Source organism: Lontra canadensis, unplaced genomic scaffold (assembly GCF_010015895.1).
Source record: "Lontra canadensis isolate GAN:19392208 unplaced genomic scaffold, GSC_riverotter_1.0 scaffold93, whole genome shotgun sequence".
Lineage (NCBI taxonomy): Eukaryota > Metazoa > Chordata > Mammalia > Carnivora > Mustelidae > Lontra > Lontra canadensis.
Genome location: NW_022631087.1, coordinates 5,335,503 through 5,467,687, shown reverse-complemented (window position 1 = coordinate 5,467,687; position 132,185 = coordinate 5,335,503). Strand labels below are relative to the sequence as shown.

Genomic DNA, 132,185 nt, shown 5'->3' with positions numbered 1-132,185 from the left:
TCAATTAAATAAATAAGTAAATAAATAAATAAATAACATCTTTTTAAAAATTAAAAAAATAAACAAAAAAGAAAGGGGTTCTGCAGATGTGGTTAATTGAAGGCTCTTGAAATGGAGAGATTATCCGGGATTATCCTCACGGGCCTCACGGAATCACAGAAATCCATCCTTCTAAGAGGGAGGCTGCAGGGTGACAGATACAGAATGGGACATGACAAGAGAAACAGGACAGGACTCCGAGGCTGGAAGATGCTAGTGTTGAACATGGAGTCGGGGGGCCAGGAGCCAAGGAGAGCCGACAACCTCTAGAAGCGGGAAAAGGTAAGGAAATGGGTTCTGCCTTGGAACTCCAGAGGAAGCACAGCCCCGCTGACCTATTTCAGGCCTTCCAGCCTCCAGATCGCCAGAGATGAAACGTGTATCATTGGAAGCCACTGTGTTTGTGAGAATTTTTACAGCAGCACCAGGAAAGGAGAATGGCCCCCCCTCAAGGGCATGGATGGATAGAGCAACACTGGGGGTCCCCCGTCCACGGCTCCCTTCTGTCTTCTCCCAGCCTGACGCACGGAATTCCGCCATTAGAGCTTCATTTCCTCGGAGAACCCACCCGCTCTTCTCCAGGCCTTCCTCTCAGGGGCGTGGCTAGAATGGGCCCATTTCTTATGCATGCTAGAGATACAAAGCTGGAGAGGCTGGAAGCCACCCCCGCCCCCCGCCCCGACAGAGCCTGTGAGCTCAGGATCCTAGTGGGAGAAGTTTGGGACCCAGGGAAAATGATCTGGAACGGGGGCAGGGTCACGGAAGACAAATGTAGGTAGAAACTGGAAAGACGTCCGGAACTCTGCCGTCAGCCCCAAGTATTCTTCCAAGTGTGGTCTCATTTCATCCTCACCACACCCAGGAGATGGGAGTTCCTCTGTGGTGGGCAGAATCACGGCCCCCCTCCTATCTGCCACCACCACCCCTGCCCAGAGATGCCCGTACCCTAATACCTGGAACCTGGGACTAAGTTATGTGACTGGTTTGATAGGCTCATTGCCCTTTGCATGTGTCATGAAAGTGACACACTTCAAAGCTGGTGAGATCCTTCTAGATTCTCTGGATGGGCCCCATCTATTCATAGGAGTCCCGCAGGTTGAGAGCTTTCCCTGCCTAGGGGTAGAAGAGGCAGGGCAGCGATGTCGGATGACGGGCCTGGATGGTTAGAAGGACTCTGATAGCAGTGTTCGATCAGGGTCAGGTCAGGGCGGACTCACAGGCTGGGAGGTGTGGGAGGAAAGCTGTTCGGGGCAGTAGGGGAGAGGCAGGACCGAGGCCTGCAGGTGGGACAAACCGGGCAGCAGAGAGAGGGAGGGGCAGAGGCAGAGCAGAGCTGGGGGCGGTGGAGACAGAGCAACCCCCCTCCTCGCCCGTCTGGGGTCTGCGGCTGTTGCAAGGAGCTCCTGTAAGTAGGCAAGGCTGCAGGGTGTGGAGCGGGAAGTGACAGGTCTCACTCGGCATCATCGCTGTGGACCCTGAGGGGCGGACTGCCCTGGAGAAGGCGAGGGGCGGAAGGCTGCCCTTCACCATAATCCAGGGCTCGGACAGGACAGGCTGAGAAACAGCCCAGGACCTCTGTATGCTAAGGGTAGAGCCATCGAGAATGCCAGGAGTGGGATGTAAGTATGGAGAGGAGTCTCAGGAACTTGGAATTGCCAGTTTACCGCAATGGGGGACTCTCAGCAGTACAGTCTGGGACTGTGATGCCTGGGACGGTGCTTTGCAAAAAACGTGCAAAGACTAGAGAGAAACTGGAGGCTTCTGCTCTTTTCTGGAAGCTTCACTTCTTCCGGACTGCTGTGCAAGCTGCCCTTTCACCGACCGCTCTGCTCTGCTCAGAGAGACGATGAAGACGTAGCCGGTGACTCAGCAAAATCCGCCTGCCCTTTGTCTCCGCGAGTCCCCCTCCCAACTGTGACTCAGCAGAAACGCAGCTGCTCCAGGGGAATGTGGAAATCTCAACTCAGCACTCCGGAGGAACCGCCCGCCCTCTGTCTGGAAAACAGAAGTGGTTTTGGAAGGAGGGCGGAAGGCGGAGGGCGGGCCCGGCCCTCTCCCCAGGCTCTAATGGTGAAAAACAGAGGGGAGGCCCCAGCTGAGACTGGGAGACTCGGGGGTCTGGCCTGGGCTGGATGGTGTTCAGGGAGAAGCAGGAGACCCACCTGGATATCCTCAGGCAGAGGAAATCCCAGGTTAACAAGGTGACACAGGGTGTCCAGACCGCTCCCTATTCCACAAAGACCCAAGAGGAGATGCCCTTGACCCCGCAGAGGGATGAGGCTGTGCGGAGCCCAGTGGGGAGGTCCAGGTTTTCTCTGCAAGGCAGACAAGCCCAAACTATCAAAACATCCTCAGACGGGATTGCAAAACACAGCTGCCTTCTGGGTTACCAGTGCCCCTATATGCAAGGCTGAAACCCCACGACACACTGGGAGAAAATGCCACACGTGTCACAGACAAGAGACCAAACGTTCTAAATTAAAGAAGAAAGACAGGACAGGCCCCAAATGGAGTCAGTTGCGCTAAGCCCCGTGTCAGCAAACCAAGGCTAACGTCTGACCTAGTTTCAGTTTCTGTCTCTTCCAGGAATGTTACCTTTACCTAATAGGTCTGGAGTCCCCTGGGCGGACCAGTGAGATGACCAGCCGGGTAGACCCTTGCCACCCTGACGCTAAAGGAAGGTGACCTTGCCTGAAACAATCCAGGCCTCGTTTCACTGCCCTTCCCTCGTTCTGCCTATAAAAACCCTCAGAGCACGTTTATGTTTGCTAGCTGGGATGCTGCCTGACCCCCAAGTCACTGAATAAAGCCAATTTGATCTTGAAATGTACTCAGGTGAATTTTGTTTTTTAACAGCTGTAAAAGATATCCCCAAAGCAGTAGGACAAATAGTCACCAGGAAATGCTAACATTTCATTCACAGTGCTTATCATCAGCCTCCTGAGAGGCCTGGGGAGCCAATGGCGGGTTCCAACCTGCCCACAGAACACCTTTCTGCTCGTTATCTCCTTCACTCCTCCGGCCCTGGATTTTGCAAATAAGGCAACGGTGACCACATCACCTATCTCTGGTCAACACCCTTCAGTAGCTCCCACCGCCCTTGGGATAACATACAAGTTCCTTCGCCTGGCACACCTGGCCCTCCGCCCTCGGCCCTGACCACCTGTCCAGCAGGAGTGCCTCACCCCAGCTCTTCCCTCACACCTTGCATGCCACTCTCAGAAATACCCCCTCCTGACCAACCAGGCACACATCTCTCTGGCCCTTGGCTCAGGGTGGTCCCTCCCTCCTCGAACACACAACCCCCTCCCGCGCTCCTTTGCCAAGCCATTCACTTTTCCAGACCCATCCCGGGAACAAATTACAGAGCTCAGTGAAAGAGGGAAGCCTATACAAATAAGAATATATCATAAAGGAAAATCTCAGGGACCTTAGATTTGGCAGATTTCTCAAATACGACACCAAAAAGCACAAAATGTAAAAGAAAAAATATTAATCAGCGGGACCTTATCAAAATGGACTTTTGCTCTTTCCAACGACACCGTTATAAAACAGAAGAGGCGAGCTAGAGATTAGGAGAAATTATTTGCAAACATATATCTAACAAAGGACGTGTCTCATGTCTCGTGTCTCTAGAATACATAAAGAATGTATGATTCAATATTAAGAAGGCAAATAAGGGGTGCCTGGGTGGCTCCATGGGTTAAGCCTCTGCTTTCGGCTCAGGGTCCTGGAATCGAGTTCCGCATAAAAAAAAAAAAAGGCAAATGATTTTTTTTTTATTTTTAAAAAGATTTTATTTATTTATTTGACAGAGAGAGATCACAAGTAGGCAGAGAGGCAGGCAGAGAGAGAGAGGGAAGCAGGCTCCCCGCTGAGCAGAGAGCCCAATGTGGGACTCGATTCCAGGACCCCGGGATCATAACCTGAGCCGAAGGCAGAGGCTTTAACCCACTGAGCCACCCAGGCACCCCAATAAGTTAATTTTTAAAATGGGCTAAAAAGTTTGAAGGGACAATTCATCAAAGGAAATATATGAGTGCTAAGTGCATGGCAAGGTGTTCAAGTTTATCTAACATAGGAGAAATTTCCATTATGATGAGATAGCATTACACACCTATTTGAATGACTAAAAATAAAAAGCAGGACTACCCCCACCTTGTTGTGAGTATAAAGCAACCAGAACTTTTACTTTCGGCTGGAGGGTAGGGAGGGTACCTTAAAATGATACCATAGGGGTCAGAATATACCACTTTGCATAAGGGTTATTTTGAGCTAAAGAGAAACAGCAAATGACAAAAAAGCACTATCTGCCTTCTGCCTTATTTGCCTAAAAGCAGGCTTAGACTCATAATTAGCTGCGAAGAATCCAGACTCTTAACAGCTTAGAGATGGCACCCAGAGGAATCAAAACAATAAGGCTTTGTGTATTAACCCTTCTCTTCCCTAAATTTCCCCCAAGTGTTCACCCATACCTGCTGCTTGCTGCGACCAGAAACCTCAACCTGTTTTCCTTTGTCTGCTCACTTCTCTGCAAATGTACTGGAAGGTTGACCTTGAACCACATGGGCTGGAACTGTGCAGGTCCACACATACGGGGATTTTTTTCCATGATAAACACGGTACAGTACTGTAGATGTATTTTCTCTTCTTTATGGTTTTCTTTTTCTTTTTTTAAAAGATTTTATTTATTTATTTATTTGACAGAGACAGAGAGGGACAGAGAGAGAGGGAACACAAGCAGGGGGAGTGTGAGAGGGAGAAGCAGGCTTCCCACCGAACAGGGAGCCCAGTGTGGGATTTGATACCAGATCCCTGTGATCATGACCAAACCGAAGGCAGACACTCAACCAACTGAGCCACCCAGGCGTCCTGAGAGTTGGCAATTTCTTAAGAAACCAAAGGGAAACCTGCTGTACAACCCAGCCATTCCACCCCTAGGTATTTATCCACAAGAAATAAAAGCGTGTTTCCGCACAAAGACTTGGTAGACCCATGTTCACGGTGGCTTTATTGCTAGTAGTCCCAAACTGCAAACAACCCATATGTCCATCAGCAGGTGAATGGAGAAACAGTCGTGATATAAACATACACTGGATTCCCAGCAATGAAGGGAAAGAACCATTGTTCCACGCAACACGACCCTTCGGGAAGCTGGAAATAATAATCCTGAGTGACAGAAGCCAGATCAAAAGAAAAAAATTCTTACTAATTACATTTTTAATCAATTTTTTTTTGAGAAATCAACTAACATAAATCAACTAACATCAACTAACAACTCAGCTTTGTGTATATTCATAGTAGGTGAAGGCTGTTAATTATGTTAATTATATGTTAATTAATTAATTAATTATGTTAACAGCCTTCACCTACTATGAATATACACAAAGCTGAGTCAAATCCATTGCTTGCTTGCTTGCTTTTTAAGAAAGGAGCAAGGAGCTGGAAGCAGGACTTGATCCCAGGACCCTGACTGAGATCATGATCTGAGTTCAAGGCAGACACTTAACGACTGAGCCACTCAAGTGTCCCTGTCTAAAATTATATATAAAATGAATATAGGGGGCGCCTGGGGGGCTCAGTGGGTTAAGCCTCTGCCTTCGTGATCTCAGGGTCCTGGGATCCAGCCCCACATCGGGCTCTCTGCTCAGCGGAGAGACTGCTTCCCCCTCTCTCTACCTGCCTTGCTGCCTACTTGCGATCTCTCTGTCAAATAAATAAATAAAATCTTAAAAAAAAAAAGAATATAGGATTTTACAAAATTTGGGAAAATGCAAGCTAATCTGATCAGATTGATGGTTACCTCCTTGGAGGGGAGATTACAAAGGACCCTGAGGTGGGGCTTAGTGCTCAGTGTGGAATCTGCTTGAGATTCTCTGTGTCCTTCTGCCCCTCCCCCTGCTCATGCACACACATACACACACACACACTCTCTCTCTCTCTCTCTATAAATAAAGTCTTCAAAAACAAAACAAAACAACAAAAAACCTCAATAATTAAAGAAAAAAGTTGTAAAACAGACTGAGCCCTGGCTTTCCTGAAGTTTCTCCCCCTCACCTTACAAGGCCCCACACTCGGACTGTGAGCTTCATGAAGGCAGCAAGGACCACATGGGATCCGCTCTCTAGGCCCAGAGCCCAGCACGCAGGGGGCCACGGTTGAACTCCCTACCTGCTGTCACACAGCTCACCTGGACCTGAGACCAGGTGTATCCCTCTCTTGTCAGGGAGAAAAACATTTCCTTTCCTCCCTTCCAGGTTCTTAGACTGGTTTAACAATTAAATGGAGGTAAAAAACAGATTAACAGGAGAAAATTTATTTTTTTAAAGATTTTATTGATTTATTTGACAGATAAAGACACAGCCAGAGAGGGAACACAAACAGGGGGAGTGGGAGACGGAGATGCAGGCTTCCTGCTGAGCAGGGAGCCCAATTTGGGGCTCCATCCCAGCCCCCTGGGATCATGACCTGAGCCCAAGGCAGACGCTTAACGACTGAGCCACCCAGGCGCCCCACAAATTTAATTTTGTACACATGAAAGCCTATAAAAATATGGGACGCAAAGAAATGACGAAATCAGGCAGCTTTTACATCTTTCAGACAAAGAAACAATAGTTTTGTGAACAATTGACAAGCCAAGGAAGTCCGGGTTTGGAGTAGTGACTTGGGGGAAGTAACAAGCTTTATTTATGCAGTTTTCTCCGCCTCCAGTGCCCTATCTCTGGCGATAAGGCTGCCTTCTACCCTCCTGGTACAGGGAGGGCACCTTTCACATGGGAGATTTATTTCCTGCTTTCAGGGGGACAAAGGAGATTCAGAGTGTCCTTGGCACTGGCTGCTTCTTAAGTAACTTCAAAATAATCATTATGCTGAGGGGATGCATTTTGGGGTGACATATTTTGCTCCCGTTCACCTTCAAGCACACTCAAGTTCTAGAGCAAGCCGCTGTCTGGCGGCCCTGGCCCTGGGGCAGTGAAGAGTATAGAAAGAGCGACATCTTTCTTAGGCCCTGTCCAGCTTCTATTTGCCCAGATCCAGTGACTGAAGACGGGTGGCCAGACCAGGCAGCCGCCTGGACTCTGGAAAGTTCAGACTGCGAGGACAGCCTGGCCAGTATGGAGCCTGACTCTGGCTCCGAGGCCTGGTTTGACCTCGTTCAATGCGATCAAGGCATTCTAGGCGGTGGAGACAGGTTAAAGCAATGAACTCGAAAAACAAATTGCTTCAAGCCCAGGATCTGGACTTAGCACACATGTGGGCATGTCAACCCTCTAAGCTTTATTTCCGCATATGACAAATTGATAAGTAGTAACAGCATTAGCTCCAGGGGATGTGGTCAGGATTAAATTAGTTTAACCTATGTAAGAGCCTCAGAATGGGGCCTGGTGGAGAGGAAGCCCTCACTAAGCATTCCTCATTCTGTTTGATCCGGCAGTGGCATTGAGTTCCCCTTTCAGGATCCCCCCCACCCAGAGCCTTTTACCTACTTAGAAACTTCTGGATGGTTCTGAGTAGGGTGGGGTCACTAAAATCTCACAAACCTTATTCTCATTTGGGAGTTCAGAACCTCAGGGTCCTTGAGGGGCCTGGGTGGATCCGTCGGTTAAGCACCTGACTCTTGGGGTGCCTGGGTGGCTCATTGGGTTAAAGCCTCTGCCTTCAGTTCGGGTCATGATCTCAGCGTTGTGGGATCGAGCCCCGTGTCGGGCTCTCTGCTCAGCGGAGATCCTGGTCCTCCTCTCTCTCTGCCTGCCTCTCTGCCTACTTGTGATCTCTGTCAAATAAATAAATAAATCCTAAAAAAAAAAAAAAAAAAAAAAGCACCTGATTTCCCCCTCAGGTCACGATCTCCAGGTCGTGAGATCAAGCCCTGTGTGGGGCTCTGTGCTCAGCTCCAATCTCAGCTCAGCTTGAGATTCTGTCTCCCTCTCCCTCCACCCCTACCTGCTGCTCGCTCTCTCAAAAACAAACAAACAAAACCCCACCAGAACCTCAGGGTCCTCATCTTAATTTTTTTTTCCTCAATAAGTAAACCTCGAAATAATTTCAAATGTCCGGAAAAGTTGCAAGGCGTAGTACACAGATTCGTTACCTGTTCACATTTTGTTACATTGGCTTTATCAGTCGTTCTCTCTCTCTTGATTCTAGATGCACGCACAGCTCTCTTTTACATACATATCTAAATATATTTTTGGTTTATTAGAGAGTAAGTTGCAGACATCATACCCCTTTGCCCCCCAATTCTTCAGCACGAATTATGCCTGCGAACAGCCTCTTGTAACCACAGTACAATTAGTACGATTGTAAGCATCGGGGACTCTAACTTCAGCACAAATACATTACGGAAAGCTTCAGCTCAAACATCATCAGCTGCCCCCTAACTGTTCTTCCCACAGCCTGAGTTCTAGTCCAGACCCTTCATTGCTTGAGCCGTCCTGCTGCTCTCCTGTCCACAGCCCCCGTGCTTCTGGAGAGAGCAAGATGGAGTCACTCATGTCCAGCAGGTCCTGCGTCTGGCAATGACGCAACCGCTAAGGGTACGGCAGCTTCAAGATGTCCAGAGACCAGATCAGCTGACACCCCAGAACTGATAACAGGCAGAAAAGCAGCGGGTCTGCAGTGGCCCAGGACTGGTGAAATCCCTCTAAAGAGGGAGGAGTGTGGCAGCACCCAGTTCAGACCCCTCACACATGACCCCTTGCTGTCTGACCACTTTAAAAAAGGCAGCTGCCCCCCCAAAGGCTCTGCTGGATTGAGCTCTGAGCACAGCTGACATCCTCTGCTGCTTGAGGGGCATACCCAGCAGGTGTCCAGGACTGACCCAGACGCTACCCAGGCCTTATCTCTCCTGCGTGCCCACAGAGTGACTTCACGTTTGCTGCATCTACTTCCCAGCCTCTCTGTTATCTTGCATAGCGTGTGACTTGTCTTGTGTTCTGCTTTGTGTGCCCAGGGAGAAGCCAAGTCAATCACGTCCCCCAGTGCCACTGAGTTTGGAATCCCGAACCTGCTTTCTAATGGTGTTACTCTCGCTTGATGACCGAGTAAAGCTGACATGGTGGGAGGACACAGCTGGAGTCTTTCCTAGCATGCGGGTGACCATGGGCTTGTGGCTGGGAGGATAGGAAGGGGCTGTTTTGTCCTGGAGCCCCTGATTCAGTAGATCCGCGACTCTAGGTGGGATCACACGGGCACCCCACGGGGCTGTCGGAGGAGCGGAGCAGGTCCGGTCGCTAAAGTGAGGCTGGGGAGGCCGGCGAGGACCCACGGAGCACGGAGGACGGGGGGCGGGGGGCAGGACGCGGGCTCTGCGGGCACTCGCACAGCTGCGGCCCCGGGAGCCGCCGCCTCCTCCGCCGCCGCCCAGACCGCCGCCCACCCCACCCCCCGCCGCCTGGGGGAGGTAGGCTGAACATCCGCGCCGTGACTCGGCGAAAGAGGACCTCGGACCGTGACTCAGCGAAAACAGACCTCGGGACCGTGACTTAGCAAAAACAGGCCTGGATCGTGACTCCGCGCACAGCCTGCCAGCGTGACTCAGCAGGGAAGGGCGGCCGGGTTGCCGGGGACAGGGTTACTCAGCGGGAGGTCGTCCCCTCCCCGCCCTGCCCTGCCCCCTGTCCCGTACACTCCCGCCCCCCCCCACTCCGGCTGAGGTCCAGCAGCCACCAGTGCCAGTGGGGGCCAGGCTTCAGGGAGCCGGGGAGTGGCAGGCACCCCGGCTACCTGAGCAGGTGACCTAGAGCCGGTGACTCGGCCACTCCCGGCGTGGTGGGCAGCATGGGGATGGCTGCAGCTGCCTGGGAGGGTCCCCGGGACCATGGAGTGATCCCACTGTTTCCTTCGCCCGGCTCAGCCAACTGCTGGGCTGTCTCAGTGTCCCCATCTTTAGACTGAGGGGCAGAGAGAGGCTCCCTTCCCTTGATGGCATTCCGTGGGTGTATGTTTTTATTTTATTATTTTTTTAATAATCTCAGTAAGAACTGAATTTTTAAAAAAGATTTTATTTATTTATTTGACAGAGATCACAAGTAGCAGAGAGGCGGGGGTGGAGGGGAGCAGGAGCAAGCTCCTGCAGAGCAGAGAGCCCTGTTGGGGGTGGGGGTGGGGCTTGATCCCAGAACCCTGAGACCATGACCTGAGCGGAAGGCAGAGGCTCAACCCACTGAGCCTCCTGGGCGCCCCTGTGCTTTTATTTTAAATAATCCCTTTTTCTGCCCTAGTTAGAATATGCTTCTAGGCACCATACGCCACTGAAGTCTATGATCCCCAACATGCAGACAACCATTGTTGATGTTCTAGTGTATTTCTGAGGATTAAAAAAATAATCAGCTCTATCACGTCCGCGGAGGAGTATATATATGCAGTATGGTTCTGTGTAAGGAACAATGATACCGGGAATGTAGCTTATAAAGTAGCTGTCCCTCTTTTTCTATACAAGTTCTATGTGATTGTGATCATAATGTCTACTGTATACCTTTGTCTTCCTTTGGCTTAATTAACATAACTTTTTCCCCAAATTATAACAAGGCCCTCCTAAGCATTATCTCAATGGTCTCACAAAAATCCATTCAGGAGACATATTCATTCATTCAACACGGTATCCTGAGTGCCCGTAGCCTACTGTTAAAACCTTCGGGTTGCTTCCTATTTATTTTTTTCCTATTGAAGGAGAAAGATAAGGAGTATTTGAAACAATCTCAGTGGCTTTCCCATACTATGGGAAGGGTGTTTTTCACATCAGAGGATTGTCTTTTTTTTATTTTTGAACATATGTTGCTGGCTTCCCCCTGCTCCCCAAAATCTGGATGGAAAGGTAAAAACAGAGGAGAAAAAAGGTGGGTGGTAAGGGATTTCTGAGACCTCAGCCTTCAACAGGTGCTGGAAAGCAGGGAAGTTAGTTCTCCCTGAGGCTTACCTAAGGCTCACCATACTTCAGAGGCCCACAAACATGTTTAATGTTAATCTCTTTTAAAATCAGAAGGAACAGGAGCGCTGGTGTGTTTCAGTTGGTGGAGCATCTGACTCTTGATTTTGGCCCAGGTCATGATCTCAGGGTCCTGGGATGGAGCCCCGTGTTGGGTTCCTTGGTCATCTGGGAGTCTGCTTCTCCCTCTCCCTCTGCACTTGGGTGTGCTTTCTCTCTTTCTCTCAAATAAATAAAATCTTTAAAAAATAATAATAAGGGGCTCCTGGGTGTCTCAGTGGGTTAAGCCTCTGCCTTTGGCTCAGGTCATGATCTCAGGGTCCTGGGATTGAGCCTCTCATCGTATCGGGCTCTCTGCTCAGCAGGGAGCCTGCCCCCCCCCCCCCGCCTACTTGTGATCTCTCTCTGTCCAATAAATAAAATCTTTAAACAAAAATAAAAAAAATAAAAAATCATAAAATAAAATCAGAAGAAAACAAAGCATATAATAATCATAAATATAACATAATGAATCCAGTCTGCAGTGTAATCATCTTTATATTACCGTAGTCCTACAATGCAACTTTTATTTTTAATTTAATTTTTATTTATTTAATTATTATTACTTTTTTTAATGGGGGAGAGGGTCCTCAAAGACAAAGGTGCCTTGAGCCCAGGAAAGTCAGAATGCATCCTTGCTGGCAAGCTGGGGTCTAGGATGAGAAAGTGAGCAGTAAGAAATTGCCAGAGGTGAGAAATGGCCCGTGGGCATGCCAGCAGGGGTGGCTGCCTGGGCCTGGCGCCTGGCTGTGGTTCTACCCTGCAAACCCTCAGTCAGATCTGCCATTCACAAGGACTCCCATGCGGCTCTGTGTGGGAATGAAGGAAGAGGCCCTTGGAGAAGAGATGGAGGAGGAGGGGTCTGAAGCAGGCAAGGGGAAAAAGTGGGAGCTCATAGGGCAGTGAGCTCTCCCAACCAGGGGTGCCCTGGCAGGTGGTGGGGCTGGGAGCTTTGCATTGGAAAAATTAAAGGATTTAAGTTTCCTTTTCCTTTTTCCTAATTAATGGGAACACCAAGAACTTGGGCTACCAGGGAAGCACACATCGGGGTTACGAATCACTGTAAGGCACAGTGTAAGGAGCATCTTCAGGTGAAGTGTTTCTTGCATTTTTGATTATGGGTTTAGATGGAAATCCAAGAGCAGAATTCCTGTGCCAAGCATAGAACTATTTTTTTAATTTAATTTTATTTTTTCAGTGTTCCAAGATTCATTGCTTATGCACCACACTCAGTGCCCTCCATAATACCCACCACCAGGCTCACCCATCCCCCCAACTCCCCTCCCCTCCAAAACCCTCAGTTTGTTTCTCAGAGTCCACAGTCTCTCATGGCTCATCTCCCCCTCCAATTTCCCCCAACTCACTTCTCTTCTCCTTCACCCAGTGTCCTCTGTGTTATTCCTTATCAAGCACAGAACTATTTTTAAGCCTTTTGGAGTCTTGGGGTGCTTGGTTGGCTCAGTCACTGGAGCACTGACTCTTGATCTCGGGGCTGTGAGTTTGAGCCCCACGTTAGGGGGAGAGATGACTTAAAATTAAAAGAAAAAAGACTTTAAAAAAGATGTATTTATTTGAGGGGGCGCCAGAGGGCATGGGGGGAGGGGGGAGAGAGAGAGAGAGAGAGAGAGAGAGAAGGAGAGAAGCGGACTGAGCATGAAGCCTGACGTGGGGTGGATCCCAGGACCCTGAGATCATGACCTGAGGCCAAAATCAAGAGTTGGACACTCAGCCGATGGACCCACCAGGGCACTGCCCCCTGCCAAAGAAGGTTTTTAGGGTCTTTTACTTAATTATAGGTAAAAGTAAAAGATTACTTTTTATAACTGTATTTCTTACCTTTCTATAGTAAATATGACTTTTGTCACATTCCTGGCCGGAGGTTGCTTCAGTCTGAGTGACAGCCAGGAGGAAGACCTCCCCCACCACCACCCAACCCCAGCACTCTGCAGGATGGGCTGCTGTTTGGCTGCAAGTGAAGGCACTGAGGGGTCTGGGACCCACCCCCTAAGGAATACCACACACCAGGGCTTTAGGAAGAGGGTTGTTACCTTGCACCCCGGGCTGGGAGGAGCCCTATCACAGGTCACTTGGCATGACTTTGCCCCCGAGCAGCTGACTGGGCAGTTGGGTGTATGTGGTGTGTGTGCTTGGGGTGAGGAGGGGTGGAGGAGGTGGGGAGAGGTGGCAGGAGTGGGTGAGAAGGTTGTTGGTGGTGGTGCCGAAGGCGAAGGAAGCACGTTCTCTCTCTCTCTCTCCTGGCACATGCCCCCAGCAGCCCCCTCCTGCCCGGAGGTCAGGCTCAGTGCTCTGCAGGGAAGAGAAACATGATTTCCTCAAAAGCCCTCTTTATGTCCCTGTGGAGTTTGGGGTGGAGCTCCAGGGAAACTTAGGGTCTGTTTTAGGCAGAATTGTGCCCCACCCCCAAATTCACTTGGGGAAGCCCTAACCCCCCCGCACCTTTCAGCGTGACTGTGTTTGGAGATGAGCCTTCACAGAGGAGATGAAGTTAAAACCATGCTCTTCGGATGGGCCCTGATCCAGGGGAACGGGTGTCCTTCTAGAAGAAAGACCCCCGGGCTCGTGCACAGAGGGAGGACCTGTGAGGACACACCAAGAAAGCTGTTGGCAAGCCACAGAGAGGCCTCGGAAGAAACCACCCCTGCTGGCGTCTGGACCTTCGGTCTCAGAACTGTGGAAAGACAAGCTCGTGATTGTTTGGGCCACCCAGTCTGTGGTGCTGGGTCACGGCCCGTGCCTGGCACACTGACACCAGGCCCGAGACTCGAGACCGGAAGGGGCCCCGAAAGAGCAGGCCTGTTCAACTTCTCCTTCCTCTCCTCTCCTCCCTCCCCTTTTATTTTTGAAAAAAATACCAGTCCTACGAAGAAAGCAGACACAGACAGCACCCTGCACACCAGCACACCCTTCCCTTGGATTACACCTTGTCGGGAATTGGCTGCTTTTGGGTCTCTCTCTTTCTGTTTTATTATTATTTTTCCAGAATCATCTGAGAGTACGCTGCAGATATCCTGCCACTTCACCTAAAGGAGTCAGGACACGTCTGTGTTGTCTTCATCACATTAGAGACATGATGCTGATGCTTTAACGTCCTTTACGGTCAGCCCATACTCGCACTTTCCCAGGGAGCCCCAAAAATAGTCTTTTGGAGGACCCCCAGAATCCAGCCAAAGTTCATGTCCTCCTTTTTGCTGTCATGTCTTCTTAGGTCTCTCGTGGCATTGACTCTGGAAGAATTGTTTGGAAGGACAGGTCAGTTGCCTTTGAAAAGGCCCATGTTTTGGATTTGTCTTTTCTCCCTCATGGTTAGATTCTGGTGGAACATTCCTGGCCAGAGGTCTATAGGGTCATGATACATCTCCTCATCAGGGAGAACCAAGGAAACTGAAACCCAGCTAGTTGGTGGCAGAGTTTAGATGCATTTCACTACCAGATTTTTTTAAAAAGATGTATTTATTTGATAGAGATCACAAGTAGGCAGAGAGGCAGGCAGAGAGAGAGGGGGAAGCAGACTCCCTGCTGAGCAGAGAGCACAATTCGGGGCTCGATCCCAGAACCCTGGGATCATGACCTGCGTCGAAGGCAGAGGCTTTAACCCACTGAGCCACCCAGGTTCCCCTGTACCAGATTTTTAAAAAAAGATTTTATGTATTTATCTGAGAGAGAGAGAGAAAGCAAATGGGGTGGGGAGGAGCAGAGGGAGAGGGAGAAGCAGACTCCCTGCTGAGCAGGGAGCCCTATGACAAGTGAGGGTCTCAATCCCAGGACCCGGAGATTATGACCCCAGCCGGAGGCAGAGGCTTAACAGACTGAGCCACCCAGGCGCCCTTCAGTACCAGATTTTTTATTTGCCTTTATCAGGTCTGTGACTGATTGTATAGCACAGGAAATGAGCCTTTGTGCCAAGTGGGGGGTGTTCATTAAACAAAGGAAAACAGGATCTATTGATATAAGCAATGCTGTTCTTCCTTGTAAAGCCTGGTTAAACACACGTAGGACACAGCTTTGCTTCTCATTTGTAATAAGCCATGTGACCTGAATAAGGGTCTCGGGCCTCTGGGCCTCGGTTTTCTTATCTGTGAGATGGGAATAATAATGGTATCTCCCTCCCAAGCTTGTGTGACATGAAATTATCCATGTCAAATACTTCGTGTGGTGCCTGGCCTGTAATTAATTGCTCAATAAAAAGGAATTATTCTCATGGATGTGTTTTTTATAATTATAATTATTGACAAATAAAAGTGCTCCAGCCTTGTCACTTCCATGCTTCCCCACTCCCTGAAGTGAGTGAGCAGGAATGGGGTGGAGGCGATAAGAGTGGGCAGCCTGTTGCTTGACCTTGAGCAAGGCCCCCTAGGAATAAGGATGTGGCCTGAATGCTGAGTGTCCCAGGACTCCCTGCAGGGCCCAGGACTCTGGGCTGCACAACTCCAGGGGTGCTGTCCACACTGTGGCCCCTGTGAGTGGTGTCTGAGGGGCGGCCTCTTTCCCCAGAGCCCCTGGGGGAGGTCATTCTCCATGTACCCCCAGTAAAAGATGGGGTACACCTCCAGCCTCCCCTGGGGGAGGAAGACTCATCAAATTTCCGACGTGAGCATCTTGTGGCCAGTGTGAGACCCCGCACGGCTCTTGTTCTCTGGCTTTGAATGCGCCGTGTTCGGGTGACTTCTGCCTGCCTAGATCCCCAGGTGCCTCTCCCCGCCAGCCCACCACGGACATGCGTGTGCACAGAAAACCACCCTTTGGGGTGCCTGGGTGGCTCAGTGGGTTAAGCCTCTGCCTTCGGCTCGGGTCATGATCTCAGGGTCCTGGGATCGAGCCCTGCATCGGGCTCTCTGCTCAGCGGGGAGCCTGCTTCCCCTCTCTGTCCGCCTGCCTCTCTGCCTACTTGTGATCTCTCTCTCTGTCAAATAAATGAATAAAATCTTAAAAGAAAAAAAAAAAAGAAAACCACCCTTTCCTAGGGATGTCATGTCTAGCACAGTGACTATAGTCAGCAACACTGTCTTTCATGCTTGAAAGTGGCTAAGAGAGCAGATCTTTAAAATTCTCATCACAGGGACGCCTGGGAGGCTCATCAGTGAAGCAAGCGTCTGTCTCACTTCAGGTCATATTCCCAGGGTCCTGGAATCGAGTCCCGCATTGGGCTCCCTGCTCGGTGGGAAGCCTGCTTTTCCCTCTGCCTGCCGCTCTCCCTGCCTGTGCTCGCCTGTGCACTCTCTCTCTCTCTCTCTGACAAAAAAATAAATAAAATGTTTAAAAAAAAATCTAAACACAGAAAGAAATGATACACCCTAAGAGGTGACAAATGTTAACTACATTTGTGGTGGCCATTTTGCAAGGTACACATCTGTGAAATCATAGTGTTGTGCACCTTGAACTAGCATAAAGTCATAGGTCAATTACATCTCAATAAAACTGGGAGAGGAGAGAAAAAGAAAGGTTCTGTTGTCTTGCTTAGGACCTCAGCATCATCCAGCCCATCCGCCTGCGGCCCCTCAACCACCCTGCTCCCTTCCCAGCTTCCCCCCTCTGAGGGCTGCCTCAGCTCCCCCTCCTCTCTCTGCACCCACAGGGTGGACAAGGAGAGACGGGGTCAGGATTAGATCAGGGGAGACAGGATCGTATCGAGGAATGAAGACTGTGGCTCACTGTGTCCCCCCACCAGAGAGGAGCGTGTCTGTGGCGGACCAGGGTCCCCTCCCCCGCCCCCCGACAGCCTGCCCAGCCTGGCTGTCTTCTCAGGTTTCCCAGTGAGCCCCATGGGACAGTCCACCTTGTGGCCCAGGGCAGAGCTCCTCAAAACGGTCTCTGGAGAACTGGAGTGGGTGCTGCGTGCCTCCCCCCGAGAGTCTAGATCTTTTTGGTCCCAAATGAGTCACTTACTGGGAAAGTCCCTCACCCACTGGGCCGCCTCCAAGTCCCCTGTGACACATTGGGGACCTCTGGGGGCCTGACCACAGCGTGAGTGAATGAAGGCAGTTGGGGCGCACAAGCCAAGCCAGGGGCAGCTGGAACTCAGCTCAAGCCAACTCTTGCCGTGTGAGACATCCTCTTTTACTCCTCTTTTAAGACACCCAGTGTAGGGTACTTTGTTTCTTCGTTTGTTTTAAGAAGGATCCACACCCAGCTTGGAGCACAAGGTGGGGCTTGAACTCACGACCCTGAGATCAACACGGAGCTGAGATCAAGAGTCAGTGGCCTAACCCACTGAGCCACCCAGGTGCCCCAAATAATTATCTGATGCTCTAAGACACCCAGTGTAGGGTACTTTGTTTTTTGGTTGTTTTAAGAAGGCTTTTATTCCTTTTTTAAAAGGAGAAATGAGAAATTTCACATTGTTTTTCAAATACTGGCAATAAAAGCAAAAAAAAAAAAAAAAATCACTACGGATCTTAACATGGCCCGTAGGCGGTCAGTTTGAGAGGTCTGGGACTTGGGTTCCCTCCCGCTCTCTGGCTGCTTCTCTGATCGTCTGATGGGTCTGTGATTCCTGGGAAGTCCAAGGGGGGCACTGACCCGGGAAGGGATTTCAGAGATGGTCATTCCTGCCTCTTGTTTCTTTGGCACGTCCCCCAAGCTGCCCTGTGTTACCCAGCCTTCCCAGGGGGCCACAGACTTCATCCTGCCGACGACTGTGTGTGCCGAGTCCTCGGGGGACCAGTGTCATCTGTGCTGTTGTCATCATTCTGCCCAAGGGGGGGTTCTTCAGGGACGGGTCATCATGGTCCAGTCCCTCCGGAGTTTAGTGGCTGGTCTGGGTTTCATGAAGACCAGAGCGCTGTTTTGACTAAAGAAGAAAAGGAAAGAAAAACCTGCTCTTTCTCTGTGTGTCTGGGAAAGCAAGGGCTGTGGCTTCCTCCTGGCTGGATTGTCAGAGCCTAGCACAGAGCAGGGCAGGGTCACAGCGATGGCAGCCCCCGCGGGGACGGAGGCAGGCCGGACGCTGGGAATCCTGAGCCTGGCCTTCTGAGCTCTGGGGAACAAGACTGAAGGAAGGGAAATCAGGATCAAAGAGGGCGAAGTATGTTTGTTTGCCTTAACTACCCGTTCGATTTTTTTTTAAAGTGACCTTTATAAAGGTTACTTAAAAAGTAATCAAAGCCACACAGCTTGTAGGTTGTGAAGCCCAGAAGTGGTGCTTTTTTTTTTTTTTTAATTCATTGTGGTAAAATACACATAACGTAAAGTTAACCATTTTCATCATTTTAAAGCATGTTCAAGTGGCGTTAAGGATGTTCGCACTATTGTGTGACCTGCACCACCATCAGGCTCCTGTACTTTTCCCATCATCCCAAATGGAGACCCAGCACAAACGGAACCAAGTTAGAGTTAATGGCTTAAGTCGTGGGTTGGCGTTGGTGAAAAGGGTTCCCATGAGAGGTGGTGAGTGTCCCGTCATTGGAAGCATGCAAGCCAAGACTGACTAGACTAGCAGGATGGTGCCACCAGTCTAGAATCGTGCACTCGTCCTTACCAGGTTTCTCCTGGAGGGTGAGACAAAAAGGCTTACTTGTTGCTGGGGTGAGAAGTTTTGCCATTTGGGTGTGTGTGTGTGTGTGTGTGTGTGTGTGTGTGTGTCCCAGGGGACGTGATTTGACCTGCAGCTTACCTGTGTTAAAAACACGCTGCCCAATAATGAGGCTCCATTACATCTCACACATCTCCCAGTCTCGTCAGGCCAGTCTGGGTCCAGCCCCCAGACGTGGCAAGTTCATTCACGCTCCTGCCCATGCCTTGCCTTCCAGAAATGTCGAACAGCCCCCTCCACTTCTGCAATAGGTAGGAGGGTGTGTAGTGTACGGTAATCTGGGGGGTAATGTAGTCGTCGCCTCCCGCCTTCCCTTTGATGACAGACACCCAAGTTGTTCAGGATTCAGATAAAAACGTGCTCAGGGAAGGCAGGCCCAGGGCCAGGGCGTGAGTCAGGACTGGTCTAAGGTGTGGACGCTGAGCTATTTTGCAGTTATGTCATTCCTCTTTGCCAGTACAGTCACAGAGGTGAATTCCGAGATGGAGGAAGGACCTGGTCAGGAGGTTTGAAGTGACTTGTCCTGAGCTGAATCCTGAAGGGTAAGTTAGTTACCTGGAGTAGGTAGGGCAGTTCTAGAGGGAACAGCATGTGCAAGGGGCCTGTGGTCAGGGTGTGAAACATCTGTGGTGGGAAAGCCAGCCCGTGTGTGTGTAGAGTGCAGAGATCTGGAATGTGGCAGGGCATAGACACTGCCCCACTCCCACCCCAGGGCCTGAGAGGCCAGGCCAGGAGGTGGGTCTCAAGTGAAGGGTTTTAGGTGTGTGTGTTGGGGTTTGGTGTGTGGGGGTGTTGTGAAACCCAGTCAGATTAGTCTTTGGACATTTATTCTGGCTGCATGTGAGGAAGGCACTGCAGGGAGGGTGGGGTTGGTGCTCCAGTCCCCTCTCTTCACGTCAAGTCCAAGTCCAAAGCCCTCTGAAGCTCTCTCAGATCCTGGATGCTAATGTTTTTGCCACTTCCACTGACCCCATGGCTCCTGCTTCTTCCTCAGCGACTCTGCTGGTCCCCTGCTGACTCAGATGTGAAACTTCACCCCTTCTCCATTTACAAAATCCTACTCTTGCCAAATACGTGTGAGCGGAGGGTTTACTAAAGACCCTGCGGTCACAGAGACACGTCCGTGTGGCAACAGCAATAAGTCTGTTCTTCCACACCTTTTCCTAGTCTCCCCGGGTCTTCCCTGCACCCTCCCCTGGCTGTCCAGGGGCTCCCCTGCCCTCTTGCAGGAGGCCTCAGGAAACCGGGGATTTCCTGTCACACACAGAGTGGTTCCAGTCTCCCCAGCCCCCCCACCGCCAAGCTTACACATCTGAAGTCATCGTTCACAAACCTGAAGGTGACGTGGGTTCGTTTTCTCCAACCGCAGCCTTCAACCAGGCCCAGCCTCCCATCCGCAGCCTTTGTGACGCCTCAGGGAGTTTTGTGGAACTTTCTGGTCTCTGTCACAAGTGACAAAGTCTCATCCCAAGCTTGTCCTCCTGTGGTTTGACATCACCTGCCTACCTGCCCCTCCGTATTTCGGGCCTTGCTGGAGGGACGGGGGCGAGGGGGTAGAGTGCCTGCTCCTTTGCCCCCCTTGGCTCTGTCCTTCGGGTCCCTTTCTTGTCTGGTGGGCTGTGGCAGGGAGGAGGGAGCCGGAGGGGCCTCCCGTCAGCAGGCATCCAGCGGTTTTTGCTGGGTGACACTGCTCTCTCCTGTCCTAGATGTGGCAGGTGTCTACGCAGGCTCTGGATGCACAAGGGTTGGGGGTGGGGGGGTTTGAAGAAGGGATGGCTTGATCTACATCCATGCTGGCTGACGGAAGCCGGGAAGGCACCTGGACCAGGGGTGAATGGAGGGCAGGGCAAGGATGAAGGAGGGACGGAGCCGGGGCTCCGGCCAGCTCAGCCTAGGGGGTCGACTACCCTCTCCTGGCCCACGAGCTCTGAGCTCTGCTGCAGCATCGAGAGAAAGCCCAACGCTGTCTGCTCTTGACCCTCAGCTGGTCAGCCATGGCCACAGCCACGGGTGGAACAGCTGGTGACAATAACTGGGGAGGAGAGAAGGAGGAGGCTTCTTGCTGGAAGTTGGGAGGCTAAAAGCCAAGATTCCCAAGTGCCAGGGAGGGCAAGGCCACGGGGAGAGAACCAGTAGCTTCTCAGAGAGTCAAGGCGCCCACCCTAGGGCCACATTTGCAGCGTGCAGGGACCAGCGCTGAGGCCAGGCTGGTCCGGACAGGTGGTGATGACGCGTGTGGCCAAGGCAGGTGGCAGTGTGGCGCCCCGGCCAGGGTGAGCCCCGCTGTTCTCCGCTCCTGTCAGTGCAGGTCGGGGTTCTGCCACACACACAGTGGATGGACAAACAGGCAGGTGGTAAGTTCCCAGACACAAGGCTGCCTGGAGGGCTGCTGCTGGGAGAAACTGCCCGGTGAGCCACATGGGACACACAGTCCGAGGACAGTGCATACAGGAAAAAAGAAAATTAATTCCTCCATGCACTGGAAAATGTTTTACAGACAACAAACCAAAAACAGACCAGAAAACCTAAATCCAGGGTCCTTGGTGGAGAGCTTTACACCCTGCCCGGCCGGTTGGTCTCTGGGGTGTAACATTCTGGGGGAGCTTGGAGAAGAGGGAGGGTGCCCGGAAGGGTTTCTGGACAGTGACTTCCAGGGCCCTTATCCTCCTTACACTGTTTCCTGCTAGGGCGGTCCAGGGGAAGGTCTGCAGTTGTAGTCCCCCCTCCGGGGGCAGGCCCCTTCCCTGCAGGGGATCAGGAAGCTTCCCCAGACTCAGTGTCATGGTCCCACCCACCAGCCTAGGACCCCGCCTGCATTTGCCCAGTGCACAGGTGTGCACACACAGGCACTCACACACACTGTAACTTTGCTGGCTCCCAAGCAGCCCCAGCCTTACCTCTCCTCCCACAAGGACCCTTTCTCCCCAGAAAAGAGCACTCAACAAGGCCTGTCTGCTTCCTAGCTGTGTGACCTTGGACTAGTCCCCTGGCCCTCCTGAGCCTCACTTTTCTCCTCTTTAAAATGAAGAGTCCTTCTCTATCCATCTCAGGAGCGGCAAGGGCAGGGTCCCACCACCTCAAGGGCATCCCAAGGGCAAGGAGCATCGACAGCTCTCCAGCCCTCCTCCTCAGTGGATCAGCTGCTTCCCCTTTCTGGGGGCTAGCTTGGGGTGGGGCCACGGGCTGGGTGCAAGGGTGTTCCCAGCTTGGGTTTCACTTCCCTCCTGCCTCGAAGAGAGCAGGGCCAAGCTCCCCAGCCGGACCCAGGAACCCCAGGTCAGGCTGGAATAAGGAAGCCTCCAGCCACCTTGCATTGGGTGGGAAAGTGGCCCAGTGTTGAGGGAGGCCCCTCCCTGTTTCCCTGTCTGCGATATTGCAGTGGTCCCCTTGCCTGTGACATTTATCATTGGGGATTCCCGGCCTGGGTAGGTGTGGACTTCTCCCCTGTGTCAGCCAAGTCTAGGGGTGCAGCCTCAGCATGGAGCCAGACTGGACAGTAGGGGAGAGAGGGGTGGGGAGTGGCTTAGGGAAGGGGCAGGGCGAGGCCACATCCCTGAGTCAGAGGAGAGGGGAGAGGATGCTTCGCCAAGTGTGGCCCTGCCTCAGGGTAGGCAGAAGCAAACCCCACAAACTCACGGGCTTGGGTCTGCTCTAAGACACACCAGGTGGTGTGGGGACCAGGACAGCCCATAGCCCAGGCTCTATCCAGGCCCCTGTGACCTTTCCTTTACTCTCCCAACCCTGTTTGCCCTTGGCCCCAGTGGCTGCTCCTTTCCGGGCCCTCAAGGCCGGTTTGGCCCAAGGATGGATCTTCAAACCACCCTCACACCTCTCCTAGGGGCGGGCGGGCAGGGGGCAGGGGAGTGGAGGTGGGTGTTCTACGGGGTCACCGTTCTGCAGAGCCCGTGTCCCTACACCCAAACAGGTAGGCCTGCGTGTATCTGACAGTGCTGGGCTGAGTGTGCCCCTCCCCTGATTTAATCTGAAGTCCTAGCCCCCCGGGACCTCAGAATGGGACTGTATTTGGAGCAGGGCCTTGAGGGAGGGGATTACAGTTAACTGAGGTCATTAGCCTGGGCCCTGATCCGACCTGGCTGGGCCTTAGGACAGTGCACCACACAACACCCGGGGATGGTGTGACATCTCAGGGAGAAGACGGCCCCCTGGGTGGACACCCGCACCTTCCTGTGGTTGAAGCCCCTTGGTCTGTGGTCCTTGGTGGTGGTGGCCCCACTCAGCACACCGACGACAACACAGGGCTTCTGGGTGCTTTCTGATGCAGGAGGCAAGCAGCTGCTATGTGTGGGTGTAAACTTCAGAGCCGCACAAACGTTCGGATGGTTTGTGGGGACAGCGGGGACGTGGAAGTCACTCAAGAGGCAAATTCAGACCAACCTTCTTAGAAGCAAACCTCCTCATGCTCCTTCTGCTCCTGACCCAACAGTGGCTTAAAAGCCAGTAGCTGGCAGCAGGGCCTGGCAAGGCAGGCAGCCGCCTAGGGGTGCAGGGTGGGCTGCCACAGACCGCGGGGTGAGAGGGGTCTGAGCAGGGGCTCTGGGGGTCCATGCACGGTGAGGAGCACATCTGAGGGGCAGGGCCGTGGGGGCAGCAGGGGTGGGGCTGGGTTCTGCTCTGCCGAAGGGAGCAACAGATGGGGAACAGCAGGAGGAATCTCACGTGGCTGGATTGTAATCGGAGAGGCTGGTGTGAACGCGTGTTTTGCTGCTTGCACAGGCAGAACCAGGTACAGGCGATCTTATTTGCACGGCCTGTCCACTGGGAAGCGCAGGGTCAGAGTGCCCTGTGCTTTGTAGGATGCGCTGGAAGCTTCTGATTTGCTGCCTCGGCCCCGCACTCCCAGCCCTGCACCAGTTGGGGCGGGAGGCAGATGGAAAGCGAGTCTGTGTGATTTGGATGTGGAGACAAGGAACCTTGGTGGTGGGGCCCCTGCCCTCCTGGTATCCACCTCGCCCCTCCTGGGGTTAGCACCCAGAGGGAGGGGGCCGTCCCAGCGGTGGTGGACCCCAGCCCTACTTGCCACTGCAGGCCCAGTGCATGCAGCGCTGCTGCCATCTTGTGGTCACTCTGGGACATTGCCTTGAGTCCCTGCCACTACTGAGGTGGGGGGGGGGCATGAGGGGAGGGCTCTGCAAACCATCCTTGGTCAGCTGAGCCCGTACGACCTCTTGGGGCAGCAGCCCAGGCCTGGCAGAGTGGCACAAAGGCACTGTCTTAGGAACTGGGCTTGTCCTGGAGGCAGCAAGCACCCTGGAGGGCTGGGGTCCCTGAAACTACTCAGGAGTCTGAGGGGTGGTGCCCCTGGCGGGCTGCCTGGAGCAGAGGCTGCTCTGCATGGAAGGGGTACCATCCATGGCAATAGTAGGGAGTACCTTCCTGACAGGTGCTGTGCAACTTGCCATCTCCGTTAGTCCTTACCACAACTGCAAGAGGGAGCAACCGCTATAGGCTAGTTTACAAGTGAAAAAACGGAGGAACAGAGACGTTAGCAATTTGCCTAAGGTCACAGAGCTCTGAAGTGGCCAGGCCTGGATGTGCTGTTAGGACAGTTGGAGAGATTGTATGCTGACCCTGGGGCAAGGGGTAGGTTAGGAGGTCAGTGTCTAAGCTCAGGGTGGGGATCTGGAGGCTCAGGGAAGCTGGGAGGGAGGGCGGGGGGGTGGAGGTTCAGCATGGCGGCTCTGGCGTGTGCTTCCCTCAGCCCCCAGGGGCTGCCTCCTAGGAGCCCCTTCCCCTGCTTGCGGGCTGGGCTCCATTCAACTTCTCTGTGTCCCTGGCCTGATGCCACCTTCCAAGGCAGCTGGGCCCAGCGGGAGCTGCTGGTGCCTCATTAATCCTGGCCCACCGCCCCCAACGCCCCCACCAGCAGCTGGCTCTCTTTCATGTGGGGAAGCATGACTTCCTGCTGCTGCCTGGAGCCTGGGCTTCGGGCCTCAGACACACACACACACACACAGTGGCAGTAGCTGTCTCTTGGGAGGAGGGGCCCTTAGAAGGGGGAGGAAGGGTCCCCAGTGCTGTCCCCCAACCCCCAAGCAGGGGAAGCCCGGAGACCTTCCTGCCGGCCCTGCCACCCACCCCAGCTAACCTCTTTAGTCTCGTGGTCTCGGGCCAGTCAGAGGCCCTACTCGACCTCCCAGCCCCGTCACTGTCCCCCATCAGCCTCCTTCCTTCATCCTGAGCTTTTCATATTTGTCTTTGTTGCCCCTTCCCTGCCGAGTAAGTCACCAGACTGGCACAGGGCCACATTCGCCTCGTACCCTCAGTGCTTAGAATGCGCAGCTGGGGCTCAGGGGACTCCACACACAGGGAAGCATCAACGACTTGGCTGTCTAGCCACCAACAGGGCCACGAGCCCCTGGAGCCAGCCACAGAAGGTTCCCTGGGCTTCGGGGGCTCGGCACTTCATAAAATCACAACTCCCCACAGGGGACCCCTGAAACAGTGCTGTCACTCTCCTGGGGGACAGATGAGCGAGGCAGGAAGATGTCGAGTGGGGAAGGAGAGGCGGTGGGGTAGAGGACCAGGTCCCACTCTCCCATTACTTTGTGGGTGACTAGGCAAAGCCTTGCTTCCCTGAGCCTGTTTCCCCACCTGTAAGCAGCGATCAAAACCGTCGGCCACACACAGGGCTGACGTGCCCGTGGAAAGGCCCAGGCCCCACCGAATGAGGTGGAGAGGGCTGCGGGACCTGCAGGGGAGAGGGAGGGAGCCCATCTCTTCCCTGTCCTGTGAGATGACCCCCAGGCTCCCAGGTCAGGCCCGGGGACAGACATTTTCGAGCGGGGGATACACCTGCCCGAACTCACCAGGATCGTGTGCCCACCCCGCCCCCTGCCTCCCCAGCCACGAGCAGGCAGGCATCTGTGTCAGCGTGTGTGGCCATCAGCCGTCCAGCCAAGCCAGCGGTGGGGATAGGAGCCATCTATCGTTGCCGCAGTACTCTTGTCTGACCCTCGGATGCCGCCGACCTCAGGCACGCAGGGACCAGAGAAACGTTCATAAGACACCGGAGACGAAGCTCACCCAGACCTCAGGCCCTGCGCCGGACCCCGGAGCGCTGCTGCGCTGCTGCTGGGACCAGCAAGGGCGAAGCGAGGTGCTGGCACGAGCCGGACCCGAGGTGGCAGCAGGGCTAGCAACATAAAGCTGCCCGGGGCCATTCAGAGGAGGCCAAAGTCACCAGCAGCCAGTCCCCTCTGTGTGCTGAGGCAGCTAGGATGGACGGGGTGCTCATGCCTGCGGGGTGGGGGGCGGCGCAGGGAGCCGAAGTGGCGGCGCCACAGTGTGGTGCATGAACTCGGGCTCCCTCCCGGCTTTCAGAGCAGCAGGGGCAGGGCTGGCAGGGCTCCGCCCCTTGGCATGGGGGTTACCTGCCCAAGGACTAGCCTATGTCCAGGTGCCACTAAACACCTTGTTGAAACCAGAGCCTTCCCGTTGCCTGGGCTCACGCACAGCTCAGATACGCAGGAGGCAGGAGGCAAGCTCAAGTCTGGACCAGCTGAGCCCGAGCAGCCTCCAGCTCCCGGACGCCATCAGACCAGGCTGACGGCTCTATGCCCAGGACGGTGGCACGGCCCCTCCCTCCTTGCCCCCAAAAGAGGTGGTTTAGGTTGAAGAGCTCAGACGGAAGGTGTGGCTGCCACCTGCCTCCAGGCTCGGCTCCTCTGTAAGCTCTGAAGCCTGGCCCAGACAAGGAGACCCCCGTCCCCCCTGCCCTGCTGGGGAATGGACAGGCCTAGAGGTGTCCCCGGAGTTCCCTGCCCCATGTCCACCTGGAGGGCTGGCAGGGCCCCTCTCCTGCGTGCTCAGCTCCAGGCCACCCCTCATGTCATAGGTGCTGTCTGCTTGTCACTGATGGGAGCCGTGGCTGCTCAGAGACGGACCCGGGCCACACTCCAGGTGCCCCTGGACCCAGGCATCCTGACTTCTGTTCTTTTCTGCAGGCTGACCTTCCAGGATGGCCACTCGCTCCCACCGCACAGCAGCCCCCGTCCCTTCCGCCACTGAGGTCTGGGCCATGACGTTCTAGCGTGCCTTAAAAGCAGGGACTCTCGGGGAGCCTGGTGTGTAGATTCCAGACTGGAAAAGGAGATTGTCCAAGAACGGACACCCTATGCCCAGACTGTGGCTCAGCTCCCCAGGCTGTGTGCTAAGTCACCCCAACTGGGCCTCGGTGCTGCCATCTGAAAAATGGGGACAATGCACTGACACACAAGGAAATGCCCAGCATGTGAGCAACGACTGCATCTGTGCCAAGTTCTCTGGGCGAAGGCAGCTCACGTGACCCTCTGAATCAGATCAGGCTTCTGTAAGAGGAGATGCTAACTTCCGCCAGCGTCTTGGGACAATGCCGTATGCCTGGCACCGGGGCCTCGGACAGGATGCCCACACTGTCTACACCTACTCCCGTGCGCTTCCCGCTGCTGGGCAGGAGCTAGCCTGAGCGGGGATGGCAGGGTGGAGGTGCCCTTCGGGTGGAGGGATGCCAGAGAGCAGTGCTGCACCTGCCCGTCCCTGCTGAGGGTGGAACTGGGTGCCCAGTGGTAGCACTGGGTCCTGCTGCTCCTCCCATACCAGCTGCAGGTGTCTGTCTTCTGGATGACCCCCAGCCCAGCCAAAGCACTCCCCGTAAGCCACTTCCCTGCTGGAGACCAAACAGCACTGTTAGCAGGGTGCTTTCCTACCTTTAATTGGGGATACAAAAGGCACCTCTCCCAGTACAAGAAGATAGATCCACAGGTGGGCGGGCCCCGGGCCCGGTGGAGCCCCGCCTGGGAGGAACAGCAGAAGGACGGAGGAAAAGGCAGTAGAGTCGTGGGGGTCACAGGTGCTCCAGGCGGCCCTGGAAGCCTCCCCTTTGCGGCCTGGGGAGGTCTCACCCCTACCATGCGCAGCTTCGTACCTGGCTGGCGCGGCTCGGCACCCCCTCAGCAGCTGGCCAGAGCCTTTGGGCTCCAGAAGGCAGGTGCCAGGGAATGGCCCAGGGGCTGTGACAGAAGCTTCTGCTGTCTCCAGCCCCAGCCAAGGCCTCAAATGGCAGTGTGGGCGCCTCTGGGGATGGGTTCAGGGAGGGCATCACCCAGGGAAAGGAGTCACAGCAGGGCAACCGAACTGCCGGGCTGTCACAGGGCCCCCTGATTCTCAGCCAAGTAGTGGTTGGTCTGGGAAGGGAAGGAGGCAGGAAACGGCCGAGATCCCATCGTGGAACGGACCTGTTACCCCGATTCACCCAGCTGCCTCTCCATAGCCCAGGTAGCGAGGCCCAGCCACAGCTGGGTCAGCCCGGCCTCGAGGAGAGCAGAGGGGTAACAAGCCAGCCTCAGAGCAGCCTTAACACCGAAGAAAGGAAAGAAGCCCCAGCCTAGGGGTATGGGGGCAGCAGGGGCTCGAGCTGCGGGCACCAGGCCCCATGCTCATAAGGCAAACAGCGTGTCCTCATCTTTCTTCTCCTGGGTCTTCTTTCGGGGGGCAGTGCCACGAGGGAGTCCCGGGGGCCCCTCGGCCGAGGGGCTGGAGAGGTTGGGCAACCGATCAGCTGCTTTGGCCCGTTCTTCCAGGAACTTGTCAAATTCTAGAGGAACAAGAGAGGGGCTGGGGGTGGGTACTGCAGGGTGGGGGGGGTTGGGGGACGGGAGAAGGGGCAGGGCGGAGGACGGGGCCTACTACCTTCGCTGGTGACGCCCTTGGGCTCCTCTGCATCATTCCCCTGAGAAAGCAGAAGGAGGCAGAGGTTAGCCACAGTGGTCCTGGTGGGGCTGGGCAGGCACAGGCTGCTGAACCCGAGTCGGGCCAGACTCAGGCTCCAGTTGGGCCCAGGACCGGAACCTCAGTCCCACCCCGTCCTAAGCTGCAGTGGAATGTTGCATGGAGTGCTGAGCCCAGGGTGCGGGGCCCCCGAGGTCCTAGATAAGCACCGGGTCCTTTCCTTCCAGTGTGTAGAGAGTGGACAGACTTGCCCTTGTGGTGGGAAGGGACCCCGAGACGGAGACCACGCAGGCTAAAGCTGGGGGTAGGGTTGCCTTGTGCCACCAACTGACAGGGACCCTTGCCTGACCTCAGGCAGAAACACGGTCTTAGCCGCTGGCAGAAGGCAGCCTCTGGGCCTGGGAGTGCTCAGGCCCTCAGTCTCTGGTGCCCAAAGGTGGGGTGGCAGAGGTGGGTGAAGGAGCCCTGGACAGGAGAGCCAAGGCTGGCTGCCCCTTCCGATCTCTGGGGGCTGTAGGGCTCTGCAGACAGCCTGGGCCCCTGCTACTTCCTGGGCTCAGCACCCCTCATGGCTGCTCCTCAGCCCCCGCGTCTGGAAGATGGAGCAGCCGGTGGTTTCTCTCGGACAGGTGCTGGGGGCTCTCTGGGCTGGGGCAGGTGCAGGGCTCAGTGTGGTCACAGTCACCCATGGCCCGTCCCGCTGGCTTAGGCTCCCAGGGACCCACTGTGGCGACAAGCTCATGAGAGGGTCAGCTCTAGTAGTTGTGAGGTGCCGGGCCCAGGCCCTCCTCTGAAGGGAGAGCCCACGAGAGGGTGGTGGGAGGCGTCCCACACTGGTGCTCCCTCCTCACCAGTTGTTCACCCTGCACCCATGACAGTCACCTCCTCACAAGAAAAAAAGGGAGCCCACTGTCAGGTGCACGAGGAAGGCGCCTGACCTTTGTTTCTGGGCTGGGCGGGCCCCAGCTTACCACGTCAGTGGACAGCCACTGCTCAATGTCCTCCATGAGGCAGGCCTGGGTGACGGGGATCTGGAAGGAAGGGGACAGGGTAAGGCAGTGAGGAGCAGAGCCCTGGGTGCCACGATGGAAGGCCCTGGCAGCTTGAGCCCCCCTCACTGACTGGCCTAGAGCTGTCATCCCCACCCTCAGGCCTCCTCACGAGATGGGCCACACACGGCCCACACCCTTCTGGGAAGGCCGAGAGCCTCGTCTCCCCTCTGATGTGGCTCCTGCCCAGCTGCCCGGGACCCATAGTTCTGCCTGCAGTGCCGGGCTGCGGGCAAGAGGGACACAGGGACACTAGGCTAGTTGGGGAGCGGGGGCTTTGAACAGCCGGCGCCTGGCGTGAGCAGGGAACAGATTACCCTGCGGCCACATGCCAAGGGTGCCGCGGAGGTGCTGGGCTGGAGGGCGGGCTGCCGTCAGAGCAGGGCCTTAGCTGTTTAGGAGCATCCGACAGTATTTGAAGCCCGGCGAGGGGCCGGCCGTCAGGGCTGGGGTAGGGAATGTTTGCGGGCCAGGGGCAGCCAGCCTCCGGCTCCCAGGCCCTCTCTGCAGGCTCAGAGCTCATGCTGGCCGGGGCTTGGAAGTGCCAGAGCACAGCGGGGTGCTGAGACGGCCAGGCCGGTGTACTCAGGGGCTCACAGGCTACCCACAGGGCCGGTTGCTCTGAGCCGCAAACACATGGGTTCTGCCACAAAGGCTCCTGACCAGGGGCTGGGGCTTCCCTCTACGGTGTGATGACCCGGTGGGGGGGGGTCTGGGGACAGAGTCCGAGACCGCAGTCTGGCTCGCTCTTACTATGGGGTGGCTTGGCTGGGTTACTTCCCTGACTTGGCCTCCCCCCTCAGTAGAGAAGGTGACGGGGTACCTACCGTCCAGACTGCTGTGGGGATGAAACGAGGGGATGGAGAGGAGGACTCTGGCACAGACAAGGTGCTCGAGAAGCGCTAGTTACTATTTAGCTACTTCAGCGAAGACAGGGAGTGACAGTCTTTCTCCAGCCAAGCCAGTTCTGTCCCCAAGCTCTGTCCCCAGCACCCGAGGACCCCAGGGGCAGCAGGAGAGCCCAGCGCGGAGCAGGAGCCCACTTCCCAGTGGCGGCAGTGGCACGTGCTCTGGGCTGCCCACACCAGCTCCCTCGCCCACTCAGCCCTCTGAGGGCACATGGCCCACAACCAGCAAGCCCCAGTCACCTCCCAGGTGCCAGACGGGCCACCTGGGCCTGGCTTCCGAGTCAGGAGCCGGAAGTGAGCAGGGGCCGTAGAAGCAGGAGCAGAGGGGGCGGGACCGTGCTGATGCTGGGTGGGGGGCACCCAGAGCTCCCCTTGTTCTTCTCTGGGTCTAACGGCGCCACCCCCTCTGACAGCACCACTAGGTGAGACCCCTGCCAGTGGCAGCCTCCGTGCTCTGTGTCGCCGGCCTGGCCTCTCCTCACCATGCCTTGTCTCACCATCCAATCACTGAGGCTCTTGTCACCGCTGCCTCCCATCTGGGTGAGAAAAGGTCAGGCTGAGGGTGGAGGGAAGGGCCGGGCCAGGACCCCTGGTGTGCCAGCAGCCCTCTCCAGCGTGGAGGCTCTCTCAGGTTGGTGGGCCAGTGACTGTGCGTGTGTGTACGGGTGTGCACACGCACACGTGTATGCACACGTGTGCAGGTACCAGTGCCGTGGCACCCGGTGGGAGGGGGGACAGGAAGCAGCAGAGGGTGTCTCACCATGGGGTGAACCACAGCGGCCCTGGGACCCCAGCGTCTTGAATATGCTGGACAAAGCTTCTCCTTCCTTTCCAGAATGATCCTGGGGGTGGGCCCGAGCAAGCCCAGAATGGCGGAGTGGGCACTGTCAGCCAGTCTGCTGGCTGGGCGGAGATGCTGATGGGTGCCCCAGATCAGAACGCTGGCTTACCGAGTGCCCTTGTGTTTACTGATGGGCCAACAGGACTCCTGAGGATCCCAGAGGGGACTGGCAGCAGAGAGAGGCTGGCGTCCGGCCTCTCCGAGCTGGGACAGACCGGCCCAGCTCCGCCGGTGGTGGGACTGGTGAAGCGGAACGGCAAACCCTGGCTGCTCCCCCCGCCCCCACCACGAGCTGGCACTGGGCTCCCTTCTGTGCTCTGCTGCTTGGAGTAACGGCCAGACAGCTCAGTGGGAGGAGGCCCACCCCTACCCAGTCAGACGTAGCCGGCTCGGGAGCAGGCGTCTAGGGACACTTTCAGCAACATCGCACCCTGATCTGATAGAAGCTGCTCAAATCTCTCGAGCTTATAAGAGAGGAATAAGCAATCATTTAGCAGCTTCTGCTCTCCTGCAAGTAGAGGTGGGTGTAGGTTTCCTCCTTGTGGCTAGCCGCGGGCAGCACAGGAGCCTGGAGATCCCGGCTCCAGTCCTCATCATGCCCCGACACGTGTGACCCTGGGCGAGTGACACCTGTCTCTGGGCAGCAGCTCCTTCCGCTGCAAAAGGAAGGAGCTGGCTATGGAGCTAGCCTCTGTGCGTGAGAGGCCTGGTGGCCCGAGAGGGAAGAGCTTCCTGCAGGCCTCCCGAGTGTTTGGATGCATCTGGATGCCGGGAGCCAGATTTGCTGGAGCGTTCACCTCTGTTCCTTGGGACTCTGCAGGCCATCTGGGGCCCTGACTACCAGCACCAGCTATGGAGCCAGAAAGACCAACGGCTGTGAGATCTCGCCATGCTAAGCCTTGGTTTTCTCACTGTAGGTGGAGGTAACCACCCAGCAGCGCGGGCAAGACCAAACACCTATGTGCCAGGCGCCACGCTAGAAATGTTACACCTGCTGCCTCCCTTGGCTGTCTCTGGATATCCGTTTCCTCATCTGTCAAAGGGGATAACAATATGCCCTAAGGGTCTGTGTGAGGACTCAGAAAGGGGGACCCAGAGGCTCTGGCACAGGGCACAGATCCCACAGACGACTGCTCACAAAGTAAAATCACGGGAGGCTCTGAGACATGGGTGTGAACACGCTCTGCTTGGCGCCCGACCGCACAATGGGCACGGGAGGCATGCGACACTCTAGCTGCTCCCGCCTCCACAGCATGCCACGTCTCGCTCTGCTCTGACCTGGGAAGGACTCCTGGGATGCTGGGGACGCCTCCGGGGAGTCTCTGAGACACCCCATCCACTGGCATACAGGGCAGCTTCGGCCTCCTAGCTGCTCTCCCAGCTTCCATGCTGGGTCCTTCTAAAACAGACAGATACACCTTCCCCTCTGCTCAAGACTGACCATGGCCTCCACCTCACACAGTGCTCCTGGCTGCCTGAGGCCCTCCAGTTCCCGCTGCCCCTCCAGCTCGGTCTGCCGGCTCCCGGTCCCACCCTGGACTCAGAGGCCTGTGCCATCCTGGGCCCTCTCCTCTGCCAACCCTTCGCTGCCCCTGCCCCTCTGAAACCTGGGCCCTGCCATTTCTAGCTGCCTCCCAAGGAGCTACTCTGTCCTCTAATTGGAAGAGGAACTCTCGTCGCCCCAAAGGCATCCAGAGACAAATTCAAAGGGATGAGAACTGGCCTTTGAGTTCCTGCCTAGCGGGCAGGGTCACCCAGAGCGCCCTCTGTCCCTGGCACGTGGCTATTGCTCTGTGCACGGCCAAGCCCTGCACTTGAACGAAAATGGCGCCCTTGGGTGCCCCCCCGCCCCCTGTAGTTTTAGGTTCTGTTCTCTCTAGAAAGGCGGCAAGGCAGGATGCTGACAGAGCTACGACACCATCAAGCACCTTATACGCTCCCGGTCACACATCTCCCGCCGTGCAGGTTAGCTGCGTGCCTTGGGACGCACAGCCGGGAAGCTGTGGCGCTGGAACGGGAACCCAGGCTGGGGGAGTCCAGCTCCCCGGCTCAGACTCAGGTCTGTCCGAGTCCTTGCTCTAAGCCTTCCCTGCTGGGTGAACTTGGGCAGATGACTTGACCTCTCGGGAGCGCTGCCTCAGCTGAGACGGGAATTACCACCTGAATGGCAAACAGCCCAGCACATGGTGGGGACTGGTGGGCAAGCATTCCCTGGTCTTCCTTCCGGACAAGGTGGCAACAGGACACTCTGCTTACCGCTCCAGTGTTCTGCTGCCGGGCATCCAGGGCTCCGGCCAGGCCATCTGTTGCTTGGGGGGCTTCGTATTTCACCCTGAAACACAGAGGTCACCATCGCCATGAATGCTGCCCTTGCTGCACCAGGCATGATGGGATGCAGGGGTGGGTGGGGATGAGCTGGACTCACATCCTGGTGGACCTGGGTCATGGCCGAGTAGAGAGCGGCTCAGATCCCAGGGAGGGCTCGGACTCTGCAGGCCTGCCTAGGGACGGTAGACCTGGGCTCAGATAGAAACCGCGCCTGGCCCATGCCCATGGGGAATTCCTACCTCCAGACCCTTCCTGGAGCAGCTTCCACCTTGCAGTGTAATAAATTGTGGTTCTGTATAAGGCCGCCTTGGATGGGGAGTTCCCTTCTGCTGCTCAAACAGCCGTGCAGACGGCTGGGTGGGGCGACAGCCCTCATGCTTCCTGGCCTGGCCCTGCCTGGGGGACGCCAGCCAGCCGGGTGGGCACAGAAGGCACCCGAAGCTGTCTGCTGTGTCTGTCTCAGGCAGAGCCAGAGGGGGACTTAGCCCCGACTCTGGGGAAGAGCAGTTCTCCCTCTGAAGCATCCGCCAAAGGATGGGAGGCCTCGGCACCGGCCTGGTCTGGTTTGGAAGGAAGAAGTGCCCAGCACAATCATTGTCACAGGGGGAAAGCCCTGCATTTAGGGGTGGGCCAGGTTGAGGCTTCAGGAATCGGGACCCCATCGAATGAAAACCCTTGCAATGCCAAATGGCCTTCCTGGGACCGGGGGGTGACAGGCACGCCACAGAGTCTCTTGAATAAGACCCCCCAGTTCCCAGGCAGCCATCTGACGGCACTGCCATCCACTCCCTCCTGCAGGATCTGGAGTTAGCCAGGAGAGTGCCATCGTTAGCGGGTGCGTCCCCCAGTGACGTGGCTCCCGTCCACCGGGGGGGCTGGGCGTGATCTGCAGGGCTGAGCGGGAGCCGACCAGAAAGTCGGGGTGGAGGGTGGTGCGCTCAGGCCCTTCTTGGGCTAAACCTGGACAGTGAGAGCTGGTGAGGAGGAAGTGATGGCTGAGACGGGGTTGTGTGTCCAAGTAGCCCTGTCTCTTTCCCTCTAAGACACAGCTGGTGCCACATTGTGGAAAAAGCCAGAATGAGGCAGGTCCAGCCCTAGGAACATACAGAAACCAATCCTTTTCTTCACTAAAAGAACTAGATGTTCTTTCCTAATTATGTCCCCTACCTCTGTGTTTCTGTGTCTCTCCAACCTACCTGGCCCTGTGGATGAAGCCTGGCTATCCCTGGGGCCAGGCACAGGTTAGAAGGAAGGAGGAGCTGGGGACGCCTGTGTGGCTCAGCCGGTTAAGCGTCTGCCTTCGGCTCAGGTCTTGATCTCAGGGTCCTGGGATCAAGCCATGCATTGGGCCCCCTGCTCAGCCAGGAGCCTGCTTCTCACTCTGCCCCTCCCCCTGCTTGTGTTCTCTCTGTCAAGTAAATAAATAGAATCTTAAAAAAAAAAAAAAGGCAAGAGGAGCCAGGTAGGCAGAGGTGTGGGCCAGACACTAGGTGGGCAGAAAAAGCCTCTGAGGATTCAAGAGCCCCGGATGACAGGGTGAGAAGTGGAATCCAGAGGCCAGTCGGGGCTAGAAGATCCAGCGGGGGCCAAAGGGAGGGCCTCCCAAGCAAAACGAAAGAAAGAGGAACCCGATGCTAGTGCACTCTCCTCCCCGTGCGCTGCCTTCTGCTGTGATGGTAACCAGTCTCCAAACCATGACCGAGAAGGTATTGGATATGCCCTCCCCCCAGCATCTCATGCTCTCCCCACCTCAGAGCCTTTGCACACACTGTTCCTATAGCCTGAAACGGCCTTCCAGCCTCTCATCCCCGAGGTCCAGCCCTGAGCACCCTCTGTAGAGCCACCAGCCACCACGCGTGCGTCCATAGCCCCTGGCACACCCCGACAGGATAGTGGTTAGCACGGCACGGCAGTGCTCTGTGCACCTTACTCCCCGTGAGACGGCGGGCTCTGGGCAGCAGGCGCCGGCTGGGTGTGCTTTCCTCTGCCCCCCATGGCTCTGCTCCCCAAAGGAGCGATGGTGCAACAGCGAGCTTCAGCCAGGCCAAGTGCCAGGGGCTCTCCGGCACAGCCCGTGAGCTGCCTGTTGGGGCCTGGTGGGCGGGGCCACCCTCCTGGGTGCAAGTCCCACTGGACTCATTAGCTTCCACATGCACAGCGGCCTCACGGTGCCCCAAGCTCCATGGCAACCGTGAGCTGCTGGTCCCTCAGCACCGGAGCCTGGGTGTGCAGACCGTCTAGACTAAAGATGCGGCTCAGAGCTCAGGCCGCCTCCCGTCAGTGGGCCGGGCTGAGCCACCCCATAGAGCCAGGCTGGCTGCAGCCTATCAGATCGGACCTGGACGGGGTGTGGGTCGGGCATCCCTGGCCTTGGGAGGCTCACTGATAGTTCCCAAAGACAGGGCACAGTGGGGAGGCCAGAGGCCATTCAAATGACTGGGATGACCACTGGGGAGCCAGGGGCAACTGCTGAGGGGATCCCTTAATCCAGAGCTTTTCTTGGTTGTAAATCCTGGCTGTAAATCCACAGCTCAGTCCTGGGTCCTGAGCCAAGGACTGAGAATACCAAGCAAATGGCTTCCCCCAACAAGACTGTATGGGGCCAGGCTGGTGCAGTGGAGGCAAGGGGCTGGCCTTGGCTGCTGAAAGCACCTCCCTGCAAACACTGTCACCAGGAAAGGACAGAACTCAGCTCTGGTGCAGAGGGGTCCGACGTAAGTGGAGCAACAGGGACTCTGGGGCAAAGTCAAGGGTAGCTAGGGATCATGAGAAAGGAGGAGACAAGGCCCTGAGGTTTTATTGGGATCCTCCCTGCTTGCTCTGGAGGGCTTGGGGTGTGGCCTACAGTGTAGTGGGGAGGGGGGTTGGGCCGGAGACGGTTTGGGAACCAGAGACCCTGGGTTCACAGCAGATTGTCACCTATCAACAGGCTGACTTGGGGCAAATGACCCAGCCCCTTTGGCTTTCTCCTCTGATCAGATTAGGTAAGATTCTGGCATACAGCTCTTCATCAAACCACAGGGGGCCCTTCCCCCACCCAGGCCTGCCTGTGGGGCATGAAGTCGGGCACTAGGCTGTCTGGGCCCACGAGGGACTGATCTAGGGGAGAGGAACTCTGCCATCCTGAGGGGGTATAGGCAGGGGGCTGTGTGCCCTTCCACGTGGCATGCCAAACAACGGGGTTCAGGGGCCCAGAGAGGGGGCAGCCCAAACCGCAGGGGACAGGGTAGGGCTGGGCCACTCACTCCTTCCGTTGGTCAGCCAGAGAGCTGCCCCGGGTCAGCGCAAACATGTCAAACTCGCCTTCCAGTTGGCCAGAGGCTTCCAGAGACTGCAGGCCGGCCCTCACGCTGCTGGAGCCCAGGTCTGCAGGGACAGAAAGGCATATGAAGGGCCCGCCATCTGTTCCCGCGCACTGAGCAGTGGCTGAGCTGCCAGGCCCAGGGAGGACTATGGAGAAGCAGTGGGGGTCGGGAGGTGGGAGGGCAGTGGGGACAGTGCGGGTGGAGGCGGAGGCAGGCCAGCTGTTGGCTGAAGGACTGTGGGCACGTGACTTCCTCTCCCGCAGGTGGAGACACAGGCCCCCGTCCAGGGTGGCTGTGCGGAGAGCAGGCAAAGGCTGCCCGGAGCGTCTGGCGTAGGACGTGGTTGAGCAGGGGGTGAGCGATCAGATGTGGGGCTGAGTTCTCTCACACAGCCTGGCGGCCATGGTTCAGAGGGGGGCTCTTGATCCCCTCCTCGGGCCTGGCACAAGCAGGCAGCCAGCAGCAGGGAGACTTATCGCAGCTGCTGTTTCGGGGGCGGGCACCCTGGGCCTGGCACTGGTCTGGGCCCCTTCATGCATGTGCTTATGACCCAGTCCTCATGGCGACCTGCGAGGAGGGGCCCACTCCTGCCCGTTACACAGGAGCGAAGGGGGGAATGGGATGTTCAGGCAACTAGCCTAAGCTCGCCCGGATGGCTCCGGTCACGGAGAATTCAGGTGGTGTTGAGGGGCGACCATGGAGCACTGGACTTCTGAAGTCCGTGGGTGCTTAGGAACTGGGGGCTGTGAGAGCCCCACGTGGTCGTTCCTGGGTACCCAACCTCGCAGTGGGGTTCAGCCCAGCGAGGTGAGGTCTGGGCTGACGTTCTGCTGCTGGCACTCCAGCTCCAACAGTCTAACAGGAAGGCACCCCCAAGCTACAGGGGTGCCCCCAGCACCATAATGTGCCCTCAGCCAGCACCCCCACATGGCACTTACTCATTCCCGCCAGCTGGGATGAGAGGCTGCCGGTGGCCGCCTGGTCAGGGCCCATGTCGGTCAGGTCAGCCGCCGCCTCGGCCTCTCGCGGGGCCTGGGGAGAAGGGAAAGGCCACCGTTGCTCAAGGATGTGCCATGAGGGCCCCAGCAGCTACGACTGGGACTCAGGGAGTCAGCCGCACTCTGCCTCAAGCCAGGCTGCAGCCCCTGGGAGGTTGGGAAGACCCTGGGCATCAGCAGAGCCTTAGCTACCTTAAAGGAACAGTGACACAAAAAGGGAGAAGGGGACTTCTCTCGGGGCCTGGCTAAGAAGGCACAGCCCATGCAGGATGTCTGGGGACGGAGGTGAGCACAGCCCTCCTCCTCCTTCCCATGAACACGGGTGTGATCCGGTCCCAGAAAAGCGCCTTTACCTTGCCGGTCTGGCCTGTTCGGAACCGTTCAAACCTGCAAAGACAGAAACAAGTCGGGTCAGGGAGACGGGCCCCTCGGCACAGCCCAGGCAGAGCTCTTCATGCTGCCGGCCTCCAAAGCCATAGCAGTGAGCCACAATTAGGGCGACAGATCTAATTTATGCCTGCTGTCCCTGGGGAACTGTTAACAGTGCCCCTTGTTCACCTGCCCGGCTGTCCCAATTTGAATGATCAATTATCTGGCCACTTGTCATGACCAGCAGTAAAAGAACGGATAGGAATAGGCTAGAACAGAGCGGAAAACGGGGATGCACAGCACGAGGCAAAGCTAAGTGCTGTTTTATCAGTTGTGTTGGGTGATTTGCTTACACACTTGTGTGCACCTGTCAGTGGCTCTCCGAAGTGCTGTCAGAAGGCACACACCTTGTATGTGGCTTCCTGGAGCCACTGGGACCGGCCTTCGACTAGCCCCTGGGCTGCTGAGGAGCTGGAGAAGGCTGTGGTCGGCTAAGGCCTGGCCATGTCACTTACTGAGTCACTTCTGGACCTCAGCCTCCTTGTCTATTACCAGGGGGTGACAGTGGAAACTGCCTCCAGATGGGAGGACCCGCAAAGACCCTGACTGCAAGTAGGACAGTGAACTAGGAGGCAGCAGGCATGTGTCAGGCCTGTGGCTGTCAAGGGGTCCTAGTCATCCCCAGATTGGGCCCTACATCCCAAAATGGCAGAAAGTGACTTTTTCATTCCACTGGGCCAGGGAGCAGGAAGGGCCAGGCAGATGTGGCCCAGAGCAGCCAGCCCCCCTTCCCCTACTCTCAACAGACTCAGAATCACTCAGGTCTGCTGCTGCAGAAAGACGGGAAAAAAACAAAACTTGGAGAAGGCCGGATCACTGTCTTGGCCCAGACAGACACCCCTGTTTGCTAAGTGCTTACAGGTATCACCTCACGGACTCTCAGTCATCCAACGGGGCAGATACAGACAGCCTGGCACCCCTTCTCCCTTCTTTGGTAAGAGCACCTGAGTGCCCTCTGGGGAGCTGTTCTTCTCCCATTTCCTGGGGTCCAGGTGCAACTGCCCGCGAGGGGCCCTCTTTCCTTCGCCAACTGGCAGGTACAACAAAGTGAAGCAAATCCGTTTCTCCTGGAGAGCTGACTCTTGAACAGAATGACAGAAAGTGGGCAAGCGTCTGGGGCCCATTTCCTGATGGCCACACCCTGGGGACATGGTCCAGGAGTTTCTGCCCCGAGACCTCCAAGCCACCCTGGGATCTCTCTTTCCTGCTCTGAGGGCAGGACTCGCTGTCTGACTCTTCTCCGGATTCTGCAAGCTCCCCTGTCCATAAAGGGTATTGTCCTCCTAAACTCTCTTCCCATGTAAGTACGTTTGTGTAGTGTGCGAAGAGTCCAAGAGCCACGGTTAAGTCACTGGCCCATGGCCCCAGAGCCAGGCAGCGGCTGAGCGAGCTGGGACAGAGCAGCCCACGTGCAGGGACGTGGTGGCAGGGCGCACTGCGGTGAGGACAGGACAGGTGGCCGGCAGGCTGCGTGACTCTCAGGCCCACCAGGGAAGAGGGGAGGAGGTCAGACCATGTGGACGGGAAGCCAGGGGAGGGAGTGGGCTGGGGCAGCTGGCCAGAGGCAGGGGGAGGTGGTGGGCTACCTTTCGTGGCGCAGGAACACGTTGTTGAGGTTGTCGTTGACGATGAGCAGCTCCTCAGTGAGCTGCTCGTTAGCGATTCGGGGGATGAGCTCCAGGACCCGCTGCTGCATGGCTCGGCATGTCCGGCTGAGCTCCTGCGGAGGGAGGAGGAAAGATGGCCACGGCCCCCGGGCCCAGAGGGAGGCAGTCACTGGGGGCCAGGCTCCAGCCTCTGTGCCATCTCAGATGACGGAGGGGCTTCCAAACCGGACTCCAAGCTCCGCAGGATGGACAGCCGTCGGGGTTCCACAGACACCCTCTGGATCCTACCTTCAAGGTCCTACGCCAACACTGAGCGCATAGGAGACAAGCCACTCGTGAGACCATGCAGCTGGTTTAGCTTGGCTGCGCACAGGCCTTCCCAAGCTGCCTTTGCTCAGGTGAAAGCCAACAGCGCCAGTGGTCTGCGGAACATGCCGCAACGTCTCTGGGTGACTGGGATCTTTTCGTAACCAAAACATAAAAAACTGAACCAGGCCTCTCCAGCTGTTAACTGCAAACCCTGATTTGGTATTTTCCCTCAATTTTAAAAAAGATTTTATTTATTGGAGGGGCGCCTGGGTGGCTCAGTGGGTTAAAGCCTCTGCCTTCAGCTCAGGTCATGATCCCAGGGTCCTGGGATCGAGCCCCGCATCGGGCTCTCTGCTCAGCGGGGAGCCTGCTTCCCCCTCTCTCTCTGCCTGCTTCTCTGCCTACTTGTGATCTCTGTCTGTCAAATAAATAAATAAAAAATCTTAAAAAAAAAAAAGATTTTATTTATTGGAAACAGAGCTAGAGAGAGTGAGAACATGCAAGTACGAGTATGCCGGAGCCAGAGCACGAGCTACGGGGAGGGGCCGAGGGGAAGAGGGAGAAGCAGGTTCCCCGAGAAGCTTGGAGCCCCAAATGGGGCTCGATCGCAGGATCCCGAGATCATAACCGAAGGCGGACGCTTAACTGACTGAGCCACCCAGGTGCCCCTTCCCTAATTTCTTTTCAAATACTTTTTACTTTGGAATAGTTTTATATTTGCAGGAAAGTTGCCAAGACGGTAGAGTTCTGGTAAACCCTTCACTCAGCTTCTCCTCCGTGTGGCATCTGTCAAGACGAAGACGTTAACACAGACCCAACTCTATGAACTAAACTCCAGACTTTTTTCAGGCTCGCTGTTCTCCCGCTAATGTTCTTCTGCTCCAGGATCCCACACTGCACTTAGTTGCCATGTCACTGACTGGCTTTTAGTCAGTAAATTATATATTTAAACTCCTTTGGGAAAGAGAAAAATACTAAAAGCCACAGCGGTGTAAGTTTTTCATTTGTAAGATGGACTCTTTCTTCAGGTACCAGTCACTAGGCGGGCAGGTGTCTGTCATGGTCTCCAGGGGCAAACAGTCGTGACTCTTCTCCTGCGGGCACCGTGAACACCAGCCACTGACTCTGGTTCTCTTCTGGACCCTGCTATCCACCCACTCCTAGAATTTCCTCATCTGCCTTTATCATGGGACAGGGCGGGCCCGAGTGACTTTCAACACCCTGTGGGCCTCCCTTCTCTTCCTCCTGCCACCAAGCACGCTTGTGGCTTTGTTCCCACTTCCTTACTCCGCCCAGAACACCCCCCACCCCCGAAGAGCAGACGAGCAGCAGCTGGAGCCAGGCTTCTAGATTCAAATTCCAGCTCTGCTGCTTATCAGCCATGTGACTCTGGGCACATTACATGCCCTGTCTTCGCCTCAGTCTGCTGATCTAGAAAATGGGGATAACGACAGTACCTTGTGGGGTGTGGGGATGTACGGCAAGTGTCCACATCAGAGCCTCGCGCACCGAACGGCTCACTACTTGTGTGCTGTCACCATGAAAACCAAATCACTCCCACCTGGTGACTCCAGGGCCTTGGGGTCCCGAACCTTTCTTGGTACCTCTAGGAACTGACCTCCACAGGTAGGGTAGAGCCTTTGGTGGTCCCCAGTCGGGGATGGGGCTGTGGGAATATCGTGGGACACATGGAGTGAAAACCCACAGCTCCCAGCAGCCCCGGGGCCTGAGACCAGCTGCCTTCTCCTCCCAAAGCCGGCGCTGCTCCCATGCCGGCTTGCTAAGCTCTCTACTCTGAAAGGGGGAAATGAGAGCAATCTTACAGATGAGGAAACTGAGGCAAGAGGAGCTATTCTGTTCAAACCAGAAAATGCTAGAGCCCTGAGTTCCAGTGTGAGGGAGTCCAAAGTCCCTGGTTTCAACCTCTCGCACTGTGACCACGGAGTTCCCATAAGCTGTGAAAACTGCAGTGGAGCTGGGGGAGAAATGCTTGCGGGCGGATTTCCTGGTTTCCCCCAGGAAAACCTGGGGGGGGGGCCGGCTGCCTGCTCACCTGCAGCAGCTCCAGGTCTGCCGGCTCTGCCTGGGTGGGCACCAGCTCCGTCAGCATCTCCGACATCACCCTCACGTTCCCGCTCACCATCTCGAGCTCGCTGCGCAGCTTGGCGATCTGAAACACACCGGTGGCCCTGGTGAGCTGAGCCAGGGGTCCAGCGCCACCATCGTCAGCAAGAAGAACCCGGCACCGTGAGCCGGGACACCCAGAGGAGCCGACCGGCCAGCACCCTCTAGGCTCCTGAGCCACAGCCCTGCGCTAAGAGGCCAGTGGTGGGCTGCCCTCCCCCAACCCCTCAGCCCCAAAGAGGTGCTACCAACCGTTACCATCTCCAAACTGGGGAGCCGGGTTCAGGGAAGGCCCAAAGCAGCAGAGTGAGAGTAAATGCACCACAGAGTAGGGAGGGCGCCAGCATCTCCTGGGTCCCAGGTGGCAGCTAACAAGGCCCTGGAGGGCAGCTCCCCACCACGGGAGAAGGGGGGAAGTCAGCAGGCCCTCTTCCCTCCCTGGAGTGACAGGATCTCACTGTCTCCTAGGACAGCAGGAGTTTACTCCCCCATCCTGTCCTGTGAGGACAGGATTCTGTCTTGCTCCTGGCCGGCTTCTCCTGGGCTCTTCCAAGCACGAGTCCAGTGTCGCCACCTTCCCCCCACCCCACCTTGAAGATGACAGGGAGATTTAGCACTGGTTCAAAAGACGGTAGCTGGTGTTCAGTGATCAAAGGGTTCCAAGGTCTTAGCTTGGGGAATTAGTGTAGAGGAAGCAGCAGAGTCCCCACGCAGGGGAGGGGGTGAAGGGTCTTATGGTGTGGGGCTCTGTGGGGTGCTTGGTCCCCTCAGGAGCACTGTGGACTCTGATGTCCAGGAAGCCAACAGTATGGTGGTTCTCAAATTAATCTGGATGGAGAGCCCTTGGCTATGGAGTACTGCATGGGTCTAGGACTAGGTGGCCTACGTTCCGAGAAATGCAAGTGACCTCGCTGATTTCAGGAGTGTCACCATGTAAATTCCCCATGCCTATGAGAGTAGCTGCCACTTACTGACCACCTACTAAGTGCCAAGCATTTCACTTTTATTGCTCATTAAACTACCAGTCTTACTAGGCATATATCGTTATCACAGCCTCTACAGGAGAAGAAACCGGGATACAGACACAGGTGGTACACATCCCCTGCAGCTCATGGACACCTTCCAAACCCTGCAAAATGTCTGCTGTCTTCGGCCTGTCTAAGGAACGCTCCTGGTATAAATGAGTGGAAAAGCTACTGACCACAGGCCCCATGCATCCGGGTCAGATGGGACCTAATTACCGTGGAGTCTGGGAGTGACGTCACTGCATGCCTGAAAGCTTTAACACGCCCCAGGAGACAAGAGGGGAGCTGGAAATTAACTCCTACTGACTTTGGTTTTGCAAGAGTCTTCTGGCACTGGACGTAATCAGTCTTAATCCATGCAGATGCTAGACTTCAGGCAAACTGGTTAAAATCACAACCTGGTTACATAAAATCTGGATCACAGGGTGAGATTACAGTTTGCATATGCCTTTAATTATCTGTCCAGTCAGGAAAATTTTTCTACTAATACCTGTAAGTCTGGGAGGTGATTTTATAACTTGCTATAAGGTATCAAATACAGAAGCCTCTCTTCAGATAGGCTGGGGTGGGAAGGGCTGCTGGCAGGTTTGTTCACAAATCCAAATGGGACTGTACAGGAGATTAGCAGGTGCGCTTTGGAAGGTCAAGTTTCACTTTGTTTCCATCACACACCAGTGTGTGTCTCTCTCACCAGTCCCTGTAGCAGCTAGGCTTTTAGACTCAGCTGCAAGGATAGCTCTGAAGTTCTTACACGCCTCAAAAGTGGGCACCCCACCCACGCAAGGCCTTGACCCGCATCCGACAGCCTGGGGGCTAAAATGAGAGCACACTGGGGTGCCTGGCGGGCTTAGTTGGAAGAGTGTGCAACTCTTGATCTCGGGGTTGTGAGTTCAAGCCCCACGCTGGGTGTAGAGATCACTTAAACAAACAAATAAAAAAAGCCCACAGCCAGCGGACACTGGCCATGGCGTTAGACACCCCTTGTTGGGTGTGTCACAGCAGGTGGCCTTGCCCCCCCGTTCCTGGCAGAAGAAACTGAGAGACAGAAGCTAAGTCAGTGGCCGTGAGTCTCTGGTGGGTGAGCCTGCAAAGCTACTCAGAAAGCCCTGGGAAAACCTGCTCCGGACCCCGGCCCCTGGAATCTCATACTATACCTCAAACCTTCTTCTTGGGCTTGGTGGGAAGCATTGTGGTGGAAAGGGTTTAAAAAATTGTTTTATGTGCACATGGTTTAAAACGGTTTTTAGCCAGAGCCTCTGTTCAGATGGAATCCTATTTGAGCCCATAAAGGAACCCCACAAGGAAAATGGAGATGCTGTGGTCGAAGAGGCTGCCTGCTGGGGACTCCCCACCCCCACCCTCTCCGGGGTGCTGCCTGAAGGGCTCCGCGGACCACAGTTTGGAGAACCGCTGGCCAAGGTGCAGGACGGAGCCTGCGGGAGTCAGGCACACCCGAGCTTGCGTCCCACCACCATCTCCGATGAGCCGTGTGTGGCTCTGGGCAAGTGAGCTTATCTAAGCCTCCTCTGTGAAACAGGAAGAATAATATCTACCCCATGGGACTGCCGTGTGAACAGTAATTTTCAGACTGAGATGGGCCCTCCCTGACCCACATGGCTCTGACTCAGGCTTGTTTACCTGCTCAGGGGTTGGAGTGATGGGGGTGTCGCTGGGGAATGCGGCCGGGATGGGCAGAGGGGTGGTGTGCTGGGTGGGGTCCCCTCCGTGGCTGGCGTCTGTGGCCACAGAGTTCTGCCCTGATGGCGCCTCTGAGCTGAACACGGTCTAGAAGGTAGAAAAGGGGATCAGTGAGGCCAGTAAGGGAGGAGGGAGCTCCCTGGACTCCCCTTCCCACCGCTCCCACCAGCTGTGTCTCCTCACCCTCTGAGGCGTGTGGATGGGTGACAGCATGTCCAAGTCAGTCATCGGGAACTCCAGACCCTTCCTTCGCAGGTCCTCGTAGACGGCCACCACACCTGTCAAGTCGGGCGAGCTGCGGAACGCGTCAGCCCAGGACTGAGAGGGGACAAGGGGACACGGCCAGTAACCTCTGCTCACCATCTCCCCTGAGGGCCTGCCCACCCGCCTGCAGAGCAGAAATTCCCTCGCTGACTTGCTCGTCCTTGGACTTCAGTGCCCGGACAGCCCCCACCAAGCCAGGCCTCCCCACACTCAGAACCTCCAGTCAGCGGATGACCAAGACACCCCGCAGGACAAGCACACAGAAGCAAGGGGACACAGAGCAGCAATGGCGGGGGCACCTTTCTCCCCAGGCAGTGCCCGGAGCTCGGCCCAGTGTGCCTGGCCGCACTCACCTGGATCAGGTTGAGAACCTTGTCATGCACGATGGTGGGCGGGTTGTTCTTGGGCAGGATGGTCCTCACCAGCACGCCCTCCACAAAGTCCTGGCTGGCCACCAGCAGATGGAAGCGATGCCCACAGTTCTTGACACAGGTTTCTAAGACCTGGAGGCCGGGAGGTGCCTGTGAGCACTCATCCGAGCACCAGGGGGTTGTCCAGGACCCCCACCCTTGTACTCTGCTTCCATCCCAGAGGACAGACTGAGTCCGGGCGGGGCTCCCTCAAGGGAGACCCTGGAACATGGAGAAGAGGGGACAGTGCCCCAATTCGGGGGCTGGGGTGCTGGCTAGTGGCCCCTTGTGGAGTGGCCTCAGTGCCTAGCCTGTCCTGATGTTATTTCCAAGAGGACCATGGTCCAGAGGGAAGGTAGCTCTCCAAGTGGAAACCAAAGTGAACTTCTGTAATCCTAGGGTGACCCTGTAGCTCCAGAAAAAAAGGAGCCGGGCTTCCCTCCCTGTTCCTGCTCACTGGCAGGAGGTGCCTTGTTCTTCCAGGGAGCTGGATTCCCGGATGTTGTAAGCCCTTCTCTCGTCTCCATCCCAGTCCAACCCCTCCGACAGCCAGGATGCCCACTCCCACCCGGTTTGTCCTCAGCCACTGGCATTTGCTTTATGTTCATTTTTCAAGATCCCAAGTGCCAGTCAGCAGCACCCGGTGACCTGCCAGACTTTCTGCCCACCAACGTCTGGCTTCACTAAACTTCTGTGTCACCTGGCAGGTCTGGTGCAAGCTCTCCATGTCTGGTTCTGGAGGGACGTGGGCCTCAGTGCGTCTGCTCCCCATGCCCACAGGCTGGAGGGAACTTTTCCAAACTGCCCCCTCGCCACTCCACGTCTGCTGGCACTATAGACAGTACAGTGCTCTCTCTGCCCACAGACCTTTCCTTCCCAGCCCTTGGGAGAGGAGCCGAAGGGTGGCTGGAGTCCTCCTGGGCCTGGGGGACGTGTGGTTCTACCACAGACGGACAGACGGACGGACGGGGCACTCACCGTGAGAGCCAGCATCACCTCGTGGAAGTTCTTATTCCCTACGATTCTCTTCTTCACTGCTCGGAAGGCATCTTTGGGACTGGGCAGAGGGACAAAAGGAAGGATGTATCAAACTCACGGGGCTGCCCACCTAAGATCAGAAGACACTGGGACACGGGGATGGTTTTTATTTATCTGTCTTCCCTGGGTCCTGCTTCCTGTTGAACACATGGGTTCTAATCACAACAGAAACTGCCCGTCCCACCAAAGTCCTCCGTAGATCATAAATAACTTGGCAGAGATTCTGTGCGTCAACCTGGACCCACAGCACCAGAATCCCCTGGCGGGGAGGTATGGGGATATGTAAAAAATGCAAAACCCTGGGCTCCCACCCCAGACCCCTGCCTGGACCAAGCTCTCAGGGAGGCCTCCAGAGGCCCCCGTACATACTGAGGTCTAAGAACCAGTCAGCTGCCGGCAGAGTCCCAGTACCCCATCCTGGCCACTTCCTCTCTCCACCCACCCTTCTCCTCGACTAAGCAGCCACAGGTGCCGGCACCGTGCTGGGCCACGCGCCCCAGGGAGACCCATGCCAACGTGGGAGAGAAGAAGAGCCTGCAGTCCGAGTGGGTGGGTCCTGGGGAAGGGGGCTCAGAGGAGTCCTCTCTGAGGAGGAGGCATCACAGCTGGGTGTGAAGCAGGAGATGGAGCCAGCTACAGGAGGCGGGGCAGGGAAGTGGTTCAAGCAGAGGGAGGGAGGGACAGAATGGAGGCCCTGTGGGGAGGGAGAGGGAGAGGCTTGGAGGGTGGATACACCTAAGTGCAGGGGGAGCCCGGAAAGCCTTGGCAGCTGCCTGCTCCCCTTTCCCCATCTGTTGCCCATACCGCCTCACCCCTGCAACCCGCCCTTGGGCCCTATACAGGTGAAATCCACATTGCCCTGACTGCTCTGGCCTAAAAGCCTTGTGGCCCCCAACTTCCATGTCCACCTGGTGAAGGCACAGCTAAAATCTGCCTTGACCATGACTCTTTCCTAGTCCCCCATCTCCGTGTGCACTGCCACACGGCACCCATCCAGGGCTGCCAGGCTAAAAAGGCCGCCTCCGGTGGGGGCGGGGTGGGAATTGGGTCCCCCTTTGACACTCTGCCTCCCCAGAGCCCAGCTCGCTACAGGACATGAGCAACATTTCCTAGGCCGCTGAGTAGCCCTTGGGGGCCTGTCCTACTGTCTGCCAGGCATCTGCCTGTTCAGTGGTGAGTCCGTCAAGGGCAGGTCAGGGAAGGCAGGAACCCTGACATGAGTCCCCCAGCATGAGTGAAGGCGGCAGGCAAGGTGGGGAGGTGCCACGGAGGCCTATCGAGGCTGTGACCAAGGGGACATGCACCATGGTCCCTGACACAGTGGGCTCCTGTACAGAAGTGTGTAAGGGCAGTTTTCGACCCGATGCCCTGGGGCCCCTCCTCACCCTCAGGACTTCTCACCTGTGGCCACTTCAGCTCTCTAAAGGGACTTGTCACCGCTCCTCACAGAGTGGCCCAGAGAAAAGGCATGGCTTCCGAAATCAGAGGTCCCGGCTTAGGTGCCATTGCTGTGGGCCCCTTGTGTTTAGTAACTGGCTAGAATCACAGAGCAGACGACAAGGAGGCCACAGCCCAATGGGGGGAGGGTAGACCAGAGACTCAAGTTTAGATGACAAGCTTGGAGAGGCCGAGGGTCACATCTACTTTGCTCACTGCTGGGTCCCTAGTGCCTCACGCAGTGCCTGGAACACAGGAACTGCTCAAGTCAACAGCAGGCACTTGAACCCAGACATGCACAAGCCCCAGTTCCTCCAACATTTACAAGGGAACAGGGACTTGCTTCCCTGAGGATGCCCATGAAGCCCTGAGGCCTTCTCTGTGGATCTGTGGGCATTTCTGCCCTCCTACTTTCATCGTGGTGGTCCTGCCACCATCGGCTGCCCACCACTCTCCAGCTTACTTGCAGGAGGCCAGGAGTGGTCCGAGTGTTCCCCACCAGCGACTTGGCAAGCCCACCGAGCTCCACGGTGGATGCTGGAAGCTGCCTGCCTCCAGCCGACCCCTCTCTCCACAGAGCACTGCCGGGCTGAGAGGGACCTCGCAGGCCGAATGGACAATCCCATGAGAAACGCAGATGGAAGTGAGAGGTCTACTCTGGGCGTTGATTCTGATTTTCCTGAACAAAGGCCTTGTCAGGCAGTCCTTCCCAATCACTGTGGTCTTCACACCACATCCTGCCCTTCCTGAGTTTTCCTGAGAAGGACAGTGACCCTGCTTTCCTTCTCTGCTCCCCGTAGGACCTGGGGCTTATTGCTGGAAGAATCTGAAAGAGCTTTACCTCTGACAGTAAAGACCTAGGGAGGTATAGCGATTTGCCCAAGGTCACATAGCTGGTCAGTGACAGCTAGTCAGAGACCAAGTGCCCAGGGCCACGATGCCTCCTCCATGGCACGTGCCCTGGGGTGACCTGCGTACTGGAAATATTCAGCAAAGGCTAACGCCGAGGGGCTCTCAATTCTGCTTTACTGTCACTGCCTTCTCAGTGCGCCCTGACCCAAATCTTAAGGAAATGAAAGTCTGTTCTTGCTCACAGAGAAAGCTGGGAGTTCCCCTGCCCTTTCCAGGCCACAGAATGCAGAAAGGTACTTGGGGCCATGTCCCAGTGCCCAGGCTGCCAGCTGGCCTTGTCCCAGGAGGATGTGGCTCAGGTGACATTCTAAGAGGTCCAGTTGGTCAGCTGCCACTGAGACACACGCGTGGGCTGGAAGCCCCCAGGGGCATCTCTCTCTCATCTAACTCATGACAGGGCTGGGGGCGGATCTTGATTTCCAAATGCCTAGGACGCCACACTGCTGCCTAGGGTGGGACTCAGACAACATCTGTTGCCCTCCTGGAAGCAAGGGCCACCAGTGGGGTCTACTTGTGTGCCACAGCAGGGGTGGATGGGACTGCTCCGAGGCGGAGGGCAGGCTGGGTTGCTGCCGGCCGAGCCCGGGCCCCACCCCGGCCTCCCATGCGCGGGCCTCACCCTTCCTCCGTCTCGTTGATGATGTCGCAGATCTCCATGTTGAGGGCCCAGTCCTCGCTCTGCAGGGAGCCATCTGTCGCCTTCTCTGTGGAGGAGAAACTACAAGTCACGGTGTGGGGGCACCCAGACAGACAAACTCAGCTGTGTGCGGGGCCAGGGCGGGAAGAGCCAGGGAGGAGGAGGATGACGGATGGTTTCTGGGCACCCAAGAAGGGCCACGAGGGTGCAAACGGCTACCTACCTTGTCCCATTTTGTCATTTACTGTGTTTTCCAGCTGTACTTTATCTCTATATGTTATTTTTACTTTTTAAATTATGTGAAAATGCACCAGGTATTTGCCATCTTAACCAACTTTTAGTGTATGGTTCAGTGGCATTGAATACACTCAGTGTTGGGCCGTCATCCCCACCGCCGATTTCATCCTCTAAACCTACAGCTCTAATGCCCCATTGTCCCCTCCCGCAGCCCTGGTACCACTGTACCACCGTCTTTTTTTTTTTTTTTTTTTTAAGATTTTATTTATTTATTAGAGAGAGCGAGCGAGCACGAGCACCAGGGAGGGGAAGAGGAAGAGGGAGAAGCAGACTCCCCGCTGAGCAGAGAGCCCGATGCGGGGCTCGATCCCAGCACCCTGGGATCACAACCTGAGCCGAAGGCAGATGCTTAATGACTAAGCCACCCAGGCATCCCTTCACTACAACCACCCCACTAGGGAGGTACAGCGATTTGCCCAAGGTCACACACTGCAATTCTGACTCCCCAGATACCTCATTACATGGATTCATATAGTACCTGTCACTTAATTCTCACGGGGCCAGGAGAGCCACTGACCAATGAGGCGGCCTCAGCTCGGTTCAGTTCACCCATCCAATAAGTGGGGCCAGGAATCCAGCAGGCCCAGCCTTTAGGGTGCTGGTTTCTGAGATGACACTGTAGAGATGGTGTTTGGTTCCATTTTTGTAAATCAAACGTTCCTTCAATTGATTCTCTATCAACTTTTGGCAACCACTCACACAGTTCAAAATGTAAAAGGTTCCAAAGTGGCACATATTGGAGACTAAATCCATCTGCCTCCCCTACCCCAGACCCACATCCTAGGGGCCCCACAGGACCAGTTTTCTCTTGAGCCTCCCGAGACATTACCTACGAAGCGAAGGGCCAAGTGTAGCTGAAAGCTCGACTCCCTTACCAGTGGCCAGCCTGGCCTTCCCCTCTGCGCTGGCTTCTGTCTGAAGACCGGATGGACACCCGCCGCCCCACAGAGCTGCCCCCAGGGAGTGCAATAATGCCAGCAAGATATCTGCGTAGCTCTTGCCACGAAACAGGTGTGCAGTAAGTGCGGCGGCTCTCTTCCTTTACATTCAGGAGAAGGTCGTGTCCCATAAAATTGGCCATTTTAAAGTGTACAATCCAGCGGCACTTAGTGCTCTCACACTGCTGTGCAGTTGTGACCTCTGCCTAGTTCAGACTGGGTGGAAGCTAGGGTAAGATGTCTGGGCCACAAAGGACTCTACTCCAAATCTGCTAGAACTTGTACAGGAATTCAGTAAAGTGTCAGGATATAATATCAATGCACAGAAATCAGTTGCATTTCTATACAACAACAGCAAGACAGAAGAAAGAAATTAAAGAGTCAATCCCATTTACAATTGCACCAAAACGATAAGATACCTAGGAATAAACCTAACCAAAGAGGCAAAGAATCTGTACTCAGAAAATGACAAAGTACTCATGAAAGAAATTGAGGAAGACACAAAGAAATGGAAAAATATTCCATGCTCATGGGTTGGAAGAACAAATATTGTGAAAATGTCTATGCTACCTAAAGCAATATACACATATAATGCAATCCCTATCAAAATCTTATCCATTTTTTTCAAAGAAATGGAACAAATAATCCTAAAATTTATATGGAACCAGAAAAGACCTTAAATAGCCAAAGGAATATTGAAAAAGAAAGCCAAAGTTGGTAGCATCACAATTCCAGACTTCAAGCTCTATTACAAAGCTGTCATCATCAAGACAGTGTGGTACTGGCACAAAAACAGACACATAGATCAATGGAACAGAATAGAGAGCCCAGAAATAGACCCTCAACTCTATGTCAACTAATCTTCGACAAAGCAGGAAAGAATGTCCAATGGAAAAATGACAGTCTCTTCAACAAATGGTATTGGGAAAATTGGACAAGCCACATGCAGAAGAATGAAACTGGACCATTTCCTTACACCACACACGAAAATAGACTCAAAATGGATGAAGGACCTCAATGTGAGAAAGGAATACATCAAAATCTGAGGAGAACATAGGCAGCAACCTCTTCGACGTTAGCCGCAGCAACTTCTTCCTAGAAACATTGCCAAAGACAAGGGAAGCAAGGGCAAAAATGAACTACTGGGGCTTCATCAAGATCAAAAGCTTTTGCACAGCAAAGGAAACAGTTAACAAAACCAAAAGACAACTGACAGAATGGGAGAAGACATTTGCAAACAACATCAGATAAAGGGCTAGTATCTAAAATCTATATAAAGAACTTACCAGGGGCACCTGGGTGGCTCAGTGGGTTAAAGCCTCTGCTTTCAGCTCAGGTTATGATCCCAGGGTCCTGGGATTGAGCCCTACATCGGGCTCTCTGCTCCGCGGAGAGCCTGCTTCCTCCTCTCTCTCCCTGCCTGCCTCTCTTGCCTACTTGTGACCTCTGTCTGTCAAATAAATAAATAAAATCTTAAAAAAAAAAAAAAAAGAACTTACCAAACTCAACACCCAAAGAACAAACAATCCAATCAAGAAATGGGCAGAGGACATGAATAGACATTCCTGCAAAGAAGACATCTAGATGGCCAACAGACACATGAAAAAATGCTCCACATCACTCGGCATCAGGGAAATACAAATCAAAACCACAATGAGATACCACCTTACACAGAAAATGACAGATGCTGGTGAGGATGTGGAGAAAGGGGAACCCTCCTACACTGTTGGTGGGAATGCAAGCTGGTACAGCCACTCTGGAAAACAGCATGTAGTTTCCTCAAAAAGTTGAAAATAGAGCTACCCTAAGACCCAGCAAACACTACTGGGTATTTACCCTAAAGATACAAATGTAGTGATTGGAAGGGGCATGTGCACCCAAATGTTTATAGCAGCAATGTCCACGATAGCCAAACTATGGAAAGAACCTAGATGTCCATCAACAGATGAATGGATAAAGAAGAAGTGAGATATATATACAATGGAATACTATGCAGCCATCAAAAGAAATGAAATCTTGCCATTTGCGACAACATGGATGGGACTAGAGAGTATTATGCTTAGCAAAATAAGTCAATCAGAGAAAGACAATTATCATATGATCTCCCTGATATGAGGAAGTTGAGAGGCAACGTTGGGGTTTTGGGGGGTTGGAAAGGAATAAAGGAAACAAGATGCAATCGGGAGGAAGACAAACCATAAGAGACTCTTAATCTCACAAAACAAACTGAGGGTTGTGGGAGGGGGTGGTGGGGGAATGGCAGGCAGGGGGAGGGTGAGGGTGGTTGGGTTATGGATACTGGGGAAGGTATGTGCTATGGTGAGTGCTGTGAAGTGTGTACACCTGGCAATTCACAGACCTGTACCCCGGGGCTAATAATACATTATATGTTAATAAAAAAATACTGTATTGCATATTTGAAAGTTTCTAAGAGAATAAATCTTAAAAGTTTTCATCATAGCAAAAACATTTTCATAATTATATATGACAATGGATGTTAAGTAGACCTACTGCGGTGATCATTTCACAATAGATACAAATATTTAACTGCTATGTGGTACACCTAAAACGAATATGTTATGTGTAGTTATAAACCTTCATTTTTCTTTTTTTCTTTCTCGGTTCAACATTTCCTTTCTGCCCCCTAATGGGTCTTTTTGTCTTTTCTATGATGAAATCAGCCCATTTTGGAAGCTTCTAAATTATGGTGGTAATCAGAAAACTCTCTAAGCTTTTCTTTATACCTCAGGAGCTTTTTCTGCTTCTGAGATAAGTGACAAAGGAGTTACACAAGAGCATTTAAAATTCTTTTATGGCAGGGCCAGGGGGGTCGTGGGAGGTGGGGAGGGAAAAAATGAAACAAGGTGGGATCGGGAGGGAGACAAACAATAAGAGACTCTTAATCTCATGAAACAAACTGAGGGTTGCTGGGGGCTGGGTTGGTAGGGAGAGGGTGGCTGGGTCATGGACATTGGGGAGGGTATGTGCTATGGTGAGTGCTGTGAAATGTGTAAGCCTGACGATTCACAGACCTGTATCCCTGGGGCAAATAATACATTGTATGTTAATAAAAAAATTTTTTTTAAATTCTTTTATATTAAAAAAAAAAAGATGTCTGGGCCAGTCAGCTCCAACATTCTTGAGCTCTCAAGACCAGGGTTACTCCCCTCTGAGCTCTTCTAGAATCCATCCTACTATTATCTAGTAGCAAATAATACATTGTATGTTAATAAAAAAATTTTTTAATTCTTTTATATTAAAAAAAATAAAGATGTCTGGGCCAGTCAGCTCCAACATTCTTGTGCTCTCAAGACCAGGGTTACTCCCCTCTGAGCTCTTCTAGAATCCATCCTCATCTAGAATCAATCCATCTTCTAGAATCCATCAACAAACATCCATGTTTGTTTTTAAATAGGTTTCACACCCAGTGTGGAGCCCAACACGGGGCCTAAACTCATGACCCTGAGATCAGACCTGAGCTGAGATCAGGAGTTGGGAGGCTTGACTGAGCCCCCCAGGAGCCCCATTAAGTAAGCTCCACCACAGCACAGACAGTCTGGTCCCCTGCTTTTTGGGACCAATATTCTACCACACAAATCACCCCTGGCTGGCACACACTGTACCCTAGTTAGGACTCTGGGACAAGACAGGGCTGGTCAATGTGTGTGTATGTGTGCGTGTGTGTGTGTGTGTGTGTGTAAAGATTTTTTATTTGACACAAAGAGAGAGAGTGAGTGCGTACAAGCAGGGGGAGCAGAGGCAGAGGCAGAGGGAGAAGCCAGCTCCCCGTGGGGCAGGGAGCCCAATGTGGGACTTGATCCCAGGATCCCGGGTGAATGTTTTAAGGTTCAGGGAGAAAGACCCTGGGTGTCCTGATGTTGGGCGCTCTCCAAGTCCCCCTCCGTCACAGCCCTCTCTGCTGGCTCCCACACCTGGCCCTGCAGGCAGTGCCCCGCAGGCACGGTGCCGTCACCCATCTACCAACAGCACCCGAGGGAGCAGGCACGTGCGGCTTGCTGTCCCGCGTGACTGTACAGCTGTCCTGCACGGGAGGCCCTCTGGCTCTGTTCACACCGAGAACTGAGGTTCTGGGGGGGGGCGAAGGGACCCTTCACTTGCTGTACAGCTCCTCCTGCATCAGGCCTGCTCTAGGCACCGGGGATGGAGGCAACGGTGGACCAGACACATGCGGTCCCCTCCCTATGGTGCCCTGAGGGGCTGAGGCGTCCTCTGAGCCCAGGCCCTGTGACCAGACAGGCAGGCCCATCCTGCAGGACCACGCCGGGGCTGGGCTGGCAGCCAGCTCCCTAAAGCTGTGGCTTCTGTGATGTCAGTTTTGAAACTGGCCTGACCTCGGTTCCACCTTAGGTCCTGCGGACAGATGGATGCTAGGGGGAGCTCAGGGCACAAGCCAGGCTGCTGGGGCATCCAGGGAGGGACCCAGTGGCAAGGTGGGGCACTCTTCTCCCTAGACTATGGCTGGGGGAGGGGATGAAGAAGGATTCCTTTAAAAGGGCTGAAAGGTGGGCGCCTTAATGCCACAATGATATCCTGAGTGTGGCTTCTTTGTGTCTCACTCCCCACCCTTGGGGACTCACACACTTACTGAGCCATGTGGGAAGCTCTCTGGGCAGAGGGAGCCAAGCTCCATTCTGGAGAGTCTGGGGGAGAGCGGCTTGTCAAGTATGTGGAACGTGCTGCTCCTTTAGAAACCATAGCTCTGCGACCCCCAGTCATGTGGGCCAGAGGACGGTCATCCCTGGCCTCCGGCCACAATGCTCTGCCCACTCCGGCTCCTGACTCTATCCTACCTGATCCCTTCTCGCCTTGCCATCTGTCTCTGCCTGGCCAGCCACCGGTCTCCTCCTTGGCCTCTTCCCCAGAGGCCACTGCCTCCGCCCCTCCTGCCTTGCTCCTTCCCCTCCATGCCCCCTGCTACCCAGGGCTGACCTTTCTGAAACCTGGAAGTGACCCTGTTCCTCCCATGCCCCCAGTCCTCCGAAGGCTCCCGAACCCCAGGCCCGGCCCACGTGCCCTTCCTCGGCAACCGTGCTTTAACTGCCCAGCTGGCTGCTGACATACGAACATAAGTGAATCTTCCCGATGGCACGCGGTGTGCATCACGGTCCTCATCTAGCTGACAAGGGAAAGGAGATGCAGTGAGGTCCCACACTGGTCCTCGGGGGAAGGGAGCTCTGCCATCCCAGGGACGTCCTCCTGCCCCCTCCTCCCGGATCCCTGGCTCTACCAGCAGGCCTCTTTCCTCAACTAGACCCTCCTGGCGACCTCTGAAAATGAGGGGCACCTCTCTTCTCCTGGGGTGGGGGGGGGAGGATCAGCATGGTTTTAGAAGGGATTCGGGTCATTCTGGAACCGTAGGTATGCTGGTGAGGGGCAGCTGGGGTATGTATGAGGCAGAGGAAGGCCGAGGCAGGGAGTCGGGCAGGGGTGGGCAGACCCAGAGCACCAGGTCTGAGCCTGGCCCGACGGGGCTGACAGTTCTCCTGGCCCCACTGCCAGCAGAGGGCAGAGCCATGCCCAGAACAGTCTGCTAGGGGGTGGGGCGGTGGTGGGGGTGGCTGTGTGTCAGCCTAAACAGGGAAAGGAAGAGGAGGACGTGGCAGAGGGGACACAAGACCCACCCGGCCATCTCAGCAGAAGAACAGTGTGTCCAGAGCAGCCAACTCCCTGCAGGTGTGGGGAGCGTTTTCGGACTTCCTTAATGAACATTTCCACGGGGTCGGCATACTCCATCAAAAGCAGAAATTTAAACCCACAGGAATCTGGGGATATCTGTTTTGTTTTTGTTTTCAACCACAAAAGTAACCCAGCTCGCTATTTTGGAAAGAAGGAAGAAAAATACTGGCAGTGGTGACCAGTTCCAGGAGAATGATACCCGGCTTCCCGCCCTCTGGGCGGTGGGTGGTGACTGTCCACGTCCCGGGCAGCTGTGGGGCTCCTGTCCCCAGCTCCTGAGGACGCCAGGCCCTGCAAACCCCTGCCGGGGTTCAGGCTGCGGGGCTGCCGTCTGGGGCCTGCAGCCCTGTGGCCATGGATCACGGGGCCCCGTCTGCCTGTCCTCTCCGTGTCAGGCCGGGTGCAGACACCACCTTGCCAGGAAGACTCCGGAGAGGTGGCCTGGTGCGGCGGCAAGCTCTTGGCAGAAGCTCTGGAGTGGGAGGAGTCTAGCCATTGGTCCTAACTTGGGGCCCGCAGGCCTGCGTAGTCTGTTTTCTCCCCTCGGAGACCCACGGCCGGCCTTATAGGAGCTGCGACTTTCCAGCCACACAATGCATGCATGACGTCAGGCCAAGAGCAATCCCAAGTACTGCTAAGCACCGTGGCTATGACCTGGGCTGAGAGCAGGCAAGAGTGGCCCCAGAGACATGCCACCTCTGGGCCCCTGGTCCCAGCCCGCTCACTCCCGGGAGGGCTCCGAACAGCTGAAGACAGTGGCCTCCGTGGCTTCTTCAACTGCTTTGGAGAAATCCGCGTTTGCGGCGGCGTTGTGCCATGCGCTCAAAGCCCACTGACTGTTTGCTCCCACGTCAGCCTTGAGGGGAGCGGCCTAGAGCCTTCTCCCCACCACCCTGCATGTTCCAACAGTCACCGTCACCAAGTCTGGGAATTCCAGCTGCTCAAAGCATCTCTGAGTCGTCCTCAGTTCTGTCATCATTGTGAAAGCTTTCAGTCAGGACCTGTCACCTCCCCCAGGCCTGGACGTCACCGCCACACTCTTTTCTTCAAATATAAACCCAGCTAGTACTTTCTCGCATCTAAAAACTGTCCAGGATTCCCTCATGCCCTCAACTGCCTGGGGGTCAAAAACCTGAACTCTTTAGGGCAGACAGGGACATGTGGGACTGACCTCTGCCACAGCTGGCTGTCTTCTCCTCCCTTTGGGGCCTTGTTCTTGCGTGCCTCTGGGCTTGTGCCCTGCATGCCTTTCTTCCATTTGGTCAGGCACCTGTGTCACGGGTGACGATGACAACCATCACCACCAGTAACTGGACACTCAGTATCCATACATGGACACCATGTATGGAACTCAGCACTTGGCACAAACCCCTCACCATGCCCTTAAGAGGATGAGTAAACTAAGCACAGAGAGGTCAATGACTTGCCCATGGTCACACAGCTTATACACTGCAGAGCAGAGATTCAGACTCAGCGAGGTCTGGTTACCAAATCCATACTCTTAACCACTACCTTCTGTGCCTCTAGAACATACTCAGTGCTTGCTGTCATCCAGGCACCCGGCAGATTCTGGTGAGCAAAACCAAGCAGCTCCTGCCCTCAGCACATTCACGGTCCAGTGGGAGGTCACAATCGCCATCGTAAAGGTGCAAGGGATGTGACGGAAAAGACAGGGCGCTGAGCTAAGACAGGGTGTGAGATCTCATATGCCGACAGAAAGAAGGAAATGAGCCGGCTAACCCCGGCTCATCTTTTAAGACCCAAACCCCAGTGCCAGCCCCTCAGTGTATCTGCCAACGGTGTGGACTGTGTCACTGTGACAGTAATCCCATAGGGTGACAGTAACAGCAGGAGTAATAGCGACAAAATGACTGGCATTCACTGAATGTTAGCTTGTGCAAGCTGCTCAGGAGGCCTCCTCTCGGGTCACCTCCCCACAGTCCCTACCACGGAGGACTGGCAGCTGAGGTCCCTTGCCCAGAAGGGGAGGAGCGTGCGGCTCTGAACCCCTGCGCCTCTCTGCTCGGGCCCTTCAAGGGCTTACCTCTGCTGGGCCAGAGACTAGCGGCTCCTTCGGCCTTTGTGGAAGGCCAACGGCCCTCAGACTGCCTTGCTGCTCGGTTCGGCTCTGAGTCCGGGCCCCCCCACTCCCTGCCCCACCTGCCCAGATATCACATACTGTATTTCTGCGACTGTAAGCTCCCTTCCCCCTTTCCACTTTGAACCCCTCTCATATCGGGGTGGCTCTTACAAACGATGGCCTGACAGCTCAGTTGGGGCAGTTTTTTTCTTTTCATTCTCCGTGGTGTCTTAGGTTCAATGAAATGTGGCCTGTAAGCAGTGGGGGATGGCCTTAAAGGCCAACGACAACCACAGACCTGTCCTCACCCTAGGCTACGACCCAGCCTGGGGCAGGCTCCAGACCTGGTGGGGAGAGACGCAGTCGGAGTCAGCTGCCTGTGAAAAAATAATGACGTGGCAGGTCAGCTCGAGTGTCTAACCATCTTTCCATTGGAAACACCACCCGCTCAAGCCACTCGAAGGAACGAGTGATCCCTCTGCGGACTTCCTTCCAGGCTTTACTGTTAAAAAACACACACATATATATATACTTTTATATACTGGTACTGTGACTACGGCTTGTTTGTTTCTATATTTTATTTTTTATTTTCTTTTTTTTAAAGATTTTGTTTATTTATTTGACAGAGAGAGAGATCACAAGCAGGCAGAACAGCAGGCAGGGGGTGGAGGGCGGGGAAGCAGGCTCCCCACGGAGCAGGGAGCCTGATGCAGGGCTCCATTCCAGGACCCTGAGATCATGACCCCAGCAGAGGCTTAACCCACTGAGCCACCCAGGCAATAAGAATCCTATTCCTTACCTTATGGAGATATACTGAAATATTTATGAGTGAAACGATCTGATGTTTGGAATTTGCTGTCAGTAATACCCACCCTCTGTTCGCTTCCCTACTCCCTACCCATCCGCATCTACCTCCATCCCCTGCCTAGTGCCCCTTAGCCACTCCCCCACCCTTCTACTTGCTTTCTCTTCACCTTCTTCGGGCCCATCTCCCTCACATGCACCTCTTTGCCCTCCCATGACATTCTTGGAGCCGTATTATCTGTCCCTCTGTGGCAGGTGCTAGAGAGGCAGAGATGACCAGAACCCTGGTCCTAAAGTGGTCACGGATAACAGCTGGACAAACGCTTTCAGAGCTAAGTGACATGACTGAGGCCAGCTCGGGGTGCTGGAGAGCCAGGAGACAAGGCTGAAGACCCACAGAGGGAATAGGGAAGGTCTGAGCTGAGCACAGAGCACAAGGTGCCGGGCTGGGCAGGGGGAAAAGGAGGTTCTCGGGAGAGCAAAGGCACTTGCTGAATGAATGAATCGATGACGAGTCATGGAGGATGCTGGGAAGAAGAGGAGAAAGAGGGGCTTGCAGGCCAGTCTCAGGCACTGGGGACAAGTGACCCGAGGGAGGGAGAAAATCCTAGGGGGAGGGAGGCAGCCGGAGGAGAAAGGCGAGGCTGCTGAGATAGAGGGAAGTAAGCCAGCGGCCCAGGATGGCCCATCCCCAAAGCAGGCACGGACCTGTGCCAAGACCCCACAGTGGCAGAGACTGTGCAGTCTACCCTGCAGCCGTCCTCCCTTCCCCGCTCTGGACGCCAGTACTGTTCCCCTTTGCAGCGCCTGCTCCAGAAGTGGGCGAGCCACCCTGTTCAGGTCCCTGGGGGGAAGAGGGCTGTCTTCTAGACTGTGATGGGGAGACGCATCCTTCTGGAACACAGAGGCACAACTCAGGGAGGAGAAAGCCTTTTCTCCCCCTTCTTCTTTCCTCTCTTCTGGGAGGCTAGCAAGGGGACGTGGTGCCTGCAGCTTGAGCCCAGGTGGTGACAAGCTCAGGACAAACACCTGGGATGTTTAAAGTCACCGTTGAACACCCCAACTCTGCAACTTCAAACCAAACTCGGCTGTGGGACCTGAGCTACGCTGGGCCGCCCCAGGGTTTGGCAGGCGGGACTCAGGGTGGAGACCCAACCCAGGCCTTCTGTCCACGCCCCGAGGTCCTGCTCCTTCAGGGCTCTGTGCTGTGAGCGGGCCCACCTTCTAGGAATGTGCTCCTGCCTGTCTCCCCACCTTAAATCGTGCTCCTGAGTCCAGCTCAAGGTCAGCTCACCATGCGGGGCCTGCCTGGACCCACTGGAGGGCGGGCTCCTTCCCTCCTGGGGCCAACAGCATTTTCACAGGCCCCAACTGTCAAATTCTGCTTGGTGGGGCTGTTGAAAGAACTGCAGAATTGATTTCTTTGTTTCTGTCTCCCCCATTAGGCATGTGAGCTCAAGGGTGGAGATTATCACAGCTCAGGAATTCGGTACAGGAGACGAGACCCGGCCCCTGATAAACCTGTGGTTCATGTTTCTGAATAACTAACTGAATGAAGGATGAGGTCACATACACCAGGATAATAAACCTTTGTCACACTTTAATTTAAATGTAATACTCCCACCCTTCCGCCTCCATTGATCCCTTAGAAGCTATTGTGTAGAATCTAATCTTTCTCCCAATTGGCAGTCCTTTGACTACTTTTTTTTTTTTTAAGATTTTATTTATTTATTTATTTGACAGACAGAGATCACAAGTAGGCAGAGAGGCAGGCAGAGAGAGAGAAGGAAGCAGGCTCCCCGCTGAGCAGAGAGTCTGATGCGGGGCTCGATTCCAGGACCCTGAGATCATGACCTGAGCCAAAATCAACAGCCGGAGGCTTAACCAACTGAGACACCCAGGCACCTCTCCTTTGAATATTTTTAAAAAGTACCATGTCCCCCCTTAATCTGTCCTCTACACTAACGTCTTCAGTTCCTGTGACCGTGCCATCCCAGACGTGATCTCTAGAGCCCTGCCATTCTGACCGATCCCACTGGGGTGCAGGCCAGCTCAGCAGTCCTTCTGGAAATGCAGCAAGCGAACTCACTCAGCTGCCCACACTGGATACTGTATTTGTATTAACACGTTCTATGACTTTGTTAGATACTTATTAATTCCACCCTGTGGAGCTGACTCCTACAGAATTTGTCCTTGTGGAAGGCACTCACTCTCCACCGGCTACAGCTTTTCTAGTCTCCCCTGCAGCTAGAAGTGGCCAGGTGACGCAGGTCTAGCCAGCTTCTGAGCAAGGTTCTGCTCCCCTGTAAGAGGGGCAGGGCGGCTGGCCCGTTCACCTGAGCCTCCTGCCACACAGGGACAACTGACAAGCATGAGGATGAAACCAATATGCTAATGGGGGTGGGGTGGGGGAGAACTACAGAAAGAGCCATTACAAACAAAATCATTCTAGATGGATCCAGACATTTTCACTCAAAAGGAAACCCAGCACCCTCCTTTCAATTCTAAGGGGAAGCAATGAGGTGAAAAAGTTAGAAGAGTGGGATCTGGACAAAGACGAATCCCACTTTAAGTCGTGACTCACTGGCTGTGGGACCCTGAATGAATTCCCCTTTCTTTAAAAGAGTATTTATTCATTTATTTACTAATTAGTAAACTCTACCCCTGACGGGGGCTCGAACTCATGACCCCAAGATCAAGTGTTGCCTGCACTACCGGCGGAGCCAGCCAGGCGCCCCCATCCTGACTGAATTCCTTAAACTCTCTGTACCTCAGTTTGCCCCCTGCAGAATGGGGATAAAGTAAACAGTCACCTTCCAGGGCCGTGTGAGGAGGAAATAAGAGAATGCATTTCAAGTGCTGAGTATCCTGCCTCACGCACACTGATCATGAAAACAAATGTTATCGACTACCAAAATACCAATAAAAAAAGTTTGAAAATTTCAAGCACTCCACAAAATAGATTTTTTTTTTTAAGTAGGCTCCACATCCAGCATGGAGCCCAACATGGGGCTTGAACTCATGACCCTGAGAGCAAGACCGGCGCTGAGATCAAGAGAGGGATGCTTAACCGACTGAGCCACCCAGGCGCCCCAAACAAATTAGATTTTTAAATCACATACATAGAGAAGCCATTTCTTCTTGGCTGGCAAACTGTCTCGAGGCCTACGCCCCAAATGAACAAGTCTCTCCAGACCCAGCATGGAAAGTTCTACCAGTTTCCTAAGCTGCTGAGCCGTCCTTCCTCAAAACGCTGGCTCCCTCTCTCCTGCCATTCTGTAACCACAGGCCACAAGAGGAACTCTAAAATACCTTACTGAGGGCATTACTTCTGCAACCCACAATTTTGAAGTTCACGCAGCTAACTATAGCTGCTAACTGAAGAACAGCTTCAGTTACGAGGAAGACGGTTTGGTAAAACTGTCCGGGTAAGAAGGAGCAAGGCCGTGAAAGCAGAAGTTTGACATGGCTGGCCAAGGTGCCTGTGACATTCTTTTCCCTTCTGTGAGTGTAAAAGACGTTACTGACGTTACTGACAACACCCTCTCCCCTCCCTCAGTCCTTTCTCTCATCTCTCTTTACCTACTGAGAGAAATTCATTTTACTGGATTGGCTCCTGTGAGTGTGGAGGCTTGGCAAGTTCAAAGTCTGCAGGACAGGCCAGCAGGCTGGACATCCAGGGAACAAAGGCAGCTCGAGTCCAAAGGCCGTCTGCTGGTGGAATTCTCTCATCTGGGGAGGCCAGCCTTTCTTCTATTAAAACCGTCATTTGGTTAGACGAGGCCCACCCACACTATGGAGAATAATCTGCTTTACTCAAAGTCTACTGACCTCATTTGAAAAATACCTTCACAGAAACATCTAAAATAATGTTTGACCAAATATCTGTGGATACCATGGCCCAGCCAAGTTGACATATAAAGTTAACCACCCCAGAGTTTATACCACATCAACACAAACAAGTTGTCATTGAGTAGGGGACACCTCTGTCACTTCTTAGATTCTGTGGGTCTGAGCCTCATGTAGTCCGAAGGATTCTGTTCTCTCCTCCTCTCACCCTCATCCCTGGCTCTTCCCTTCCCTCCTCCACCTCCTCTACCTCCTCCATCAGGAGCAAAGCCCAGCTCCTCACCATGGATCTTACAAGGCAGTTTGGCTCTCCCTAGTGCTTTTCAGTGTGCTTCCCCATGTTTGCGGAGGCAGGAGTCTCTCAAAGCTTTTGTCATTTGCCTGGGGGACACACAGGAAAGGGCAGAGCTGGTACTGACACCAGATCTTCTGAGGCAGGATCCAAGTTCTGACCTTGTTCAGACTGCTGTCATCAGAGTGACCAATAGCGCTACACAGCATACATTAGGTGGGCTCAGGGGCAAACATGGACATTTTTAGAGGTGCACAGTTACTTTAATGTGGAAGAGAAAAATAAATATGAATTCCTTCATGATTTCTTGGATAGAATTACACAGGATGAGGTCATATTAAAAGTGGCGAGCCTGGGGCGCCTGCGTGGCTCAGTGCGTTGAAGTCTCTGCTTTCGGCTCAGGTCGTGGTCTCGGGGTCCTGGGATCGAGCACTACATCGGGCTCTCTCTGCTCAGCGGGGAGCCTGCTTCCCCCCCCCGCCCCCCGCCTGCTGCTCTGCCTACTTGTGATCTCTCCCTCTCTCTGTCAAAAAAAAAAAAAAAATCTTAAAAGTGGCGAGCCAATAAAAGGAAAACGCTATGAAAATAAAATGAAAGGTGACACAGGGCAGACATAAATCACAAAGGTGGTGCATGAGGGACAGAAGCGTGTGGAGTGCTAGCCTAGACATAGACCTCCTTGGTAAGGTGGTAAAGAGTTAAGTTGTCCTGCATCCCGTTTCTCATGGGAGGGGAGGGGGGGGGTGGCCCCATGCTAATTAGAAGACACTGAAGGTTTTGTTTGTTTGGGTTTTTTTCTAAAACCAGAAGAGCGGATATACGGCACTTTACTCTTATTTCTTTGAGCTCAGTGAGGGAATAAAAACTATTCACCAGTTCTATCCCCAGGGTCAGGTAGAGGCCTTAATTCCCAAGGAAGAATGGGATCCACCCCACAGCCTGAAACCCGACCTATGAAGGTGGCTGCCGTCAGCCAGTGACTGCTCATTGCCCAGGGACAGCACGGCCAACAAAGGAGCTGCACTAGAGCCATAGCCCTGGGTTGATACCTTGGCTCTGCCACGAATTTACACTATACCCCAGCAACGATGGTAACGCCAGTAAAGAAATCGCAGCAGCTAACAGCTATGGACCCTTACTGTCTGGCAGGCACGGGGCTGCGTGCCGCCCAACACGGCCAAACGGCAAACCCAAGGGATGTTGTGTAAAACATTCTTATTTTACAGATGTGAAACTGAAGGCCATGGAGGTTCTGTAACTTGCCCCAGGTAACAAAGCTGGTGGAGGCTGAGCCAGGACTCAGACCATTCGGTGGCACTCAAGTGCTCATCCTGGATGCCTAACCACGCACACCACACAGTCGGTTGACCCAAAGCCCTTTCTAGACATTGTTCTCTGTTGTCATCCAGACAGAGACGTGGACTAAGTTGGCTCCAGCACTTAGAGATCAGGGACTCAGAGCTTTAAGACCTGAGTCCCCTCCACCCCCAGCTGGGCACACTGTGGGAAGTAGGAGGGATTCAGACTTGGGAGGCCCAGGACAGGAACATCCTTAGGCATCCGTGACGTGGGGTTCTCCGGGACCCTACTCTGGGGAACACTGCCTTTCATCACTCTACATCTGGCCAGCTGGTCTGATCCAGGTCAGTGAACCATGAACGCACGGGCCAGTTAAGTCTGCTTTTGTATGGCCCACAAGTTAACAATGGTTTTCACATTTTTAAATGGCTGAAAACAAATCCAAAGAGTATTACTTCATCACATATGAAAATGATATGAAATTCACATTTTAGTGCCCACAATCTGACTGGAACACAGCCATGCCTATTCGCCTGCACACGGTCTACGCTGCTTTTCTGTTACAATGGCAGAGCTCAGTGATCACAACAGAGTCCACAGGCCCACAGAACTGTAGACATTTACTTTCCAGCCCCTTCCAGAAAGTTTGTGAATCCTGGGCTAGTTGCTCCTGGCAGCCACTGCGGGAATCCTCCTGACAGCCTCCCTCCCTCCGGCCTCTACCTTCACCCTCCGGCAGTGGGGAGCGAGCAGCAGCAATGCAAGGGGTGAGGGCTGCGTGTGCAGACCCCGAGTTCCACTCTGCTGACGTCGTTCTCTGCCCTCCAAGTCTACGGAGCCGTTCTACCACTCCTCTCCAGGCCATTAGTTCCTTTCTTCCCTCCAGTGCCTGCCCTGCCCTGTCCTCATCCGTCCCCTTGGCTGTTCCTCCTTGGTAGAGGGAGAACGGTGGTAGCATGTTGCAGACAAGCTATGGGCAATGGTGTGGGGACATGCCACAGTTAGGAGTGGAACTGGAGCTGGGCCCAGGTCTCCTGCCTCCCAGTTTGCTGTTCCCTCGACATTTCTTGAGCAGCGAGTCTGGCGTCCAGGTTGTCTCTCCCAAAATGGCCCTCCAGAAGGCCGCAGGTGTTCTCTCTACTAACACCTGGGGTCCCCACTCTACGATTCCTTCCTGTAGCTCTCCTGGCTTGGCCTTTGTGCATCCAAGGGTAGCTCTGCCTGCCTTCTTCCCCTCTCCCATCCATCCTGGGGCTCGGCTTAGAGATCCCTGGCATGTCCAGCAACCACCACCTCCAGCCCAAGCACTGGGGGCTGGTCCTCGGGGACAACCAATGTTGACAGCGTCTGGTGCATGTGGCGTGCTTTCTGAGTCAGCTGGGTCTCTGACTCTAAGTGCCAGGGAGGAGCTGATGGTCAGAAATGGGCAATGGGCTTCTTGGGTTGCCTTCTGACATCTGTCTATAAAACAACCCATAGGATCTGTCCTTTGGGGATACCGGAAAGGGTTTTAAAATCCTTGCAAGGAGAGAGCTGTGTCAACACCACTTCATACTAATGATGTGGAATCCTTTCAGCCACAGCCTGCTGCTCCGGAAGCTCTCCTATTGAATGATAAGGCTGAGTGACCCAGCAATGCGCACAGACTCACGTAGGTCCTAATCAGTAAAGCTAATCTGTGGGTAGAGCAGTAACTGTGGCATTTGGAGGACTGGACTAATATAAACTCCGAATATGCACTGATCAGCCAGATACAGCCTGGTGAGGGGTAGGAGAGGACGGGGGCTCTGGATCCCAACCCCAAGCAATTGTGAAATGCTATGTTCCCTCACACTTACTTTTGTGAAATGGTAAAAATAGCAAAACCTTACAGTATCACTGTGAATGTTTTGTTTTGTGTTTTTAAAAGATTTTATTTATTTATTTGACCCAGAGAGAGAGAGAGAGAGAGAGAGAGAGCGCGTCCCCAAGCAGGGGGAGTGGCTGGCAGAGGGAGAAGAAGCAGGCTCCCCAAAGAGCAGGGGGAGCCCAATGTGGGACTCGAACCCAGGACCCCAGGATCATGACCTGAACTGAAGCCAGTTGCTTAACCAACTGTTAATAACCATGTTAATAACTAGACATGGTCCCTGGTGCATGGTATTTGCTCCCAAGATGTTATTCTTTTTCTCCTTTCTTCCCTCCTACTATGGGGCCAGGGGCCATGCCAGGTGGCATAGGTCCTGACCAGTGAGGTCCAGTCCCTGCTCTCAGGAAATTTAGTCTAGCTGGGGAGAGACAGACACACAAGTACTACAGCATGGGCCACTGCTCTGTTAGCCTGCGATGGTGAAAATGATAAACACAACGATGAGGACAGCAAGAGCTAATGTTTCCCGCGCACTCACAATGTGCCAGGCGTTCTTGGGGGGAGAGGGAGTGGCCTGTTTCATTCTCACCACCACCCGGAGAGGCGGCAGTGGAGCCTCAGAGCCCAAAGGCAGAGAGTGAGGAAGCCCAAGGAGCGGGGGAGATGCAAGGGCACGAAAGCAATGGCTGGATCTGAAGCGGTCAGGAAAGAAGGAGGTGACAATGCCTGAGCGTTGAAGGAGGCACACTGGAGCAGGCCCCCAGGCAGAGGGAGCGACAAACACCAAGGTGCTTGGGTGCATGGGAGGATGAGGGCTTTGTGAATTGAGTGACACTCACCCCTGAGAAGCATCACCGGCACTCGCTGTGCTCGGGGATGTCACCTCTACACGGCCCTACTCGCAATAAGGGGATGGAGGTGGCACCCTGGAGGTTCTTTTCCTCCTCCAGTTTTCAGAACTACTAGGTCACCAATCATCACCACCAATCAGCAGTCCTTCCCTCTCTTTCTCTAAAAGAAACATAAGGAATACCAAAGGCATTTACTCAAATGGCAGCGATTTTTCATTTAATTCTACTTTTAGAGCCTCTTCAGCTTTGGTTCAAATCTCATGGGTTCTGGAGGGTTCATCACAGCTTCACTACCAATCCACTGGGGGCCTGGGCGAGTCACTCTCCTCCTGTGGAAAATGAAGGGGATGGGCTAGAATGGAGCTTTTCAACATGTGGCTTCCAATCCAGTGGCTTTAGCATCTCCTGGCAATTTGTTAGTAATGCATATTGTGGGGCTCACTCCGGACCTACAGAGTCAGAAACTCTGCCTTTAACAAGTCTTCCAGGGTATTCTGAGGAGAACTCTGAGTTAGAAGACCCCCAGGGTAAGGACCCTTCCAGTAGTAAAATTTGGTCTGGGCTCTAAGCTATCATAACAGTAGTATTTTCCCTGGGCAGACTGTTTCTTGTGACAGGCAGGCAACTCTCAGGATAAGAAGAGAAATTCTTTTCTTTGACAAGCTAAGACCCAGAGCCCAGGTGAGCTTTTCTAGAAAGGTTCAGACAATGTGGCTGACTTTGAAGATCAGGTTTCTTTCTTCTCTCTTTTTTTTTTTTTTTAAAGTAAGAAGTCTCAAAGCTGGCATGTGATGAAAGCAGTGCTATCTGTTTTTGGAGAAATAAAGATGAGGGGAGAGCCGTTTTCTCTTTTCAGCTCCAAAACAATGACTCATTGCCGGGTGTGTGTGGCCGGGAGCGGAAGGGTGTTCCTCAGAGGGCAGCTTCTCCTCTCTGGTCCAGGAGCTTTCTGGCCTGTAAAGAAATCCTGGACTTCCACCCCTCTCTTGGATAAATTTGATCACAAAACCTCAGAAGAGCCACAGATAGCCGTGGTGCCAATTACGTCACAGAGCTGGGTTGACAGTGAAGTGGATTTGGCTTCCAAGACAGTAAGAATGGAAAGAATGTCTAAAAGTTCCAATTTTCCTAGTCTGTACTGAACACTAACAGCCATCAAGAGGATGAAGGAAGAATTTCACAGTACTGGCCACAGTTTCCTAATTCGAGCGGCCCGTCCAGACTGCCCTTGGGGAAGTGTTAGCTGTTTGGGCCAGGGCCTGTGGTTCTTCCCCCTGTTGGTGCACAGCAAGGAGGACCTGTGACATCCACCGCTCAGCCATTTCCAGAGATTACCCACCCTCACTTGGTACCTTAGTAACAGAGGATGAGTATTACCACTTTATTTTATATAGCAAGCCCTTGTGCCAGGCACGGTTCTAAGTACCTCACAATTATTAACGTGTTGAACCTTCACAACAAGCCCACAAAAACAGGGACCATTAATATACCCTTAATTACAGGTGAGGAAGCAAAGATGCAACGTCACAGAGCTAGTAAGTCTCCCGTCCGCAGGGGGCAGGAGAGTCAGGATCTGGGCTCTAAGTGAGCCTGTGCCTCGGGCCAGGCTGCTTGGCCCACCCCGCCACCGAGAAACGAGGGAGGAGGAATCAGGTGGTTCTTGAGGTCGCTTCCAGCTCGGGGAGTCTGCGACCGTGCGGCCGACCTGCTGCTGGTCTGGCAGGTTCGCCAGCGTCTGGCCGGGCCCCGGGCGCAGCAGGGTGGCCTGGCCGGGTCCCCGCAAGTCGCCAGCCCAGACGCCAAGCCCTGGAATCCTGGTCCTGAGAGAACGGACTTAGAGCCCTTCTCCGGTATCCGTGTCCCGAGAGCCTGGCAAGCCAGGAGGGAGTGGGCAAGAGCCCAGGCGCCACGACCCGGGCTGGGAAGGCGACGAGGGACACAGGCCAGGGACCCCCAAACGGTAAAACCAAGCAGCCCCTTCCACCCCCAAAACTTTCTCCCTGGATTCACAACCCCACCAGCCACTCATTGGCTGAGCCCCGGCCGCCCGGACCCGCCCTCCCTCTTTAGCGATTGGCTGGAGGGGGCACCCATCACAAATCAAGGCTTCTTAATGGACCACGGCTTTTGTCAATCAAGGTAGGCGGGAGGCTGGGCGGGGCCAGGTCGGGGAGAGACACGCTAGCCTCGTTCCCCTCCAACCTCCCTCGGGAGGGTGGCTTGGGACCTGGAGGCGCCCCGGGGGACCGAGGCCGGGTGCGGGGCCCTGCGGCGGGGCTAGACGGGCCTCCGGTGACTCACCGATGCGCTGTCCCACCGGAGAGCTGAACGGGTTCCCCAGGAGAAAGTCCATCGCCGCGGCTGCCACAGCCACCAACCGGGGGAATCAGCTGACAGCAACCGCCAGCGCCGCCGACCTGTCACGTGACGTGCCGGACGGTCCGCGAGGAGGCGTCCGTGGAGGCGGGGCGTAAGGGAGTTGAGTCCCCGCCCCTAACGTGGAGGGTAGGGCGCCCGGAGGCGGAGGGCGATGACCTCACTGCCACTCATTCGGCGTTTGTGGACTCCACGCTCCGCGTAGGCCTGGGGCGGGTCTGGGGGGCGTGGCTTAGGGATGCCACGCCCCGGTGTTTTTTTAAGGGCGTGACCTACCACTCGAGCGCTTCTGTCAAGCAGGGTGTCAGAGCAGGGAAACGACTCGGATAAGGTTACGTAGCAAGCTCAGACCAGTTCTCACTCTAGTGACCTCACCAGACTACAATGGGGCTGACGGCATCGTCTGGCTTATTGTCTCCCTGCCCTGATAGAGTTCTTCCTATCTGATGTCCACGCCTCCCTGCGGCAAGTGCAAGTTGCTTGCCCCCCACATTCACTTATCTCAAATTGGAGGCCAGCACCAGGGGACTGCTAGCCCTTGACACAGAACCAACCCAGTGATCTGCAGCGATGAATGGGCTAGAGCCCAGAGTGGCAGAAAGCACCTGGATGTAGCTACAAGTGGGGCCTGGGACCCATCTCTACCATTTACTGTGTGATTCGGCCGGCGAGCTTCCATTTTCTCCAGATGCTGGAATTAGATCAAGGACTGTATAACTTTTCTTATTTTTTAGGTCACAGGCTCCTTTGAGAACTTGAAGAAAACCACCAACCTTTCTGAAGAAAAAAGTGTAGAGATACAATTAAACTTCAGGGACTTTCTGGGGTCCCCGAAGTACAGCAGTAGACCCCAAGTTAAAAATTTCGAGAATCTCAAAGGCCTTTCCTAGTTTTAGGCTTCTAAGATTTTCTTCAACCTTCCTATGTACCACATATTAGATCAGATCTGACCTTTTATGTTTTTTTCTTTTGATCATATGTTGTCCAAAAGATATAATAACCGCTGCTTTGGTAGTCTGGGCTCCTGCAGAGCATTTAATTGGTCAGTTAATTGTGACTTTTTAATTGGAAAGGCTAGTAGATTGTACAAATTTAGGATGATGGAGAACCTAAATTACGACTTAATCACTTACTTATGTTAACTTGTTTGAGCAGCCACAGGGGCTGGTAGCTTTACTGCACAATATAAGAACTTTATGGAAGTCATGTACCCCTGCGCTGGGAAGTGTTTTAATAAGGCTGATGAGACCTATTCATAAATGCCCTTCTCCCCACTAGTCTGGCTACCCTGTGAGGGCTGGGATACTGTCTATTTTCTCGCCACTGTTGTCTAGCATGGTGACTAATACATGGAAATTTATTTATTTTTAAAGATTTTATTTATCTGAGAGACAGAACATGGGTGGGGGGAGAAGCAGAGGGAGAGGGACAAGCAGAACTCCCTGCTGGGCAGGGCTAGATCCTAGGACCCTGACATCATAACCTAAGCCGAAGTCAGATGCTTAACTGACTGAGCCACCCAGGTGCTTAAATCAATCTACCAAATCATGGTATTTGGATTATAAAGGTGGAATGTACATTAACATGACTTCCATGTCAGGGACCTTCCATGTATTTCTTCATTAAGCATATTGCTCAGTTGTAAGGAGGTTATTTTAGCATAAACTTCTTTTGGATTCTTCCATTAGCAACCTTTAACATGCTCATGTTGGTGGTGATTTATCTGAATGAGGTGCCTGCCTCCTTGCACCACTCTGGTTTCAAGTGATTATGGACAGATCTTGGCTTTATTGACAAGAATAAAACAGCCACAAGTTGTATCCTTCATGGTGAAAATGCAGAAACAATCCACATACTCCCAAACAGGCAGTGGAATCCTATCACCTCCATGAAAACAGAATACTATATAGCTCTTAAATTAGAAATATGGGGATTTGTCAACACAACAGATAGGAATGTAAATGGCAAACATTAAGTGGAGTACAAAATTGATTAAAACTATGTTTTAAAAGTGACTGCTGGGGCGCCTGGGTGGCTCAGTCGTTAAGTGTCTGCCTTCGGCTTGGGTCCTGATCCCAGGATCCTGGGATCGAGCCCCGAATCGGGCTCCCATCTTGGCGGGAAGCCTGCTTCTCCCTCTCCCACTCCCCCTGCTTGTGTTCCCTCTCTCACTGTGTCTCCGTCAAATAAATAAATAAAATCTTTAAAAAAAAAGTGATTGCTAAGGGGCAACCAGCTGGCTCAGTTGGTAGAGCATGTCACTCGTGTTCTCAAGGTCCTGAATTGAAGCTCCATGTTGGGCATAAAGCACATTTTTAAAAAAATATATTTTATTTGACACAGAGCATGAGCAGGGTGGGGGGGGTGGTGGAGGGCAGACTCCTGCTGAGCAGGGAGCCAGATACGGGGCTCAATCAGGACCCTGAGATCATGACCTGAGCCAAAGGCAGAGGCTTTAACCCACTGAGCCACCCAGGCACCCCCTTTCAAGTCCAAAAGTCAAGATCCTCTGCCTCCAAAGTTGACAGACAATAGCATGATAAGGAAAGTGAGGCCCGTCTAGTGAAAGCCAGCCGGGACAAGCAGACATTTGAACAATGGAAATGTCTTGGGTAGTCTTCCTACGATTGCATTTGCTCAGGACTGTGGATGAAAGAGGAGGATTCTGATGGATTCTGTACATGAATCAACTGTGAAAGTGGTTTGGGGCAGAAGAGAGCCTAGGCCCTGGGTCAGCAGTACCAGTGTGCTGCTTCTGGCTTTGCCATTTACTAGCCGTGTGACCCGAGGAAGTGCACTTTTCTGCATCTCTCTCATTTGTAAAGGGGGGTAACACTCATAAGGCTTAGTGGGAGGATTAAGGGAGAGAAAACATGCAAATCACTCTTTCCTAGTCACTCAGCAGTCTTGGTCTCTTTCTTGTAGCCTCTCCATAGGAGGTCAGCCTTCCCATTGATTGAATATTCCACTATTTGTGACTAGTAACACCTTGGGTTTGCACTGTAATTTTTACCTGGAGAGGTCAGATATCCATATATTAAATGTTCACAGTGTTACTAGACACTTATGTCAGGCTGGCTGGCCACAGGCTTGGGGGTGGGAGTGACCTGAACACTATTTTACTGGTGGGACTTCAGATGCCCATTAAGGACTAAGTGACTTACCCAACATCACTCATTAAGTCAGGAGAGGGCTGAAACAGCATGAAATATATCCCGTCTAAGCACACAGTTCACATGTGACCCTTAATACACAACTGCTACTTTCTTGTGTTAGGCCAACACATGGTGTACACACAATTTCATTTATCAGTGAACAGAGCTTCTCTTATCAGAGGCACTGGTTTTTAGCTTGCAAGAGAGAGAACATGAGACTCTACAATGTAAAAGTGAATAGAGACAGAACAAGATATATGTTATGAAAATAGCTAAGATCAGAAACTTGGCCTCTATTCCAGACATATTTTTCTTTTTAAGAAAATCAGAGTGGGGCAGAGGTGGAAAATGACAGTTTTTACAATTTCATAGCAACTTGGTCAGCAACAGGGAAAAGATACCTGAGACTGGACTACAAATATTAAAAATGTGATTTTTAATAATATAAGTACAAAATTTTATTTCTTTATACAACTGTAATGGGATTTGGATCAAACCACTAGAATTTATTTAAAAAACAAAATAAAACAATGATATAAAAACTGCAATAAGGTCTGAATCCAAAGTTTTTCCTCTAGTAGTACCAAATTCCACAAGGTACAGACTATTATACAAATGTGTACAAATTTAAATACAAATACAATAGAGTTGGGGTTTAAAGGAAAACAAACAAACAAACAAAAAGTAGGTCCTCATCAGGATTTCATTAATGTGCACAAATGACAAGGGTAGGATTGACTTCTTCCATACTAATCCGTGTCTTCAAGGCCCCTCGTTGATATACCCTGTGTCAAACAGGAAACTTCCATGGGTACAGATGAGGCGTGGCACAGGGTCTAACACACAAAATCAAACCCAGATTTCTGCTCTTCTTGATTTTGGTTCCCAAACATACCCATTTCCTTGTGTTTCCCCAATTAAACTTCACAACCGCTCTGAGCTGAGGGCCGGATCAGCAGCCAGAGTACAATGAGGAAACAAAGCCCCGGGACCACACCGGTGGGAGGAGGGAAGGGATTAAGCCAGACGCAGGCTGGCTGCATGGTCCTCAAAGATCTACTTTGATGCTGTCGTGCTCCGTCTAGGCCCGGGAAGGAAAGCACAGTTACCCTGGAGCTTGGTTTTGGCAGGGAATCTCACACCAGATTGAAAAACAGCTCTGAAGTGCTCAACTGTCTTCTTTGGAACTGGGAAGCAAAAGTCTAGTTCTTTGGAAAAATGGGCAGCTGCGAATGGTAACATTCCTTTTAATTATGCTTTCTTGACATTATTGAATAATAAAGCATTAGAATCCCGACATAATGATTCCTTTTTGAGGCACGATACCTTAAAATGTGGATGATTTGGAGTTTTCAGAGACCAGAAGAAAGACGGAGGGAAGAAATGACAAATCTGCATCTTCCACATGCTGTTGCTGGTGGAGACTTTTGTTATTAAATTATATATACAGAAATTTACAGGATAAATTAAAATCTAAGAGATTCTAAAGAGTTAAATACACATAATTAAAACACATTCACACGCGCACATAAATAAACCTACATGAGAATCGAGTACTTTTTTTTGCAATTCACTTATGTGTGGAATGCAGAACACTGGGTATCTATCTGTCCACCAGGGGAGCCAACGGGATGAACCCAAGAATCATGCTGGGCAAAGTTCATCTTCCCCAACCATCCAGCAACTAAGCAGCAAAACCTGTGAGGACTCAGTGACTAAGCTAATGCCGCCGATGGAAGATACCAGCAATTAGTTCTGCAGATGGAATATTCTGGGTCATCTCACAATATATGCAATTCAACTTGTGCAATAACTTTACCCTCTCCAAGGTGTTTTAGGCTGCTGGGGCTCACGTAACTCCTTGGCCCCTACTGAGGCTGCTAATGGTACCAATGATTACAAGAAATTTTGAGACACGGACACCTGTGTAGCAGGAATTGGAATGAACCCCCTACGAAGTTCACCTAAGCCACTGCAGTAACTGTAAGATGGGAATGATTTCATCACTTCCTACCTAGGTCACTTCAAATTGAAAGGCTTTGTATGTTTAGTCACCTGGCATCTTCCCATAATCTTTCCTATTACATTTCCGACTGTAAGACAGGTAAGGCAAATGGTCAGTGATGGGTCTGGAGGTACAACTGAGTTTGGAAAAAAATCACATTTTAGCTGTCCATAAAGAGATGCCCTTGGCACCCAGAACAAGCCCCCAGCCCCCAAGTTACACTGATTTTTAAGGCAGATTTATCCACCACAGGAGAAAAAAGAATCCCAAGCCCATATTCATGCCAAGGTTTCTTCTTGGCTAAACCTTTGCCATTTCATAAAATTATTAAAAGCAAAGTAGTTACAGTCCTATGTATATATTGTACATTTTATATATATATATATACATATACATATATATATATGTATATATATAAAAATTTAAAACCTACACCCGGAGGCCAGTGAAGGGATCTGGAACAGTCCTATATACACAAACCAGCAATGGGGGAGGATAAGGTCTCTGTCCCGGGACTCCTCGCTGTCACAGTCCAGGCATGATGTAAGCAATGTTGTCTAGTGTGTTTGACTGCAAAATAAGAGAAAAGGTTCAGCTGAAGAGTACTCTACCTTAGTTCCCCGAGACCTATTTCTTTGTCAGGGGAGAGAGATGAGAAGGGAACCCGAGAGTTAGAGAAAGCAGCGGGAGTGTGAAGCTGGCAGCCTGTTCTCTGCTCCGCTAGAAGCTTCTCTACTGGCTCTTTCCCATTAGTCGTTGTGGGCAAGAGGCAGAAGACTCCTGTGCTTTCTTTGTGTGCAGAAGACCAAACAGGCCACAGAGGAGTTGAAGCCCTTCAGGGCTAGAAGGCTTCCCTCCAGAGGACTGTGTAGGGAAACGGCACGCTTTCTAGCTGCGCTGGAGGCATGGCCTGCACTCAGCAATACGGTAACGTGTTTGTGGGCCAAGGGACAGAGGGCGTGCCATCTGCCAGGAAGCCATGTGAGCCTGTGTCTGACAGAGCTCGTTAAGGCAGGGCCTCTGTGGCTCCCGAGGGGTCTGGCTGAAAAAAATCCAAGGACAACTCACCAAGACCTGTTTGGGACAGCCGTTCAGCTCAGGTAGTTGTGTGGTCAGACACGCCAAGGGGCCAAGCGCGCAGATGATGGAATCCAGAAGCACTGACAAACTGCCGGACACGGCCACCATGCCCTGAAAGGAGAGCAGGAAGGGAGAGCAGGTTGTAACTCGAGGCCCACTCCTGATGCTCCCTCCACGTTCTGGTTGCTTTCCTCACATTGTTCTTTAAGTCCTGCCAGTTCTCTGCAATTTGCAGCAGAAATGAGAAGGTATCTGCTTTGATAACTCTGTAAGTTGTTTAAAAAGAAAATTTTCACAATACGTTTCCAGGTTCCTTTCTATATTCCTAACTCACCCTCTGTACGACCTAAGGTCAGTCACTTAGACTAACCTACTCCAGAGAGAAGATCTATGGAGTTCATGTGTGCAAAAGTACTTTTCTTTTTTTTTTTTTTAAAGATTTTATTTATTTATTTGACAGAGAGAGACACAGTGAGAGAGGGAACACAAGCAGGGGGAGTGGGAGAGGGAGAAGCAGACTCCCTGCTAAGCGGGGAGCCTGATACGGGGCTGGATCCCAGGATCCTGGGATCATGACCTGATCCGAAGGCAGACGCTTAACGACTGAGCCACCCAGGTGCCTGCAGAAGTACTTTTCTTATGAACTCCATGAATATAGCTCAAATGTGATAACGACGAAAGTTCTATAGCCCTACACACTAACATGTGACACACACATACGTGTACTTCTCCACCTATGTGGCTTTTTGATAGCTGACGATACCACTTTTCTGGGTTGAACTGTTCACTCTCAGAAAGAAGTAAATTGAGTTCATGTCAAATTTTAATATCTTGCACAATTCATAATGTCCCCCCGCTTCTGTGATTCAAATAGATAAGAAATAAGACTGCTTGCTGCCAGGGCGCCTGCCCAGCTCCAGTAGCACCTGCTTTATCTAGAGGCATTGTGGGACTATGCCAACTGGCCAGGTAGCACAGCAGAGTCCTTCAGAGAATGAGCTCTGGGCTCAGGACCGCTGGGTCCCCAACTCATGGCTTCTGTCCTGGGGCAAGATGCTTCTTATGCTGTGCTGTAAATGAACCTATGCAGAGGGGATTAAGGGAAATAAAAGGTGTAAGGTGCTTGGGATGGTCCCAGTTACATGGTAAATACTCACAAAGTACCAGTAGTTATGATTATTACCAGCATCTTCGCCTCTCAAACTGCATTTCTAACTGCCTGCTAGGTCTCTGTGTTTCCAGATCTCAACATGCCATAAAGTGAGATCACCTTCTCTCCTCCTAGAATCCTTTCTCTGCTAAAGTCACCACCACTCACACGACTGTCCAGTCTCAAGGCCTTGCCATCGCTGACTCTTCCTTCCCCCTGTCCTAAGAGGCTCCCCTCACCTCTTCCCAAGGGAGGCTATGCAGCAAGGGGTTAAGATTAGCATGGACCTTGAGGTCTTGCCACCAAATTCAAGCCTCTGTTATAGCACTTGGGGCTGAACTCCAGACCAAGTTACTTAGCCTCTCTGTTCTTCCCTTTTACAGAAACACAAATTCTGCCCTATAAAGATTTGGTGTTAATTACATGAAAGAATCCACCTGAGGCATCTGAACAAAAGCTGGCTGAGGAAGCAGTCAACCAGTTAATAATTAATAATATTATTCCAGGGGAGCCCATGTGGCTCAGTGGGTTAAAGCCTCTGACTTTGGCTCAGGTCATGATCTCAGGGTCCTGGGATCGAGCCCCGCATTGGGCTCTCTGCTCAGCAGGGAGCCTGCTTCCTCCTCTCTCTGCCTGTCTCTCTGCCTATGTATGATCTCTGTCAAATAAATAAGTAAAATCTTAAAAAAAAATTATTCCATTAGTTTGCCCTAGAGTTAATTACAGTTAATATTTTATGTCTGACTCTCCTAATGAATTATAAGCAACTTGATGGCAGGAATCATGTCCTATTCCTTTTTATATTCTCTCAAGAACTACTGGTATTCTGCACACAGTAAGCCCTCAATAAGTATATGCTGAATTATTCAAATCTTTGTCATTTGTGGACTGCATTACTGCTATATAACTTCTCCCCAGTACCAGTCTCTTTTCATTCCCAATCTGAAATAGAAGATATTTCCAGAGAAAACCAAATGCAAGCTCTGATCACATCTCTCCCTACTGAAAACAAAACAAAACAAAACAAAATAAAATACCCGCAGTTCCTCCATAGCAGAGTATAAACATTTGAGAACATTTGAGACCTTCTGTAATTTGGGCTACAGCCTTAATTTTCAGCCTTCCTCCACCTTACATGTTGGATGTTCTAGATTTTCATCATTTTAGCAGTAAAACCCTTTTTTTCAGATAAAACCTGATGTGGAAGAAACAAAACAAATGAGCAATGAGAAAACAAAGAGGGAGATGGGGCGCCTGGGCGGCTTAGCTGGTTCAATGTTCAACTTTTGGTTTCGGCTCAGGTTGAGATCTCAGGGTCCTGAGGTCAAGCCCCACGTCAGGGCATCGCACTCAGTGTGGAGTCTGCTTGAGATTCTCTCTCCGCCTCCCTCTGCCCCTCCCACTTGTGCTGTCTCAAATAAATAAATGAAATCTTAAAAAGAGAGAGAGGGGGGCAAACCAAGAAACAGACTCTTTTTAAAAAAATTTTTTTAGGGGCGCCTGGGTGGCTCAGTGGTTAAGCATCTGCCTTCAGCTCGGGTCATGATCCCAGGGTCCTGGGATCAAGCCCCGCATCAGGCTCCCTGCTCGGTGGGAAGCCTGCTTCTCCCTCCTCCCTTTCCCCCTGCTTGTGTTCCGTCTCTTGCTGTGTCTCTCTCTGTCACATAAATAAATAAAATCTTAAAAAAAATAAAAAAAAATAATTAAAAAAAAAGATGTTATTTATTTATTAGAGAGATGGAGAGAGAGCACGAGTAGGCAGAGCAGCAGGCAGAGGGAGAGGGAGAAACAGGCTCTCCACTGAGCAGGAAGCCCGATGCGGGGCTTGATCCCAGGATCCTGGGATTATGACCTGAGCCGAAGGCAGCTGCTTAACCAACTGAGTCACCCAGGCGCCCCAAGAAACAGACTCTTAACTATAGAGAACTGACAGTTACCAAACGGGAGGCAGGCAGGGAGATGGGTGAAATAAGTAATGGGGGCTCGGGAATGCATTTGTTGTGATGAGACCAACTGATGTATGGAGTGTTGAATCACTATCCTGCACACCTGAAACTATTATACTGCATGGTAACTAACTGGAATTTATTTAATTTTTTTAAAAAAGGTTTTATTTGTCAGAGAGAGAGCACAAGCAGGGGGAGCGACAGGCAGAGGAAGAAGCAGGCTCCCTGCTGAGCAAGGGGCCTGATGCAGAACTTGAACCCAGGACCCTGGGATCATGACCTGAGCCAAAGGCAGACACTTAACTGACTGAGCCACCCAGGCATCCCAACTAACTGGGATTGAAATAAAAACTTACAAGAAACTCTGATATGGAATCTCAATATGCAAAACAGATAGAAGATCTGGTTAAAGTGGGAGTGGGGGTCTACGGCCCCACTGGGGCTCCTCATCCATCTCTGTGGAAGACTCTAAGGTCAAGAAACAGATGTGCACCATTTTCTGGTTTTGAAAGGTCTCTCTCCAAAGTCTCCATGAGACAAAACCCTCCAGATCCTTTCTGGCCCTCTTATAAGGGCACCTCCCTTTGACAAAATCTCTCCTGACTCCCCCTAACTCTCTTTGTTCTCTAGCTACTCTCGCTGTTATCAGTTCAGCACAGAGCAAAAGAGGGAGAAAGGGTTAGGAGTAATGGACGCTGGGCTCTGCCACAGTGTGTCCACTTGTAACAGTCACTTAATTTTACTAGATTCCTGGTATCCAATCTCTAAATGAGTGACTTGTAGACATCAATGTTCCTTAAAGCATAGTATGTAATTTTAGGTAGCATATAGGTGAACATATATTATTCTGACATACCCATTATGATGTACTATATTAGAAAAAAATTAGAATATCAGACTTGTGATATCAAGGATATGATTGTGAAAGCATGGATAGATTTAGTCAAATAAAATTATAAGGTAAATAACTGTGAGTGGTGCAAGGAAACTGCAAAATTGTGAGGATGTATTCAAGTGGCGGATGTCTGCGAAAAAGCAGACTGGAGAGGGACTGGGAATTACTGCTAATGGGTGTGGAGTATCTTTTGGGAGTAACGAAAATGTTCTGGAATTAGGTAGCAATGAGGCCACAATTCTGTGAAAATACTGAAAACCGCTAACTCCTAGAATTCGAAAAAGTAAACTTTATTGTTTGTGAATTAGATCTCGATAAGACCCTTTGTTACATAAAATAAAGTGGGCTAGAAAACCTGTGCAAATCTTTTTCCCTTTTCTAGGCTCATGTATGTGTAACTCTCTCCAAGCAGCTGCTCATAGCAGCTGACTTGTTTTAATGGCTGATTATGTATGTGCTCTACCTTTCCAGTGAAACTGTAAGTTTCCTAATGATATCACCTGGAAACCATCAGGAAGACAGTCAGATTTTCTACTCCCCCAAGTTTTGGAATAATGCCTAGGTACTCAACAAATAATTGCTAAACTAAATGGAAATATCAGGGGAAGTGTGGAATATGGAAGGGGCATAAAACAAATCATGTTTACTTCTAACTTTAGGAAACTAAGAATCATAATAAGAATCATAAATAAGAATCCCAGGATATTTTATTCTGGAAATATCTGTATCTATTTAAATATCTGAACCTATATGAAAATACCCTAGTTGTTTTGAAACCTGCTAAGTTATTGAAATTAGCCAAAAAACTTGGATAACCTTCATCTTTTGTGGTCTTTGGCATTTTATTTGTTGAATAATATTAACAATACAACTTTGGGGCGCCTGGGTGGCTCAGTTGGTTAAGCAGCTGCCTTCAGCTCGGGTCATGATCCCAGGGTCCTGGGATCGAGCCCCACATCAGGATCCCTGCTCAGCGGGGAGCGTGCTTCTCCCTCTCCCTCTGCCTGCCGCTCTGCCTACTTGTGCTCGCTATCTCTCTGTCAAATAAATAAATCAATCTTAAAAAAAAAAATACAACTTCCACAGAGAAGCAAGTGAATTACTTCATATTCCAACACTGATTTCTTAGCTTAGAAATGGCTTTAGTAGCAGAGACTGACTTCCTTGCTGGAATGTCCTGTTAGGACCCAGTGGAAAACTGAAATACTACACTACTGAGTTAGCCAAGGGGGCAATATGATTAGAAACTGAATATGGTAATAGAAATGGAACATGACAGCTTTGCAGGTTAAGTGATTTTGAAATTGAAGCTTAAAGGGACAAAGATCTCCCTAGGGCACACAGTGCTGTATAATTTAACACAGAGTAATGAAGAGCTTGAGAATCTCGATTTCCCTATTTGCTACCTATTTTCTTTCTTTTTCTTTCCTTCCTTCCTTCTTTCTTTTTAAGATTTATTTATTTATTTTAGAGAGCAGGAGAGAGAGCATGAGGGCGACAGGGCAGGTAAAGGGGCAGAGGGAGAAGGAGAAAGTTTTAAGCATTCAGAATCGGCATTCAGCGCAGAGCCCAATATGGGGCTCATTGTCATCACCGTGAGATCACAATCTGAGCCGAAACCAAGAGTTAGACGCTTAACCAACTGTGCCACTCAGGTGCCCCTTGCTACCCATTTTCAAAGAAGTAGAAGTAGTCTTAATCCCCTGTACAGTTTACTCTGTCTACCCAAGACCTTACTGGAAATGTGCAGAAAAATTCAAACTGTCTTCGAAGTACAAGTGATTAAAATTTCCATGGCCTTTGTATTCATTTTTCCCATTGCATTAAAAAAAATCAAAATGAGTTACAGGATCATATGTCGATTATATCTCAATAAAAACTGGGGGAAAAAAGTTATAGGAGATTGCAACTCCTTTCTGTGCCATTGTTCAGTGGCAATATGCAATGGTGTGAACATAAACTTCGAGAGCCAGTAGGAAGAGTCCCAATCTCTGGACGGTTCTACTGGTGTATATTTTCTTCATCATCGTTTCCTGAGCACCTGGAATAATCTAGCACACAACAGTAATTGCTCAATGATGCACGTGGAAGGAGTAAATGGACTCATATCCTGTAAGAAACAAGCTACGCTGACAGTCACGTTCACCTCAGTTTCCTGCAGGCGGTGTCCGATGAGGCTTAGGGACTCCCCCAGCAGCTGCAGATGAGCAGCGACATCAATGGGCTCTGTCTCAGGGGCTTTGGCTGGAGAGGCTGGCAACAGCATGGTGGTGGGCGGGGATTTCTTTTGGGGTGACAGTACTCCTGCAGAGGAAGCTGAGAACAGAGATGAAAGAGAGAGAGAACACTTGCCTATGGCTTGGAACATCACAAAGATATTCTTGCTGCTTTTCCCCCTTTTATGAGCTATACCAGGCATTTGGCAAAAGTAGGGGCTTGTGGGCCAGATTCTGGCCCAAGCCTTGTTTTTGTATAGCCCGTGAGCTAAGAATAGCTTTCCATTTTTAAATGGTTGTAGAAAAAATAAAGAATATGTGACAAAGAGTGCCTATGGACCACAAGGCTTAGAGTGTTTACTCTGGCCCTTTACAGAAAAAGTTTGGTGACTTCTGATTTACATTTTCTAAATTTTTTTTTGCAACCTGTAATATTCGGTAATAACATCTCCGCATCAAGATCTGCTTCTGACACAGGCTGCTCTCCTGATTCCTAGTAAAGAAGCAAGATTCACAACGCTCTAGGGAACACAGGGTCGCAGTCACTACCTTTCACTTTCACAGGAACTTCCGAGCAGGACGCTTTTCTTTTCACAGTTGTAGCTTCTGCTTTGTTCTGTTTGTGTTGCAGATACTGAGCTTTTTGCTTCCAAATCTGCAGTCAGATCAGGGCCAAAGAAATTATGATAAATGAAACAGGACAAGACACAAAAGGGAAAGCAGTTATGGGAGAGGAGAGTGAAGGAAAGAAAGGAAAGCCTGGAGGGGGGCGGGTGGGGCTGAACAGCAACTTTGAAGCTGAAGGTTACTGAACAGGCCTCAGATGCTGACCACCGTGGTATCTTAGTAGAGGACTCTTAACTTTCCTCTATGTTAATGGGCAGGTCTTGGCATGGATTTTGAGATTACTTGCAGGTCGAAATGTAAAATCATAGGGTAAACATGTGGCTCAGTATGCTGTCCACGGGGTTCAACATGCCATCCTACTGGATGGCAACGCCAACCATAGGATGACAATGACACGGAAAATGGGAACGAAAGATAACCTAACCTGGGTGACAAGTATTTTCATTTCACCCAGATGAATTCCCAGATCACCTTCACATCACCTGGTTGGAGAGTGACTGGGAATGATTCTGATAGGACCAGTTTCCATTGTCTTCCTGGCTTTTTGATAGTGGGATGGATTATTTGGTAACGGCTGATGAGGAGGAGGACCCGAAACCAGCTCACCTAGTGAGCACAGCCCATATTTCTGATCGGCAGTAACCAGGAGGCAAGTGACCTTCCTCCATTCTCAGATCTGGTCTTACCAGTGGTGGTTTGCAGGAAAGGGCTGATTTTAGATTCTCTTTGGACCCGTAAACACTGCCCAAGTGAGGCCATTTTTGGCTCAAATATAAGGTTGTTGGAAAAAAACTAGGTGAGGCTAGAAAAGACAGCCTTCCTGCAGCTGACTTCTCACTAGAGTAAACTGGCATCAGCCAGTGTTAACGCCCTCTGCCAAACCATTTTCTATTGATTTGTGATTTTTTTTCACTGTTTTCACTGTTGGCTGGATGGGCTATAGGAGAATGACACTTTTGGAAGGCATAAAGCAAGGAAAACCATGTTTGTAAGGAAGTGTACTTACCAGTTTGTCCTTTTCTGGCAATTGCTTCCACACCTCAGCCAGTTTTTTACTAAGTTCCCCAAAATCTGGCATAAAAGAGTAAAGAAAAAATGTTAACACAGTAAAGGTTTGACTATAAACCAAACAGAAGATTGATAAGAGCAAAAACCAGAAAAAGGATTTTCTAAGCTCAGATTTAAATAGCACAAGGTTCTTCCAGAAAACCGAACTAAAACCCCATCACTTTTCTTGACTCTTTTCTCTTGGGAGGGAAGGGGCTATTTTAGTGGTCATGAGACAGGCTCAAATTCTCACACATCTATTCTCCAGGGATTTCTCCCTTAAGCATCTTTCTGGTGTCTTTTAATTCAATCTCATTTTACAGAGCTTATCCACTTGGGCTAAAGAAAACTTACGTTCTATGGAACGTGATAAAAGCTGTTAGATTTTTAGCAAGTTTCAAAAGCAGAGAACCAAAGAATTTCCCTCGAGTGGCCCAGAAGCAGCGCTCCAGATGCGCAATGCTGCCCTTCCATTTGTATGGCAAGGTCACACTTTATTTAATAAAACTCTCACATCCTTTACGGCACTTCATGTGTGCCTCCCAACAACCTTGACAAGCAGGTTGGGAAGCTATCGTACACATTAGGCAAATGAGATTTGTAGAGGTGAAGTGTCTTGTCAAGGTCTGTGGCGGAGCATTCTTCCGACTCAGAGACATAACTTCTGACTTAGAAACAAAGATGAGCAATGTTAAGTCCTTCTGCTGTAACTCACACCCAAGGGCCAGATTAAGGGAAGGGTTAGCTAAAGGATCTTGGAGACAAACATCTGCGGGTTCACATACTGTACTTCAGAACATTTCATTTTACTCAGTTTCCCGCTTTATCATTTTAAGAGCTATAAACAGAAAGCTTATCTCTTTTATGGATGGGGTGGACCGAGACAAAGTCTAAAGTGACTTCAGAACTGTGGGGAGAAGTGAGATTTGTGTTCTTTTAATACAACAGGAAGAAGGTGCCTGCTGACTGGCTGAATTAACCGTACAGAAGCAGAAATACAAACGCTGAGTAACAAAACTGAAGACCGGAAATGTTCTTACCTATACCTGGATGGTCAGCCACGATGGTTACACGATACTCTTTACAGAACACCTGGTATGCTGACATGTTCTTCTTTTTTGGCTAGTGTCACAAAAATAGAACAGGGTAAGACTTCATTAGAACACAGGTCAAGTAACCCTGAATCCACGGTTACAAAACAGAGAAGAGACCTATACTTTTTCATCAAGGGAAGAATTCTAACCCCCTAACCAGCTTCTTAAACAGGATAATCTTTAATTATATTTAATTTGTAATTATATTTAATATTTACTTAATAAAAACCACTTGCTACATGACTAGATTTTTCAGATTGTGGCCACTATTTGATGATTACTTGTAAAGCCATTCATTCTTGCTACACACGATGCCATGTTACATGTTCCTTTGGGAACTACGTGCTGAGAAAACCTTGATCCAGTCCTGGGCTATTTTTGTCTTTGAAAAGAAGAACCATATAATTTCCCTTTACTTTGGGACCAGAAGGCCAAGAGCCAAATTTATTTTCCTTTTGTTCCTCTGGTTTTGATTTCTAGTCTTCTACTAAGTTTCCTGATCTTGCTTTTCCTGTTACTTGTAGGTTATCATTATTTTATTACTCACATTCTTGTGGTACAATGTGAGAAGTAAATAATAACTGAAGACAATTCTTTGGTAGTCAGTGGAAGATGAATCCCTCTCGCTTCAACAAACTGCTTTGTGCATGAAACATGCTTATTCTTCCCTGTATCATGACACCTCCACAAACAGGGAAGGAAGAGTGACAGGATTTAGCAAGGTAATAATAAAGCAAAATGGAAAGAGCCCAGGCTTTGGATGCCACCATGACCATACTATTTATTAGCAACACAAACTGCTTCATCCCTGAGCTTTAGTTTCCCTGTAAGTGAAACATGGATAATACCATTTGAGGAAGAGGTGGGAATTAATCAAACAGTATCTGGTACTTCGGTGGGTACTTGGTAACATTATTACAGGATTATTTCTCTCACAGACAGAATTCCAAGATGGCTCCCAGGATTTCCACCTGCTGGCTTACACGCCTTGTATAATGAATGCCTTCCTGGTGAGTGTGGGCAGGACTGGTGAATACGGTGGGATATCACTCCCATGATTGTTGTTATATGGCAAAAGGGACTTTGCAGACAGAGTTAAGGTCCCTAGTGAGTTGAACTTTTTTTTTTTTAAATTAATTTATTTATTTGAGAGTGAGCACGCATGCGAGAAGGCAGGGGAAGGGACAGGGAGAGAGAGATCTTAAGCAGACTCCGCACTGAGTGCAGAGCCTGAATGCGGGGCTCCATCTCATGACCCTGAGATCATGACCCGAGCCAAAAATCCAGAGTTGGATGCTTAAGTGAATGAGCCACCCAGGCGCCCCACGTCCCTAGTGAGTCGAGTGTGAGTTAATCAAAAGGGAGAGCATTCTGAGTAAGCCTGACTTATCCTGGTAAGTCAGAAGAGCCCTTGAAAGAGAACAGACACAACAGAAGACACCCTCCTGCTGGACTTGAACTTGAGGAAAACAGCTGCCGCGAGTTCTGCAACTGCAAGGAACTGAATGCTGAAGAGAGAGCCTGAAGAGGACAGGACATCTCACCTCAGAAGAGAACCCCTGCTCTGGCCAGAATCAAGCAGAAACCCCAGATGAACGCTGTCTGGACTTCTGATCCAGAGAGCTGTGAGATAATAGTGGATGCTGTTTTGCACCGCCAAATTTGTGGTACTCGGCTAGGCTACAAGGGAAAACTACTATCAGTTCTTTTCTATTCCCTCTGCATTTTTCAAAATAGAAGTTGTAGCAACCAAAAAGCCAATACAAGCCTTTTTAGAAAAAAACTTAAATAAGGAATGTTGGTGAAGGATAATAAGGTAAAATCATTTGACCTCAACCTGATAAAGAGAACAGCAACAAGGCCTTTACTTTAACCAATTCATCTAAATAGTGACGGTCTTATTTTTGGTGTTCTGGTGAAGCCAGTCCTGTTTTAAGATGCTACAGAAATAAGTTCTGGGTGCTGCATCTTTGTTATTCACTTGGGAGCAGCTGCATAACCACAAATGTTCTAAGGCTCAATTCCTTCAAATCCCCCTTTATCGGGCCCTGGATACAACGGGATGGCGCTGCACAGAGGGGAGTTCATGTAAGTTCTATATTTGGCCATTTGCACGCATGAGAGATGGACTGATTAGTCTGGGTGATTCCACGAACCTACTTCTCGGAGTTAGTGTGACAAAGAGCATGGATCTGCTTTCCCTAGATAGTTCCTATCCATCTCTCTTAGTGTGTGCAACTCACTACTGAAGTGTGATTCTGATATTTGTAGCTAACAACTAAAAAAGTAATAATTATGGCTCCTGAATCTACGCCAATGATTCCACGTGGTGCTGGGAAGAAACCAGCTGCACTGGGCTGGCATTCTGTTGGACTCAGAGTCTGTCAGCCTTAGCTGTGAAGCTGGCCTTCCTAGGGGATTTTCAGGGAAACCTGGACTACTTAAAATTCTCACCTTATGTGCTGACCTTAGAACTTAAACACCATGCAAAATGCAACTCCCCTCTGTGGACCGAAAGTCTGGAATTCAAACTGAAGAGTCCAACTTTCTCGAGGGCACAGAGATTGTTCTAAATGTAGTTTAGTAGTTAGAAATATACAAACAATGGGTGATTTCTATGCCTACAAAACATTTCTACATGATTCCAAAGACAAGACCAGGAATTCCACTCTAGACTTTCCAACACAAGGAAACACACAGTACTGCAAGTGAATCACGCTGGTTACATCTGGAATAACAGGACTCCCCTTAATACAGTGTTAATATTCCAAAAACTTGGGTACTTTATCATATACTTTATTATTAGTAGCAAACGACTGCCAACAAATCCACTTACTAAGTGTGACTCACAGTGTTGTAACTGCGCAGCCAGAAGCTCCTTTTAAGTGTTTGATGACATATACCACAATATCAAGACCTTTCAAAGAGTAACTTTTTAAACTGTCAAAAGCATATTGTAAAGCAGTCATGATTAAGTCTTGGGAAATAGAACTCTTGGACAATCTGATGAAAATCCCTCTTCAAGCCCACCCAAAACTCTAGTCTAAGAGTTTTTGAAGGATAAAACATCTGGGGCTTAAGGCAAAACATAACTTAATCTTAAATCTTAAAAATAAAATCCTAAAAATAAACCTTGGTTTGGGGCATCTGGGTGGCTGGCTCAGCTGGTTAAGACTCTTGGTTTCAGCTCAGGTTATGATCTCAGGGTCGTGCTATCGGGTCCTGTGTTGGGCTCCCATGCTCAGTGCACAGTCTACTCAAGATTCTCTCTCTCTCCCTCCCCCTCTCTTCCCCCACCCCAACCTTGCACCCATGTGCAGGAGCTGTCTCCTGCTCTAAAATAAATGAATGAATGAATGAAACCTTAAAACAAAAACAAGGGGTTCCTCGGTGGCTCAGTTCATTAAGCAGCCAACTCAAGATTTCAGCTCAGGCCATGATCTCAGGGTCATAAGACTGAGCCATGCATAGGGCTCCACACTGGGCGTGGAGCCTGCTTAAGATTCTTTCTTCCTCCCCCTCTGTCCCCACTCCCAGGCAATACATAAAACAAACACAAAACAAAACAAACCACCAAAAAATTGGCTTTCTTCTGCTGATGCCAAGAACCCAATTGCCTCATTGATAGTAATACTATCTAAGAGGCCGTATAAAGCATTGCCTGGAGAAACTGACTTAAACCCTAAAACAACCCTATGAGGTAAATTACGTTAGTACTGCCATTTTATTTTTTTAATTTTTAAATTTTTTAAAGTAATCTTTCCACCCAACATGGGGCTCAAACTCATAACCCTGAGATAAAGTATTGTATGCTCTACCAACTGAGCCAGTCAGACGCCCCATTACTGTCACTTTAAAGATGAGGAAACTGAGCTCCAGGGTCCAACAGGTAGGAGAGGCACGGCTAGCATCTGAATGCAGGCAGCCTGGCTTCAGAGCCCGTACTTGTAACCAAGATGTTCTTCTCAACCAATTTGACTGAGATCCCTAAATCTGATCTGGCTAAAAGAATAGGTGCCAGAGAAGTAAGGTTTTCACACCAAAGCTTTTATTTGAACCATTCTGAATGGAAATCTTTCTAAAATATATTCTATATGTCTGTTATGTCTCATAACACACCACTGTGTATAATTTAAACAACCTTTCCGTATAGAGGAAAGAACATGGATCATGCAATCACAAAGACCTGGGTTCAAATTCCTGTTCTGCCCCTGAAACAGGAGGGTGCCCTGGGCACGTTATTTCACTTCTTCGAGCTTATTTCTGTGAAATGGAGATGATACGGTCTTCACCTCACTGGGTTCCTATGAAAATTCACTGATATACCACAGATAAAACACTTAGTGCAATGCTTAGAACATATTACAAACCATAGATATAGCTGTTCTCGTCATAATGTACTAATTATGACTCAGCTCCACCACCCTTTCCTAGAAGGCAGGCCTGCAGCAATTCTTCCTGCCTCTCCACGCTTACTCGAACCTTCTGCTGGCTTTACCTCAGTCACGCGGACTTCCTGTGCTTCTCTGAACATCCTCTGCCTCCTGGTTTCTCAGTACCTTCACACATACCTTTCATTCCTCAAATGAAATATCTACTCCTCGTTTCTACCAGATAGTTCCTGTTTGGCACTAAGATTCAGTTCAGATGATATGGCCCGCCTGAGGAAACCTTCCCTGACAGCCCAGGCTTCCCTTGTACTCCCTCGGCACTCCGCACAGGCCTGCACAGAGGCTTGACTCACTGACATACTTGCCGGCCTCTCTTCCTACACCGAGAGCATCCTTTGAGTTGAAAGGATGCTGGCTGGCAAGGCAACTTACTCACCTTTAATCCACAGCACCTGGCCAGTGCCCGACACAACTTAAGTGCATTAGAAATAAGCACTAGATGGATAACAAAGTCTCAGAATTGTGTGTGTGAATCCACAGCCTGTGGTGCTAGTTCGCCCTTCTACAATGAACAGAACAGGGGCAGGGAGGTCATGTGACTCATCTCTGGCCAGAGTTCCTTTCCCCAGCACCCAGAAAGCGCTCTTCAGAGCTGCAGGAAACTTGTTTTTGCTCCTTGCATACCCTGTTTTCTTTCTAGATCCTCACAGTTGTCCAAAGAGGTGAGATAACTGCACAGTCGCCTTCCTACGAGGTCAATGTTATATTATAAAACAAGACAAAACAAAAACAAAACCGTAAGAGCACAGTCTCCTTGTTTGGTCTAATACGCAAAATGACTAGATGAGAAAAAAGCTTTAAAAAGATGTTTCCAAACACGCTTTATGCTTTGGAAGACCAAAGCATAAAAAACAGAAATTGTACCCACGGCTGTTTACGGGGCCAGGCCCTGTGCGGACGGAGCATGTTCTGTGAAACTGCTGTTCCACTATACAGCTGTGTTGCACAAGGGAGCCGCGAGCAAGCACCACCGAAGGACAAAGCCGGTAAGCAACAGACCAGAATGAGGACCAAGTCGGCGGTACTCGAGCCCAAGATGTCTACGCTTCCTCAGACTCGGGTCTCTTCGACTCAGAAACAATGTCTGTATGTCCCAGTGGGACAGATCTCAGACACTAGCACACGGCGTCCATTTCCTTTGACCTAGAACCAACTTTTAGCTTCGACGAAGACATCCGGCACTGGACGAGCATCTCTTGAAAATTTAGAAGGCCATGGAGTAAGCTGAAAGACTGGGCACGGGGTTAAAGACACCTCAATTAAAATTCCAGCTCCGTATCTTTTCTTCTCAGCTTCTTCCTCTGTTAAATGGGGCTACTAATACCTATCAGTGAAGACTGGAGAGATGCCAAATGCCGCGGCTGTTGTATACCTAGACACACACACTAGATGGTAGCTCCTGACTTTTACCATTCATTGCTGTTGTCATTTACCAGAGGGAGAACGTGTGTAATAGCACGACAAGTCTAGCTACAGCCGAGACTTCGGGGTATCACTTGATCCACAACAATGTCTGAGTGTGCCAGACACCAGGCCACTTGGCTGGCCTCAGCTTGCTTAGAGGAAACATGAACGTTCTGGAAACACACAGATAACCGGAGGCATGCCTCTGAAGTGGCAACATCACAGATACTATTTTGAGTGGCCGTGAATGGGCTTTTATTGATTTAGTAAAACCCAAAGAAAGGTATCTTTGCAATGTTACCGGATCCTGTTCCTCCAGTACAAAGACTTCCACTCCATGGGGATGACCTCAAAGGGGACATCATCAAGGTATTACCAGATGATTGCTCCCCTCCTTCCCAGAAAGCAGGATTCGACACAAACCAACATACGGGCAAACAAATAAAACCACAAAAAGCCCCCCACCAAGACAATACTCAGCACAGTGTTATGTTTCCCCGGAGACAGAGCCCAGTCCCCTCGTCTGTATCAAGATTCTCCAGTGAGAGTTCCGCCCCTGCTGCCTTTGCTTCTTACCCCTGCATGGACTCGGCCAGGCTGGCTCCCGTTCTCCCCGCTGCACTGGAGCTCCTCAGCCTCTCTACCGGAGTCCAGTCTGTTCTCGAACAGTCTGCTCCCTCACTTCTGTGACATGGGCTGTTCTCTGCTTTCTCCTCCCACACCACTGCTCCCCCCTTCCTTCTCGGGTGCCCCATGGTGCATGTTCTATGGGATTCTGCTCTGGGCTCTCCTCCCTCTTCCCCGCTCACAGGTTTCATTTAGTGCACAGGAACACTCCAGCTCTCATCCCAGCTTCAACTGCTCCACTGAGTTCCAGGTCTTGCATTTCCATGGCTCTCTGGAATGTCTCCCATGATGACTATAACAATTTACTTATACAGAATGTTCATGAATGTGCAAAGCCAGAGTCCCCGAACTCAGCTGGGTGCCCATGTGGGTTTTCATGCCGTACTGTGGCTTTTTACCATAGCCATCCCAGAAGACCAGCTTTGAAAAGACATGGCATTATCGAAAGGAATGGAACATGGTAAGATGTTGCAACCATGAACTATCTCGAGGTAGTAGTTCCTAAGGTTGTCTGACCGATGATGCCACACACTGCTGTTCCTCTTGAAAATTTACTATATTTAGATTTTTATTTATTTATTTATTTATTTATTTATTTGACAGAGAGAGAGAGATCACAAGTAGATGGAGAGGCAGGCAGAGAGAGAGAGAGAGAGAGAGGGAAGCAGGCTCCCTGCCGAGCAGAGAGCCCGATGCGGGACTTGATCCCAGGACTCTGAGATCATGACCTGAGCCAAAGGCAACGGCTTAACCCACTGAGCTACCCAGGCGCCCCCGAAAATTTACTATATTTAAAACATCCAGTGGTGCCCCTGTGAGTTGGCTGCGGCCGCAGAGGGCCTTGGCACACATTAGGGCCCTGGTTCTAACAAGCCTAGCAGGTAGGTCTGTTGTCATCCACGCCTTCTAGATGGAGAAATTACACAACTTGGCCAACAGCACGGAGTCTGTAAGTGGCACAGCCAGGATCTGCGCCCAAGTGCTTTGGCTCCCCAGCCCACACTCTTGACTTCAGATACGCTGAACCTCCTGACACATCTTAAAATCTAACCTGACTTATCTTCTCCGAAACCAACCACGTTTCTCGATTGTCTATTTTTTTTTCTTTAAAGGTTTTATTTATCTACTTGACAGACAGCGGGAGAGCGAACACAAGCAGGGGAAGCGGGAGAGAGAGAAGCAGGCTTCCTGCTGAGCAGGGAGTCCAGTGCGGGGCTCGATCCCCGGGTCCTGAGATCATGACCTGAGCCGAAAGCAGACACTTAATGACTAAGCCACCCAGGCGCCCCCCTTGCTTGTCTATTTTTGTTCCAGTCCCGGTCATAGGACCTAAAGTAGAAAGGGCACACAGAGGTTTTCAGCGTTCCTACCAGTTGGCTTTCCCATCTCTGCTTGCTGGAGTCGGAGGAATGCTATTCCTGAAACCTTCCTTCCTATCTCCAGGTAGACTTTTCGATAGCTCTTTTTTACTGAAACAAAACCAAGAGAAGGATTTTTTTTTTTTTTTTTTTTAAACTCCACAGGATGAGGCACCTAGGTGGCTCAGTTGGTTAAGTGTTTGATTTTGGCTCAGGTCATGACCTTGGGGTCATGAGACTATGCCCCGTGCTGGAGCCTGCTTGAGATTCTCCCTCTCGCTCTGCACCAGATCCCCACTCCTGCTTGTGCATGTGTGCTCTCTCTCTAAAATACCCCAAAAGCCAAAAAACAAACTCCACAGGAAATTTTTATGCACAGGTCCGGTTTTAAAAAACATGGTGTATGTTCCATAAATACTTGTTGGATGAATAAATGATTACATTCCGAGTATGACTACCTCAGGTTCGAACAGTCATGATCAAATACTGATTCCTAATAAAATTTTTGCTATACACAAAAATACATTTTTTTTTTTGTAACTAGCAATTGCTAGCCACATGCGTGAATTATAAATAAGTCCTACACTGGAGATTATAATTTTATTTTCCAAGGCACCTAGGTTCAAAACCTTAAGGGCCATTTTCATACTCATTAATGCTTCTGTGTTCCCAGACTTAAGCCCTGTAGCCAGCTCTTGTCAGTTTTGCTTTCAGAACCTCTCCTGAATCTGTCTCCTCAGCTGTTTCTATCAGGCTTTTACAGCACCTGAAGCCTCAGGCTATAATAACCTCCTGGGGGTTCTGTTACAATCTTTCCTCAGTCTCCTCCATCCGCTGCAGTGCTATCACTTTATTCCTAAATGATCGCCGAGAGCGTATTTAAGTCCTGTTCGTGAGCCCCGAGTGCTGCCAAATCCTTAATTCCAGACTCTTTACAGTTTGCTCCTGACCTACCTCTTCAATATTTACGTTTGCATCCGTACATTCATTCATTTGACATCTACCACAAAATGTCTACCAAAGACAGTGAGGAGTTGAAGGTAAGAATAAGGTGACTGAAACAGTTCCTAAGGAGCTTAGTCTTTAAGAGGGGAAATGAAATATGCACAGAAAAAGCTCCAACATAAGGGACAGTAAGTGCAGTGACTTCCCAGAGGAAAGTGTACGGGGGGTCAGAAGGTAATTCTGACTGGAGGGTCAGGATATCTTGGAAGAGGCGGCATGTGATTAGGTCTTGAAGGCAAGGCAGAGCTTAAACTGATCAAAGAGAACAAAGATCACTACAAAAACACAAGCACAGGAAGAGTGGTAAGAGTGTAAGGGCCAAGTTTGGTTTCCACACAGCGCGTCTAATGCAGACTAAGAGGTAGAGCCGAGAAGGGAGATTTAGGGCTAAATCCCAGACAATTATGAATGCTTGACCAAAGGTTCAGACTTTGGTATTTATTCATTCAGCAAGTATTTATGGAGTAAGAACAACAGGCCAGACTGCAGGGTCAGGGCTGGAGATGAAGTGGAGAGCATGATAGACACGATTCTGGTCCTTCTGCAGCTCACGCTCTAAAGTGAAGGAGATAAAGATCCATTAAAGATGCTGAACCAGGGGCGCCTGGGTGGCTCAGTGGGTTAAAGCCTCTGCCTTCGGCTCAGGTCATAATCCCAGGGTCCTGGGATCAAGCCCCGCATCAGGCTCTCTGCTCAGCGGGGAGCCTGCTTCCTCCTCTCTCCTTCTGCCTGCCTCTCTGCCTACTGGTGGTCTCTGTCAAATAAATAAATAAAAAATCTTAAAAAAAAAAAAGATGCTGAACCAAAGGACTCTCCACATTAAAATTGTACTTCAGAATATTCTGGCATCCATGTGTACTAATTACGTTGGGGAAGAAACAGAAAGGAGGCCATTTATTAATTAAGTACAAGGGATGAGGCCCAAGATGGGGCAGTGGTAATGGAGGACATAAAGGCGTGGAAGTTATGAAGGAGAAAGAGTATCAGACTCAATGCTTTGAGTGGATGTAGTCAGAGGAGAAGGAAAGCAGGGAAGAGGGAGATGGAAAAATAAGCTCTAAGACTGGAAAAAAATCAGAACAGTGAGGACTGACTGGGAAGGGGTACGAGAATGCTATTTCTGATGATGGTGATGTCTATGTTCTGACAGAGGTTTGGTCACACAGGTATGTGCAATTGTCAGAACTCACCCAACGGTATACTAAACGTGTGTATATGTGAGCACAAGTAAATTCCACCAAAAAAAAAAAAAAAGCCCTGGAAACAAATACTGCACTTAAGTTAATGACATGCAAGCTCAAGTGTTTGGGTGTGGGAGGGTGTATGATAGCTATAATTTCCTTCAAAATACATTATAAAAGATGGATTGACGGACAGACAGATGTGTGATAAAGCAAATAGCAAAATGGTAATTCATTGGGTGGCATATGGTGTCCACTACGATTTCAAAGCTTTTTTTTTTTTTTTTAAAGATTTTATTTATTTATTTGACAGAGATCACAAGCAGGCAGAGAGAGAGAAGGGGAAGCAGGCTCCCCGCCGAGCAGAAAGCCCGATGCGGGGCTCGATCCCAGGACCCTGAGATCATGACCTGAGCCGAAGGCAGAGGCCTTAACCCACTGAGCCACCCAGGCGCCCCCGATTTCAAAGCTTTTTGTTTGAAAAATTTTATAATGAAGTATTGAGGAAAATTGTTCTAAGCATACAATTTTGAGTCTGGGTTGACCAGAAGGACACAGGGGACACCGAAGCAGATGGTGCAGGAGATGCAGGTTTGGGAGGCTGGATGATGAGCTAATCAGGGGCACAGAGGTCTGGGGAACCCACGGCATCCAGGTGGAAGTATTTATCAGGCAGTTAGAAACGCAGGACTAGAGATCACTTGTCCTGCTGTGCGACCACCTACACATCTTTCTGTCTTCTTGCATTCCCTTCCACTGAAATCCGTTTTCTTTGGTAAGCTTTCTCTGACCACCCTGCCCTCTTGCATTCAGCACTGTAAGATTAGTTTATGGCATTATTCATGTATTACTAGAATGGGAATTCTCAGGATAAGCAGAATCTTACACAGACTATACATGATTTCATGAAGCAATTTTCAAATAAACAAATGCGTTAACACCTGACCTAGTATCCGACTATCTAGTTCTTTTTTTTTTTTTTCCAAAGATTTTATTTATTCATTTGACAGAGAGAGATCACAAGCAGGCAGGGAGGCAGGCAGAGAGAGGAGGAAGCAGGCCCCCCCGCGGAGCAGAGAGCCCGATGCGGGGCTCGATCCCAGGACCCTGGGATCATGACCTGAGCCGAAGGCAGAGGCTTTAACCCACTGAGCCACCCAGGCGCCCCGACTATCTAGTTCTTTATGCTCACACTCATTCTTGGCTCAGAAGGTACAGTTTCGTTTTTAATTTCGGAGAAATACATACTTAAAAGGCACTCTTTGGGGCACCCAGGTGGCTCAATCAGTTAAGCGTCTGCCTCTTGGTTTTGGCTCAGGTCAGGATCAGGGTCATTGAGATCGAGCCCCTCAACAGTCATAAGGAGCACAGAGCCTGCTTAGGCTTTCTTTCTCCTCCTACCTCTACCCCCAACCCTGTGTGTGCCCAGGCACACATATGTGTGCCCTCTCCCAAATAAATAAATCTTAAAAAAAAAAAAATAGGTACTTTTTGCAGTGGAAAACACAACTTGCACCTCAATTACAGACCGAAATGAAACTGCCATTCCCAAATTCTTAATACACTTGACTTTCTCTTTAGTAGCTCCTCTTTCAGACTTTATCTGACATTTTATTTTGCAGAACTCTAAAAAAGGGAAGAAAATGGTTGTCCTTAGGTGGTGAAACTAACCTTTCTGACCTTTTTCCTTCCACGACTCTGAATTTCTAAATTTCTATAAAATTAATATACTACTTTGATAATGGGGGGGTGGCTTATTTTTTACAGAAAACCTTTAATGACATGGTCACCAGTCCCTAAAGTACAACTGCTAGATTTCTCGAGTTGCAGGAAAGAAGTTAAACCAAGGTGGCTGGTTTCTCCTTCTTATTGCCTCAGCAATCAGCGTGATCCCTGAGGTCAGGAGCTATGTCCTGCTCAGCTCTGCACCTCTCTCCACCCACTGCAGCACTGGGCCCAGCAAACAGGAAGCACTCACATAGTGAAAGAACACGCATTTGACACCTGGAAGCATACCAGTAAGTGACCTACGGAGGTTAGTGCAAAGCCACTAGCTTATCCCATGAACTTGGTCATTATTTTCCTCATTTTGAAGATGAATGAACTCAGAGAATACCTCTTCATCTCTCTCAATTGCCCAGGCAGACAGCGCTGCTCAGTGAAAGAAACCAAGTTTGGCTCCTTCTGTGAATTCCAAGTTCAACGGTATCCCTAAACTTACGCTTAACACGATGGGAGAACAACTCTATTAAGAAAACCCAGGAAAAATTAAGGTTGCTCCTGTCTTTGCACCGGAGAGACTCGGCCACTGGCCCTATTTTACATCTCACGTCATCCCATCAGATTGGCCTCGCCATGCTCCCCGCTGTTCACCTCAGCTGCCTAATTCTAAGTCTGTTTACTACTATCATCTCTTAACCACCACACTTTAAAAATGGTTTACCTTTTCTCCTCTGTCTCTTTCTCTGTCTTTTTCCTCTTTTTTCTTTTTTTTCTCACCATGCCCGTCTGTGTGGAGGCTGGGCAGTGGCTGGGGAGGGGCAGCAGCTCCAGGGTGGGGGACGCTGGGAGGAGGGCCGGGTGCCACTGCGACCTCTCCCACGGTGGCAGCTGCAAGGCCTGAACTTCTCTTGGACTTGGAGTGCCGCCTCTCTTTATGCTTCTCCTTGTCCTTCTTCTTTTTGCTCTTCTTGGACTTCTTTTTCTTCTTGATTTCCCGGTAAGAGTCGTCGATGACTAACTCCCCAGCCTCTAGCTCCCCACCAGAGGATGAGTCCGATTCTACTAGAATAGGTTCCAGTCCTGAAAGATCAAGGTTAGCACTGTGGGATTCTGGGAACTGGGAGCCATCTGCCCCACAGCCTTCGGGGCCGGGAGAGGAACGTGGGTCTGAGGAGGACTTGTGCTTCTTCCGGGCTGTTTTCAGAAAACTCTGTAACTCATGTCCTAGGAGTAAAGCACCTTGCTCATCCCGAGCTGATTTCTTAGAGGATTTTTTCACAGCCGCTTGTTGAGAGGGGCACTGAAAAGGCTCCTCATCAACTGAGCTGCTTCCCTTCTCCTTTGGTGAGAGAATCAGTTTCATCTTCAAGCCATCGGGCTCTCGAAGGGTCAGTGTCTCTGTGTTCACATAGAGCGGTTTCATTTTTTTTGATTTGTGGGAACCACCATCCTCCAGGGACAGCTCCCCACTGCTTCCACTTACTTTCTTCCTGTGGTGTTCCTTTTTACTCTCTGAATGACTTGAAGAACTAGAGGATTTCTCTCCCGTCTTTTTGGAGGGCTTGGAGCCTGTTGCCAGCGGGGAGGTGATGGCTTTCAACAGGTCCATGGCTGTATCGGCAGACTGCGGGCTGGACTTTTTCTTTTTCTTCTGTGACGACTCCAAAGACGAAAGGTCTGGAAATAATCAAAGAGAGTAATGTCCACACGACAAACCAACTTCCACCAAGTTTCCTCTCTCACCAAAAAAACTCAACTAACAAGAGGAAGAGGCTAAGAGAAATGATTTGAGGGGAGGCCCTTCCACTGATTCCTGATGATGCCCATGTGCTTCTTGGCTCAGTAGATGTTGCCTGACCCTGGACACAGTTCTTGCCACTGAGTTCGCTTCACTGAGTCTTCATAGCAGCCAGAGAGGGGAGACCCAGAAGAACGGACTAAGCTGCGGGATTACGAGCAGTTACAATTTAGGTTACACTGCAGACAGAGTGTCATTTGTTTCCACGTTCAGGACAAGCCCGTTCTAGGAAAGGGTTAGTCTCATCAGCTGTGCGCATAAGAGAGCTAAGAAAAACTGGTCTTCTGAGTGGATAGGCACTGGACTGAGAGGTAACCCACAGGTGCAGGCCAGAGGGCCCAGGACTACATATGGCAAAAGGGATGCTAGGTAACAATGGGCAGAAGATAAGTGGATGATTGGGGGGAGAAGGAACCTGGTACCTGGTGTATCACAAATGAAGACTGTTCTTCTATGCTGAATCCTCCAAAATACCAGCCCTCCACCTCTCTCCTCCTTCACACTGGTTTATCGGCACTCAGAACAAGAACCACTGTCCTGTTAAATAGGCCACTGAGTCAGCAACATCTGGATCCCTCTCCCCTACCCCGACTCCAAGAACCAGTGATGTGCTCATCCCACCTGCTGCCCCTTCCCCTCCTTACCTCCATAGTAGTAATCATCAGAGGAGTGCTTCCTCTTCTTCTTGTGTGTGTCCGTCCCCAAGAAATAAAGCTCACTATCCTGGAATTGAAGAGGAAGAAGAATTGACCACTGAGTAAGATGATGAGGCAACAGCAGTTTGGAACCAATTTTGTTCATTGATTTCTGACTTTGGAAAACAAAGTAAAACACAGGAAAACTTAAGAGTAGACAGCGAACGATGTTTCTCTTTTAAAGTTTTAAAAACACGCTTCTTTCTTCAAGTACTAGGAAACAGGACGTGAGATGGTTAAAAACTCTCCTAACTCCTATGTTTAGAATTTACCTTTAACTTCTTCTTGGAAGAATTTCTGACCTGAGCAGCGATTTCTTCCTCTTCCCTTAAAAAATCTTTGTAAGAACGTTTCTTTTCTCGTTGGCTTCGGCCGGCGGCTAGTCCCGTGTCCTCAGAGCTGTGATCACCATCAAAGCAATCTGAAAGCCAGATTCGTTTGGGAAAGGAAAGGAGAAAGGCAAGTAAGTGACAACCAGATCACCACGTATGTAATGCAACAGTCCCTCCATTTCCAAGTTAAAATCACATCTCAACAAGTCCACTGGAATACTTGGCTAGGATCCAGGGGGACAAGACTATTTCTCGATGACCTGGCTGCAAATACAAGAACCAAACCTGAAGAAACAATGCTGCCACGCTATGCAAAGGCCCCGTGCGCATCCTCAGACATGGTTTCTTAGTTGTGATTTGGCAGGTGGACACAGACTTGCAGAGGTAAGGCTGAAAAGAATAAGGATTCACGTGCTGTGCTGCTCTGTGGGAGTCCAAAACGTGATTCCTATCCCCAGACTCCTGCACACTGGAGCTGGCAAGGACCACGAGTGCTGCAGGGGATCGCCCCAATAGACTACAGAGACTTATATTTCAGACTCTCAGGTTGGAACCCTGTCCTGGTTTTCGCTTCCATGGGCCCAGTCTGGGGGATGATGTGGAGGCTGAGTGTCAGAATACTGCTCTGGACCATCACTTGGGAGTCCAGGCTGTGGTGGCCAGTCCTGGTCTCTATGTCCATGGGCTGCAAGGATTGAAGAGGAAACCCCCTTTGGAATGCTGCTCAGATTAAGGGGTCATACCTTCTTTCTTCACGGAGTCATCATAAGCCATGGCGGTCCTGCAGGGCCTTTGTGAATGTGTCACTGTGTCCAGGCTCCTTCCAGTCTACAGGACCAGGTCTGAGAAACAAAGAAGGAAAACCCTCCTGTAATGCGAAATCACTGTGGAGAAGCAACCTTCCAGATGGAAATGCGTAGTGATCCAAGGGCAGCAAGATATAGGGAGTGTCTTGTCACCTCCTCATTCTGTTTGTAAATATATTGGGGTTGAAACTGCAGGAAGTGGTACTGGGCTTAATTTGACTTGATTTATGAGTTAGAGTTATGATTTGGTGAAGTATATAGAATACTCCCATGTAATAAAAAATAACTCAAAATTAATGAGAATTCCTGAAATGCCAACAGGACTGACAACAGTGAGATGGCAAATACTGACATTAAGTCAGAGGGACAGGTTCAATATGGTGACAAAATGCACAGATAAAGCAGGATGCAGAGGAAGACAGATTACAGCAAACATTCCAGACCATAAAGTCCTACCATGTGGATCGGTGACAGGCTAAAATCTATTGTATTACAGTTTAAACAGAAGTGATGATAACATCACAGGGATAGTAAAGACATTTAGAGTGTAATTTTTTGGTATGCATTTTGTTGGCCTATATGACTTTGCTTAAAACCGTAGACATGTAAAAGCAAGGACACTTCTTACATTAGTTGGTCACATGACAGCTTTCAAGGCTGTCAGGCCTTTTTTAAAGGCTAGGTGAAAATAGGAATTATCATTTGTCCATTGGTGGTGAAATTTTTGTGATTATTAAGGTTTTCATTGATTTGAAGAATTCTTGTAATTTAAATGTTCTAAATATTATTTTGAATTTGTTAAAAAATTTTTTTTGGACATTCAAGTTTATATGTCACTTTGACTTTGATAATGACAAGCCACAGACTTGTCACAGCCATAGAGTACACAGACTGTACTCTAAGGTAAAGTTCTTCAGGTACTTTAAGGACAGACAATGTCACAAATCCTACAGGAAGTCTTTACAGGAAATTTAAGAATGACATTCTAAATATATTGAAAATGTTCTCATCCGGTTAGTGAAATACTTACAAGGTGATCAGATTGCTTATTTATTTACATTTTATTTTACCTTCATCACTATATGGGGAAATCTAGAAATGCTGAAGGGCTCTTCAGTGAGACATTGCCAGTCCCTTCATGTGGGTATGGTTAATACTGAAGTATGTAACTCTTGTGAAAGAAAATCTGATAAACAAGGGAAACTCTCCTAAGAGTTACATTTAAAATAAATGAAAGGAAAAAAATGTTTAATTGCACAAGTCAGATAAAATACACTATGCAGACATGCCTAAGTTGAACAAATAAAGAGAAAAAGCAATTACCAAGAATGATTTACAAGGAACGTTAAGAAAAGTAACATAAAAAAGCATTTCTCCACTTCCCTGAGAAGGAGAAGGAAGAATGGACTTGGTCAAAGCTAAGAGAATCTAGAATGAAGCAAAGAAACCAAAGGGATTGAATTATTTTAGTGATAAACCAGAGAACTGCTTGCTCTGAGGGCTTTTCATAGGAAATGAAGGGGATTTAAGGTCAGAGCTCATGTAGAAATACGAGGCAATGTACATCATGTAGCCGGTTTTTCATGCCCCAGGATTCTCAACTTTCTCAAACAGAAATTACTGCCCTCCCTTTTCCACACAAGTGGTGCTGACTCCAAAAGTGGTGAAGGAAGGGGGAATGTCATAGGGAATCCTGTGCATTCATTTGAAAATCTTATGCCCTCTCACTGGCACAATATACTGACTTTATTAGAAAAAACGTATATAGGTCCCATTAGTTTTCATAGGCTGGTAATGCCAAGAAATGCCACAACTTGAGACCTGAAGTTAAATGTTTTCATGCCAAGTAAATTTTGGCTACGAATGTTTGATAAGGAAATACTCTTAAACATTCAATGTCATAAATATGGCCATTAACCTGTCGTCAACAACAAGAAAATGCACTTCTAAGTGAAGCAAAGGCAGGCCCTAAGACTTACAGGCCAGCTTTCTTTTTAGTAACATCAAAACTAATATAAAACAGAATCGAACAATCTAACAGTCAGAGCAGGAATAAGCATTTCCGAAGACAGTATGAGAAAGAAAACCATGATGTGACCTCTGAACCACAAAAAAAAATGTTCATGGTCTCTTAACTGACTGCTCTGAAAAACCACCAGTGGATTTAAAAAGTTGTGAAAAGGAACAGGAAATCAGGAGTTGATCTTCAGAGGCACAGGCAACACAGAAAACATGTGCTGGTGTGAGCACTATGTATTGGAATTACGCCTGCTGCTGTTGAAATTGTCATTAAAACACTGTAAAGCGTTTTAGAAATTACAGGATTAAATTACCTGTAGAGAAAAAAATGAGCGGGGCCTGAAGGCAAGGCCGTTCCCTAAAGAATTGGAACAGTCAAGAATTTAAAGAACTGAAATTGAATGCAATGGACTACACCACTCACAGCTTGGGCAGGCTGATGGACCTTGAGTTTTTAGGTTCTTTAAAATCAATATACTATTATTGCAGCTCAGGGGTTAGTTTTGGTTGCTGACTTATAAAGGAAAGATGAAACCAGATAAAGAAGTCTCAAGCAATAGTTTGGAAGAAAGGCAGAGTTAGGACAACACTTATATTGGATCAAATGACCCCCTGATATTCTTTCCAGGTCTTGAATATCATCCATGGTAAATTCAGAGTTTAGGGTTAGGCAGCGCATTGTGGGATTAACGAAAGTGAAAAACAGTAGGTTTGATTTTCACATTAGAAAGCAGAGGCCATAATTATGTTAAATGTTGGCAAAAGTACAACAGGTATTAAAACCCATTCTCCTGAATTCCATCATTTTGGAGTATATAGAATTCAATGTTGTCAACTTCAAGAGGCAGGGATAGTTTTACGATTATGTTCCTCTTAGTGTGCTAAGAAATGACAACATACGTGAAAATTCATTATTTAATGTTGGGTATGGAGGCCAGAAACATGCCATCCCAAAAAACGTGTACTCATGCAATGTGCAAATTGTTGAATGGCTCTTCTGGGAGTCTTCTTCGGGATCTGAAAAAGGGGAGGCGGAGCTGCTGTTCCACGCGTAGAAAAGCATTTTGTTCAGGCACAGCTTTCGGGATTACCAACGTGATGCATGAAAACGCGAAAATCATCAGGCATAGTACTTTCTTATCTTGCGGATCCAAATGATAATTATTGGGGAAAAAAAGAGTTTCAGAAGGTGATTTGTTTGAGGTAATCTGAGCCCCAGCAATGGCTAACAAGCTTCTTCATTCCGGAATGTAAATGAGTGTTGAAAAAGAGGGAACATATTAAGCCCCTGATCTGAGCAGTAAGCAAAATCCTGAATTCCGGGTCTAGTCCAGGAATGAGAGCCTTGTTCAAGAGTCGGGGTTCTCTTCCAGCACTCCCTCCACGAACTCCCACTGCCTGGCCATGTAGGAAAAGGAAGGAAGGTGCACATCCAGCTGTTGCCAGTTTCCAAATTGTTGCTGTTACTGTTTACTTCTGGGATAGCGCAGGTGCTGTCCTGTCATTTCCGTAGAGATCTCCAATCTCAGAACACCGCGACTCCGAATTCCTGCCACTCCCTTCTCCAGGAACCTACCTATGCAGCACTCACAGCCCCTGCCAGCTCTGGAAACTGCGGAGATCCCGACAAGCCTGGGACGGGGATTGAATCCTCTCACTGCAAGGCAGCTACGCGGAACCACGACCACCGCACAGATCGGCTGACAACACACATTTCCAAAAAACCCACCAATACAAATTTTGACAAGCTTTGTCCAATCAACAGGCTTTCCTTTGAGGTTTTTTTTTTTTTTTAAATTTGTTCTGCTATAAGGGAATATAATCAGCCACCTGCTTAACCGGCAAAGAGAGGGGGAGATGGTGCTCCTCTGATGCATAATATAAAGTAAATCTACAAGTAATAGCTGTGGGGGGAAACGGGCCTGTACGGAGATCGCACTACGAAGGCACGTTCCAACTGGGTCGCCCGCAAAAAGGACACACAACACCGGGTTATTTATACAGAGAGCCCCCAGGACCACCACTTGTGCGGTCCTCACGCACACCAGTGGGATTCTCCCGGCCGTTTTGCAGCAACAGCTAGTTCAACAAAGCTCTGTGAAGAGGAAAAGAAAAAAGCTCCTCGCATCCTCTCCAGCCAGCCGAGGGCCCTGCCCTCCCGCCGCACCGACCCCGTGGCCCTTTCGCCTTGACAGCCCAGGGACCCGGCGCCTCGGGTCCCGAGCCGCACCGCGGCCCCGACCCGGTCCCCGCGTCCCCGGCGGCCTCCCGGCGCCCCCGAGGGCGGAGACGGCCCCGGCAGGGGGAGGGGCGCCCCGTGCCCGCAGGCCCCCGGGGCGGCCGCACGCCCCCTCCCGGCCCCGCAGCTTTCCCGCCTTCCCCATTTGAACAGCTCCCGCCCGCCTTCCTTCGGCGGCCCGCTCCAGCCCCTTCCCGGGGGCGGACTGCGGCCGCTACTCCAGTCCCCGGCTCGGCCTCTGGGCTAGGCCGCACCGGGCCTGAAGCGCCCCAGCGGCGGTGTCGCGGGCCCAAGCGGCGGGTGGAGGCGGGGCGGGGCCGCTGCCGCCTCGGGGAGGGGGCCCAGGCCGGCCTCGTGGGGGCTCCGCTCGCCGCTACCTTCACTCGGCTCGCCCGGATCCCGCCTCAGCGCCGCCGACCGCCGCCATCTTGGAGAAGGAGAGAAAAGCGCGAGCGGCCAGGGAGCCTCAGTCGAGCCCAGAGCGCAGGCTCCGGCTGGGGAAGGGGAATCCCGCTCCTGACGGAGTGCCGAGCGCATCGAAAGAAGCGCGCCGCTGGCTGAGCCAGGGAACCCGAGTTGACTGAGCATTTTCGGAGCGGTCAGGCTTGGGCTGGAAGCTTTCTGAACATTATATCGTTTAATCCTCACGGCATCCCTGTGAGGTAGGTTTGGTCACATTTTGCAGATGAGAAACAGACTCAGAGAGGTTAAGTGACTTGCCCAACTGCACACAGGTAGTCTTCTGATTCTTAATGAACGTTCTTTCCACAAGACTATGCCGTTTCCTTCGGGATATTTTTGTACGTAAATTCTCTCTCTGCGAAACCTAGATCATGCAGATTAATAGCAGCGGTGCTTGTTTGGAATTTGGCATTTATGTTTGGGTGGTTGGCATATTTCGGGTGAGGTGGAAGGACATATTTTTCTAAAAACGCATCATAAAATAACTTCCATGGCGAATCCTCTGCATTTCTCCTCACAAATTATTTGCATTTAAAAGTTGGAAACTGTTTTCAGGCAAATGAAGAGATGCCACACACAGGAGAAAGAGGGATTTTTGTGATTGGCTCTGGAAATTACTATGCGAAGATCCTGGTTCTCTGTGAAGACAAACGTATTCTTCTAGAGCAGTTCATTCTTCTTTGGCTACTTTGTAAGGTAGCGAGATCCCCATTGCCAAAGGAATTCAAGAAGAGGCTAGTGCCTTAGTTATTGGAGAATGGAGAGGTTGGAGATCTAGAGGTTCCTAGCATTATGAACCCCATGAAACTGTGCAAAATTAGGGGTTTGGGCACATCGGTGTTTTTCTGGGGTTTAGAGCCTATCAAAGATTAGGAATCCCTATCTTAGAAGGCTTTCCAGTCCAGAATTGGATGGGTGCTTGAAGGGGATGTAGTAATGCTGCTCACTTTGTAGATTTAGAAATGGAGACTGAGAGAAGCAGATGATTTGACTCCGAACACACTGCTAGTTAGTGATCGGATAAGGATTAGAAGCCAGATTATTGGACTCCTGGTTAAGTGCTCTTTTCACCATGTAAAGCTTTCTCTCCCACTGCGCTGAGTAGAATATTGGATTCTGTTTAATCATGGCTTTTCAGTTGTGAGATGCTCAGATGTTCAAAGAAACATTCAGAGTTGCTGAATTTATTCCCAAAAGGTAACTGCGAATAGTAAATAAAGGTCCCATCCCGCTCACCGGAAAGATAGTCAATAAGTTTCACCAAAACGTATGGGAGTGCTCTTCTGGGACACCTTGCCTGACATTAGGCTTCCCTCTGAGCTACTGAAGATCCATAAGAACGTATTTCGTCCCCTGTTCTTCAGTATCGGTCAAGATGTTTTCAGTTGCGAGTGATGTAATCCCAATTCAAAATAACACATCAGCAAAGGAGAATTTATTGGCTGACATTACTGAAATGTCTAGTGCTTGGGGGCTGGGTCCAGGGAGGACTCAAGTCTCTTAACAGAGGTGCTTTCCTTTGAGTTGGCTTTATTCTCAGGTTCCACGTGATGATTCTGCCTCTGGATTTGGCCATCCTTCCAACTACCTGTGTCCCTGGACAGGAAATTTCTTTTACCCGTTTGTTTTGGGAGACTCTCATTGCCTGAATTGCACCCTCAATCACTATGAGCAAAGGTGTGGGGCATGCTGATGAGCTAAATCAGGTCATAGGCTCACCGCCCCCCCCAAAGCAGGATGAACCCAAGGAAAATCAGAGGTTATTGTCAGATGGGGAAAAGAGTGCTAGGTAGGGAAGTACAATAGGTGTCCACCCAGCTCTACCAGTAGCGTGGACCTGCCTTCCTCAGCATCCCATTTGTCCAGTCCCTTCTTTTATCCCACCTGAGGTTGGGCATATCAAGTTATTGCCCATCTTAACCTCCTGAAGACCTGAAGTCCATCACTCCTCAGTCCGTTGCTTTCCTCGAGTCTTGTATCACTGTGTGCACCTTCTTTCATTTAACAAATACCGATTGGAAGCATGGCCTGTGTCAGGCACTGTCCTGGGTGTTCAGAAGAGAACAATGAACAAAATGGAGAGTCTTTGACCACCCCCCAACCCCCCTCCCCCCCGGAGCTTACATTCTAATTAGGGTGGGGGGCAGAAAATAAATAAATAGGGACCATGTTAGGTGGTGATCAAAGGTAGAGATAAAAATGCCAGGTAGGGTAAGGGATACCAGGAGGGAGTGGAGGTGGGGATTTTTATTAAAATGTGATCCTCTGATGAGGTGCCCACCGGGGACTGGAGGCTGAGGCTGGTAGCTTAGTCAGTAGTCAGCTGGCCTGCTAGTGGTGAGGGCTGGGAGGCCAAAGCTTCTGGGATGGATGCAAGGCCTTCCTCTGAGCCTTGATGGACTCAGCCTCTCGACTGAGTATCCTGCCATGGTTCTTTTGTTTCTGCAACTTGCAAAGAGAGAAAGGAAGATGGCTTGGTAGCCCAAGGTGGGGAGGGGCCTGTTCATGGGGGGCTTTGTGAGTAAGAGCACCTTGTCCTGTGAGAACATGAGGATGGCATCTGAGATGTATGAAGATCGGGTGCTCCCTGGGGGCTGGGGCTGTTCTGTGACCGGCTGGACCCCAGTAAGCTGCCCAGCGCCTGGTGGAAGAAGGTGGCCTTCAAGTTGTGCTTGGTTGGGATGTTTTCTTCTTCGGATTGTTTTCCTGTGCTTTGCCCTCTCCAGTTGTGTTTGGAGAAGCTATGTTGTGTCAGGTCCAATGGATATGCACAGACAGGGCCCTTTTGGCTGAGTGATGGGACCTAATTAAAACTACCATAAGCAACAAGAAGTTAATGGCTCATGTGAAAAAGCATTAAGAGCCAGAGAGAAGCTGGCTGTCCTGGCCTCCAGGTCTAGGGATTCAGATCCCTCCCTCCCAGCTCTGTTCTCTCAAGTTGGCCATCCTCATGTGCCTGGAGTCACGGCCGTGGGTGGCCCAGGCTTCCGTGCTTCCAGTTTCCTGACCAGAGAGGGAAGAGGGCTTTCCCACACCTGCTCTGTGGGAAGGAATCGTAGGGAAGAACGATTGGTTGGCTTGGGGTCATGTGGTCATTCTGTGATTTGCTGGACTGTTCTTGGCCGAACCCGTTAAGTTGGAACAGGGTGAGAGTCGCTCCACGAAAGGCCAGAGGAATCTCTTCCGGGACGACAAATAGTAAAACCTCTGCAATGAGGCAATGACGCTCAGTTCCTGCTTTTGAGCAGCTCCGGTCTTGGGTGCCGCCTTGATTCGGCCCCTCCCTAGATCCCTGCCCCAGCCACCCTGACCTGCTCCCAGTTCCCCAGGCATGCAGTGCCCTATTGTGCATCCACGCCATAGTGCACACATGTCATTGTGTGTACTGTGTCCCTCCACTCCATTGCTTTTGCCAGCTTGACGTCTAGAAAGCTCCTATGTATTCTTCAAGACGTAGCTTGAATGCCCCCCTCTCCAATCAGGCTCTGTGTTCCCACACACCTGATCACGTGCAGCTCCCACCCCGCACTGCAGTCATCCTTTGACACACGTCCTTTCCCAGTGCCTCAAGGATATGATCTTTGTCCCTCCAGCCACACGGTAGGTGCTCACTGAGTCCTTTTGATTAGCTGTTGTTGAGTGAAGAGTGGGGCAGACCATTGTTCCCGGGGCTCAGGGCGATGGAGATGAAAGCTGCTTGGGAGAGTGACAGAAGCTGTGGCAGCAATGGGTTTGGTTTGCCCACTCCCTCGCTTGTCTTCTGCAGCAGATGTCAGTGTCCAGACCTCAGAAATGGCCATGGAACTCCAGCCTGGTAATCATAACATGCAGCTTGAGCTTTCCTGGGGCTGGATCAGGCTGTCCGCTGCCCCTTCATGATTTACCATGTGAGCCAGGGATTTCCCCCCCAGACCCTTGGTGTGAGCTGGCTGGGGGCTTCCCTGTCCCCTGCAGCCCAGAGGAACTCCCTAGTCCCTGGGCTCCAAGAAAGAAGAAGCCCTTGAGCTGGTCCGTGTCTGTAGAGTATGGTTGGTGGGATAGGGTGGGAAGGCATTCCTGGTGGAAGAAACAGGGGAAAAGGAGGCAGGGAGGCTCAGGGCCGCATCACATCCTCAGAATGACAAGCAGTGGGGTCAGCAGTGGGTGTGCTGGGGGAGGGTAGGGCCACACAGAGAGCTCGTACTTAGTCTGGAAGGGCTGGGGCCAGCACCCGCCCTCTCCTCCCCACTTGGCTGTCTCTCCCTCACTGCACATTTCTAGCTGATGGTGGTGACCCTCTGTTTCTTCTTTCCTTCCCCCACTACCCCTGCAGGAAAATAATTTTAAACTTATAAGTTCAAAGTGCAAATATTCGTGTACCCACTTCCCAGATTAAACAAATATTAATATTATATATATGTGTATATATATAATTTTTAAAATATTATTTTTATTTGAGAGAGCACAAGAGAGCAAAGGGAGGGAGAAGCAGACTCCCTGCTGAGCAGGGATTCCCACCGTGGGGCTTGATCCCAGGACCCTGAGATCATGACCTGAGCAGAAGGCAGAGATGCTTAATGAACTGAGCCACCCAGGCTCCCCTATTCTACTTATACTGGCTTGTTTTAAAATTTTATTTAATTTAAAAATATTTTAGGAAAGAAAACATGAATACAGTCTGATTCGCATCTCTGTCTCCAGTATTAATGGCTCATTCCCTTTCCTCTCTTCTCAGAGGAATTCAGATTGGTGCGTGTCCTTCCTGTCCATGCTCTGATCACGTATATGAGAGGTGAGAGTAGCCTAATTAATGGTTCAGAGCATTAAGTCAGGAGCCAGACTTACTGGGTTAAAGTCTAACCCCATTTTGCTTTCTAGTGGTGTGAACTTGAGCAAGTTCTAGATATCTCTGGGCCCTTATGTCTATCTTCTCAAAATTGAAATAAGGAAAACGAAACCCTTACCCATTAGTGCCTGATACCTGGAAGAAGCTGTATGTATTAGTTACTATTATGCACAAATAGCATATGGTGTTATGTTGGATCGCACTGTACCATCATTGTTTCACAAAGCTAGGTAAGTGGTAGTAATTTGTGTTTTTCACTCAATGTACTGTGTTTGGGAGACTTTGCTTCTAGCCAAATTGGAATAACAAGGACCAGATTTCTCTTGCTGCCTGAAAAAATCGACAAAAATATCCAGGCAAAATATAGCAGGTAAGGGTTTTCAGACCTTGAATATCAGGCAGCACAGGACAGCGATCCCTGGGATGAGGGAGACAGACAAAGGGAACCCTGTGATTGCATTGGTTTATTGCCTAAATTGTCCAGACCTCAGCGTGGGGAAGGGAAGTATAACATCAGGTAAGCCTGATGGTCTCCCCAAGTTGCGGAGATGGAGCGGGGAGTTTGGAGAGGTCAGGGAGCCTGGGATTCTCAGGCAGAGTGTGAGTGAGGGGAGCCCCGCCCAGAGAGAGCTTTTGGGCACTATAGGGAGCCCCCCTCGAGTCTTCTGCTGAGGATTAATCAGTGCATGTGTGTGAGGAAATTATCTAAAGCCAGGGAAAGAACTCAAAAGGATTAGAGAGAGTGATTCCTTTAGATCATGCAGGGCTGGGAATAGTTCAGGTTCTCATCAGCCAGAACAGAAAAACCTTGTAATTCATGGGATGTCTTGCAGAACACTCAGTTTTGGGGGAAAGGTAGCCCAGAATAAAAGGCTGCTTTGATCCCACCTAGCAAAACTTAGAAACAAACCTGGGGAGGATCAAACTGTTTCCGAGTAACTTAATTCTATCACAGAACAAACCCCAGGATTATTTATAGGAATACAAAATACCCATTGCATGTCATGCTAAAATTCACAATCTCTGGCAGTCAATAAACATCACCAGGCATGCTAACAAGCAATAAACTATGACCCATAACAAGGAGAAAAATCAATCAATATAAACAGACCCATAAAAGACGCAAATGATAGAATTAGTAGACAAGGACATTAAAACAGTAATTATAACTATATTCCATATGTTCAAGAGGAGAGAACAAAGATTAAGCATGCAAAGCAGAGACACGGAAGATATAAAAGGGATTCGGGAAGTCCCCCGGGTCTGGGCAGATCCTCCCACTAAGTACAACGAAAATCCCTAAAAACAGGGGTGCCTGGGTGGCTCAGTCTGTTGCGTGTCTGCCTTTGGCTCAGGTCATGATCTTGGGGTCCTCAGAGCAAGCCCTGGATTCAGGCTCTTTGCTCAGTGGGGAGTCTGCTTCTCCCTCTGCCCTTCCCCCTGCTCACGCTCTCTCTGTCTCTCCAATGAGTGAATAAAATCTTACAAAACAACAACAAATAAGTGTAAGAAGACACTGAAAGGTGGGGAGAAGATTTCACGGCCCAAACAATGTGTCTTTCCTTTATCTTATACAAAAAGCAACTCAAAATATATTAAAGACTTAACTGGAAGGCTTGAAACTATAAAACTGCTAGAGGAAAGAAAATACAGGGGGAGAGCTCCTTGACATTGGTCTTGGCAAGGATTTGGGGGGATAGGACACTAAAAGCAAAGGCAACAAATGCAAAAATAAACAAGTAGGACTCCAAACTAAAAAGTTTGTGCACAGGAGAACAAAGTCAACAAAATGGAAAGGTACCCTATGGAATGGGAGAAAATAATTGGAAATCATACACACACACAAACACACATACACACACATATCTGGGGGGGGGGAAGGGGCAGAGGATGAGAGAAAAAGAGAATCTTAAATAGGTTTCACATCCAGAGTGGAGCCTATTGCAGGGTCCAGGCTCACAACCGTGAGTGAGATCATGACTTGTGCTGAAATCAAGAGTCCTACACTTAACCGACTGAACCACCCAGGCACCCCTGCAAATCATATATTGGGTAGGGGTTTAATGTTCGAAATATGCAAAGAACGCATGCAAGTCAGTAACATAAGAACAGATAACCCAATTAAAAAATGGGCAAAGGACCTCGATAGAAGTTTTTTCAAAGAAGACCCATGGTTGGCCAACAGAAACATGAAATCGTGCTCGGTGTCACGATTCACCAGCGAAATTCTAATCAAAACCACAATGAGAGATCACCTCACGCCCATCAGAGATGGCTATCAGAAAGTCAAAAGATAACCAGTGTTGGGAGGACATGGAGAAGAAGGAACCCCTGTGCTCTGTCGGTATAAATGTTAACTGGTGTAGCCAGTGGAAAACAGTGTTCCTCAGAAAATTAAAAATAGAACTACCATGGGACCCAGAAATCCCACTTCTGAGTATATTCCCAAAAGAAATCAAGTCATAGACACCATCTCAAAGAGATACCTGCATTTTCATGTCCACTTCTGTATTATTCACTATAGCTAAGATATGGAAACAGCCTTGGTGTCTGTTGACAGTTGAACAGATAAATGAAATATACCTACCAGTCTGTCTGTCTATCTATCTATCTATCTATCTATCTATCTCCAAGGACATTATCTGAAATGAAATAAGCCAGAAACATTTATATGTGGAAACAAACAAACAAAAAAACAACAGAAGAAAAAAAGAAAAGCCAATACCCCTTCCCCCAAACTCAAACTCCTCAAACTTATAGTAATAGTGGAATGGTGGTTAGCAGAGGCTGGAAGTGGGTGAGGAAAAAGGAGGGATATTGATCAAAGGGTACAAACTTCCAATTAAAAGATGGCTGAGTTCTGGAGACCTAGTATAAGGCATGGTGACTGTAGTTGGTAACAGTATATTGTGTACCTGAAATTTGCTAAGAGAGATCTTAAGTGTAAGGACACACACACACACACACACGCACAATGACTATAGGAAGTGATAGATGTCTTAATTAGTTTGATTGTGTTCACTGTTTCACAATGTATACATATATTAAAACATCATGTTGTATATCTTAAATATATGTAATTTTTTTACTCTGTCAAAAAAAGAGAGAAAGTCATAAACTTGCAAATGTATGTAGAGTTGTTCTTAATATTTCCTTATTCTTTTGGTGTCTGCAGGGTCTGTGGTGATACCCCATTTCATTCCTGGTCATGGCATTTTGTTTTCTCTTTCTCTGTGTCAGTTTTATTTTTATTTATTTATTTATTTTTAAAAAGATTTTATTTATTTATTTGACAGACAGAGATCACAGTCGGCAGAGAGACAGACAGAGAAAGAGGAGGGAAGCAGACTTCCCACGGAGCATAGAGCCGGATGCCGGGCTCGATCCCAGGACCGTGGGATCATGACCTGAGCTGAAGGCAGAGGCTTTAACCCACTGAGCCACCCAGGCTCCCCTATGTGTCAGTTTTATTGATCTTTGTTTCACTGATCTTCATTGTCTTTCTCTTTTCGATTTCATTGATTTCTGCTCTTTATTGTTTCCTTCTTTCTGCTGCCTTTGGGTTTGAATGTCTCTAGTTTTTCTAGGTTCTTGAGGCAGAAGCTTCAGTGACTTATTTGAGACATACCCCTTTCTCTGACGTGCGCGTTTAGTGCTGTCAATGTTCTTAGCCCTGCTTAGCTGTGGTTCCGTGAATTTTGATTCATCATAGCTGCATTCCGTTCAGTGCTTTTGTGCATTTCTTTAAAACTTCCTCTGTAACTCAAGGATTATTTAGAAGTGTGTTGCTGAGTTTTCAAGCATGTGGAGATTTTTCTGTTATATTTCTGTTCTTGATTTCTAGTCTGATTCCACTGTGGTCTACCAACACAGTGGGTGGTATTTCATTACCTAGAATGTGGTGACCGTTACGCTGGCGTTTACCTATGTCAAAACCCCATCAAGTATCACACTTTTAATATGCACAGTTTAAAACGTGTCAGTTACACTGACATAAAGGTGTCAAAAATGTAAAAAATAAAAAGACTCAGAATTCTGGAAGTGAAATCTACAACATTTGGGATGAAAAATGGGAGAGATGGGATTGATGACCAATTAGATACTCAGGAAGGGAAGGTGAATGAACTTTGAAGACAGAGTGAGGTGAACAACCCAAAATGAATCACGGGGAAAAAAGACCCCCAAAATGAAGAGGATCAGTGGACTGTGGGAAAACTGGAAGCTTAATAGAAGTGCATTTGGAGCCCCTGAAAGAGGAGAGAGTGTATTAAAAAAATATATATATATATATATATATTCCTCTCATTATTTCTTCATTCATATATATATGAATGAAATAGATGAATATATATATATGAATGAAGAAATAATGAGAGGAATATATATATTTTTAAATATATTCATATATAAATATATATAAATATTCTCATATATATGAATGAAGAAATAATGAGAGGAATATATATATATATATATGAATGAAGAAGTAATGAGAGGAAAAATTCTGAATTTCCAAACTTACAAACATAAAGAAAATGACACCAGTACACATCACAATCTATTTGCTTCAAAACAGGGATAGAGAAAAAAAACCTTAAAAGCATCCATAGAGGGGCACCTGGGTGGCTCAGCCGGTTAAGCATCTGACTTTGGCTTAGGTCGTGATCCCAGGGTCCTGGGATTGGATCCTGTATTGGGCTCCCTGTTCAGTGGGGAACCTGCTTCTCCCTCTTTCTCTGCCACTCCCCTTGCTTGTGCTCTCTCTCTGTCTCACTTTCTGAAATAAATAAATAAAATCTTTAAAAAAAAAACATCCATAGAAAAAGAACACATTATGTGCACATAAGGCTCACCTCTGGGGGCCCAAGGCTACTATCCCTAGAAAAGTCTACAAGTGAGTTTGGCCCTTGGCTGGTGTCTGGGAATGTGGCTTTGGGGCTGAGTGGGGGAGGAGGGTGAGAGGAGCTTTTCAAATACAATGAGCTGAGAAGGACACTTGCCCTTTGTGGTGTCCTTCCCCCAAACTCACAGTCTTGGCCTAATCATGAGAAAATACATAGATAGACCCTAAATTGAGGGACATGTTACAAAATACCTGACCTTACCTCTCATGACTTGTCAAGAGAAACAAGAAGACTGATACACTGTCAGAGGCAAAATGAGATGAGCACAACTCAGTGCAAAGTGGCATCCTAGACTGGACCTTGGAACCGCCAAAGGTCAGTGATAGAAAACTGGTAAAACCCAAAGTCTACAGTTTAGTTCACAGTGATGTACCAATGTGGGTTTCTTGGACTTGACGGATTTACAAGAGTCATATGAAATAATAACGTTAGGGAAAACCAAAACAGTGTGGGGGTTGTATAAGAACTTTCGCTTCTGTCTGTGCGAGTTTTCTGTAAGTCTAAATTTATTCCAGGGGCGCCTGGGTGGCTCAGTCGGTTAAGTGTCTGCCTCTGGCTCAGGTCATGAGCCTGCTTCTCCCTCTCCCTCTGCCTCTCCCCCTGCTTGTGATCTCTCTCACTCTATCTGTCAAATAAATAAAATCTTTAAAAAGGGTAAAATAATTCCAAATAAAAGGCTTATTTTAAAAAGGTCATCCTTTGAGAAGACTAATACAGCTGATGAATTTCTAGTTGGACTGATCAGGAAAAAGAAGAGAAAACATAAAATACCTTGATCAGGGTGCCTGGCTGGCCCAGTCCGTTAAGCGTCTGCCTCAGGTCATGATCCTGGGGTCCTGGGATGGAGTCCTGTATGGGGCTCTGCACTCTTGAGGAGCCTGCTTCTCCTTCTGCCTTTGCCTCTCTCTCTCTCTCTTATCTCATGAATAAATAAATAAAATCTTAAAAAAAAACCTTGATCATAGATCAAGCTATAAAATACACACACACACACACACACACACACACACACACACACATCTTTGTCCTCTGTCTACATTGGTGCAGGTATGTCCAGGTAATTAATTTTCTTATCTGTATAGTACTCTGTTTTTGCAACGTGCCATATTTGATTTATTCATTGTCATCACGAGGGGCATTTACATTGTATCTGTTTAAATCATTATTATAAGCAGTAGCACAATAATCTTGTTCAAGTCCCTTGTGCATTGTGTGAGAATTTCTTTGAGGAGACTCCCAGGAATAGAAATGCTGTATCCTAGGGCATATATTTACCTTTGCCAGAGATTGTCAAGTTGCTTTCCAAAGTGGTTGAGTGGATTTCTGTATTTTTTGCTACCCTTGGCTTCCTGAGGTCTGTTCCATCTGATTTGTGGGCTTCCATCTCTCTCTCCCTCTGTTCCATTCCTCTTATCCAGGAGAGGGCTGATGGAGGTTGATCTTGGGTGATGGAAACAATGTTTCCCCTCTCACCCAGACCTGAAATAAACTTACTTACCTCTTGAATTTCACTCTTCCAAAACATTCTCAAAGTTGCAATTTCCTGGTCAAGTCCAGCATAAGAGAAATCAGTATGGTGTATGTATTTGCCCATTCTGCGCCCCCCTCTGCCCCCCAGGAAACTGAAGATCACGTTCACAGATACCAGTTCGTCTACTTGGTAGTTCAAGATACCTATCTTATTCCTGTAAGAACTCCTTTTGGGGGCACCTGGGTGGCTCAGTGGGTTAAGGCTCTGCCTTCAGCTCAGGTCATGGTCTCAGGGTTCTGGGATCTAGCCCCACATCAGGCTCTCTGCTCAGCAGGGAGCCTGCTTCCTCCTCTCTCTCTGCCTGCCTCTCTGCCTACTTGTGATCTCCATCTGTCAAATAAATAAATAAATTCTTTAAAAAAAAAAAAAAACTCCTTTTGGAACCTGGCAGGTCTCATCATTTTGGCTTCTCAGATGAGGAGGGTGACATTCAGAAAGGTTAAGTGTTATATCTACAGTCACATGATAAATTGATGGCACGGTAAATTTTTGATGTTCTTGCTAAAGATGCTTAACCTGAATCTAATCATGAGCAAACCTCAGACAAATTCAAAATGAAGGACATTCCATAATACAACTAGCCCGTATTCTTAAAAAATGTCCGTGCCAGTGGATATGAGGGAAATTTGTTCCTCCTTCTTAATTTTGTTGTTGACCTAAATTTGCTTTAGAAATAGTCTTTAAAAATGTCCTAAAGCATGCATGTATGGATATGTGTCTATACACACAGGCACACACACATAGCTGAGGAACTGTCGCAGGTTGACAGAGACTAAAAAGACGTAACAATTGAACACAATCATGATCTTGGATTTTCTTTTGCACAGAAGACATTATTGGGACAGTGGCTGATATCTGAATGAGGTTCCTGCAGTAGATGTTAGCGTTGCATTTATATTAATTGCCTTATTTTGATAATTGGGCTGTGATTGTGTAAGAGAATGTCCTTGCTGAGAAACATGCACTGAAGACTTGGGGGCAAAGGGGGATGACACTTGCAACTTTCTCCAGATGGTTCGGGGACAAAACAGATACCCGTCTACCAAGAGGGAGAGATGGAGAAAGGGAGAAGGCATGTGTGGTGTTAGGGCATGTGGGGAATTTTAGGGGAGGGCAGGTGAGAATTCTTTGTGCTACATTCTTGCAACTTTTTTCTCAATCTGAAATTATGTCAAAATATGTCAAAAAAGAAAATGCTCCCTTAGCCCCATCCATCTCACATTGTGTAGGGGGTCTCCAGGCATCCGTACACGTGTTTTTTTTTTTTTTTAAATAAATATTTTATTTATTTGACACAGAGATACAGCACAAGCAGGGGGGGAGTAGCAGGGAGAGGGAGAAGCAGGCTCCCCCCACTGAGCAGGGAGCCCAACATGGGACTCAATCCCAGGACCGCTGGATCATGACCTGAACCAAAGGCAGATGCTTAACTGCTTAACCGACTGAGCCACCCAGGCGCCCCACTCAGCAGTTTTTTTTTTTTTTAAAGATTTTATTTATTTATTTGACAGACAGAGATCACAAGTAGGCAAAGAGGCAGGCAGAGAGAGAGGTGGAAGCAGGCTCCCCGCTGAGCAGAGAGCCTGATGCGGGGCTCGATTCCAGGACCCTGGGATCATGACCTGAGCCGAAGGCAGAGGCTTTAACCCACTGAGCCACCCAGGCGCCCCATCAGCAGTTTTTTCTAAAGCCTGTGATGGCCAGGGAGACAGGGAAATGCTGGTGGGGGTAGGGGTGGGGGACTCTGGAGAAGAGTCAACGCCCCCTCACCCTTCTGGGGTCTGCAGAGTGGTGCATGAGGTGGGCACAGGCCCTCTCTAACCTGCTCTGTGTCACTGGGGCCTTGGGCAGATTTTCTCGAGTGCATGGTACAGGTGATTTCTTAAGTGTTGATAGAGACGCAGAAAATATGCCAATGTTAGTAGGTTTTCCTTAAAACGTAACTCACATGTCCAAATGCCCTTTGTATCAGGCAGCGCTTACATGTGAGTCATCTTGTTGAATTCTTAGAACCACCCTCTTATTTAGTTACATCTTAGTTACAGGAAAAGACACCGAAGCTCAGAAGGGTCATTAATTGCTTCAAATCAAGGCACAAGTAACTGTAAGTCTCGAAGCTGATCTCTGAGCCTCTGATGTTGATTATACAGCTCTGGGGCTGGGGGATGGGGCTACAGGCTGGTGGGGAACATGGAGGAAGCTGATGGCCAGATTGACCCTGACTTTCCTGTGCAGGTGCTGGTGTCAGGTTCTGGCCTCCGTGAGGCTTTCCTCCGTGTGCCCACGAGAGGGTGCTGCTGGCCCAGTTCAGGAATGCTTTCTCCTGGACCTTTGCTTTGGTCAGAGGAGGAATTGCTCCGTAAGCAGGTAAAGCTGATGCTTTTGGGTCCTTTTCCACCATCACGGACATCCTGATGACCTGTACATCTCTCTGCAGTTCAGGTGTTTCCTCTGGGCTCCAGACCCATCTTCACCATCATATCCCACTGCCTTCAACTCAAGGTGGTCCAACATTTTCTCCGCTTTATCGAGGTATAATTTGTATACAATGTGATTGACTATTTCAGGTGGGCAATTTTAAGTTTGGACACAAGTATTCAGTAATGCTACAGAACATTTCTATCACTCCCCCACCCCAATTTCCTCATGCCTTCTTGCCTCCCTCATTTCTGGGGCCCTGACCATCACCGATCTGCCCTCTGTCACTGTGTTTTGCCTTTTATAGAATGTATATAAATGGAACCTGTCAGAATGTAGTCTTTTGTGTGTGGCTTACTTTCACTTGCCACGTTTTCGAGATTCACCCACGTTCTGATATATCAAGTAATCCATTCCATTTTTATTACTGAGTAGTATTCTCTTGTATGTGTGAACCATAATTTGTCCGGATGGACCTACAAGTCAGTGACCGACGCATCCAAAATTAATCTGCAAGTTGGACAGAGCAGCCTGGGTTTGAGTCTAGACCCTGCCATGTATCAGCTGTATGACCCCGAGCAAACTGTGTTACTTCTCCAGGCCTCACGGTTCTCAGCTCACTGTGGGGACAGTAAAACCTTCCTTGGAATGTTGCAAGGAGGAGTACATGAGCTCACCTGGGGGAAGCAAGCCCCTGGCTTCTGTGTCTGGTCATCATATGGATGTATTAACCTTATCAATCAGGTGGGGACACAGTGTGCAATCCCCCTCCCCCCGACACCACTGCAGGCAGGTCCTAAAGCTCTGTGGTTATTTGCCATGTTCCACATAATCTCTCTAGTTTGGCTGGATCTGCCGCTCCAGGGACCTGCCCTGGGAGGGGGATGGGGAAGGTTGAGAGCAAAGGGGCCCCCATGCGGGTTCCTCAGAGGGCCCCACATGGATGTGCTCGCTGTCCTGCCCTCTGACCAGCCTCACCTACTTTGCTGGCCGTGGGGCTCCCGGTGCCCTGCCCCTCCATGCTCTTCCCACTTCTGCTCTTCCCTCCTTGGTTAGACCTATAGGAGAGGTAGGAAAGTCTGTGGCCTTGACACAGACTCAGTTTCCTTCCTCTCAGGTGCTGGGAGCAGAGGCTGGGGTGCCCTGCCTTTTTTGACTAGAGTGCTCACTGGCTGCCTTCTCAGGCAACCCCTGCCTCTCTTGGCTCTGGAGCTTTCTATGGGCCCCTGGGCAGGGGTGGCAGAGGAAGTGTGGGGAATCAGCCCCCAGCAGTAGCCCCCATCTCATGACCAATGAGTGTTGTAGGTTCCCTTCGCCCTTCAGGGGGTGGCTCTGGGGCTGCCGTTCCCGCTGGCAGGATGGATCTCCAACGCAGGGTGGATCTCTAGCTGCTCATGGTGCCATTTGGCCAATGACCACACCCTTGTCACTGCCTCCCTCCTTTCACTTTTAACTGCCATTCTGGTGTTTGCTGGGGTCATCTCACAAATACACCTCTCGTCCTCGAATCCTTGCGTCAGAGGCTCCTTCTGGGGGGAATCTAGGCTGAGACAGAGCCCTAATCTTCATCAGAGGCTTTCCTGTGCTGGGCTGGGGCAAGGTGGGGGAAAGGGGCAGAGGGAGACGGGGAGAGAGAGAATCTCAAGCAGATTCTGCATTGAGCCTGATGCAGGACTTGATCCCACCACCCTGGGGATCATGACCTGAGCTGAAATCAAGAGTCAGACACTCAACCGACTGAGCCACCCAGGGCTCCCTGTTCCGACTCCACTATTCCTTATTGTGGGAAAGACACTCTTCAACCCTGATTGCCTCCTTTCATATCCAATCAGACAGCAGGTCTTATCAGTTCTACCTCCTAAGTGTCCCCACATTTTCCCCTGTCCCTCCACAGCCTCTCTAGGTCAGCCTTCCTCATGCATATTGGTGAGGAACAAGAACCAGACAGCTCTGCTGTGGTGGCTTAAAAAGGCAAAGCGTGTATTTATCACATGCAAAAAGCAATGTGGGGCAAGCCGGCCACAGGTGGGACAGAAGCCCAACGACATCAGCAGGGATTTTGGCTCCACCTTTCTTGGACCTCATGGCCACAAAATAGCTGCTGCTTCTCTGAGCATTGTTTCCCTGTTCTGGGCCATAACTCCCAGCTGAGAACCTTTGTCTTTTCAGTGGAGAAGAACGCCTCTCTAGGGTCTTCCCTCTGCATCCCTTTGGCCAGAACAGTGTCACCTGACTTCACAAGGCTGAGCAGGTGAGTGTTTCCCTTTCCAGCCTCAAAGCAGAGGGTGGCAGGGGCAAGCAGGGTGCAGATGGCTTTGAGTGGCCAGTTCCGGTGTATGCCCCGTCATCCCTGCCAGTAGCAGGCTTCTGTCTGAGCTTTCAGTTTCCATTCTCGCTGGGGCCTTCCTGCTGATGACACCGCCTGACTTAGCGGCGTAAGAAACTGCTAATTGGAGCAGGTCAATTGCAATATAAATGGTAGTAATAATGCTAGTGGCAGATGTGTATTGGGTGTGTAACTTGTATGTTGAGCATCCGGGACTTGTAGGGTATAATCCCCAAAGCCACTTAATTGTCTCCCCTGCCCTCTCCATCACTCTAATCCTGGCTCAGGGAGAGCTGTCTCCTCCCTGGCCCTGGGTTGAAACTCAGGCGCCCCTGTGGCTCTAATGGTCAACTGAGCGGGGAGAAAGTTCTATGGTCACTTTAAGGTACAAAACAGAATCGAGGTTCGGAAACCGGAATGTCCAGTCTTTGGTGTCTTGCTGGGTAGTCTGCCTCCATCTCCTCTCCAGTAGGGACCACTGCAGACAGGGTGCTGGCTTTGGGAAGGGGGATAGTTCTCTCTTTTCCACTGAGGACTGCTATTTCTGACCCTTCTAGAGATGTGGAGTGCTGGGTAAGGATGACGTGAGGGGAAAGGAGAGAAGGGGTCAGGAAAGTTCTTATTTGCCTAGTAATATCATCATCTGGCAGATTGAGCTGATTTGCTGGAGACCCTCCTGCTGTCCTCAGCTCCCATCCTAGGTCCCTGGATACTTGCTGTCCCATCGGCTCCTGGACTTGCCACAGCCCACTCGCACATCCTGTCTCAGTTGGTGGAGGTCTCCTGACTACAAATCCTGTGTCCTTTCTGGAGGCAGACCCTGAGATGAACATTCGTGTCCAAATCCCTTATTAAGTTGGTGCTCCCAGGAAACACCTATAAGTGAATTGGGGGAAGAGGACAGGGAAAGGAAAGGAAAGGAAAAAAGTCAAGCAAATTCTCGGCTTTAGGTGAGGCCCCAGCATCAGCCTGACTCCATGGGATGCTCTGGAGTGTACGTTAGACCTCAGAGCCTGTCCCCACTCTAAGCAAGGTCGCTAGGCTTTCACAGTCTCATGCCAGACCAGAGCTGCCCCCAGGGGTTTGCAAAGCTCCAAGCCACTCCAGTAGCCCCGGGCCAAGCTTCCACAGAGTTTGTCAGTGTAGCCTTTAGAAGCAAAGCACTGAGAAGGTGAGAGGTGGGCACAGGACTGAGAAGAGCTCCCTAGGGAATATGAACAGGGCACTGACAGTGTCCCTAGTACCATCCTTCCTGGCTGGTTTTATTTTATTTCCGAAGCTGGGTTTTCTTGTGATCAGCCCCTTTGTTTATCCTCATGGCTTCAATCTTCCTGGAGTTTCACCGCTAAAACTCTGCTTGGAGAGACTGCCCCAGTTGCCTGGGGAGGGAGGGCAGGCAGTGGAATGTCTGGGCCTGAGGCCACCCCATCGCCCCGCCATCCTCCCACCATCCATCATAGCTCGCCACCATTCGGGGAAACTTGGACACACTCTTTGTGTATTTCCATAATGTTGTCAGCTGCCCATATAGCATCGAGAATATATTTCCCCATTTTAGAGTGCTGGTAACTCAATTTATAGCAATTTATTCCACAAAAGCAGACAGTAACTCAACTGGCAAGAGGAAAAAAAAAATCCTACCAACCCACCACTGTCTCTGTGCGCTGGAAATCAAAATGGTAATGCATGGAATAGATTTCTGCAAGTAATAGGCTTGGTCGGCAGACGTGTGAGCTGAGTTAAATGCCTTTTAAGTAAATCTCAGCGTGAGTTATCTGTTCACTCAGACATGCATGCATGGAAACGGGAGGCTGTGTGGACAGACGGCACACGCTGTCACTTTCATTATCCCACACTGAGATGGGTTGTTAATAACCACAGTCCAGGGGACTGCAGAATTTCCAATCACTGACATGTGGCCACCAGTGTGACTTTGAGGCATTCATTCATTCATTCATTCCCCAAGTTTTTGTGAGACCGAAGGTGCACCAGGCATTGGAGGGGCAGAGATTCAGAGCAGACCAAGCCCCAGCCCCAAAGAGCTCCCAGTCAGCTGGGGGAAGACAGAGGGAGAGACAGGTTAGGTGATAAAGTATTAGCTGCTGTGAGAGTGGGCAAGGTTGAGGGCTCTGGAGTCAGACTCTCAAGATTTGAATCTGGGCCCTGCCACTTACTCGGGCAAGGTGCCCAGCCTCAGTTTCTTCACCTGTAAGATGGGGCTAGAAATTATGTCTCCAAGAGTGGATGGGAGGAGTAAGTGATAGATGCATGCCTCAGTGCATGATTATAGGATGTGCTCAGTGAACCGTTGTTGCTGTCATGGTTACTGACATCTGTCTGTATAGGGCCTCACGGAAGGAGGGTCAGGAAGATTTTTTTTTTTTTAAGATTTATTAAGTTATTTGAGAGAGAGGCAGAGAAAGAGAGAGCACCAGTGGAGGGGAGAGGTGTGCAGAGGGGAAGAGAGAGAGGGAGAAGCAGACTGAGTATGCTCAGTATGGATTCTGACATGGAGCTCGATCCCAGGACCCTCAGATCATGACCTGAGCCAAAGGCAGACACTTAACCAACTGAGCCACAGGAGCCCTGGGCCAGAAGGTTTGATGGAGGAAGTGATGCATCTCCTGAAATTTGATGTTGTTGGCACATGCAAGCCAGGAAAGGAGCTGAGTGAGGGGAAGGTGCTGGGGTTTGTATGGATCTGCTTAGGCTTCCAGAACAAAGTACCGCAGACTGGTGGCTTCAACAACAGACATTTGTTTTCTCACAGTTCTGGAAGCTAGAAGTCCATGGTCACAGTTCCAGTGGATCCAATAACTGGTGAGAGCTCTCTTTCCAGCCTGCAGATGGCCCCTTCCACTCTGTGTCCTCACGTGGCCTTTTCTTTGAGAGAGAGAGACAGAGATGGAGAGATCTCTTGTGTTTCTTCCTCTTACAAGGACACCAGTCCTACTGGATGAGGGCCCCCACCCTTATGACCCCATTGAATCTTAATTACCTCCCCCAAGGCCCATCTCCAACTATAGCCATATTGGGGTTCAGAGCTTCAACATATGAATTTTGGAGGGACACAGACATTCAGACCAAAACAGAGTGATTGGAATACAATCTTAGGCTTCTTTTTCCCTCCTTATTAGCTGTATGACTGTGGGATTGGTAATACTGGGTCAATAATATTTCCTAACTCAGGGAGACTTTTATATGGATTAATTCAGGTAATACTTGGTGTTGGAGAGATAGGAAGTGTTGAAGGCTATGGTATTTAGTGCAGTGGTGGAGCAGATGTGACTCATGGCAGCAGGAAGAGGGAATTAAAAGACAAGAGTGTTTTGGTGTCCACCAGCAGAGAGATCGTCCAATCCAGTGGCTCACTGACACCTCCCCCACCCCCTGGAGAAGTCATTGCTCAGGTGTGTGCAGTGGTTCTAACTCTGGTGGCACAACTGTTTGAGACTTCCAGTCCTGCTGCTTTGGACAACCCACATTGCAAGAGCGATTATGAGATGCTGCACCTGTCACTGACCAATCAAAACCATGCAACAGACCTTCTCATTGATCCTTTCTCATCAGTGCATCTGGCCTCTGTCCTCAGCAGTGGCATGAACGAAGCACACAAAGGAAAACTGGACAAGCTAACAGGACTAGACAATACACTGATTGTAGATCAGTGAACCTCAGGAATGCCCTTCAGCAGCTCAGGTATGCAATATGACAAGCTAATTCTATGGAATAATCATCTTAGCAAGACTGGTGTGTCTTGCAGATATCACTGCCAATGGACGAATGTTAGGGTCTCCTATGATGTTAAAAAAAAAAATCACACTTGATAACTCATAGGCCACCTTGTGTCTTGTCTCAGCATGAATCCAGAATCCAAAAGTAACTGAAAAGGTAATTACTTTCCTATTTGCAATCCCTTTGTGAAAATGACAAAGGGAATGGACATTAAAAGGCACAGCAGGACTTTTTGGAATCCCTTTAACCTTATTTTTTGTACTCTTCCTGTCCCTCACATACACAGTGTCCCCCTGCTATATGACCACCCAGCTGCAACGTCCCTTTGTTTTTGTCCCCTGCCATCCACTTCAATTACTCATTTATTCAAATTTGTATTGAGTCTCTTGTGTGCCAAGCTCTCTGACTGTAGCAGCAGACCAGACACCCATGGATCTTGCTTCCTCCAGTTTACATTCATTTCCCCATCAAATTTGTTGAGATATGACTAAGTTTAAATTCTTTGATAATGGACATCATCTATACCTGCCCTAGAAGATTCCTAGAAACCACTTGTCCCACATGAAATTGATAATTAAAGGATCATTAGGGCAAGAAAAACAGATCTTATATTTGGAAGGGACTTAAGAGATCATCTGGTCCAATGTCTAGGGGTCTAGATTGAGGGGACCCCCTCTGTAGTACTTTTGGAATCACCTGGCATTACCTTGGCTTATCCAGCATATTGTCTCAAGATGGTATGTCTTGTCTTAGACATAGTTAGAACCGCTGCACACACCTGAGTCTCAAGACAAGACAGAGATAGTTCTCCTTCTATATTGTTCACTGTAGCAACCCAGCCACCTGGAACAGTAGGTGCTCAATAAATAATTATTGACTTTTGGGTGAATGGGGAACTCCTGGTTCTATGAGGCAGCCTTTCCCATGACTGGAGAACTCTAACTTTTAAAGAAAATTCTTCATATTGACCCTTCCTATCACAGATTCTCATTCTGATTTCTGCCTGCACAGAATGGCAGCTGTCAATAAAGCTATCCTGAGGCCAAGTCTAAGACAATTTCTGCAGCATCTGTTTAGGAACTGTTTCTTGGTGCCTGTTGCTGAGTTACACAAGGGAATTGCGCTTGGTGCTTTGTCTTAAAATCAGTGTCCTAGAAACTTTTCTGTATTGGGATTTGCACCACTCCCCTTATTTAGACCAAGGAGACTCGGCTGTCTGGAGGTGGGGGAGGGGGCTTGTCTGGGTTGTGGAAATCATTAAGCTGAAGCTCTCATGAGACTCATCACGATCTGATCAATACATTGAAACTGGGTGTCTAGATATTGTTGCTATGTGCTAGATATTTTCACTTCTTTGTTCATTCAACCATTCATTTATTTATTAGACATTTATTGAGCACTTACCATGTGCCAAGCCCTGTGTTAATCACTATGGAATCTGGGAAGAATGAGAAACCTGTTTCTCAGGAAGCTCAGTCTGGTGGGGGAATCAGGCCTGAAGATAAATAATTGCAATATATTGTGATACGTTCTATAATAATCATCTGTATAAAGCACAATGGGAGCTCCAGAGATGGAGGGTCCATTCTATGTAGCAGATGGGGGTCAGGAAATTCCTCCTTGAAGAACTGACACTTGAGCTGAGTTTTGGAGGTGGAACAGATTGATGGCATTGAGGGAGGTGTTGGAAGAAATCCCAAGGTAAAGGTGCAGGCAATGCAAACGCTTGGAGAGGACAGAGAGTAGCACCATGTGTTTGGGGAGCTGGACATGTTTTTGGATGGCAGGGATAGGGCACATGGGTAGGAGAGCAGCAGACTGGAGAAGGAGGCAGGGACCTTCAAAGATGATCCCATCATCAGCTCAGAACCACTTGTGTCTGAACATACTTTCTCTCAATCCTCTGTGTTTCATGTGGAGTTCTTTTTTTTTAGAGAGATCATAAAAGGCTAGCCAGATTTTTAAAAAATCATTAAAAAATTTAAACATGCTTGAAAGTTGAGATATACTGCAAGGAATTCTCATATATTCATCACTCAGATTCATTTGTTCCATTTCTTTGAAAAAAAAAAAGGATGGTATTTTGATAGGGATTGCATTAAATGTGTATATTGCTTTAGGTAGCATAGACATTTTCACAATACTTGTTCTTCCAATCCAGGAGCATGGAACCTTTTTCCATTTCTTTGTGTCTTCCTCAATTTCTTTCATGAGTACTTTATAATTTTCTGAGTATAGATTCTTAGCCTCTTTGGTTAGGTTTATTCCTAGGTATCTTATGGTTTTGGGTGCAATTGTAAATGGGATTGACTCTTTAATTTTTCTTTCTTCTGTCTTGTTGTTGGTGTAGAGAAATGCAACTGATTTCTGTGCATTGATTTTATATCCTGACACTACTGAATTCCTGTACAAGTTCTAGCAGTTTTGGAGTGGAGTCTTTTGGATTTTCCACATATAGTATCATATCATCTGCAAAGAGTGACAGTTTGACTTCTTTGCCGATTTGGATGCCTTTAATTTCCTTTTGTTGTCTGATTGCTGAGGCTAGGACTTCTAGTACTATGTTGAATAGTAGTGGTGATAATGGACATCCCTGCCGTGTTCCTGACCTTCGTGGAAAAGCTTTCAGTTTTTCTCCATTGAGAATGATATTTGCAGTGGGTTTTTCATAGATGGCTTTGATAATATTGAGGTATGTGCCCTCTATCCCTACACTTTGAAGAGTTTTGATCAGGAAGGGATGCTGTACTTTGTCAAATGCTTTTTCGGCATCTATGGAGAGTATCATATGGTTCCTGTTCTTTCTTTTATTAATGTGTTGTACCACATTGATTGATTTGTGGATGTTGAACCAACCTTGCAGCCCTGGAATAAATCCCACTTGGTCGTGGTGAGTAATCCTTTTAATGTACTGTTGAATCCTATTGGCCAGTATTTTGGTGAGAATTTTCACATCTGTGTTCATCAAGGATATTGGTCTGTAATTCTCTTTTTTGATGGGATCCTTGTCTAGTTTTTGGATCAAGGTGATTCTGGCCTCATAAAATGAGTTTGGAAGTTTTCCTTCCATTTCTATTTTTTGGAACAGTTTCAGGAGAATAGGAATTAGTTCTTCTTTAAATGTTTGGTAGAATTCCCCCGGGAAGCCGTCTGGCCCTGGGCTTTTGTTTGTTTGGAGAATTTTGATGACTGTTTCAATCTCCTTACTGGTTATGGGTCTGTTCAGGTTTTCTATTTCTTCCTGGTTCAGTTGTGGTAGTTTATATGTCTCTAAGAATGTATCCGTTTCTTCCGGATTGTCAAATTTGTTGGCCTAGAGTTGCTCATAGTATGTTCTTAAAATTGTCTGTATTTCTTTGGTGTTAGTTGTGATCTCTCCTCTTTCATTCATGATTTTATTTATTTGGGTCCTTTCTCTTTTCTTTTTGATAAGTCTGGCCAGGGGTTTATCAATCTTATTAATTCTTTCAAAGAACCAGCTCCTAGTTTCGTTGATTTGTTCTATTGTTTCTTTGGTTTCTATTTCATTGATTTCTGCTCTGATCTTTGTTTCTCTTCTCCTGCCGGGTTTAGGCTTTCTTTGTTGTTCTTTCTCCAGCTCCTTTAGGTGTAGGGTTAGGTTGTGTATTTGAGACCTTTCTTGTTTCTTGAGGAAGGCTTGTACCGCTGTATATTTTCCTCTCAGGACTGCCTTTTTGTGTCCCACACATTTTGAACCATTGTGTTTTCATTATCATTTATTTCCATGAATTTTTTCAATTCTTCTTTAATTTTCTGGTTGACCCATTCATTCTTTAGAAGGATGCTGTTTAGTCTCCATGTATTTTGGTTCTTTCCAAATTTCCTCTTGTGATTGAGTTCTAGCTTCAGAGCCTTATAGTCTGAAAATATGCAGGGAATGATCCCAATCTTTTGATACTGGTTGAGATCTGATTTATGACCCAGGATGTGATCTATTCTGGAGAATGTTCCATGTGCACTAGAGAAGAATGTGTATTCTGTTGCTTTGGGATGGAATGTTCTGAATAGATCTATGATGTCCATCTGGTCCAGTGTGTCATTTAAGGCCTTTATTTCCTTGTTGATCTTTTGCTTGGATGATCTGTCCATTTCAGTGAGGGGAGTGTTAAAGTCCCCTACTATTATTGTATTATTGTATTATTGTCTATGTGTTTCTTTGATTTTGTTATTTATTAGTTTATATAGTTGGCTGCTCCCATGTTAGGGGCATAGATATTTAAAATTGTTAGATCTTCTTGTTGGACAGACCCTTTGAGTATGATAGAGTGTCCTTCCTCATCTCTTATTATAGTCTTTGGGTTAAAATCTAATTGATCTGCTATAAGGATTGCCACCCCATCTTTCTTCTGATGTCCATTAGCATGGTAAATTGTTTTCCATCCCCTCACTTTAAATCTGGAAGTGTCTTCGGGTCTAAAATGAGTTTCTTGTAGGCAGCATATTGATGGGTTTTGTTTTTTTATCCATTCTGATACCCTGTGTCTTTTGATTGGGGCATTTAGCCCATTAACATTCAGAGTAACTATTGAGAGATATGAATTTAGTGCCATTGTATTGCCTGTAAGGTGACTGTTATTGTATATTATATCTGTTCCTTTCTGATCTACTACTTTTAGGGTCTCTCTTTGCTTAGAGGACCCCTTTCAATATTTCCTGTAGAGCTGGTTTGGTGTTTGCAAATTCTTTCAGTTTTTGTTTGTCCTGGAAGCTTTTTAATCTCTCCTTCTATTTTTAATGATAGCCTAGCTGGATATAGTATTCTTGGCTGCCTGTTTTTCTCTTTTAGTGCTCTGAATATATCATGACAGCTCTTTCTGGTCTGCCAGGTCTCTGTGGATAAGTTTGCTGCCAATCTAATATTTTTACCATTGTATCTTACAGACTTATTTTCCCAGGCTGCTTTCAGGATTTTCTCTTTGTAGCTAAGACTTGTAAATTTTACTATTTGGTGACGGGGTGTGGACCTATTCTTATTGATTTTGAGAGGGGTTCTCTGCACCTCCTGGATTTTGATGCTTGTTCCCTTTGCCATGTTAGGGAAATTCTCTCCAATAATTCTCTCCAATATACCTTCTGCTCCCCTCTCTCTTTCTTCTTCTTCTGGAATCCCAATTATTCTAATGTTGTTTTGTCTTATGGTGTCATTTATTTCTCGAATTCTCCCCTCGTGGTCCAGTATTTGTTTGTCTCTCTTTCGCTCAGCTTCTTTATTCTCTGTCATTTGGTCTTCTATATCACTAATTCTTTCTTCTGCCTCATGACTAGCAGTAAGAGCCTCCATTTTTGATTGCACCTCATTAATAGCTTTTTTAATTTCAACGTGGTTAGATTTTATTTCTTTTATTTCTCCAGAAAGGGCTTTTATCTCTTCGGAGAGGGTTTCTCTAATATCTTCCATGCCTTTTTCGAGCCCGACTAGAACCTTGAGAATCATCATTCTGAACTCTAGATCTGACATATTACCAATGTCCGTATTGATTAGGTCCCTAGCCTTTGGTACTGCCTCTTATTTATTTATTTATTTATTTTTGTGGTGAGTTTTTCCACCTTGTCATTTTGTCCAGATAAGAATATATGAAGGAGCAAATAAAATACTAAAAGTGTGGCAAAGTGGCGCCTGGGTGGCTCAGTGGGTTAAGCCTCTGCCTTTGGCTCGGGTTGTGATCTCAGGGTCCTGGGGTCGTACCCCACATCGGGGTCTCCGCTCAGCAGGGAGCCTGCTTCCCCCACCCCGCCTGCCTTTCTGCCTACTTGTGATCTCTGTCTGTCAAATAAATAAATAAAATCTTAAAAAAAAAAAAAGTGTGGCGAAGACCCCAGGAAAATGTGCTTTAACCAAATCAGAAGAGACCCCAAATCGTGGGATGGAGAAAGGGGATAAAAAGAAGTTCAGAAAAAAAAAAGTTAAAAAAAAGAAATCAAATAAAGAAAAAATATAAAAAAGAAAAAATATATGTATATATTAGACTGGTGACTAGAACAGGGTCACCCACTTAATTTTGGGAGTATTTTGGTCTCTTAGAAGAAACTATCTCCCAAAGTTTTAAAGAATGAAAAACATATATAAGGGTAAACACAACGAAGGGATGGAATATGCCTATAAAGATGAAAAAAAAATTTTAATTTCTAAAAAAGGAGTTGATAAAGTAAGTTGGTTGGGAGAATAAAGACAAAGAAAGTGGAGAGAATTTCCTTGGTCTGGAGACTAGAACAAGCCCGGAGCTAGATTTAGGGTATATTTTGATCTATTAGAAGAAAATTGTACCCCAAATTTTTTAGAAGAAAAAACCCTATGTGTATACAAAAAATAAAGTTAGATACAATGAAGGATAAAATATGACTATAATAATGAAGTTTCAATAAAGATTATTTTTTAAATGAAAGGTATTTTTAAGATAAACTAGTTAAAAAACATTAAAAGAGGAAAGGGTAAATGTTAAAAAATATTTAGCAGAAGAAAAAAAAATAAAATAAAAATAATTAATTAACTGCAAGACTAAAGAATGATGGGGAGAAAGCACGAATTCCATGCTTTGCTTTCTCCTTCTCTGGAATTCCACTGTTCTCCTTGGTAAGTGAACTTGGTCCTGGCTGGATTTCTTGTTGATCTTCTGGGGGAGGGGCCTGTTGTAGTGATTCTCAAGTGTCTTTGCCCGAGGCAGAATTGCCCTGCCCTTATCAGGGGCCGGGCTAAGTAATCCGCTTGGATTTGCTTTCGGGAACTTTTGTTCCCTGAACGCTTTCTTTCCGTAGAGTTCCGGAGGACGGGAATGAAAATGGCGGCCTCCTAATCTCCAGCCTGGAGGAGCTGAGAGCTCGGGGCCCCACTCCTCAGTGTGCCCTCAGAGAAAAGCGCTCAATCACTACTGTCTCCCTGGCCTCTGTCCCCGCTCCGAGCTCACCCACCCTGTGACTGGTTCAAGCTAACCCCGAGTTGAGAGCTCACTCCTCGGCTCTGTCTCTGTAGCCAGCTTCCCCGCTCTAATACCTACGAGCTCTGCAACACTCAGACACCCCTGATCCTTCTGTGACCCCATGGGACCTGGGGCCACGCTGACCCCACGTGGGCTTCACCCCGGTTTAGCCTCTGGAGTGATGTCCCTCAGTGGAGCAGACTTTTAAAAGTCCTGATTTTGTGCTGTGTCTCTCCGCCACTTGCCGGGAGCTGACCCCTCCCTCC

At 49.9% G+C, this 132,185-nt stretch overlaps 2 protein-coding genes across 6 annotated transcripts; both read right to left on the bottom strand.

The window, feature by feature from the left end:
- Positions 1–27,846: 27,846 nt before the first annotated feature.
- On the bottom strand, positions 27,847–70,006 carry TOM1 (target of myb1 membrane trafficking protein). 2 transcript variants are annotated; one of them, XM_032836542.1, is made up of 16 exons: positions 69,857–70,006; positions 49,582–49,666; positions 46,554–46,632; positions 45,519–45,668; positions 45,085–45,219; positions 44,842–44,988; positions 42,108–42,224; positions 39,725–39,858; positions 38,063–38,096; positions 37,650–37,743; positions 36,652–36,772; positions 33,335–33,410; positions 30,720–30,773; positions 29,252–29,311; positions 28,242–28,281; positions 27,847–28,146 (listed from the first exon to the last, which is right to left on the bottom strand). In XM_032836542.1, the coding sequence occupies exons 1-16, from the start codon at positions 69,906–69,908 to the stop codon at positions 27,989–27,991; spliced, it is 1,536 nt and encodes a 511-aa protein (XP_032692433.1). In that variant the 5' UTR covers positions 69,909–70,006; the 3' UTR covers positions 27,847–27,988. The 2 variants fall into 2 exon arrangements, with proteins under 2 accessions (XP_032692433.1, XP_032692434.1); XM_032836543.1 differs by lacking the exon at positions 30,720–30,773 and having other exon boundaries at positions 69,857–70,004.
- Positions 70,007–73,505: 3,499 nt separating this feature from the next.
- Positions 73,506–105,237, bottom strand: HMGXB4 (HMG-box containing 4). Of its 4 annotated transcripts, none has more exons than XM_032836538.1 (11): positions 105,161–105,234; positions 100,463–100,561; positions 99,660–99,808; positions 99,337–99,415; positions 97,616–98,571; positions 85,093–85,174; positions 84,012–84,076; positions 82,928–83,033; positions 82,309–82,478; positions 76,160–76,282; positions 73,506–75,661 (listed from the first exon to the last, which is right to left on the bottom strand). In XM_032836538.1, exons 2-11 carry the CDS (start codon positions 100,491–100,493, stop codon positions 75,617–75,619), a joined length of 1,806 nt encoding a protein of 601 aa, XP_032692429.1. In that variant the 5' UTR covers positions 100,494–100,561; positions 105,161–105,234; the 3' UTR covers positions 73,506–75,616. The 4 variants fall into 4 exon arrangements, with proteins under 4 accessions (XP_032692429.1, XP_032692430.1, XP_032692432.1 ...); XM_032836539.1 differs by having other exon boundaries at positions 99,690–99,808; XM_032836541.1 differs by lacking the exon at positions 100,463–100,561 and having other exon boundaries at positions 105,161–105,237.
- Between the last annotated feature and the right edge of the window lie 26,948 nt (positions 105,238–132,185).

What these genes read in the sequence shown, in the direction of transcription:
- TOM1 (XM_032836542.1), bottom strand. Translation starts at nt 69,908, where the DNA reads ATGGACTTTCTCCTGGGGAACCCGTTCAGCTCTCCGGTGGGACAGCGC. An exon ending in AGGTGATGCTGGCTCTCACG is followed by an intron (nt 45,669 to 46,553) that starts GTGAGTGCCCCG and finishes CCCGGCCTCCAG; the next exon opens with GTCTTAGAAACCTGTGTCAA. An exon ending in CAAGGGCGTCACCAGCGAAG is followed by an intron (nt 28,147 to 28,241) that starts GTAGTAGGCCCC and finishes TTGTTCCTCTAG; the next exon opens with AATTTGACAAGTTCCTGGAA.
- HMGXB4 (XM_032836538.1), bottom strand. Translation starts at nt 100,493, where the DNA reads ATGGCTTATGATGACTCCGTGAAGAAAGAAG. An exon ending in CTTCCAAGAAGAAGTTAAAG is followed by an intron (nt 99,416 to 99,659) that starts GTAAATTCTAAA and finishes CTTCAATTCCAG; the next exon opens with GATAGTGAGCTTTATTTCTT. An exon ending in TGCCAGAAAAGGACAAACTG is followed by an intron (nt 83,034 to 84,011) that starts GTAAGTACACTT and finishes ATCTGACTGCAG; the next exon opens with ATTTGGAAGCAAAAAGCTCA.